General features: G+C 36.7%; 1 protein-coding gene and 1 pseudogene across 3 annotated transcripts; one reads left to right on the top strand and one right to left on the bottom strand.

The window, feature by feature from the left end:
* Positions 1–6,801: 6,801 nt before the first annotated feature.
* Positions 6,802–7,890, bottom strand: LOC127233621 (poly(rC)-binding protein 2-like; annotated as a pseudogene).
* A 17,389-nt stretch (positions 7,891–25,279) lies between these two features.
* Aldh1a1 (aldehyde dehydrogenase 1 family member A1) lies at positions 25,280–142,361 on the top strand. Of its 3 annotated transcripts, XM_051200159.1 has the most exons (14): positions 25,300–25,376; positions 104,058–104,137; positions 110,045–110,149; positions 119,737–119,877; positions 121,817–121,946; positions 123,364–123,425; positions 125,010–125,138; positions 126,018–126,131; positions 130,059–130,161; positions 131,108–131,292; positions 136,184–136,348; positions 138,219–138,376; positions 139,794–139,868; positions 141,785–142,361. In XM_051200159.1, the coding sequence occupies exons 2-14, from the start codon at positions 104,072–104,074 to the stop codon at positions 141,855–141,857; spliced, it is 1,506 nt and encodes a 501-aa protein (XP_051056116.1). In that variant the 5' UTR covers positions 25,300–25,376; positions 104,058–104,071; the 3' UTR covers positions 141,858–142,361. The 3 variants fall into 3 exon arrangements, with proteins under 3 accessions (XP_051056117.1, XP_051056116.1, XP_051056115.1); XM_051200160.1 differs by lacking the exon at positions 104,058–104,137 and having other exon boundaries at positions 25,280–25,376; XM_051200158.1 differs by lacking the exon at positions 25,300–25,376 and having other exon boundaries at positions 104,012–104,137.
* Positions 142,362–144,179: the final 1,818 nt, after the last annotated feature.

Here is a 144,179-nt window from a genome sequence, read left to right as displayed (position 1 = left end):
TTGGCCACAATTGACTTTGTATATGAAGTGTTTATAAAACATCTTATAGTTATTATGAATGTCTTCATCAACACTTAAATGTTGTGATTCCACTTTAGTATATATGCCTTTTTTCTTATTTTCTTTATTTTAAAGTTGTTCATGGTAAATGTCTAGATAATGGTGTTATTTTCTTAGTAAGCATTATGCCTCTAATTAGCTAAGTACAGTGTAGTAAGGTCTAAAGCCTGGATAATTTAAGGAGTTTGTGCTTGGATGACATCCCTGGTCAAAATGACCTTTATTTGGAAAATTTCAACAAGAAGTGTATTTTAAAATAAAATCATTGAATTATTTGTTAAAACAAAATGTATCCATATGGATTGTCAAAAGCTAACTATTCACTTGGGAAAATGGGCACTACAGCAAAGTCTTACACACCATTAAAACATTATTATTTTGTGCAGAAGAGGAAAATAATATTCTAGAAATGAATGCTTATTTTAAAAATGCAGACACTATGACAAAATATTTATAGAAATAAAAAATTATGTCACGGAGCTGAAGAGAGGGCTCTGCTGTTAAAAACACATAGGGCTGCTTCACTTCCAGCATTCATGTTCAGTGGATCATAACCACCTGAAATCCCAATCCTAAGGGAACCAACACGTTCAGCCATCATGGGAACATAGAATTATGTCTGTGTGTGCACATGTGTGCGCATGCATACACACACACACACACACACACACACACACACACACACACACACACACTGACAAAAACAAGTGAAACTTTGCAAGTCTTAAAATGTTTACTAACAGTGCCTAACTCAATCTGCCTGGGTAAGCTGTGAAAATCTTGGCATCTGCACAACACAGAGATTTTCATAAGCTCTTATGGTTCCAGATTACTTGGATTTATCTAAGAACCACCATTTAGGTGTTTAATAGAAAATAAAAATTGTGTTGTATTGCACGAAGGCAGGATAAAGGAAGTCCATGAACGCCAGAATAAAAAATGACAGATATTTATTTGGAGATCACTTAACACAATGATGATAAATAACCACCATAGTTTCTGCTCCTGGAGGCTCAGGCTCTACTATCCAGGATACTGAGGCCACAACTTGAGAGCGAGAGAGAGAAAGAGAGGACAAGCTCGAGATGAGGGGGACCCAAGGAGCCCCTCCCCTTCCTTATAAGCAGTCATTTCCCCCACATCAAAGCCACTACCTCAAGTCTATTGGTGAAACAAGATGCCACTACAGTACAGTTGCATGCATGTTGAGATGAGGTGTGTGTGTGTGTGTGTGTGTGTGTGTGTGTGTGTGACAGAGAGAGAGAGAGAGAGAGAGAACTTCCTGGAAAAAGCAGATTATAGGATACCATAATGAACTCAAATGACATCAAGTTCTGCAAGTCCTGTGACTCATGATTTGTAAAATCACTAAACTTTCCAGCCAGTTAGACATTTTCTGTGTATGATGTGAAGAAATCCAGCTGGTACCAACCTAGAGACTTCACGTCTAATGGCTAGTTTTCGTAGTGTTAGAAGGTGCTGTGCACACTAATAGAAGGGATGAGCAATCAACAGTATTGCCCAATTGTGAACCCTGAAAGCTGGAATAACACGTGGTTTGGCAAGACATGTCCACTTGTCCAATAATGGAATGGATGTTATGGGAGTACTCAACAACTTTCAGATCGAATTTAACACTCTCCTCATAAGATAGATTTTTATACCTCCCACCATTAACTAGCCTCCAAAACCATAGCTAGCTAGTTCATAGACCCCAGGGGAGAACCTGATACTATTATTCCACCAGGTAACATAGCGACAAACTTCTCCCTATGTTATTATCTTTATCGTCATATATTAGTGCATCTCTCATCATTCAGGGAAGTTTCTTTTTCACCATAAAGGTGATGACTGATAACAGAGACCCACAGCTAGTCAATGTGCAGAGAATGAGAGACCTTAGAGTTCTCAACTCCTGGTGGGTCTTCATCCCCCGGATCCTGTATAAATTCTTTCCAAGTTATAAAGGATCCGGTGGAAGAAAGACTGTACAAGCAAGAGTGGTTGGATATCTGTAATGAAATGATTGGTGGACATGACATCACAGCTGCATATATGACTCATAGCAGGTAAAACTGCTGCCATAATGCATAAGACTTAGACAATATCAGTCCAGCCCAAATTCCAGCACAAATGGGGGAGAGTTTCAGAATTCCTATCCTTATCTGAGAAGCTTTTGGGGGAAGGAGGGAGCCTCATCTTCCTTCATAGGTATGGTTTCTGAAAGGCTACTTATGCTCCAGTATTCTGACTCCATGCAGACAGCAGTGACTTGGAGAGGATTAAAAACCAACAACAACAAGGGCCTTGAGATGACTCAGAGGTTTAGAGCACTGACTGCTATTCTAGAAGACCAGGGTTTGATTCCCAGCACCCACATGGCAGCTCACAACTGTCTGTAGCACACAGGTGGTGTACAAAGATACACACAGGCAAAATTATCATATATGTAAAGTAAAATAAAATGAACAACAACAAAGAGAAAGAAAGTGGGGAAGAAAAGAAGGGTATGGTTATCCACAACATGTTATATGTTTCAATATATAAATGCATATGTGCTAAATTAATCATTTTTTAAAAGAACAATTTTGTATTTTAAAAGGACAAATTTGTATTATGCTGTGTTACTAATAGCACTGGTAAATTTTATGTATTTTTTGCACAAGATAAAGAAATATGACAGCTTTCTGATAGTTCATATAACAGAAAGATCCAAAATCAGAGAAAGAGTGAATGCAATGTATTATTTGAATCTTCTAATAAAAGTAAAGTAATGTTATATTGGACAATATAGATGGAGATTAATTAAGTGTTAAAGTCTCTTTTTAGAAAGAACTTTGCAAGCATTTGATGGGTACAGGAACAGAGTAACTTCATGACAGAATCAAAATCAAATAAGATAACTCTTTTTGTGCATATTACTATTATGGAAATAATATACATTAATGAAAACACAAACTATTTTATATCAGGAAGTTTTGATCAGAATCATGTAATCACATTTCATTTGGTGATTTCAAACTGCACAACAGAGTAATGTAAATTTAAATTTAAAAGAAAGAGGGGCTGAAAATATGTCTCAGTCTTTGGAGCATTGGCTGCTCTTGCAGAGACCTGGGTTTAATCTCCAGCCCCCACATGGTGACTCACATACATCTAACTCGAGTTTCTGGGTATCCGGCACCTTCTTTCAACTTCTACAGACATAAGGCATACATATGGTGCATGACTATACATGCAGGTAAAAAACATTCATAAAATCAAATTGAATAAAACTTTCTTGAAAGGGAAGAAAGAAGACTCATTGTTTCAGAAATCACCCTAGTGTAGGATGTCTCACAATATTTCTGGAGATCCATAGGACAACCTGGCTGGCTTTGAACTTTTAGGTCTGTGGTTTACAAAAAGTAATCTAATAATATCCACTATCACCTGTAAGAACATAGATGCATCTCTACTTTTGCTATAGTTTCCTTGTTCCCATCCTGGAGAAGCACTAGGATACAAAAATCGTGTCTGCCACCTGCTTCAGACCCTCTGGCTAAACACTTCCTATGGCTGTAGAAGGTCATGATTCTGGACCCTCTTTCTACCAAAACATAAAATTTACAAAATGACTAGTCAGCACTGTGGCTTGCACACAGCTATATTTTCTATTATGTCCTATTATTCATAATTCATTTTCTGCTATATAGTAAGAGATACTGAAGAAAATCTACAAACGTACTGTGTAGTCCAAGGCTATAGAGATAAACAAAGGCCATTCTTGCCTTATGCAGCATTGTAACAATAAACATCAACAATAATAAAAAACATATGTTGCCTATTTGATTCCTAAATGAGCTACCATGGTCTGACATGTCACGCAACACCTCCTTAAAGTAAGAGAAAGAGGACAATCACATGAGTAATAGAATAATCACAATTTCATAGGTATGTGAATATTAAGCACTAATATTGGTTATACAACCAGATAACTATAAGTTCAATTAGCCCTCAGTCATCCTGTTAAGGTAAAGACATATGATGGGAAAAATGGACTTGGGATTGTTGCTTGATAATTTGTTTCCATTTAGTTTATCAAAAGCCTGTTCGCAGTCCATAAAAGTAGGTCTCAAATTTCTACAGTTTTCTTATGAGAATGAGTATATAAGTATTCAAGTATTCAAGTGTGTGTGTGTGTGTGTGTATGTATGTGTGTGTGTGTATCTGTCTTTCTGTCTGTCTGTATCTGTGTCTCTGTGTGTGTAGAGGCCAAAGGCTAAGAGTTGGATTTGTCTCTCCTTACTAGACCTGGAACTCATTGATTCAGCATGCTGGCTGGTCAGGAATCCCAAGGCATCCTCATGTCTACTCTTTGGTGCTAGGGTTCCAGGTGAGTCCTGCTCCACCCAGTTTTTCTTGAGTGCTGGGGATTAAATTCTGATCTTTAAGTCTTCTTGGAAAGCATGTTACTGACTGCGACATCTCTCCACCCACTATCAATGTTTATTTTAGGACAGGGCCTCACTACAACTCAGGATGGATTTAGCCAGCAAGGTCCCTTCCTGTCAATGTGGATGTTTTACAGTGTTGTGTATAACGTATCAATTATGTGATGAGACATCATAGGTTTAAATGAAAAATGAAATGAAGAAAGTGAGTGAAGAATTATCAAGGAGAGAAAGTTTGTAGAAGACAACAAAGAAGGAAAATTTGGAAAACTAAAACTGATTTTCCCTTGAATTTATTATTTGAGGGCACTATAAGCCATTGACCAGCAGGTGGTGGTAGAGATCCATATTCCAACATTCTGGCAAGCTGATTTGGAGTCACAGGCAGAAGACAAAACAAAACTGAGTCCCCCAAACCAATCGAGTAGTACTGAGCAATGGTTAACTAGACCCCATTGAAGATGTGTGTGTGTGGGGGGGGGTTGGGAGTGGGGGGTTAAATATAGGCACAAAAATATGTTCTTGATGACTTTTTTTTTCCTACTCGTATGTATGTGAGGGGCAGCCAACACCTCCTATGGAATCCCTTATAGAAGTTTCTTCTAATACAGTGGTTCTTAACCTTCCTAATGCTGCAACACTTTAATACAGTTCCTCTACTTGTGATGACCTCACCATAAAGTTATTTTGTTTGCTACTTCATAACTGTAATTGTGCTACTGTTCTGAATCGTGATGTAAATATGTGTTTTCCTGTGGTCTTTGTGGGTCAAGATCCACAGGTTGAGAACCTCTTTTCTATTAGATGAGAAAGACAAATCATCCTAGAGATGGCCTCTCTTCCTGGCATCTCTGAAGGGAAATATACCAGAGGCAGTACAGCGTGAGGTAAAGAGAAGGTGGATGGTAAACCATATCCAGACACGCAGGTTTGAGGAGTTCTACAGACCCTCAAAGGGCGTTTGTGTATTGCTTGTTCCATCACCTGGAGACCAGGGGAATCCTCTAGCAGGATGGATGGGAGGGCTATGTGATGGTGTGTGAGGGACTGACATGTATATCAAGATATGTTCCTTTTGAGAATGCTGCTTTTTCCAATTTGGTTTGGATTGGTTTATTGAGGAAAGAGCTCATGTAGTCCAGGCTGGCCTCAAATATTTTAAGTAGCTGAGGCTATACTTGACATTCTGCTCCTGTCATTATCGTTTACATGCTGGAATAGGCAATCAGTAGACAATGCCTAGCCTAGTCTACTGTGTTTTCTTTTCATTTTAAAAAATGTAATTGCACACCCCCTTCTTCTCTCTCCAACATGTTCAATGTCCTTATCCCAATTCCTTTTCAAAGTCAGGGCCTCTTTTTAGTTAATTATTTTTACTTAAATACTAAGGATGTTGAGCACTTTCTTAAGTGTCTTTCAGACTTTTTGATTTCCTCTATTTAGAATTCTCTCTTCAGTTCTGTACCACATTTTTTTAATAGGCTTATTTGGTGTTTTGGTGACAAGTTTCTTGAGTTCTTTGTATATTTTGGAGATCATCCCTTTGTCAGATGTAGGTTGGTGAAAAACTTTTCCCAGTCTGTGGGCTGCCATTTGGTCTTGTCAACTGTGTTCTTTGCCTTACAGAAGCTTCTCAGTTTGAGGAGGTCCCACTTATTAATTGTTGATCTCAGTGTCTGTGCTACACATGTTATGTTCAGGAAGTGATCTCCTGTACAAATTTGTTCAAAGGTACCTCCCACTTTCTCTCCTAAGAGTTTCAGTGTGAATGGATTTATGTTAAGGTCTTTGATCTATTTGGACTTGAGTTTTGTGCATGGCGATAGACATGGGTCTATCTGCAGTCTTCTACACACCATCATCCAGTTGTGCCAGCACCATTTGCTGAAGACGCTTTCCTCCTTCCATTGTATACTTTTAGCTGTTTTGTCAAAAATCAGGTGTCCATAGGTGTGTGGGTTAAGATCAGGATTTTCAATTAGATCCATTGGTCTACTTCTCTATTTTTGTGCCAATTCCAAGCTGATTTTTAGGACTATAGCTCTATAGTAGAGTTTGAAGTTGGGGATGGTGATGCCTCCCTGAAGTTCCTTTATTGTACAGGGTTGTTTTGTTTTTCCATATAAAGTTGAGTAGTATCCTTTCAAAGTTAGTGAAGAATTGTGCTGGGGTTTGATAGTGATTGTATTATTACTTAAATACACACACACACACACACACACACATACACACACACCCTGCACTGAGTCCTTTTAGCGTTCTATGTATGTTTTCTTGATAAAACCAGAGCAAATGATGTTCAGATGTTCTAGCTGCTCCCCATACCACCTGTCTCCAAGGAAAGCCTTGCATTGATAAAATACTGAGCCAGGCTAATGCTGGCAACAGACAAAGTGATGGTGACCTGCCTATCAGTAGATCCTTCCACTGGGTTTGCAGTTTTGATCTGCTCCCCTGTCATCTGACAGATCTCATTTTGGTGCCCTGATGCCCGATTATGCAGCCAATCAAATCATTTGGAATGTTGAGTTCATGAGAAGTAGTTTGAGCAGATGCATCCAAACCTGCCCAATAGCCTTTCACCTCTCAAGAGCTGGATTCAATGATACTGAATCCGGTGTTGCCATGGGTCATGGGAAACTGAGACTGACTGTTGTATTGCCAGCTGGTGCAGCTTGGTCAAATCTGGCCATGGAATGGCTTACTGTCCTTGAATGGTATAGGCCTCTAGAGGTGGTCCCTCCAGGTCAGGATTGAGGTCCATGGATGGGGTAGTGTGGGGGAAAGCTCTCATTGTCGCTACCTGTGCTGTACCTGTCCTGACCACCTGCAAAGATGCCTGGAGGGCTTGGGCCAGTATAGGATGGTCACACCCTTTGGGTGGGGTGGGGGCACTCTCCAACATGACCACTTAGATCTTTTTGACATACTCAATGATAGATTGTGGAATGCCAGCAATAGTGATTACCAGCTCAGTTGAGTTGGGGAGCCTATCCCCTGCCACCTGGACCTGAGCTCCTGCACTGTCTCTTATTTCCTTGATGTCCCAATGGGAGATCCAGCCACACTGACTAGCAGGAACCACCAACCGTAAGGTGACAGGAGGTCTACTGGCAGCTGTGCTATTATTAGTCATAGAGCTGCTTATGTCCTCTTCCAGTTTGTCAATGATCATAGCAAAGGCTTTGAAGATGGCATTAGTCGATCCAGCCAAAGTGATAATTCTCTCAGGACAATTCCCTTCTGAGATGTTGATCCGTGCACCACTCTCCTTGCACATCTTCTAACAGAGTCTCCTTTCTTTCTGATTTATACTGCCAACTTCCTTTCCATGCATAAGTAGCCACCTTCAGTCACACTGGTGCCCATGTCTACTAGTTACAGGGAGCTGGACTTGGAGTGGTCAAGTCTTTGGTCACTGGTGGGTGTGAAAACCAAAACTGTAGGCATGAGTGGAAAAGGGGAGTGGGCTGGAAGGGGAAGGGTGGGAGGCCGGGGATGGAACAATAGGGGCAGGCAGGAAAACGAGCCCCCTTCCCCAACCCCCCCAGCCCCACCAGTGGGGTGTGGGGGGAGGAAGAGGGGTAGAGGAGGAAGAAATGGGAAAGAGACCCAGGACAGGTGGAGGGTGGTGGAGGGCAGGCAAGTGGGAAAGGACACAATCTGCTGCCTCTGCTGGTAGGGCTAACATGATTTTCTTTACCAGTGTTATTAATTATCTCTACCCTGAAACATTCAACAACATTTTTCAGAAATTATTGTTTCAACTATCAGTAAGTTTTGGCTAAAGTAATACCCTCTTTTCTTGGGGAGGGAAAACTCCTGTTGTCTTACCCGTTGCTCTTATTTCCATAAGTGTGCCAACTGTGGACATTGTGGCCATATAGATTTGAACCCAAACTCTCTGTATCAACTTGTTCAGTTCATATTACATCTCCAGTTCTAAATTCCTTCAGGTACTCCTGATTTATATATAATTTTACTTGCATCTAGTTTACAATTTACCATCTTAAATTTTGTTCTGTGTGTGTCTCTGTCCCTCTCTCTTCACTTCCCTCCCTCCTTTTCTCTTTATACCTGACTTCCTCCTGTTTTTCAAGCAGTTCTATTTCTCAAGTCATATCTTCAGTGTTATGCTGGATTTCTCCCTTTGGTTACTCTATGCTCCTTCTCTCCATCTTAGCCTACCATTTACTAAACCAAATAAAGCTAAACATCATTTGCAAGTAATTTTGTTTCTAGAATACAAGAGCTCTTTCCATTGGCATTTTGTAGTATATCTGGAAAAGAAAATGGATAAAATTTCCAAGGAAATGCCATTTTCTTCAAGATCTGACCTCTCACTACACATCTTTTACATCCTAAATTTTCAGGATGTCTTGTCACCCCTTGAGTATGCTATGGAGACTCTTGTCTGGCATGTATTTCCTTGCATATTAAACAATTTCCTTGAAAATATCCAAGGGATATGCCTAACAAGTAAAAGAACAACCTCATTTCTTTCTAGTATTTCTCATTGTCCCCCACACAACTTTCATATCGTTTTATAATACTAAAACCCTATAGATTTATCTAATATTATTCCTTCTTAGAATCTAAGTTTAGCGACAGCAGGAATATTGTCTATTTTTCAGGTTATTTATCGTTTATGTCTATAAAACTTCCTATATGATAATCTCATGCAATCAAACATTCATGAATGGAAATGAATACCAAGCAAATAATTGACAAATAATGCAGAAATTATACACATGTCTTAAAGACATATGATCATATTGATACTATTTGAATTTCACATTTTTTTCAGTATGACATAAAGGGATTTCCTAGGTATAATTTAAATATATTCAACTACTTGGAAGAAAGTGATGGGTGAAAATATGAGTTTAAGTTTAGAGGACAAAATCAGAGTTAACAAATCAGGAACCCAGGTATGAGGGAAGATGCACATTTTAGAACAGGTACATTTTATTTGATTCAGAGTATGACTATGCTACTCATGATATCATTAGTTGGTTTTCAATTAGTAAATTTTCTTGAATAAAATGGTTATCCAGTGACTTACTAAGTTCTAGAAGAAACTAGTAATATGTTCATCATGCATTGTGTTCTCACACAACTGCGTCTGCATTTACAGTTTATCATTTGGAGCCATCAGTCCTTTTTAGCACATCTCCTAGAGTTCAACTTTTTTTGGAGGGGTTGGCTCTTTGTAACACACACACACACACACACACACACACACACACACACACATTTCTTATTTTACATATAGATCCCAGTTCCCTCTCCCTCCCATACCCCCCGAGCCCCCTCCCATTCCATTCCCCCTCCCACTCCACAGGAAGGGTGATGCCTTCCAGGAGGGATCATCAAAATCTGTCAAGTCATTTGGAGTAGGGTCTATGTCCTCCCTCCTGTCCCTAGGCTAAGGGAGTATCCCTCCATGGGAAATGTGCTTCCAAAGTCCTTTCATGCACCAGGGATACATCCTGGTTCCATTGTCAGAGGTTCCTTAGACTACCCAGGCCTTCTAACTGAGACCCACATTCAGGGGGTCTGAGTCAGTATAATACTGGTTTCCTAACTATGAGTATAGGGGTCCATGAGCTTCCCCCTGTTCAGGTCAGCTGTCTCTGTGGGTTTCTGTAGCCCTGTCTTGACCCCTTTTCTTATCACTCCTCCCTCTCTGCAACTGGGTTCCAGGAGTTCAACTCAGTGTTTAGCTGTGGGTGTCTGCTTCTGTTTCTATCAGCTACTAGATGAGGCCTCTTTTGATGGCATATCAGGTAGTTATTGATCTCATTATCAGGGAAGGACATATAAGGTAGCCTTTCCGCTGTTGCTCAGATTATTAGTTGGGGTCATCCTTGGAGGTCTCTGGATATTTCTTTAGAGACAGTTTTCTCTTCAAACTTATAATGGCTCCCACTATTATGGGAGTTAAACTTTTTAGTGAAGTAATACACATTAAATAACATTTTGACAACTATGTTATGCTCAACTCTATATCACTGCTATTTTTCATATATTGATGATGATAGTAAACAACAGACTCACGTTTTATGAAGATGGCTACCATGAGAATCACTTAGGAAGGCCAAATTCAAACATTTATTTTGAAAAATGAAGTCAACTAAAACATATTCAATTTTATTTAATTCAGATGAAGACAAATTTATTGTCTTCAGTTATTAAGGACAATGGATAATGTCTTAAGTCTGTTTTGAAAATAATAGCTCCAAGACCTCACTATTTCTGTGCCTCTGCCTCAGTCCTACTGCCCCTCCTGATAAGCAATGACAAGGAATTATCTAAAATCTCTGTTCCAAGAAAAAAAAAAGAACACCTCTTCTCAATATTACTATCAAATCTCTAGGACAGAATCCAGTTGGTGCTTCAATTACTGTGTTGCTGACCTAGCTGTAACAATGTTGAAAGGAAACTGGAAAAGTTTGCAATAATCACTAAGTATCACAATATTCAATCTAAATATAGTAATAGTATAAGATATGTAAAACTTCAAGTATGTAATCCAAATAAAATACATAATGACTTGAAGTATCATAGAAATATTATTATTTCAAATAATTATACAAAACTGTTATCTCAATGAAATGATAACTCTAATGGACTTTTATGTAGAACTAAAAATATTCTAGAATATGCGTTTACTAGGATTATTCTTTGGTGACTGGTGGTGTTTGGGAGGCAGTCTAAAAAGCTGGCAAAGTACACTTCTCAGTGTGTCCTTGAATCTTTTCAGAAATGACATGTATGTCAGTGAACTAATGGGTAAGATCCTCCCTGAATATGGAACAAAGGACAGAAGAAACTTGACTTATTTAAAAGATTAAGTCAGAGTGAACTAGTCAGAGTTGTCTAGAGAAAGGTAATTGATAGAAACAATACACATGTACAAGGATTAGTAAATTGGTTTACAAGGTATGAGCAGGGTAATCCTACAATGGCTGTCTGCATGTTATAGGAAATGAAAGTGCAGTAGTTGCTCAGTCTATGAGGCTTGGTGTCTCAGAAGTCCTAATGTGACGCTTAAGGTCTGGGGCATTCCTGGAGAGTCCCAAGTCCAGTTCATATTGGAAGACAGTACAAACAAGTTTCTAATGTTAGTGAAGTATGACAGCAGCAGAAGCAGAAGAAGAGGAGGAGGAAGGGGAAGGAGAAGGGAGAAGGAGATAGAGAAAGAGATATACTCATCAGAAAGGAATGAAGGCAGACAGGCCAAAGCACTAATATGCTTGCATTTGGACCTCTGTGTAGTTGGGTTTCCATAAGACATGCTGGCAACTGTGGGAGTCTTTCTTGGTTAATCCTTTGAAGAAATCCCCTTATAGATCTTACCAGAGACATCTATCTTAATTGGCACTAGATCCAGTCAAGTTGACAACAAATGTTAAATATCTTGGAGTCTTTCTATGTGTCCCAGGTTATCCTGGAAATTTCTATGCAATTCAAGCTAGCCTTAGACTTATGGCTAAGTCTATGAGTCTTGGCCTGATAGCCTTTATCCTTAAGGCCTGATCCAGATCTTCTTGTAGTGTGTATTTTAATTGGTTGTTGTTTTCATTACTCATAGATACCATAAGTCATATTGCTTAGACCTTGAGAAGGGGATTAAGCCAGGAATTCTTCAGAAAGCCTTCTGACCTTCAAACTCAATTGTGAAACTGAAGCTAATAAATCTTTGGAACTTTTAAGTGAACTCATTAATTTCTGTTTCTCTGAAAACCTTTATAAAATATGGAGGAATAATTCTCAATAAATTTATGAATATTGGATATTGAAAGAGAAGGAAATCAAGGGTCTTCAAATACCTAAATATAAACTTGCTACGATCAACAATACATGGCATTGGAACAAGAATATATAAATATGTTTGTAGTGAGATATTTACATTGTCTCCTTCTGTGTTTGTTACATAAGGTTGAGTATTTATACAAAGAGTCTATATGTATGTGGATGTAAATAAAGCTTTGCAATAAAAAGTATTTAATTTAATAAATTGTGAAGATAAGGTTAAATTACTTATCCAAAAAGATATAGGGTTTGCTTATTTATTTATTTATTTATTTATTTATTTATTTATTTATTTTCTTATTTTTGAATGAAAAGAGAACAATTTGGTTGTTGCCTTTTTTCCTCCCAGATATGGTGCTTACACTGTTGCTCAAGCTGCCCTCATATTCACAGTCTTACACCCTGCATTCTAATTCAGTGATGTTAGGGATGCAGTACCAAGCATGAGTCCCTTATTTTTTCTTTGAAGAAAAATATTGAGAGGCAAGGGACATGGCTCAAATTGGCACAAGCATGAACATCTCAATTCAGTTCCTAGTTCCCACATTCAAAAGTCTGGTTTAGCATTATTGGCCTGTTCACCCAGTGCTGAAGCAGCAGAGATAGGAAAATCCATCATGGAGTTGGCTGGGCAGTGAGCCAACCTAGATTGGTCAGATTACACTCAGTGAGAAAACCTATCAAACAATAAAGTCATGAGTGATGGAGGAATATATTTTAACTGCAGGTTTACATGAACACACACATGAACATACCAAATACATGAATTCATAAAAATGGTAAATACATTAGAAAAAAGTTCAGGAGATTTGGAGGAGAGAAGCTCCTTTATGTCATGACAAAAATTTTAGAAGTTATAAAGGAAAACTTAATTAAAATCATTTGTTCTTTATAAATTACAGACTTTTTTTGCATAACAAAAGTCTCATAAACCAAACAGAGAAATTCAAAGCTATAAATTATTTATGGGAAATGATCCATTGTATTTAGAATTAGTCTGATTTACAATTAGATCATTAAACATGAAATCTGCTTTGAGAACTCATAGAATAATGTATATATGACTGTATTCTCACTGTATATGTAATTGTAAGAAAATTCCCAAACCTTTTCCAGCAAAAGACTAGAGGAATCATACAGTTCAAATTTATAACCTCTATTGAGTGTATTTTCTTCACTGGGGTCAACATCTGACACCTATGTTAATATAAATAACCTAAATAAACCCATTTGGTCTCCCTAGCCCCACCCCCATCTCTTTCTCTCTCTCTCTCTCACACGCACACACAGAGTAGAAGGAGGAGGAGTTGAAAAAGAAGATGATCAGTGGGAAAAGAGAGAGCAAGAGCCAGAAGGGCAATGTGGGGTAAATATATCCAAATGCATTATGACTTGCATGGAAATGTCATTTTATTGTGTATTATTAATATATTTTAATAAAATACAACAATAACATTTATACACAAAAAGGATTTTATGCAACTATACTCATAGAAGAATATGAAAATTTACTCCAGTTCTTTCAGAACAAGTAAAAAATGGACAAAGATATTTGGTGGAAAGATATGAAGTAAGGCTAAGATCTGGAAAAATAGTCTTCCCCAGGGAAGAAAATACCAATTTATTAATGAATACAAATGATCTGCTGAGAGATCCTATGCATACAAGTAATATTATGCAGATGATTAGGTTATATTTTGGAACTTATATGTATATGCAGACATGTTATGCATGTAACAGCAATATAAAAGAGGCCAAGGATTTGAAAACCAGCAAGAAGGAAAGTAAACAGTTGAATGATGTATTTATATTATAATCTCAAAACTGAAGTAAGAAATATCACAGATGAAACAGAGCAAAGGAAATAAATACAAAAATAAATACAAAAGCTCTGGAAGTAGCTAATACGATCACAACACGTTTATGCCTGGTTTCTTTTTTCTGTCCCCAGACACAAAATTCCTTTAACAGAGTTGCACTTTTGACCAAGGAAGAGGAATTCTAGAAACGTGAAATCAACAGAGTAAACATCCTGCTTTTCTGCTCTCACAACTGTCATGAGCAAAAAACAATACTGAAAGGACCCAAGAGCATGCCTCACATGAACAATCCCTCCACAAATGAACAACATTTCTCCACTAGCTATAAACTATGAACAACAACTACAGCAAGAAAAAACCCCATGGTAACCAATACATTTCTACAGTGTAATTGGTTCTAACTGATGGAGAAAATCCTGTAGCATCTCCATCAAAGGAAATTGGAAAAAAAAACTGCCTTAGCCAACCTGTTATCCTGAGACCATGGCAACTGAGAGTTAAGATCATCTGTTCCTGAGGAAGCAGGGGAGCAAGGGCAATTATCCACTATTGAAGCCTTCGTGGGTGATCTCACTCTGTCCCAGATACATTTCATTATGAAAGAATAAATTAGCTAACACTGCCAAGGTCAAGTTCACCTAAGGTAACAGGTTGAGGATGTTTCTGACCATGTGCCTATTTAGCAATCTTACATTTGGTATCAAATCGGAAGGAACAGAAACTAATATAAAATGTCAAATGTTTATATGTAGTTCAACCGGAGAACTTTAAAAAGCTTGCTTGCCATATAAAATGTTTCCACTACACTGACAATCTAGCTAGAAGTTCCACAGCTGTGTCAAGGAATGCCTGGGATTTAGCAATTCAGAACAGAAATGCATGTATGTAGTCACCAAATAACATGTGCAAAACCTTTCATGTGACATTTTCCAAAGCTGGCATCAACTGGAAAATACCAAAGTGATTTTACTAGCAAAGTTAACTGCTTGTGGGATGCCTACCTAGCAGAACTCTGCACAATTGTAAGTGAATAAAATTCATGTATATTTAATATGGTATATACTGAAAAAAAACTGGATCATCTAGCAAATGCAATATGGTACAAAAGGAGTCCAGAAATAACAGTTTGCTTGTTGTTTTGTTCTCAGAAGAATCAAATAATATAAGGCATGGAGATAAGAACCATGGTACAACTTGAGGCACAGAAGGAAGACACTGGAAAGATTGGTTGGCTTAGGGGTACTGGTGGTAGGTACAAGGATTGTAAATATATATATATATATATATATATATATATATATATATATATATACTTTAACCTTATCTTTCCTGCAATTTTCTGCACATATATTGTATTTTAATAAAATACTTTCCCTAAAAAATGTGTTTGCAGGGTAGAGCAAAAAGCACTAGGGAGAAATGAGCAAGTTAACTTTCTTTGAATGGAAAGATTTCTAAAAAGTCCAACTGTAAAACAAATATAATTCCTTTTTGTTTTGTACAGTTGACTCGGTGTCCATCTTGTCTAATAGCAGGGAAAATAACAGCTTTGGTTTGTTCCTCTAAGCAGAAGATATCCCTGTTCCTATTCCAGAGAACAGGCTCCATTTCCAAAGTTTATTGAAATGTACCAAGTAAGAATAGTAACTCAGAATATATCGTTCTGTAAGTCATATCACAGCCATTGGCAATTTTAACTTTGAAAAGCCTTTTGGAAGTTCTATACTATCATCCATAAAGTGTCCCTGAAGATGACGTCCAGTGTGTACCTTAGCTACTCAGTGCATATTGAATGAGTTTATATTATAAATAGATAGGCACCACTAAGACATTAAGTGGCTTGGTTTTATGTTGTTAATGATGCTGCCACCTCTTCTTAATCTATTAAATTTAGAACTATGCTACTGGCACCAACTCTGAGATGGCATAGGCCATCATGATGCTTAGCAATTAGTTGGGGTTAAGACTAACAGAAAGACTGAGAATATTTCTCAGTGGTTAGAGTGAGTCTAGGAAGCAGAAAGCACTGGCTTCAATTTATAGGGCCCTAGTCTAGCATCCCTAAATCAGGCATAATATCAAGGATTATGCTAATTATTAATGATGCTCAATGATGTGGAGTGCTAGGGAAAAGCATAGGGGTAGACAAATGAAAACCCTAGACAAGTAACTGGCTGAAAAAGGATGCAAATTGTTAGAGCCATCCTAGTGTCACTGGCCAACAAAAAAATTTCACCTTGTCAATTTTCAGGTATACGTCTGATTTATATGCATGAGAAATGTAGCATGAATAATCTTGAGATTGCATGAGCATTTATGAGATAATAACTAAGTATATACAATTGAATATCTATGTACCACAAACACACATGCTATATATTTTTGTTGACATACATGTATGTGCATATATTTTTTTCATCATTTGTCTTTATTCTATAGAACAATTAGCAATCACATTTAAATGAACTCATGTTTCTGCTATGTAAAATGCCGGGCTAGGGTAAGTACATTTACTTTTCCTAAATAAAGTGTTATGCAGGAGTGATATTCCTTGAGTAGTAGTGACTAAACAAGAATTTCTATGGCTTTACATTTACAGAGTTTGATCTCATTTTATTATTAGTCACCATGCTTTGTTTTAAAATAAAAAATGCAAAACTTTAACAACCTGGGGTCTGCACTCACAGTTCTTGGATTTGCTCTGAAAGGCTGACAATTTAGCCTTTGTCATAGGTTAAATTTTTATCTACAATTAGAGTACAAAGTTAAGCTAAAATACACACACGCACACACACACACACACACACACACACACACACACATACATACACACACACTCTTCCAGTATTTGTCAAAATTAAGAATTTATAACTGTCTACTATATTCTGGATGTGCAAGTATAGTTAAGGATTTCATCTTTGTCAATGAGAACAAATGGCAGTAGACAAGCAAAGTGGAATGTATTATGGTGCATAGTCATTTAGTTTCAATGTAGCAAGGTGCTGGTAAGCAAGGCTAGATAGGCTAGGCTTTGGATACTAATTCTATGAGTATCTGTTGAGATTACAGGACTGGCCTTCAGCGGATCCTTTATGCAATCATAGGCAGGAATGTTTGGGAGTTAGGAATGGAACCAAGGTCAAGAGATAAGTCTCTTCAAGGCTGAGAGAAAGTGGTTTGGCTTCTTTATTTATGAGTCCCAAGGTGTTTGTAAGCCAGAGTAGGCACTTTTAATGGGAACGGGTGGGTGTAGGAGCTTGGAAACAGAAGTTTCTGATGGAGTCCATGTTATATTCAATAGCTGAATCTTCTTTGTTGGCTGGACTCAGAGGTCAAAGAAAATTCTCTATCCAAAACTCCCTAAAAATCCAGGGAATTCTAATTATGTTCCCAAGCACAGGTAAAGGGCTAATTTAATAAAATATACACACACACATATATATATATATATATATATATATATATATATATATTATGCGAGGGGACAGGGGAGGAGGAGAGGGTGAGGGAACTGGGATTAATGTAGAAGCAAGCTTGTTTCAAAGAAAATCAACTTCAAAAAAAAAAAAAGAATGAAGCATAATGTATATAACTTCCATGTATTCACTTATACACTACTTGATAAAGAAAGGCTATTTTCATTTTATCTTTATACTTGCTTTATTTTCCTGGTTTATTTACACACACACACATACACACACACACACACACACATATGTATATATATATATATATAGTGTTAAATATATGGAAAATGTAAATATGAATTGTAGAAACTGTACAAACGTATACTACATAAATATGCCCTAGAAGCACCATGAATGTACCAATTAGATTTTAGAATATGTGTTAAAATTTTAGAAATGGCCTTGTCTAGTTAATAAAACAGTGGCTTAAAAAAACCTGTACAATAAAGGAACTTCAGGAGGCATCACTATCCCTGACTTCAAGCTCTACTACAGAGCTATTGTCCTGAAAACAGCTTGGTATTGGCACAAAAATAGACAGGTAGACCAATGGAATCAAATCAAAAATCCTGATATTAACCCACACACCTATGGACACCTGATTTTTGACAAAACAGCTAAAAGTATACAATGGAAGGAAGAAAGCATCTTTAACAAGTGGTGCTGGCACAACTGGATGATGGTGTGTAGAAGACTGCAGATAGACCCATGTCTATCACCATGCACAAAGCTCAAGTCCAAATGGATCAAAGACCTCAACATAAATCCATCCACACTGATCCTCTTAGAAGAGAAAGGAGTAGGCACCCTTGAACAAATTGGATAGGAGACCGCTTCCTGAACATAACACGTGCAGCACAGACACTGAGATCGACAATTAATAAATGGGACCTCCTCAAACTGAGAAGCTTCTGTAAGGCAAAGAACACTGTTGACAAGACCAAATGGCAGCCTGCAGATTGGGAAAATATATTCACCAACCCTACATCTGACAGAGGGCTGATCTCCAAAATATACAAAGAACTCAAGAAACTAGTCACCAAAACACCAAATAAGCCTATTAAAAATGGGGTACAGAACTGAAGAGAGAATTCTCAATAGAGTAAATCAAAAGGCTGAAAGACACTTAAGAAAGTGCTCAACATCCTTAGCTATCAGGGAAATGCAAATCAAAATAACTCTGAGATATCATCTTACTCCTCCCAGAATGGCTAAAATTAGAAACATCAATGACAACTTATGCTGGAGAGGATCTGGAGAAGGGAACACTCTTCCACTGCTGGTGGGAGTGCAAACTTGTACAGCCATTTTGGGAATCAATATGGCATTTCCTCAGGAATATGGGAATCAGTCTACCACAGGACCCAGCAATCCCACTCTTAGGCATATATTCAAATGAACCACATCCATGCAACAAAGACATCTGTTAAAATATGTTCATAACAGTATTATTTGTAATAGCAAGAACATGGAAGCAACCTAGATGCCTCTCAACTGAAGAATGGATAAAGATGTGGCAAATTTAGACAATGAAATAATAATCTGCGGGGGATGGGGGTGGGGTACAATGGAATCTTGAAATTCACAGGCAAATGGATGGCCTTGAAGAAACCATCCTGAATGAGATAACCCAGACACAAAAAGAGGAATATGGTATCGCTCACTCATATATGGATTCTATACATAGAGCAAAGAATCACCAGCCTATAATTCACACTGCCAGAGAAACTAGGATACAAGGAGGAATCTGAGAGATTCATACAAGGTCCCTCACAGAAGGGGAAAGGAACAAGATCTCCTGAGCATATTGGGAGTGGCAGGGACAGGAAGGGGAGAGGGAGCAAGGAGAAAGAGAAGGGGAGGAGAGGAAAGACATGGGATTAGGAAGATTGAGTCAGGGGAGGAATAGACAAGAGAGAGAGAGACCATAAAAGAGGGAGCCAATATAGGTTTGAAGAGAAAACTGAATCTATTGAATCTAGAGAAATGTCCAAAAACCTAAAAGACGGATCCAAGTAACAATTTGAGCAACAGTGGAAAGGCTACCATAAATGCCCTACCCTGATAATGAGATTGATGACTAAAATATCTACCATCATAGAGCCCTCATCTAGTAGCTGATGGAAACAGAAGCTGACACCCACAGCTCAACAAGGAGCCCAACTGGAAGCCAGATGCAGAGAGGAAGGACAATACCAGGCTATAGAATCACACAGAGGCAGCTGACCTGAACAAAGAGAAGCTAATGGGCCCCCAGACTTAAAGCTGGGAAAGCAGCATTGGACTGACTCAGACCCCCTGAAAGTGGATCTCAGTTAAAGACCTGGGCAGTCTAAGCGACCTCTGACAGTGGAACCAGGATGTATTCCTGGTGCACAAAAGGACTTTGTTCCCCATGGAGGGATACTTCCTTAGCCTAGAGACAGGAGGGAGGGCCTAGTCCCTTCTCCAAATGACTTGACAAATTTTGTTTACCCCTCCTGGAAGGCATCATTCTCCCTGTGGAGTTGGGGTGGTGGGAAGGGGGAGTAAGAGGGAGGGAGGGAAAGAGGGTGGGAGGGAGAGGGAACTGGCATCAGAATGTAGAATAAGAAAAATAAAGAAAAAAAAAAAGGTGGCTTAAAATGTGAATATTTTGGGAAGATAACAGGTAAACAGATGCCAAGATGCTCTGTGGTGCTTTAGTCATCCATTGATGCTGAGCCTATAGAAGATTTAACACCTGTCTTATTAAAACACGTGTGAAATAACATAAACAATTTCCAAAGGCTTTCCAGAAAATCAAGCAATATAATGTGTTCTTTTAAGGAAAATTTTGACTTACATTTGGACTGTAAGACCAAGTTCAGACTTATTTCTCAAATGTTTCTGAATTGCTTAATGCTTCTGCTTCCACTGCCAAGTCCCAGCTGTGCTAAGCCTGTTTGTAAGTCCACACCTTCCAGCTGTTCTTCCAGCTGTGCTGTGGACTCCAAGCTGGATTCTAAGTTCTCTTTAAGGCAATGAACACAGCCTTACAGTCACAGCCTGAAATCCAAGTTTATCTCTGTCCACTTCAAGATTATTTTTGAACCTGGGCTCATTGATAAATTTAATTAAAGAAATGCACAGTATATTTCTATAAGCAACTCTATTTCTAGCAGAATATCTAATATGAACAGAATTTTATGCCCACCCTTTAAAATTTATATAATGACTTTCTAGCCCCATGTACCTCAGAGTGTAATTATTCTGTATTTGAACGTGGTGATGAAATTTCAATAAGGTTCTTGATATAAAAAACGTGTGTCATTATGAGTCAATGTTCATAGAATGACAGAGGGATAAGGAAGCCACATGCAAATCAAGAGAAAGGTCTCAGAAGAAACTACCCTGAGAGACTGATCTTGGAAATCCAGCCTCCAGAACTGTGAGAGAAGTTTTGCTTTTTAATCCACCCAAACTCTCACATTTTTTTTTCATAAGACAGGCCTAACAATCTAAAACGAATGTGTATTTGGTATATAAAAAATAATAAAAAAGAAAAAATCAATATTTTCAAAAATAAAGTTTTAGCACAAAAAATATTACATACATAAAGGTGATATGAATGAAATTGACAAACACCAAAGCCCAAATAGACATCTTTCATGATCAAATGATACTTCAATACTTGGAATTGGTTACATATGAGTTGTTGCCAAAGGAGTCTGATGGAAACCCCCAAATAATCCAGTGCATTGCAAAAGTTACAGGATGACAGAAAGACCCCATTGCTGAAAATAACACCTACACAAACCATTGAACAGGAGGTCAAGGTCTTGCTCATTCATCATCAGAGAAGCTTCCCCTGCACCAGATTGGTACTGATGCAGAGGCCTGCAGTTAGACCTGAAGAGTGTGAGACCTTGGAATACTCAGCCTTAAATGCGATGTTTCTATTAAATCTCTCCCTTCTGGGGTAAGATAATCCTATAGAAGAAGATGTAGAAAGAATGTAAGAGCTAGAGCAGATGGAGGACAACAAAGAAACTAGGCTGTCAATATCAACAAAATCCACACAAGTATGAACCCATAGAGACTGAGGCTATATGCCCAGAGCCTTTACCAGATGGGGTCCTAGAGGTGAAAAGAGAGAACACATGTTCCATTCCTAACACAGAAGCAATCTCCAACTCATAATTACTGGCAAATGAAAATTTAGTTTTCTCCAACCGAGTTTCACTGGAGAAACTAAGGACGCGTAGTAATAGGCCGCAATCCCAGCAATAGATGGCCAACAGAAAACAAACTCAACAGCTCCTTTGCAGATTTCTTATCTCCAAAACCTTAATTTTTAAAATCTTTATTTATGTATTAGTTTAATTTTACATATGTAGGCACCTCACTCTTATCAAAGGAACAATTAACCTAGAAAAATATGTGGCAAACTCTGGTTCACCAAATTTGATATAAAGTATATTACTGATTTCAAGACTTATATTAATCCAAACTTAGTAGGTTAACTCAAACTCCATTTTCTCCTATAAGCAGATCATCTTGACAGAACAACAAACCAGAAAGCATCAGAATTAAATGGTATCATACATGAACTGAGCCTAATATATGTCTACAGAATATTACATCCAATGACAAAGAACACACATTTTATGCAGCAGTCTGTGGAAATATCTATAAATTAAACCATATCTTAGGACACAGATCTAAACTAATACAGAAAAGTGGAAATAATTCCATGAATCTTAACTAACCACAGTGCAAGAAAGATTCATCAACTAAGTCACTTCTTCAAGGAGCAATGAATTCATCTCCACATCGGATGCAAGTGATAGGCAGCCAAAATTCAGAAAGAATAGAGAAGAAGAACTGTTAGCTTGACACAAATATTTCCGACTTTGTAATTATTTAAGAAAATAACTTGTTTATCTGTCTTATCAGCTCCATTTACCCAGAGAATAAACAGAACCCAGGTGTGCATTGAAACTAGAAAAACAGAGTAATCAATACATCTCCAGTTTTCAGAACCTGTCCTTTCTCTACTCTGAAAGAAAGTGAAGACTTGGCCACACTTCATGCTCTGTTGCTAGCATTGACAGGACCCCACCTTGTGCCAAATTCAGTACTCAGCAAGTTCCGACTTGAAAAACTCACACTTCTGTTAATAGTAAGTCATCACAGAGAAGTGACATCATTTTTAGTCAGCTTACCACATTTATTTTAATTTTTTTTAAATAAAAGGAAAGTGTTATTAAGACAGGGAAAGGCAGATTCCTAACTTTTCCATTCACATTTCCTTAGAATTATGGCTGCTTCTATCCTTTTCACTTACATGACGAATGCCTGTATTGTTGTTTTTAAAGCATAGGTCAATTTTGAGTTTGCTTTTTGTACTTCCATCTGGGTGTTCCATTCTTCAGTCTCTTTAACTTTCTGAACAGGAGGGGGGATGTGCTGTCCTGGTTGAGGCTTTGCACTTGGGTGTAGCTTCTCCTCAGTAAAGTCAGGATTTATTGTAATCTTATTATAATTACGTATAGCTACCCCTTGCCTAGTTTTTTAATATAATTACAGAAATATTGGTGAAAACTATACTTAGTAGTTCAAGATTTCAGGATTGGAAAAATGTTAATTGTGATTTATAGATATTAACATTCACTTAAAAATCCAAAGTACAATATTTCCTTTATAAGGAGCATAAAATCTTTGAAATATCCTATTATTTAACTTTATATTTAACTTTTGTTGAGAACTTAATCCATAAGCATTATGTTTACATCCTTTTCCCTCTAACTTCTCCCATTTCCTCTACACATTCCCTCCAATATTCATTACCTCTTCTTTTTTTATTACACACAGACACACACACATATATATATATATGTGTGTGTGTGTGTGTGTGTGTGTGTATAACCTTCTAAGTCCAAATTAGTGTTGATCTTATGTGTATGAATTTAGGGTTCACTGCTTGGGATTGGAGAAGGCCTTATCCCTGGAGAAGACTGAATTCTCCTCTGAGAAGCTATTAATTGCCTATAGTTTTTCATCTATGGGACCTTGTGAGATTGTTCCCACCCACACTGGGATGTCAACTAGTATTATCATTGTGCAGATCTTATTTAGGTAACTGTATTTTTGACACTTCATGGGTACAGCTTTCCTGTCATGCATAGAAGACACCATATCACAGCAGATGTCTTTGTTCTCTTTCCCTTACAGTTGTTCAGCTTTATTTTCTGAGATGATCCCTGAGACTCAGGTGTAGGGTTTTTATTGTTGATGTATTAACTGGGGCTGTGTTCCTCATGGTTGCTTGTTCTTGTAATTGCCCAGTTAAGGATTTTTGAAGTCTCTTTGTCTGCTTAAAAAAGAAGCTTCTTTGATGAGTGGTGAGAGGTACAATTATCTATATGTAAAAGGATATATCTGGCTTTCTTATGAGAACAAAAATATCTTGCATATTATAGGTTGTACAGTAATGGTACTCAGGAGAATTTCTAAAGCAGAGTATGGAGTGGTTGATACGTGTGTGTGTGTGTGTGTGTGTGTGTGTGTGTGTGTATGTTTGCATGTATGTGTATGCATATGTGTTTGTGTGTATACGTATCTGTATGTGAGTGGTGTATATACAAGAGTGTGTATGCATGTTTTATGCATGGTCATGTTTGCTGGTATATACATGCATGTGTCTCTATATGTGCATACATAAGTTCATATGCATGTGTGTGCATACATTCATGTGTATATGCGTGTGTGTGTGTGTATGCATATGTTTCACAATATGAACACTAACTCATTAGGAAGTTTACTATTTCCTACTACTCTTTCTACTTTTATGAAGACACATATTTTTTTTTTTAAAGTAACAATCCCTCTTGTCTGAGTTTCCTCATTTACTGGAAGATTTCCTAGCCCAGATCCATACTTTTGCAAATACAGGTAAAAGGAAAAACAAGCCAGAAGCCAGAGAATGACATTCAGGGTATTTTCCACCATCACTTCCTTAAATTTTCAGGACCAGTCAGCCAGCATTGCTCCCCTTAGTCGGAATTTTTCTAGTTCCCTTCATCAACTTTTCTCTGGCCATCATCCAGGCCTTGTTATATTGCCAACCTCCTCTGCAACTGTCTTGGAGAGCTATGAAGGCACACTCTGTGTCTGTCAGTGTGGGGTGACCTATGGCTGAGGACAAGGGATGGAAGGTGACACAAATCTTAAGTCCTTCAGAAAGGAGGCATGTGGAGAATAAACCAGGCACAGTGTCTGCTCTGGTTCAAAAACTCTAGACACATACATCAGGTCTGTCTTGGGAACTGTTAAATAATTCCAATAACCATAAAGATAAACTAAATCTGGTCCTCTTGGAATGAATGCATTTTTAACACCTTTTCAATGTGACTGGATATTGCAGGTAGAAGAATTTCTGAAAGGAAAAGCAACTACAAAGGCTGATCAACTTCAGTGGATCTGCTCTTCTGAAATACTTGGGCCAAGAAAAGTCATCTTTCTCAGCAGGGAAACTGGAGGAGGCGTCTAATGTCAGAGAATTTTGGCAAAGCTGACCATGCCCTAAGAAACTGGAACTGGCTTCTCACAAGAGAGACAGAGCTCAGAACTGAGCCTGTTGGGGAAAGGCCAAGAGAGAACATCCAGGCCTGGAAGACAATCTGAGGGGGGGATCAAACTCAGTGGGGAGGAGTCTGACGCTGGGCGGGAAATTGGGGAACAGGAAAGTGGGCCAGAGTGGCTTCTACAATCAGAAGGAAGCTTGGAAAAGCCCCCATGAGTGAAGCCAGTGAGAGGTACGATATCTGGAGAGAAGAATTTGGAGGGAGGGGAGAGGTTTAACTGACCACAACATCAAGAAGGAAGTAGAAAGATGAAATCATGTTTAATTAGCTGGTGACAAACGGTGATAAACAGGCAAGGTTGAGAAGTTCAGAGCAGGATCCAGGGAGAGTGGCAGGAAGAGCAGAGCCAAGTTGTCTATTTGCTTTGAGATTCAGAGTCATTCTGTACAAAGTCCCATGAATTGCAGATTTTGGAAATTAGTTTCCCATGGTCTCTGCAAATGCAGGAGAAGGAAGATGCATACATAATTTCATCTTTCAACTCATACCAAAGGTAGCCTTTATCGAACAATGATTGGAGGAAGGGGCTTGACTTAAGTGAGAGCATCTCACAGTACTTACTGCAGCCAGTTAAAATAGTAAAACTGACAATATAGGTAAAATACCACTTGCTACAAAGTTATCAGAAAACAGTGTCTTTGCCTTTGGAGAAGAGCATTCTGCTTTGAGGGCTTAGCAGGTGAAACGAGGCTTTACAAGAAAATTGTATTTGAAATATATTGAAAGCAGAAATGTGGGGTTACTAAACAAGAATATGAATGAAATGCTGCAAAACTGAACAAGACACTTGAAAATATTAAGATATTAAAATTGCTTCATAATTAATAAATGAGATATGAGTGGTAGGGGATTGGCCAATAAAAGGACTCTTCATGAGCTGGAACCTCAGAATGGCCCCTCAGTTTTCAATCCTTCTTAAATTTCTCTGGCCCTAGATTTGAACCATGACTTATTCTACACATTTGGTCTTTCTATTTCCAGTTGTTATTTCCTCATTTGGTAAGATTCCCATGACATATATCACTAGTTTTTTTTTTGTTTGTTTTAGTTATAATGTCATTTAGGAATCATTAATAATAACAGAAATGGAGTTGAAATGGCTTAAAATTTGGAGTTTATATTTTAAGTTGGCAAAATGCATAATGATAAGTGACTGTTTTCTTTGACACTGCAGTCCTGTAACATTTGGGCTATGTTTCTGATACTCTTTCAAACTCCTTTTGATTACTATATGGTTTCAGTCTCTTTCATCATTGCCTCTGTATTTAAAACAACAAAGATGAAAGCCACATATGCACTGTTCTATAATTCAAGAAGTAAGGCTTCTTAGAAGTCACTCATATGCACCTGCTTAAACCTCATTTTGTCACAGGTGAGAGTCTTCTCTTGCCATAACACCACTGCAAAGAGAAGAAGGCCCAAGGAGTAAGAATGATGGATATGTTTATAGTGTCAGTAGCTAATGCTCACATCATGATTTATGTCTGTAGATCCTGTCTCCATAGTCTACTTTGATTATCTAATTATCTTCTAGGTAAAAACAACCAATCACACTGCTGTGTTAACTTTGCACATCAGCCAGTCAGTATCATTGGTGACTCCTACCTGACTTTACAGAGTTAGTAGACAACACCAACTTTTAGATGTCCTATTATGTCTGCTTTGATTCCCACTTCTTGTTAGTTAATGTGAACATAGAATTTTGTCCCAAATTTTTAGTTTAAAAGTGCAGTATCATAACTGGGGGATGGTCATGCATGACTGTAATCCCAGCACTCAGGAGGCTGAGGCAGGTGGATCACTATGAGTTCAAAGTTAGCCTGGTCTAAAGAAGAGTGAACTCCATGATAGCCAAGGCTATACAAAGAAACTTTGTGTAAAAAAACAAACAAATTGATAAACAAAAACAACAAAAGGTGTGGTATTTTTAATATTTTCTATTCTTTTCAACTAGCATGTTCTTTTCTTTTTTCTTTTATTTTGTGTGTGTGTGTGTGTGTGTGTGTGTGTGTGTGTGAGAGAGAGAGAGAGAGAGAGAGAGAGAGAGAGAGAGAGAGAGAGAGAGAGAGAGAGAGAGATCCTGTAATGTCTCCTTGAACAGATTCTTACAGGACTGAATTTGATTATTAGGATGGGACTTGATTCTGATTGTAACAAAGGAGAGGCTTCTTTGCAGTGGATTTGAGTGAAATATCTAGAAAATCGTGGTGAGCATATGTGAAACTGGGATCCAAATTTCTAACACTTACTTTACTTTTGGGTGTTTTACAGGCAGTCCTTTCTCAGTTAAATTCTACTTTGTGAGGCTTACTCTCTTCTAAGCATTTGTACCTCCTTTGTATCAACAATTTTCCTCTTCTACATCACAGCTTAGCAGTGAAGTGCTACCAAACACATGAGATGCATTTTACAACCTCCACAATCTTAACCATAAATGGTTCTTACAAATAAAGCTTAAATGCAAAGTGCAGACCATCTAGAAGGTTCTGCAGAAATGAAGCCTCTTTAAGTTTGGTGACCTGCTTTCCATGGGTGTACCAAAAGAAAGTTCATGTTGACTACAAACACGATTCTACATGCAGTTCCCTGCTTCCAGTGCTCATTGCAGACTCAACCCATAGAGCAAAGTCATTGAGAGGCCAGTTTCTGGGTCCAGGGCATTTCAAGGACTGCATGGAACCTCCTGGGTTGGAGGATAATTGCACCCAGATCCAGGGAATACCCACCACATTGGCTCCAGCACATCATCTGCCACTCACCATCTGGGGACAGAAGCAGCTCACTTACCATGTTGTGATTTTCCAGCTCACCCTTGCTCAAACCAAAGCACACAAAGCCAATGGTGCCAGTTTCTCTCTAAAGCCAAGCCTAAAGACAGGGGCAGGAGGGGCCCTGTGCCACTAGCATGTCCTTTTCAATCTACATTGTATACCCAAATATTGCCATTTAACTTTTAAAATATATTTGCTTCTATGAACTTGATTGTTCTTGCTCCCTTTCTTTCATTCTTGGTTTTGGAGCAGATACCTTGGTGTCTCCCTCAGATCTACTCTTCATGGTCCATGTATAAATCTCATCAGCTACTGGGAAATTCTCCTGCTGACCACATCAAATGTATTTCCTGGATATGAGTTAGACAAAGTTCCTTCTGTTTCAATTTTGTGAAAAATTCGAGGGAATATTGGCATTAACTCTCTTTTGAAAGTCAGGTAGAATTCTGTGCTAAAACCTTCTGTCACTGAACTTCTTTTAGTTGGGATGTTTTAATCAGTGCTTTTATTTCAGTAGGAGTTATAGGTCTGTGTAAATAGCTTTCCTGATATTGATTTAACTTTGGTAAGTGGTATCTATTAAGAAAGTTATCCACTTCTTTTATATTTTATAATTTAGTAAGGCACAGATTTAAATGTTTTAAATTAATTTTACATGACAACCAAAGTTTCCCTCCCTCCCTTTTTCTCTCTCCCCTTCACATCTCTCCAATGCACTCCCCATACATTTCTCAGAAAGGGTAAGGCCTCTAATGAGGAGTCAACAATACCTGGCTCATTCAGATATTAAAGTAGTCACACCAATTTGTTTCTTTGATCCATATGTTTGGAATATCTTTTTTCATCCTTTTATCCTAAAGTAATGCCTTTTTTTTTTGAAACTAAGATGTATTTATTGGTTTCAGCAATAGGATGGATCCTGTTTGTGTGTGTTTGGAATCAAGGAAGGTTTGAGATTACTTAGAGAAAGTGAGCATGTGGTCAAATTTTCCCCCAAATACTTTCTTTCATTAATTTCAAAGAGAAAATGTTTTTATATTTCAATCTTACATATATTGCTTATAAATATTTTAGAGGTAAATAACTGAAATTCTCCTTTCTTTTTTTGGCCTTTAAAATTATAATGTTTAGATATTTGGTAATTTCTTAGATTAAATACAAGCTACTCTGCTTTCTAAAGATAGTTTTCATGATTAATTTCCCATTGGGATAACTGTTGTCTTTATGCTAATAGATCTAGATTTGATTTCAGGATAAAGTAAATATATTCAGAGGACTGGAAATCACTTCAAGAAGGTATCCAGGTCCTCTCTTCTATAAAGGACTCACGCATTACCAGAAGAGGGCACTTTTGTGGGTTATTCACTGTTCTAAGTTTTCCAGAAAAAGAGCTGAGTTCTGTTTTTAATAATAGCATTTATTCTTTGAATTGTTTTTCTTAATCATGTATCTATACAACATAATTTCATGAGCTTGTATTCTCCCTATTTAGGTAGAATATGATACTCTTACATAATATATGTTTTGGAAAAGAATATTAATTATATCAATTCAGGGAACACCATATTTTTGTTTTATTTTGTTTTGATTTTTGAGACACGGTCTCTTTGTGTCATTGGAGCCTGTTGTGGATACAGAGCCAGTTCTGTATACTAGGCTGGACTTAAACTCACAGGAATACACCTGCCTCTGCTTCCCGAGTTCTGGGATTAAAGGCATGCACCACCAATGCCTGTATGGCATTTTTTTTAATTAAAAAGCTGAATCCAATAAATTGATATTTTTTCCAGAGTATGCAAGTTTTGAAGTAAGCAATAGTGCATTTGCATTCTACTAAAAAGGATCACTGCCAATATATGTAGCTAAGTTTCTGAAATAGCCAACTTCGGTGCCGTGGTGGCTCCCTGGTGAGCTATTTGTTAAAATGAAGAATGAATGGGAAGTCAACAAAAACGTTGTATAATTTTGACCTATTTTCCAAAAATCAGGTGTCCATAGCTGTGCGGGTTTATGTCTGGGGCTTAGATTCAGTTGCATTGGTTCACTTGTCTGTTTTAATGTCAATACCATGAGGTTTTTATTACTATGCCTCTGTAGTAAAGCTTGAAATCAGGGATGGTCATACTTCTGGATGATCTTTTATTGTATACCATGGTTTTATTTCTCCTGGGTTTTTTGTTTTTCCAATGAAATTGAGTATAGTTTTCTTTCACTTGATTAGTTTGGTTAGAGAATTTTAAATTTTATTGTTTTCAATGAAGCAACTCTTGAATTGTTTCAATATATTGCTCTCTTAGTCTCCCTTTAATTGGTTGCCCCACTTATCTTTAATATTTCTTATTGTCTATTATAGAGTTTAGATTTTTCTTTACTTATTAGGACCTTAAGGTACACCATTAGGTTATTGAAATTTATCTACCTTAAAAAAAATGAACACTCATAGCTCTAAACTTTCTTCTTAAAATGGTTAATTTCTATCCAAAGACTCTGGTAAGTGGTTATCTAATTTCATTAGATTGTGGGATATTTTACTTCTCTGATTTCTTGGATGACCCACAGGTAATTTAAGCATTGTACATATATTTGAGCAATTGGTATAGTTTTCTTGCTATTTTGTGTCATTATACATGGAAAATTATTTTGTATTTAGTATAACTTTGTTTCTTATTTTAAATGTTTTCATGTTTTTTGTTTTTCTGTGTTTACCATGTACTCATCTGCTGGTTTAGATATTCCTTCTGCAGTTTTGGGAGATACTTTCTTAATGAACATGTTATTCTTTAAGACTTACTAGTTAGTACCACTTGGAAGAAAGAAATTCCTAGAGCACCTACAGCATCAAATCATAAAGAGTTAATAAATGCACTTAAAGTCAATGATAAGTTACTAAAACTTCCCAATGAGTATGGCTATGATGATTTCAAAACCACTGCAGACAGTCATGTAGGTCAAAATGATTTAGGGTAGAATTAGAACAGTAACCAAACGAGATAAGTATAGGGGAAAAATAAGTGGAGAAAAGGCAGAAAGGAAGAAGAAAACTGAGAGAAGAGGAATGTTACCTAGCAGTGACTAGAGGAGGAGAGGGTGTGAATGTGCTTGCAAATAGTGAAAAGGATATATATGTCTATGACCCTTTTTAAATTAGAAACAATCTTGTTTTACATGTCTCAGTTCCCTCATCCTTCCCTCCTCCCATACCCCCCACCTACTCCCCTATCCCATCCTCTTTCTGCTCCCCAGGAAGGGTGAGGCCTTCCAAGAAAGAGCTTCAAAGTCTGTCATTTCATTTGGAGTAAGGCCTAGGCCCTGCTGATAGGCGTATGTGGAATAAGCTCCCAAAGTACACTAGAGATGAATACCAATCCACCACCAGAGGCCCCATAGACTTCCCAGTCCTCCTAACTGACACCCAGCTATCAGTCTGGGGTCCATGAGCTCCCCCTTGGTCAGGTCAGCTGTTTCTATGTGCTTCTCCAGCCTGGTTTTCACACCTTTGTTCATCATTCCTCCCTCTCTACAACCGGGTTCCAGGAGTTAGGCTTAGTGCTTAGCTGTGGGTGTCTGTTCTGCTTCCATAAGCTACTGGATGAAGGCTCTATGGTATACTTAATAAGTGGAATAAACAATAAGAAATACAAGTATTTTAAAATTCAATATGATAAAATCATGACACTATAAAATATAGGGAAACACAAGGACAAGGAAGGAAGGAATTAAGAAAGGAAGGGAGAGAGGGATGAAGGGAGGGAGGGAGGAAGGAAACAAGGAAACTAAGAAAACAATATTCCCTCTAATGAAAGAATAAAATAAATAAAATTAGATGAATGAATATATATATGAAAATTATTACTGAAACAACTAAAATATTTAAAACTTTTCCAAGTAAAAATCTTGCTTAAATACATCATAAACAAGAGAGAAGGGGAAGAAATCATGTGGGAAAACTAGTTTTCAAAAGATTAGATGTTGGAGGGGCATCTCTCAGGGTCCTGGGATATTGCAGACAGCTAGTCATTTCCTTTAGTGAGAAGGCCGCGTCAGTGGTAGGCTCCGGTATTTCCTCTGGTTTCAGTTGTGGCTCAATCTGTTTGTTTATGTTCAGCAGAGCTTTCTTTGCAGATGTCATTGCCCTGCTTTGGGAACAGGAGCTTCCAGTGGCCACATTTAGCTTTATTTTTTTTGTAGGCTTGGCACCCACACCGTACTTAGTTACTCTTTATATGGGTATATTTTTGGAGGGAGGATGGAGCAACTACTTTTAAGAGTATACATCACCTTATTGTTGAAGGGATGCATTTGTGAACCAAGTTTGTGTAAAGACAATATTTTAATAAAAATTCAATTCTGGAAAGTTTTGCAAAGGTGGTGACTTCCATATAATACCATACTATTGGACTTGTTACAAGATTCATTAGAATAGAATTAAAAATGTAATAATCAGTCACAATAAGAAAAACTGTACAAATAACATACATATTCTCAAAGTATCATGTAGTTCAGCTTAATATTTTGGTGTATTATTCTTTTTAGTTTTTTTTTTTTTGACAGAGTTTTACTATCTAGTTCAGACAGGCACCAAAGTAGAGATCTTCTGGCTACTGCCTTTTAAATATTGGCTAGGATTGTTTAGGGATAGCTTTTTAATCTTAACATGTAAATAGAAGTATAAGACATAAAGTTATATCATGAGCTATTACTGGTATTTTACCATGAGTATCCTTAAATGAAGATAGGTCATATAAGTGCTATAATAAGAAACATACATTTAGCTGGGTGATGGTGGTGCAATCTCAGCACTCGGGAGGCAGAGGCAGGTGAATCTCTTTGAGTTCGAGACCAACTTGTCTACAAGAGCTTGTTTCAGGACAGCCTCCAAAGACCCTGTCTCTGGAAAAGAAACATACATTTATATGAAACCTCCTTCACTCAAAAATTTAAGTCTGTGTACTTTTTCAAAATTACCGTTGACATGATTTTGATGGGTAAATGTAAGAACTCCCTCAAAATATGTATGATCTCCCAATGCAATGTGGAGTTGTGTTGCAAAGAGTAGGTAGTGGCATGAATTATTTCCATCAACTCAATAGCAGAGGAAAGTTGTGTACCCCTGATGTTACACATACACATACTAAGCATTGAGTCCCAGAAAACCCATGGACATTTGAGAAATGAAGACCGAGAAGTAATAATGCTGTAGCTTTTCAAATAAAGAGTTAGTTCACTAGTGGCTACAACTAGTAGTGCTTTTAAAAGGAACTAAAACAAAATGCAAAGTATCTTAAGTCGTCACATGTAGTAATGTGTGTGTTTGTGTTGTGTGTGAAGCAGGCTATACACACATACATTAACTTTGGGCTAAAAATTATTTTAAACTAGTGAAATGTAACCAAACTTGATGTATATCCTAACCTTGTTTTTAGTAGTTGAGTTTCAGTCAATCCCAAGTGGTCAGTTATTCAAATTGAATTCAAGTAAAACAGACCAAAGCCTTAACAACTCAGGCTTCCTCTCCTCTGTTTTCTGTATTATACTTTCTTTCTTTTCACTGGCTGTAAATACAACCTGTCTAGATGGTGGAGTAGGCCATTTGGAATGGCACTGGGGATAACTGTTTGAATGTGGAGTTACAAATATAGCCAACCAAGATGTAAAAACAAAGGTTTTATCTAATTTCTCCTTTCATCAGTGTGGCTTAAAATATATCGACAGGGACTGAATCGATGGTGTAGCAGTTAAACACACTTATTGCTCTTGCAGATGACCTTGTTTGGTTACCAGAATCCATATGGCAGCTCAAAACTTCCTAAAACTCTGGTTGAGGAAGGATCAGATTCCTTTTATTGGCTAAGCATGTACCTGACATATATCTTGTACCCTTAAACACATGTAGGCAAGCGACACAATAAAAATATTATTAAAGGTTAAGAAAAGACTCTTCAAATACAGTGTTACCTATGCTACAGAATGGAGAATATAAATCATTATTGTGATATGAGTAAGAAAAACTGAATGGTACTGCTATAATCTTAGTTTTCTTCTACTTTTACCTAGTATTTCCCACATGTGAAAGTGGGACATGTCTTATCCTCCATGTAAGTTATGTTTAGGGCTACTTTGTCCATGTCTGCTCCATTTATCCAGCAATACACACAGGTAAAGGCTTTTCTAGAAATAGCTTCTCTCATCTGTACCTTTCACATGAATTCTACAGCAGTTCCCAACAACAATCTAGTCTTGGTAGTTCCTTTTGTTGGCAATGATCTCAAGTCTTTTCTTGCCTGGAGAAGTTTCTATTTGATGTGCTCCTCCTTCTACAGAGTCATAACCCTGTCACAGAAGATATACTCACAAGAGTGGTCTACAGTGTGCAAGGACTGCTCTAGAACCTGGTCTTTAACACATTGTTTAATCACCTTCTCAAACAACTGACACAATCCTTGCTGAAATGGTGTTATTTATGTTCTAGGAATGACAAAGGGCCTCCTTTTGATAGATTTGACAGTGTGGGTAGCTGCCACTTAAATCTGGCAAGCAATGCTGCTTTAATTGGCCCATACATTTTAATCAGTGTAAGAATGAAACTTGTCAGAAAGATGATCAGATGTATAAGGTTCAGTTTTGAAGCTGATTGAATCTTTGCAAGCTTATTTATATAAAATGGTGTATAAATATTTTCTGTCTGCACTGTCTCCCCACTGCACTGCAAGTTCCCAGAATCTCCATGCCACGTTTATTACTCAATATTTAATTTCTATGTGTGGAATAAATAACGATAATGAATGGACCAGAAGGCCTAAGGGCAGTTCTCTTCTGTTTTGCATTTGTTTTTGATTGATACATGGTTCTGTTTTCCTCTTTTTTCTAGCAACCACACTACTGTGTTCTCAACTACAAGATCAATGGGTTTGGATTCCACATGTGAGCCAGGGCATGCCCAATTTGTCTTTCTCTCTGCGTGACTTACTTCATTTAGGGCAAAGTGCTAAGGAACTTCTTTGTATGGCTATAGAGTGTTTTACTGTGCATAAACACCACATTCTCCTTGTTCACTCAGCCACTCACTGACAGTTATGTTTATTCCATGTTTTGGGCTTCTGTAAATAGTGCTGAACTAAACACAGAGTACAGATGTTCTCTAACATCTGATTTCCTTTGGGGAATAGTTGTATTGCTAGACTATGGGATAGTTCAACTTTGTAAGGAACCTCCTGTTTTCACAATAGGTTACTCATTCTTATTCTGGCCAACAGTAAATAGGTTCCCCTTTCTTTGCATTTTCACTGGCATTTGTTACTTTTTATCTTATGGCAATAGATACCCTATCTCATATGAGGTGATATTGCAATACAGTCTTAAATTGTTTTCTGGTGGTTAGAGTTAAATGTTGTTTGTTGTTTTTTTTTCCAAACTAAATGTGAGATATATATATATATATATATATATATATATATATATATATCTGTGTGTGTGTTTCTCTCTCATAAATTTCCAACGAAACTGAATAATATCCAAATAAACAAATAGCAAGATTTACTTTGTTCAAAGACTGAAAGAACTGGTGCAGAGTATCCCATGGGTCTTAAACTCAGTGACAGCCTCACTAAATAACTTCAAATGTTTGTCTTCACAGATATATAGAAAGCATAATCAATCCTAAGGCAGAACTACAAAATTTCATCAAATTCCCAAAATGATTTCAATCAAAAGCAACAGAAGTGGAGACACCAGAGGATCTGGTGTTAAAATAAACTACAAATGATAGTACCTAAAATATCATGGTACCAATGAAAGAAAATAAACACAGAACATAGGAAATGAATGGAGAGCCCAGTGCTACACCAACATACTTATAGTCACCAAGAACACAAAGAGGAAAGAATTCCTTCAGTAAATGATGCCAAGAAACCGAATAAGTGCATTTAGAAGGATCAGTGATTGAAGATTTGAACATGAGACCTGATTCTATGAAAACACTAAGAAACAAGAAATGCTGCAGGACATTGGTACAGGCAACTCCTTTAAACTGAGATCTCAATACCACAGACAAAAATGAATAAATGGATTACACTGGACTGGTAGTTTACTCAGCAAAGGATGTTATAACAGAAGCAGAAATAAACTATAGAATGCTAGGAAATATTTTCAAAACCGACATTAGACTAGATGTGAATTTATAAGAACTTTAGACCAGCTCAGCAGCAAGGAAACAATCAAATTTTTAAAATGAAAAAAAAAATACAAGGCCGAATTGAATGAATAGTCATCTTTTCGGTCAGCTGTAACAAGGATATCAGCAGCTTCAAGGTTCAGCTCTCTACACTCTTCCTCATTGCCTCATTGCATTTGAAGTTTATCCTGTGAGAGATCTTACTCAAACCCAAGACTTCATCTATCAAGTGTACTAAAAAGAAAAGTTGTAAAGGCTGCCCTATTTTCTGAACTCTAATCTGTCTCTGAATGTCCCTTAACTATGTGGCTGTCAGAAGCTTAATCTCTCCTCAACCAAAGGGCACCTTACAGCTGAAGCATTACCCATTGTGTCACCCTTCTCATCCCACCCACATAACCTTGAATCCTCAGCAGGTTTGTTTCTCTGAATATATTCAGAAAGTTTCAGATCAAGACTTTGCGTTCTTGAGAGTGTTGTGTGCCTTCGTTCTTAAAAACTTTTTCCTCCAATACTCAACGTCAAAATTTATGACATTAATCTCTTTCCCTCAAGCCTCTTGTCTTTTTATATGCAGTAATTTATTATAGTAATGAAATTTATCAACTATCTGTCAATTTTATGCCAATTGCACTCTCTTAGGAATTTGAGCTGTACCATTAACAAAAAACAAAAATATTCCTATATCCACTCATCTGTTATTTTTTTCACTTGAATTCTTCTCCAACTACTAAATTGACTTCATCCCACCCACCAATTTCCTCATCTACAACTTTATCATTGGTGATCCAGTACTTCAGAGAGGAGCTGTGTCCAGTGACTGCATAGGTACAGTGAGTTTAGGTATGGAATGCATCAATGGTCTGTCCCTGTATAAAGGAAACCCTATAGCCTATAGGGAAACAATTGTGTGATGTGGACATAAAAGTATTTCAAAAATGGTATGTGATTTTATAGGACAAAATATTTGATAATATAAATGTAATGACAAAAGTTTCTAAAAGCAGCATTTCCTAAATTGAATCATGAAGGTATAAAAATTCTTGGATAAACAAATTTCCAATGAATATGTGATACCCAAAATAAAATATCTACCAACTATTCCAGAATAACATGGACAATTTACATTTTTCTTCATACCCTGATCTTCTGGCATCATTAGAAATATATTATTTGTAAATCCAATTCCTTTAATTTTTTAAAATTTATTTTATATAACAAAGTCCATTTAAATGAAAACAAACATTTATAGACAATATTTGGGAATTTTGGCGTTGTTCTTTCCAAACTACTTCCTGCTGGTACGGGGCGCTGTCATGGGGGATTCGAAGAAGATGCAGAAATCCTGGCTGTAGTCTGTAAGGCTGCTTTGTCCAGCTGTTTTGAATGTAGGATCACCTGGTACTCTGTTTCAGTTGGTCTGGCTTGATCAAACCACATTAGTCTGTGAGGAATCCACATCTTTACATTTTCTGTGGAAACAAAAATAGAAATCATTACATACATACACACTTATGTAAATGTCAGCTCATTTATTTATTTATTTATTTATTTATTTATTTATTTATTTATTTGATTATCTTGAGACAGAGTTTCTCTGTATTGCTTTAGAACCTGCCCTGGAACTGGCTATGTAGACCAGGCTGTCCTCAAACTCATAGAGATCCAGCTGCTTCTGCCTCCCTAGTGATGGGATTAAAGGCTTGCACCACCAACGCCCAGCAGTTTCGCCTCTTCTGTGTAAGTTTTTGTGTAGTTTGAGTTAATTGACATACATTGTCTTACACTTATGTTCTCTTTAAATTCCATTAGCAAGATTTTATGATTTTTAGCACATCATTCTTTCACTTTCAGTTAAGTTTGTTCTTACATAGGTTTTGTTGATGCTATTTCATATTGAATCATTTTATTAATATTTTTTTTGGTTGAATTTTTTCCTGTTGACTTTTAATTCTGTTGCTAACTGAATTTATGATTACTTCTAATAGTTTGGAAGTTTACTATTACTTCTAATAGTTTAGAAACTGTAAAGTTATTTTTATATACACAAGAATACATGTTAATAGATGATTCTTCTTCATTCAGAATTCATACTAGAAATATTACTCAAATAGAAAAGACAAAAATAGTCATTCCTATTTTGTTCCTTATCTTAGCAGGAGAATTTTTAGTCTTTCACTAGTGAATGTGATGACAGTTACAAGATTTGTATATATGACCTTTAACACATTGAGTAATGTTCTTTTCTTTGGTTTGATTTGGTTTTTTGAGACAGGGCTTCTTTGTGTAACAGTCCTGGCTGTCCTGGAACTCACTTTGTAGTCCAGGCTGGCCTCAAACTCACTGAGATCTGCCTGCCTCTGTCTCCCAAGTGATGGGATTAAAGGGATGCACCACCCACCACTGCCCAGCTGAGTTATGATCTTATTTTCAATGTGTTGATAGATTTTAACACAAGAAAGAATTAACCATTAAATGCCTTTTTTTCAGTCTGATTGTCATGGCCAAACAGATTTCTGTTTTTACTCTGTTGATATGGCATATTATGTTGACTGTTTTTATATATTAAATCTTTCATATAATACAGTGATAAATCCTAGTTGAGAGTGGTCTATAAATATTTTCACTGTGCTATTTTTATTATGTTACTAACTCATGGCTGAGAATTTTGCTCATGGATATGGATATACAGTTTCTTGTAGTGTGTTTGCCTGATTTAGGTTTAGAACATGCCTGACCTGGTCAACCCAGTTACCAGGTGTTTTCTTTTACTTTGTTTCTTTTTATGGAAGCTTAATGGGAAGGGTTGACAATTTCATTAATAAACTTCTCTTCTCTTGGTTGCTCTTCACTCATCTCTTCACTCAATTAGCTCTCATTCTTCAGCTTTTATCCCTATCTCTTACCCAGGGATATCATCACTACCTTTTTTTCTTTTTTCATCATTAACATTTTATTTATTTTTTTTAGTTCATTAACACTTTAGTAAGATTTAAAGAAAATATTGTATCATCTATCCTATCTTTGTGAGTCTAAAGTCCTATATGTAACTTATCTATAATCCTAGCCAAGCAAAACTATAACCATAACTATCTGTCCCTAACTCCCTCAAAGACCACAGAAGGATAATATTTAGACTCTAGAAATGACAGATACAACTTTCCTGGTCAGTCACCTGAAATCCTTCTGTAATGTTTCATCTTCAGCCTATAGGCCATAGTGTGTCTGGTAGACTCCTCAGCAAAGTAGGAAACTTTAAACTGTCCTCCTGTATTGGCAGTTTGTCAGTCATTTTTGTTTATTTCCTGCAGACTGGAAGACTCTTCCATGAAGCAGGAACCCTGTAGCAATGTCCATCTTGTATCAGCAATCACTTTTCTGTGGGTCTTGCATGTTCAGGTTATATAGCATAAAGCCAAACAGTCCAGACAAGAGCATTATCTTGCCCAAATTAGCTTTTTTTCTTTAGCATGGTTTCTCAGACCCTCATTTATCAACAGCACCAGATACAGTGATACTTCCTAAGTTTGTAGTCATACTGCATAATACTGGGGTGGTAGCCGATAGAAATATTGAAGGAAAGAGAGTGATGCCTGTGTCTGTTGATGTATCCTGGGCCCCTCCTACCAGATATATATTTGACCCTCTGTAAATTCTAGTTGAATACCTGGAGAGAGAAAGCATGTGTTGATGATTACCCTCTGTTCTTTAGCTGCCTACTCTCAGGCTTTTCCTATGATACATGATGATTAATTCTCAATTCTTCTCATCAAAAGTAGTTTTTGGTGATGTTTTGTTCCCCTCTCTCCAGACCACTCTATCTTCTGTGCTTAGAAAAGTTGCTGCTACTGACTCTGTCCTTTGTACATGGCCACCTAACATAGTGAGACCATCCCAATAGACAAATCAGATCACTCCAGTCCAAGATCACTAGAACTGTAACAGAGCACAGTTGTTCTCATGATGGAAACCATCAACTCCTAGCTATAACAGAGCATTAGAACACACAAAGGCAGTGACAATAAATGGATGTCAAGGACTTGGAATTTACATTTAGAAACATTGAGTAGATTTCAGAGAAGCTGTGTTTTTGTTCTGAATTGACTGCTATGAGCAGGAAGTAGAGGCAATTCTATGACTAGGCTATTTTATCGTTATTATCTAGACAGTGGGAAAGAATGGACTGCAGCCAGAGTTGTAATTAGTGAAAAGGTATTTGACCTTTTTTTGTGGTTTGGATCATGTGCTTGCTTTTGTATGTTAGGACATGATTACAAAGCACTCTGGTTATTGTTTTGTTCCATCAAAGTCGGAGTGGCTTTGTCTGCATTTGTCTTTTCCTGAAATAATGTTCAGAAGGGGAATACCATATCCTAGCTGCCAGTGCCATGTTAACTTTCCACAGTAGGGATGTATTGTAATAGCTCCTGGATTTCAGAAATAGCTTTCCTTCTTAGAGTGAGTCACCGCAGTGTGGAACAGAGTGTTTAGGAGGCTTTCCACACCAAGTCTGTTTGCAACTAAGTCTAAGACTACAAGCCAGATGCTAGGCAGGCAGATTGTGATAACAGACTTTTAATAAAGAACATCTTGTTTTTCATTTTTGTCCTAGTTACCAAGTCATATTATATTATTGAATTATGAAGTTAGATAAATAAAATCCCTTACTTACTGAGAAGGGCATGACATTCATTGGCTTTTACTCACTTTCATAACCACACAGAAGGTTAGGAAATCACAGCAGCCTTCAAAATATTTTCCAAAATCCATAGCCCCTCTACAGAGTATGAATAATTTCCCCAAAATTTTCTGTATTTTAACAATGAAGGAAACAGACAACTGGATTTTGAGAAAGCAAATCTGCCACTCATACTGGTGTGATGTGTGCAAAAACTGCTGAGAAGGAACCAAGTGTACTGCGCAGCATGAAGACAGTAATAGGCACAGGCTGATTCCCTCTGTGCAGTATAAGGTTTTATATTAAAGTAGATGGTTATGTGATAACAGGAGTTGCATGGCTAACAGAAGCAGGAAGCACTGTGATTTATCCAAATTCTTCTGGGATCAGTGAAGCCCTAACTATAGTGGGTTCCAGAAAAGCACTGCGTACTTCCTTCTATGAGAAGGCTTTGATCTTATCTAAGGCTAGGCAAAGACAGTAATTTGTCTCCAAGTCAAATCTGAACCGTAGACAAAACAAGCCATTGCTGACACCTTGATTTAAAGCATATCAAAGGACAACATGGTTATGAGTTTTCGTAAGATCAATTTTATAGCTTAATTAAAACAAATAAGCTACAGGTATGTAAACATTACCATGTATTATACTCAGAGAGGGAGTGACAGAGAGAGGGAGATAGGAAAAGTAAGAGAGAGAGAGAGAGAGAGAAAGAGAGAGAGAGAGAGAAAGATTAGAAATGTGTGTTTGAGGATAAAAATCCCTCAGCCATAAAGGGACACAGGGATGATCTAGTCTTCCATACTTGTGTATCTGGCCCTAGTAGCTTCTTTTAGTCTTTCCTCAAAGGTTTATTACTTCCCCATAGTTCTAGTACTTTCTTCATGTTTCATGTTATCAAATAATTAGCTTGTAATATTATGAAGAGAAAATAAAACTTCCAGGAAGACCTTTTCATCTTACATAAAAAGATGTTTTATAGTACCTTTAGATTTCAAATGTAAGGAAACTCTTCTACCTGGAGCTAGTCCCCATACACCTTTAGTGCTTGCCTTCTCACACAACCATCCTCATGAATAACTTCTCTCTTTCTCTATGTCTGTCTGTCTCTTTCTCTCTCAAAAAGCCTATAAGAGATGAGACAGTTCCTCTTCATTCTAACACATAACATGGCCATCCTTCCTCATTAAAAATACATTTTGATAAATATTTTGCATTTTTAAAGTTGCTTTTGCATTTGATATAAGTTGTATATAAATATGTGTGTATATGCAAGTGTATAAACACATGTGCATACATTCATTAATACCAGATATTTATTTAGAATTGTTGACTTTTGTTGTTCTCCAACTTTATTTTCTTGTTCCATTCAGGTTTATTTGCTAAAAGAGTGTTATTTCTGAAAAATTTTAAGGCATGTATCTCTTAAAGAAATTAAATAAATAATAGACATCTTTACAAATTAGAATGGCTCAGTGATGAATTATATCAACATCATGAATTCATTTATCAAAACAATATACAATATACAAAGGCATACATGCCAACTACTAAGGAATGATATTAATATTTTTCTAATAATATGTTACACACTTAAAACTCCATAAGAAAAGAGAACACTATGAATGTTTTAAAATCATAAGATACTTTTAAATTACTTAATAAATGAACTGACAGGAAAGCAGGGGAGAGGAAATCCAGTGACGATCAGAAAATAATTGAACTAAAATATAAGAGCAGAATTAGTGGATGAAGCCAAGATCAGTGGAGCATGAAAGTACCTTCCCACTCTCTGTTAAAAGTTTAATTTTGTGATGCTGACTCTTGATTATTGTACAGATTTTCCAAAGCATCTAGACGAATACCGAAAACAGCAGCTCAAGATTTTATATTGAGAAGGAAGAAAGCAGCCCTCAGAAACCATGAAGTGTGGCAGGACTATGTTGTCTTCCTATGAATTGTTGTCCAGGGAGGTCCTTGATGTCCCACAAACTCTAAAGGCTTTTGATAGTGCTGTCAGTTATATACTAGAACTAGTAAGTCACTACTACTGAAGACAACATACACATTGGTTGGAGGATGTGAAAAAGGTACTTAGAAAGAGAATGCTCCCCATCTGAATTTTCTATTTGTGAGGCCAGGAACACCAGAGATACAGATTTTGTGAGTTATTACCCATCTATGGGTAGATTTTTCGTGATGTAGTTGTCAGACACTAACCCATGCAACTGGAAATAAATAACTCTTCACTTGTGTTCCTGTAAGCAACCCCAATAAATTCTTTGGCTCAATAAAGAAGAAGGAGAAGGAGAAGGAGAAGGAGAAGAAAATGTATTTCAATAAGAAGAGTCCATATTATCCAGACTTTACTTAGGGAAGGATAAATACAAATATTCTCCCAACAGTTAAATGTATTGAACAGTTATACAAACTCACTACTATGCTTATTTGACTCCTCATATGCTCATGAGTCCCTAGGGCATTTTTCTGATTGACCATCGCATCCAGCAAACTCACCAGTGGTGACTGTTTCCTAAATCTGGGTTTTAAGTTGCACAGTGAATTATTGTAAATCATAGTAACTTAAAAGGTGACATAATTTGTGATCTCTCTTGGACTTTGCTAGAAAGTTCATCAAGACACAATGATGTCAGCTTTTCTCAATTCTGTTGTGTTTGGAGGCCAGCAGGAATAGTCAAAGGTTAGGAGTTAGAAGCATCTAAAGTCTTATTTACCCACATGCCAGGAGTTTGATGGTGGCTGGAACTGAGATTCATGTGCCATCTTAAATGAATCAGTTCTGTGTGGTCTTCCCATGGTTCCCAATGTGACAATCAGATCTGAAGGTGGCATCCTGAGACAGAGCTAGAGGGAAGTTCTCATGATGTGACATAGTTATTCCTGCCATAGTCTAGCCATCAGTCTTCCCTAAAATTCATGGAATTTATTTCCTTCCCCGCAGAACCCTGAAAACTTGGTGATGTCATATGTTTGGAATACTCAGTTGTCATAGCCTGGTTTTGTACAACAAAATAACTTAGACTGGATAATTTACAAACAACAGAACTATACTTTTCAGAGTTCTAGAGCCAGGGAAGTGAACCAACATAGAACTAGCCCATTTAGTGTCTAAAGTGGATTTGTTCTGCATCCTCAGATAAAAGCAATTAATCAGGAAAATCAAAACAATTACTCAAGCCTTTGTATTAGGGGACTTCCCACAGGCCTTCTATTCGGGTTCAATATTTAACTCTGAAGGGGACACAGATGTAGTGACATCTTGTTTATATTCTAACAAATAAAGCTTTCCTGAAGATCAGTGGATGGAGGTAGCCACTAGTTAATCACAGAGGTCTAGTGGTCTGTAAAGTCAGGCCAGAAGTGATAAGGCAGGAGGAGACAGGAACTTAATCTCTTTTCAGCTGGGAAGTTGAGCAGGTAAGGAGGCTGTGGTTTTGTTTCTTCATCTCTCTGATCTCTCAGCATTTCCCCCTATATCTGATTCTGGGCTGTTATGATTAAGACCTATTAGAATTCGTGTTACATATTGGTACCTCATGTTGGGCTCCTCATGCCAATTCCCAAATAACCACTCTAAGGCTTTTCTCAATTCTGTTGTGTTTGGAGGCCAGCAGGAATGGTCAAAGGTTAGGGGTTAATTACAATTGTTTGACCAATGACTCAGGCATATTACTAACTAGTTCTAACAATTAAATTAACCCATTTTTATTATTCTATATTTTACCATGAGGTTTGTGGCTTGTTACCTAACATTTTGCTTTCTCACTGACTGCATGGCATCTCCCTGACATGGCCTTCTTTTTTCCATAACCCTGTTTGGATTTCCCACCTACCTATAGTCTGCCTGGCCATTGACCAACACAGCTTTATTTATCAACCAATAAAAGCAACACATATTCACAGCAAACAGAAGGAAATCACATATCACACAGTCATGAAAGAACCTTTTGAAAAGATTATAATTGATCATAAACATGATGACATTATTGGCTTATATTCATAACAAATGTAGCCCGAAACTTTACATATTATTTTACTTAATATTTCTTGGTAACAAGGTGTGTATGCTAAACACAGATATAAAAACACATTGTTTTCATTTCTAAAAGAGATACTGTGTAGTTTCTCAAATCTGAAATTTGTAAGCCTGTTTATTTTAGCCTGCAAAAACCTTAATAAAAAAAAGTGTGTGTGTGTGTGTTTCATATGTGTGAGCATGTGCTTCTATATTTTCATGTGGAATTTCATAAGGTTATGTGTAAACATGATGTACATGTTTGTGCAGGCTAGAGGTTAAGCTCATGTGTTTTTCTCGGTTATTTCTCCATCTTATTTCCACAGCAAGTTTTCTTCCTGGACCTCAAGCTCATTTTTTTTTTTTTTGGCGGGGGCCAGAGGGGGAGTAAGGCAGGATAGGTGTGGCTGTCCTGCAACTCACTCTATTGACCAGGCTGTCTTGGAACCCACAGAGATTTATCTGTCTCTGCCTCCCAAGTACTGGAATTAAAGGTATGTGCCACCACTACCTCTCTCAAGCTTACTAATTTAGTGAAGCTGGCTATGTAATTAGCTCCAGAGGCCCAACTAGTTCACTTCCAGTGCACCTGGATTTCAGAGATTAATTTCCATGCCCATATTTTTCTGTGGGTGCCAGGGATCTGAACTCAGGTCTCTGTGCTTGCATGGCAAACATTTTAGCTACTCATCAGTCTCCCTAGCCCTAAGGATAGGCTTTTATATAAATCTTAAACTATACATTTGCTCACTGTGGACTCACTTCATATTCAGTCAGGAAATCTTTAACATTTTAAGCACTTGAATAATTGTATTCTGGATCTTTCCATTGTCTTTTGATAGACAGATCCAAGAAATTAGATATGGTAAACCTGGGAAACTGAGACAGATGGATAATCAGTTTGATGCCTGTTAGACTACATGATAAATTTCAAGATAAACTGGATTAATAAAACCTACCTTTAGAATAGCATCAAATAATTTGAGAACTTTATTTATTAGCCATACAAACCACACTGAATATTTTTTTGAAAACATTTGTTTCCATCTGCTTTAGGAGGAAGGTTCCCTGAATTTCTTTTAGACATGAAGAAAAAATATGTTTCTATGTCAGTGTTTAACATACACAACTTATTACCAAGAACCATTAAGTAAAAGAATGTACAAAGTTAAGGGCTACATTTGTTGTGAATACAAACCAATAGTTATATCAAGTTTATGACCAATTGTAATCTTCTCAATTTTTTTTTCATGACTGCTGAGTAAAACACTCATATTCATAAAAAGAAAATAGATTTGAATGAGAATAGAATGAGCTTCCTTTAGTACTTGCAGGCAGTCAGAACTTATCTTTAAGCTTAACTTCTGGAGCTGGAAACTGGCTCATCTTTAACAGGGCATCCTTGTTGCTCCTGAATATCTAGTGATGAAAAGTTGAAAAGATACTTTGTTTTGATATATTCTACAATCCACAACATCTTTTAAAACATGTTTAAAAACATTCTACATTATATTAAATCCTGATTTTTGGTAGAGTCAACCTAATGGGTAAATTACAAAATATATTAGAACTATGGTGTTTGAATTAAATAACAGTGATAATTAAAAGATTACATTGTAAAAATCATGTTGACTTCTGTAAACTCAGTACTAGGAACCAGTGTTCTTAGTAATTTGGAGAGGAATGAGTTTAAAAGGGATGAAAACAGAAGGAACATAAACAAAGATGAGCTCAACAATTTAAACAATTAAAATGAAGCAAACACTGGAAAACACTTTTAGAATGTTGATAGATTTGGTTCATTGCTCAATATCTGTGGCTCTCCTCTTCCCTTTCCACAGTTCCTTTGGCTCTGAGTCCAGCTAGATTAGAAAATAGAAAACATCAACACTTATAATCTGGGCTTAACGCAGAATTCTCCAACATCACTAGGAGCCATAACCCCCCTTCCCAGTTCTAGAGAAAATAACATTTGCACTGTTTAAATATGGAACATTGCTCTGTTACTTAAGATTTTACAAGAAAGGATGTAATAAGCACTTAGTCACAAAGGCATTATTTCCTTTCAGGAAGATTATTTAAGAATGGGACACAGTATTGCAGCTTTACAGAGCACAGATTCCAATGTTTGATAGTGTTCTACTGGGCAAGACACAGTTTTCTACCTCAAAGAAAGCCGGTGTGGATAAAAACATGTGTTAGCAAAGGATCACACATTCCTGAAATGTCAAATGTATAATATAAAAACCCAATAGCAAGTTTCCTTGTTTAAATTTGTGCCTACATAAGAAATTGAACCCCTAGATTTAACTGTAAACATTTGGGATAAATTTACAAAACACCACCTTTAGGCTCCGGAAACTGAACAAAACTGAATATTCTATCCCAGAAGCAATGATGCCATCAGTGGTTTATTGGAAAATATAGTATTGTAGATTTCTACTGTGTTGTGCTGTGTGGGTTATGTTCTCCTCTACTTCTATATGGTTTGATTTGATTCTTTTTATATTATACCAGGAAGTTACCTGGACAGAAATCACATCACACCCCCTCTTTTGACTGTGATGAGGAACAGCTCAGATCTCACTTGGGCCAATTTTCAGTCTTCTCCAAGCAGGCACAGCTCATAGATCAAGGGAAAAGCTGGGCAAGACTAATACACAGAATTCCTCCTCCCTTCTGGCTTTGTTTGTGGCATTTTTTTCTGCCCTCTCTAATGACCCCGATTGCTGTGATCTCTTTCCCATTCCTCTAGGAAGGAAGCCAGACTGCTTTTTCTTAGATCTTAGCTGAGCCATTCACCTATTGCTACAACAGAAGCTGCCTGGCACATTTGAAGTGGATTGTGCTAGATTGTGTTCACCCATGATCATTGCATCTGTGCAATGAACCTCTTTCACTACTTGTCTGGTTTTTTCTGTTGGAGATCTGTGGTAGTTGTCTTATATTTTATCCAGTTTTACAGTTGCTAAATGCAAGAAGTTCCATTTCCTAAATGCTAGTCCAATATCACTACTAATATAACTATTTTTGGTTGGTCCTTTTGTGTGTGTTCATAGGAAAGGGGGACATGATGTGTGGTGATATATTGTTTATGATCTAATAAAGCTTGCTGTAGCTGTAGAGGCCAGGCAGTGGTGGCAAACAACTTTAATCCCAGGACTCCAGAGACGGAGGCAGATGGATCTCTGAGAGTTCAAGACCATGCAGAGCTACATGAGAATGAATCAGTCTAAAAGAGAAACAGAACTAATGCCTTTAATTTCAGCATTTGAGAGGTATATAAGGCTGGAGCAGGGTCTCAGCACTAGCATTCAGTCTTTAGACATGCTGACTGAATTTGAGGAGCAGTGCAGTCAGGAGCTCAGTGCAATCTGAGGATTGCACCTTATGTATGAGCATTGATAGAGATGAGAACTCTCTAGTGGCTTACTGCTTTGTTTCTCTGATATTCAGCTTTAACTCCAATAGCTGACTCTGCGCATACATTATTCATGGTAGAGACGTATGCTGGGTAGTCTTATGTCAACCTGACACACAAACTAGAGGTGTCTGCAAGGAGGAAAACTTAACTGAGAAAATGCCTCCGTTAGATCCATCTCTAAGGCATTTTCTTGATATGTGATTGATGAAAGAGGGCCTAGTCCATTGTGGGTGGTTCCATCTCTGCTCTGGTGGTTCTAGGTTCTATAAGAAATCAGGCTGAGCAAGTCATAGGAAACAAGTCAGTAAGCAATATCTTTCCATGGCCTCTGCATCAGCTCCTGCCTTCAGGTTCCTGCCCTCTTTGAGTTCCTGCCCAGACTTCCTAAAATGAGGAACAGCAGTGTAGAAGTTTAAGCCAGATGAACCTTTTCCTCGCCAACTTGCTATTTGTTCCTGGTTTATTCTCATAGCAATGGAAACCTTAATTAAGACATTAAGTACAAGAAGGACTATGGATTTCTGCCTGCCTTCCACAGAATATGTTTGATTGAATTCTCTGCTATTTCCAGACTCTGCAGTCCCGTGGCATACAATTTTTATTTCTGATTTCAAATCCAAAGATTAAGTGTAAGTTGACAAAGGCTTCTACTTTCTTCTTTTCTGAACTTAGACTGCATCATGATGGAAAGGGGTCAGGAGTGGAAGGGAGTAAGCAGCTGGTCTGGCTTTGTGAATTTTTCTTCCAAAGTTTCTATCAGGTATATTGAGTCCTGAGAGTTCCTGGATTCTATTATTTTTTACTCATTCTATTACTAAGCATTAAAAATTATTGGGTTATATGAAGTACCAAATAGAGGTACCTCATTATTTTTCATAAATATTTATATTTTACATAGATTTTTATAAAGCTTCTAAAATTAATATACTGTGATCAAATACCTAGTTAATACTCAAAAGTTTTCAGTTTTCTCAAATATCCCCAAACCAAGATCATAATGAGGGCCCTACATCCCTTCTATGTTATCTTTGTGACAAATGCCTATTGAAGGAGCCAAACATGTAAAATATACACATCCTACACTTGACTATCACTTTCTTTTGATTCTATTTAACTTGTTACTCTTACTTCAGGGTGTGTGTGTGTGTGTGTGTGTGTGTGTGTGTGTGTGCGCGTGTGTGTGTGCGTGTGTGTGTGTGTATCTACTGCATCTGCCCTAACAAAAGACATCACACAAATATTTAAATACCAGAATTGTATTTTCTGCCACTTCTGAAGGATAGAAATCTAATATTGAGGTGCTGGTAGACTGATTTGTGGTAAGGTCTTTATCCTTACAAAAAACCTTTTTTGTCTTCCAAGTTATTTTCTTTTTTGTCAACTCATGATTGATGTGTCTGCTTCACCTTATCCACAAAACAGCCTTACTAGATGAGGACTCTATCTTGTGACCTTCGTTTTCTTCTTAAAGGCTCTATCTCAGAATATAGTTGCATTGCTAAAAGCTTTAATCACATAATTTCATATACAACAATTTAAAAATAGGAAACCTGACCTAAGTTCAAACATAAGATCTCTCCCTCCCTCTGTCTCTCTGCCACCTCAATTAGCATAAGAAGATCATCTTTGCAGGTGTGCCCAGGCACCTGTCTCCTAGGTGAGTGTAGGTCTGCCAAGTTGATAATCATATTGGCCACCAAAACTCTCATATATACAGTATGGAACTTTCTGTTTTGTGAGTCACTACAAAAATTTGTCTTTAGTGGTTTAAAAAATAGCCTATTCATATATTACTATGATTAGCATGTTTTGCCATGTTCTACTATTTTGTATTCTTCTGACCATAAAGACACATTTCCTTTGCTTATTTTTGGCAGTTGGTACATTTCAGATTCACAATAACTTCTAGTATTTAGGAGCCAATTCATATGTAATCTTAAAATAAAAGACTTCTTTAACCTTTAACCTCTATGCCACGAGTTTTGTTCCTTGTCAGTTTTTCCAAATTGTGGTTGATATCTTCAATTATCTTATTGACTATTAGTTAAAAAGCTGATTGATTCCTCTCCTTGAGGATCTGAATTCCCTTGTTACAGTGTTTCTCTGTGTGTCCACATGTCACTCTTCCTTCTTGATCAGTGACATAATTAGAGCCTATAATCCTGAGCATTGAAAATGGATAGCACTTAGTATTCAGCATGGTCATTGAAGGTATCCTTTGCGTTTTTGTCTATAGTCTTCATTGACTTTTGATATCTCCTTTATTTTCAGATTCATTGTGGATTTGCTAACACTGAGTTGAAACTTTACGCTTCATGTATAGATGATGATGATTATGATGATGATGATGGTGACACCTAGAACTTATGGGAAACAATTATTCTACACAATAATTCTATGACAGTTACTGCTACTATATGTTTTTACTGATTAGAAAATATTTAAAAAAAATGTTACTTTCCAAAGTCATAGTTTAATAAAGATTTGATAATAGTTACTTTGGAATCTATAAAAAATGTAGTCATACCCAAAATGGAAAATTTGTATGAAATAAAGTCAACATAGAAGTCAAAAAGGCAGTTTAGTTGGTGAAGTACCTTCTATATAGGCATTTGAGGTCTCTGGCACATATGTAAAAAGATGGGCAAAGAAATCCATGCCTGTAATGTAGGTTTTGGGAAGGAAAGGTAGAGATCTAGCAAGGAGAGTCAATTAATGAGTGCCAGTTTCCATGAGAAACTCAGTCAAAAAGTAAGATAAAAAGAGATTCAATGATAACTACTTCTGTTCTCCAAGCCACATGCAAGCAGACTGCATATACAGGTATACATACATATGAACATGTACACATACACACACAGAAAGACAAAATCAGCTTAAAGGAAATTGAAAATCAATCCTGTATATGTCTCACTGTGGTGGCCTGGCAGCTATTTCACAGTACTTTAATCAACCCTAAATGTACAGAAATGTGCTATACGAAGAGCTGTAAACACACTAGCTTATATTGTTGTAGGTCTCACTGAGCACCAGATACTCTGCCTAGGTCTTTAAATATTTAAACTCATTTGATGCCTGAAGAAGCTGTTCCTGGTATTCCCATTTTATATATGAGAAGTTGAAGCACAAATGAAAATAGTGACAGTTCTGGGATTCTGTACCTTTTATAAGCAACAAACACAGAACCAGTATGCGCCACATCTGTGCTTTCAAACTTCTGTACCATTCACTGAGGTCTTCGGGGTGATTAAAGCAGTGGTTCTCAACCTGTGAATCATGACCCACTTTGGGTGCTCAAACAACCCTTTCCCAGGGGTTTCATATCAGATATATTTGCATTATGATTCACAGTAGTGAGGAAATTACAGTTATGCAGTAGCAATGAAAATAATTTTATGGTTGGGATCACCACAACATGAGGAACTGTATTAAAAGATTTCAGTTTTAGAAAGGCAGGGGACCACTGGATTAAAGGTGTATGTTTCACTGTGAGGTAACACAAATCTACACATGTTTTTTATCCATAGTTTTATATCAGATCTCAGGTTTATTAGTCAATCCAAACAAGACAAAAATCTAAGTATTAGTGAATGATAATGGAGTAGAAACATAGACCAGTGAAAGTGTATAGCCCTCAGAAGCTAGAGTTTGCCTGTAGGTGACAGTGATTATTTAGCTGTCACTTTTAAAATAGGCTTTGAGAATCAAAAACTTTCCTGCTTATTATATGCTATCTTAAACTTACCCTACTTTTAATGCAGTGCATATCAGAATTGGATAGTGGTTAAAATTCTGTGAATTTAGAGCAGTTATATTTTTAAAGCATAAGTTGCTACAACAAATTTCTAAAACCCAGAATGGATATTTGATTTTAGAGAAGTATGATTTTCTGTCAGACATCTTAAACCACTTTAAAGTTTCTTATTTTCTTGCAGTCAGAGTTCAAAGAAAAGATGATCATATGCAAAAATTTCATCATGACAAAACATAGAATTTGTCCCATAAATTTTAAAAACAACTGTTATGAAACAGAATACTATTTTCCAAAGAAAATGAAATGTTTAGAAACTGCATAACTAAGTGCATAACTAAGAACTATATTTAGATTTCTTTTTAAAAATGAACCCATTTATATGGCAACTAAATACATGCTGCCAAGATACATAGTTCATCACTCATGGTACCAAATCATGACAAATTTATCAAAAATCTATTGGATTATCATCCAACAACCAAGAATATGAAGCAATTATATCTTTAAATTTAAATATCAATATTTTATTCAAATGTGTAATACAAAATACATTGACAGTTTTGTGTGACATGTATTTTACAAATTATATTTCCATATGTAAAATATATTACATATATTTCATCTTTAAAATGAATAATTATGGTCTAAAATACAAAGAACATAAAGTTATTTCAAGAAAAAAGGATATTTTGCAATGAATACAGAACTGAAAAGATATGTGTCTAAAATTGTATGTGTCTAAAACTGAGTATTTCTAATGAGTCTAGATTCTCTAGAAATATCAGGTACTGATTTTAGGTCATTATATAGTGTTGTAACATTATTACACAAAAAGAAAGGATAATTTAGTTGTGGTTATTAGCAATTGAAAAAATAAAGAGAATTACCAAACATCTTGAAAACTGCATGATCTTTATAATAGTAAGTGTACCCGGAAGTGTAGCACCAAATAAATTTTATACCCAATAACATAAGCAACACATATACCATCTCTACCTAAATATTTTTGTAATACTAAAATTTATACCAAATATTCTCCAGTAGCCACACAGTTCCCTAGACTTAAACTACTTCTAGAATTTGATATAACATTATCAACAGTAACAAAGTAACAAAATTCCCTCATCTAGGAGAGAAAGGGGCACACCAATATTTTTAACTAGCCCAAATAACATAGCTTGCCCACATAGAAAATAACTATAGACATTATGTCAAGGACAAAAACAATTTAAAATACAAGGGCCCTACCTTCTGAAAAATTTAAACCCTGAAATATGTGCCACACTTAATTTAGTTCTTGTGACAGAGAACATATCTTCTTTGCTTGATATCCATCCCCTCAAAACTCTCTGAGCTAGAAATTAGCTGGTTCTCACATCTTCATTCAATAACAGCTCAAAAAAGCTATATTCATTCCACCTAATAAAAATAATGCAGAAATACGAATTCAGTCATCCATGTTCAGCTTCATTCACTCTCAGCAGATTCAATGTCAGAGAAAAGAGTGTTTGTTAGAGTCATTTGTCTCTGTCAGTCATCCACCTTAACCTTGTAAGGAATCAAATCTGGAGGTTCTAGTCTCTTAGACAAACACATCTTCTTGTGTAGGGTAGAGGCACAAATCTCAATCTGTCTAAGTTTCTTATGATCCGCAAGAGTTCTATATAGGCTTATTGAACAGAGAACAAGAACTTCTTGTCTTCAACAGATTCTATTTCAAAGCAGTTCTTTAAAGACAAAACAAAGGTACAAACAAAGCCAGAGCCCATTACAGGTGAAACTGGCATTTGTACAAAAAGGAAACATGATTCTTAAAATTACATGGAACATTTCCAGGTACAGGAACACAGGCATGCTTTTTCTTCCTCCTGTTGCTCTGCAGTCTGTAGTGATCCCAAAGAGAGACTTGTCTCTCAGCTGGGAGGTCTTGACCACGAGCTTCTGCCCTGGGGATAACGGGTGTGATTCCCCAGTCTCCGCACACTGAAGTGGTGTGCTGGCTTCACTGTCAGTGCCTTGGTAGGATGGAGCAGAATACATCTTGACTCCTTTTCTATATCTCACTTGAAGGTTAGTGAGAGGAGGTATGAGCGTCTGCATTGCAAAAGAGAAGCAATAAAGCTTGAAGATATTTTCATGTCATTGGGGAAATTTGTGGCTCCTTTAAGCATTTCTTGAAATAGCTGGTGCTGAATCACTTGCTTTGGGGACACATTCAGTGGGTCCAACATTTTCTTGGCACTTAGTTGTGAGATCTCAGATTACCGATGTTGCCTAGCAACACGATAACATGCTAGACTTTTTTATTTTGATGTATTGACAAACTTTCAGTAAGAGGACAGATGGCTTTAAGATTTTACATTTGATATCTGTTCAGAAAGAATATATTTAATTCAAATACGTTTTTCTAGCCCAAGAAATTCTGAATTAATTTCTTATGAGCTGACAAGTTCCATTTATAGGAATGTTCATGTTCTCGACATTTCCTTCAGTCTCTAGCCCAGATGTTCTCATCTCTACCCACACTCAATGAAATCTCTCTCCACAGACAGTTTAGTTAGAATTTCTCCTCCTGAAAGGCATATATAATAATATAACATATCCCTTCTTTTTCTTTTTTTTTTTAAATTTTACTTATGTGTGTATGACCTGTGTCTCACATGTGCATATGGAGACAAGAAGAGGGTGTCAGATCACTGATACTGGAGTTACAGGTGGCTGTGAGTATCTAATGCAGGAACATAATTTCTGAGGTCCTGTGCAAAAGTGCTAGATGCTGTTAATGGGCAAGCCATCTCTCTGGCCTGTACTTACTTTGTTTTAGCATCATGAAATGATGAGAGATTGAAAGAGAAAAAGGGAAGGAATGGAGGGGAGAAGAGGAAGAAGTGGGAAGTAAAGGAAGAAGGAAGTGGAGGGGAAGTGACTAAAGGGGAAGAAAAGAGATCAAGTTTATAACTAAATTGCCATTCAGGGAATTTCTTTCTCTACATAGTAAAAACTAAGTTCCAGAGAATATATATAAAGAATATATATCTTTACAGAGTACCTATCTGTAAGATTTAAATAAAATTTGGTAGGAATGAAGTACATATTTCTCCAAAATTTAATACATCAATAAGTTTTTATGAAGGCCTTCCAATGAAAATATTTATCACAATATTACTAATGTGTATACAAATACATTAAAAACTCTTCAAAGAAGGGAAAATTTAATAATATGTATCTATGGAACAGAGTACGAGTATATTTGATCATATATAACAGTTGGTTACAAAGGTTGCATATAGAACAGGATGTAATTTTGGCAAAATTAAAAGTGGGGACATTAGAAACAATAAAACTCAACATCCCTGAGAATAGTGAACTTCATATGAGAAAATATCCCCATTGGATTAACCTATGAGCATTTCTGGGGGCCTATTTTCTTATAACTATTATCGATGTAGGAAAGTCCAGCCCACTGTTTGAAGAGCCAGCCCTGGACAGGTAAGCCTGGGTATTTTAAGTAAGCGAGCTGAGCAAGCCAGGGAGGAAGCCAGAAAGCAAGTGTTCCTCTGTGGCCGTTGTCTTAAGTTTCTGCCTAGAGTTCCTGACTTGTGTGCTCTTGGTGATGGACTGCAAGCTGTAAGCCAAATAAATCTTCACCTCCCCCAAGTTTCTTTTGGTGAGTTTTATATCCCAGTAATAGAGACACAAACTAGAACAGTGCAGTCCAAATGAGGAGAAATTTCTTCAGGAAGTTGAGGTTGCTGAGCAAGCTGCTTTTCTTCCTGCAGATCTAGAGGAGTGTCTATAGAAGATTCTAAGAACCCACAGTAAATACGAGTAATGGGTGACCTCACAGACTGTTGAACTAATTATTAACAGAAGATAACAATTTTTGGGGACAAAACTATGTTGTATTTGGCATACCCCCTTTTCTGACTTTTAAACACAGTGAATTCTACAAGATGGACCCTCATACTGACACTGCACCCAAACTGAACTGCTCATAAACTGGGTGTTTTGCAGCTCCAAAAGCCATACCTTTAGGTGAACATTTAATCACCAAGCTAGAGATGAACATGAGGTGTTTCAATTATTTTAACCATTAATTTTTTTTGTCATCTAATATTGTATTGCCTTCTCTTAATCTGGGGGGTTAGTTATGATGTAGGAATAAACAACTTAAACTTAGTGTATAGATGGTTGCATATTAAAGAGAGAAATCCCTCATAGGCACCACATTTCCATTAAAATGGATGTTTAGAGACTCAGATGTCACAGAGCTAATCTTTGATAATGGTTTTGTAAAGGAAGAGAAAATAATTTATTTTCAAAGAAGAAGTATCAATATTAAGTTCAGGCAGTGTGTAAATAGACAAATTATCAACTGTCAAAAGAAACATTGTATAATGCTGAAGTATCACTCTTCAAAGGAAATGTGTATGTACCTGAAAACAGAAGATCTACAAATATGCATCCCAACCAGACAGCATGTAGATTGGCACTACATGAGCCCAGTCTTAGAAATACAAATCCCAAACCAACAATATTTAGATTAACAATAGATGAGTTCACTCTTAAAGCTGGCCCTTTAATATTCCCTACCACAAATGCATAGACTGTCTATAGTAATTGTTGTATGGCTTCAATGCTATCATAAACAAAACTTTTAACATGTTATGTAGTGGCTATTTCAAAACCATTTCTAAAATTTATATGAGAAGCAAAAGATCCAGAATTCTAACCTCTGCATTCAACAACAGGAACAAAACTGGAGAACTAAGAATTACCTAACTTAAAAAAATCACATTATAGTGAGACAGCATTGAGAAAAGGATTCATCAATACATCAAGGTGGAAAAAAACCAAAGATCCATGTATACACAGAGTCAACTAATCTCCATTCAGCAGAGGAATAAAGGCAATATAATCAAGCAAAGGCTATTATATAAACAAAACATAGTGAGTCAATTGGTTCTGTACATGAAAAAATAAATGATACCCTGGTCAGTGAAAATGCCCAATTTAAAGACATACAGTAGGATGCCAACTATAACATTCTGAGAAAGGCAAAATAATGGAAGAAATAAAATGGAGGAGTCAGAGCACAGGCAACTTTTGGGGCATGCAAACAATCCATGTGATTCTTCAGTGGATACATATCATTATACATGTTGAGAGACTCAGAGAATAGTTTGGGTATGTCAGTGTGAACTACATATAGTCCATGGGTGGTAATGATATATTACATCCAACAAAGTAAGTTGTGTAGTGAGCTCTTGACAGTTGAATTTTGTGTTTGTCATGAAAGAAGATACATGGATATTCTTTATACTTCCAATTCAGTTTTGTCATTGATGTAGAAACTTTTAAAAATAGTTGTTTTGAGAAAAATATTCCTTTATATATTTTGTACTTCTATGATAAGTTTCAGTATGTCAAAAAATAGAGGAATGTGATTTGTTTAAAGATAAATATTGCCATTCAAAATTATGTCGCTCAATCAGTTTTATATGCTGGATGCTTAATCGTGTCCATATATAATTCATAACACATGTTTAAGAATCTGTTATGCTCCAAGTATGACCTTAGTCCTGAACTTTTGCGAAGAAACAAATTACAATTCCTAGTCATTAGATCTAAAATCATACCAGTAAAGGACCAGAATAAAGAAAATGGCCAAAAGAAAAACACATAAAACATCATTTATATTTATTTAAATAACTTTTAAATTCCTCTTGATAAGGTATAGTAATATATGTAAGCCTTTTGACATGTTTGTATGCCTTACCACAAAATATAAATTTTAACATTACTACTGACACTTTTCTTAAAATTTTATTGTAAAAATGGAGTAAATTAAAGGCCAGAATCATCAAGGTCATCCTGAACTATAAAAAGAATTACAAGGCAGTCATGGCTATGCAGTGAGACCTAGTCTCATCAAAGCCCCTAAGAAAGCCATGAATTAAAAGAATTGCCTAATCTTTTCCAAATATTAGTATTTTAAAATGGGGAATAGCATGTATAATTATATGTCTATATAACATTTAATATATATCTAATTATATACCATACTTAATAATATAGTACACATAATAATACATATTGAGTATGTAATTATACATCCTTAGTTACAGTTTTTTTTCATTAAAAATGCTTTTTCTTTTTTTTTTCTAATGGAGTGTTCTTGCCTTTCCCCTTATTTGTTTCTGAGGGTCAGAGTAACACTGTCAAAGCAGTTAATATATTTTCAAAAGCTGAAAAGTAGAAAATAGCAACAGTTACAAAAACAGAAGGCAAGAAAGTCAGAAACACAACATTACAAATGCATGTTTAACCAAGTCTTCAGAGGTAAGCGAGTGAGTGCTTGGTAAATATGCTTTGGAGAAATAATGCTCAAAGGTTGTGTTTGCTGTTGTGCTCGGCGTTTGCTTTGCATGTGATCTGAAAGACCAGATGACCAGTAATCTCCCTTGCCCTTTCTTTTCCTTAGTCTCTGTGGGCTTTGTACACAGCTCCTTCCCTTGGCCATCACCCATTTACTAGTCCCAAGATGTCTGGTATGATTAGGATTCAGCAAGTCACACCTTAGCCTGTCAGGACCTGGCGCGCCCCGTGGCCCGCATTAGCCCATCGCTTCATTTCACCCCCAAAGAGCCCAGAGACAGGCCTACCTTGTTAAGCTCTGATGGCAGGAAGGCCAAAACAGACAGCAGCTACTGTTGGCTTTCCTGTCATTTCTCCTTATGTCGGGGACATACACAGTCCTTATTAACCCCATCAAGGCCCAGGCCAAATACGGAGAACTTAATAGATGAGTGATTGGACTGGGCAGTTTTAGATTTACTTTATGAAATGCCAGCACTTACTAATTGTATGTGTTAGACCAAAATGTCTGACAATTTAGAAATTTTTGACTTAGTGCAATTTCACAATCATTTACTAAAGCTTGTGTTGCTGAGAGAAAACATGTTATTTGTTTTAAATTTTAGCTGATCACCCCTAATAGCTTTCATTTCCACAAAAGCCCTGAAAGCTAGATGGTAATATTGTCCCCTTACAGTGGTATCCATTCCCATGGAAGACCCACCCTTCTTGGAGAGCAAAGAGAGGATAGGATGGGGATTGGTGGGGGGAATGGGAGGATGGGAGGGAGAGGGAACTATGATTGATATGTAAAACAAGATTGTTTTTAATTTAAATTGAAAAACAGTGTTTATTTCATATCTAGCACTACTCTTGGAGTGGATCTACAAGGCATAATACTGTAGCCTATTTTTCATACCCTGGCTTTGTAGGAGAAGCATGGGTTGAGACCTACAATACATCCAATACACAAATGACAAATAATCAAAGAACAGAGGAACAGAGGCTTCTATTGAAATGGAATGTGAAGGGGAGGGCACGAAGCCCAGAGGAGGGGAAGGCTAACAAGCACATGAGGGAGTAAGGGAGTAGAAGCCATTCAAGATGTTCACCCACATTGTTTCATTTTCAGGTGTAACCAAGATTTTCCATTTATATTTCAAAAAAGACTTATTATGTTTTAACTGTTTATAATTTTAGTGAAGTGCAGGCTAACAATTTTATGTTGAAAAAGGAAGTGCTTAATATACAGGTAAAGAATTGGAGAGTAAATTGAAAGCTGTTTCTACTAAGATAAATACGTTTAAAATGTTTTACTGACTAATCTAAAGAGAATCAAATAAAGGAATTGGAATGTATTTCTCTTATAGACTCTCCTGGAGCTATGACAGGCAGCTATATATTTTTTTAAAAAGTCACTTTAAGAAGCCCATCAATGCAAAACCAAAAGTAAGAATGAAAGCTTTACCTAGACTTCAGGGAGGCTCTGGACTCCTTATTGGGCCAGAATGGCCCTTCAGTCTTTCATGTAGTGGCAAGACCAGTCACCTTCATAGTTTAATTTTCAAGCTTTCTGTCTACCAATTAAATGATACAAGTAAAATGTTTTATAATTTGCATATTTTTTGCATAATTTGCAACATAAAATTCTATGCACATGGAACTCAATAGAAGAATGCTTTTATATTTATACATTAAATTACTTTTACAAAACCAAATTTTGTAGCTGATATTGTAGGAAATGCTATAGATATTCCAGGACACTGTTAAATCTTTATGTCAGCTTTATATTCTCTAAAGTTTATTTTAAATACTTTAGTATAAACCATATAATACATGGGTAGTGAATTAACTGTTCTATAGGCTAAAGAGGGTAAATTTTGAAGTATTCCAATAAGGAGTATATTCATTGGGTAGGTCAAAAGAATTTTGAAAAAGCCTATTCAGTGTTCCATAACTAAAAGTAGTCACTCTGCATGCCATGACTTACAGTATTGCAACATTTTCAATACAACAGGTAGTAGTGAATTTCCTCAGGGCAAGATGGCATTAAGACCTGATTGCACAGACCCTGATTACCATACCAGATCCTCCTTATTCCTAAAATTTCTGATAATGCCATGACACAGTCATGGTGGGAGACTCCTCTGTTCATGATTAGATGGCCGAGTAAGCCTTCTTTGAGACTCTTGTCACACAGTTTCTTACGCAGAGCTTGAAATTTACCTGGTTTTAAATAACACGTGGGTTGAATGTGCTCATACTTGGTTGGTAGGAATCATGCACACTGTATTGGATCTGAAACTTGCTTTCTTATACCATTCCTCTTCATGTGCTGGGAAAAGAGCTTAGGGCTCTAAGAAACTCTAAAGTGATTTAGGAAAGAGAGAAAGGTAGGGGTTACAGAGTCTACCACAAGAGCCCAATTATATTGAGGTACCAATGTGCCTTAAGTCATTTCACAAAAGCAAAACAAAACACAAAACTCTCTTTTTTTTACTGTTCCAAACTCAAATTATCTCTTGTGAATATTGCAACCATCAATTACAAGTGACATACTCTTAAAGAATTGTTGAATGTGTTGTAGCACAAAACCTTGAAGAATATATTCCTTTTAAATCATCTCTTCCTTTGAGGAATGAATGGCATTGCATCTTGAATAATGAGAATGAGGTAGGCAGACGACTTGCCTTTCACACTGGCCCTTTTGTTCACATTGGTCTTTCATTCTGTCTTTCTTCCTTTATGTGGTCTTTATTTTCTAATTTTAGTTAATTACTCTTTATTTTACCATGTTAGATTTGGGTACCTTACATTTTTCATGTAGCTACAGGACTAGAAAGAAATACAAACAAGTTTATAGCTATACTTCCCATGTAATTTAGATTTTAAATAATAAGGCTGCAGTAGTGTAATTATGGAATATTAGAAATTACCTTCACAGGTATAATGTCATAGTATATGAGAATTCAAGAAAATAAGGACACGAGAAGCCAAAATATGAACTGAAAGCTCATTGTATCACTCTCTGAGGAACAGATTGTGAGAAGATACAAAATGTAAGCACTAGAATGAGGAGCTGAATCTTTTTATAAATAGTTTTCTCATGTGATAAAATTAGACTACAATTTCTCATATATATTTTTAAAACAGTATATTTGATAATTTGTTGTAATGATGTCTTTCTATATTTTAGATGTTTACATAAATTAAAAAGAAATGTTTGAAATATTTCACCATGCACATATTTGTTAAATACATAATATCCCTTTGGTTATCTACTGTCCTCTGCATTCCTAAGTCAACAACAAAAGTGGAACTAAGACCTAGCAAAGGCTCAGTGCTACTTCAAAGCCTGGATTTGAATTAAATGGTAAAATACTTTCTTGCAGAAAATTGGGGACATTCATTTACAGACTAAAGCCTTGGATTGGTTGTTGCTGCTTTCAACATTTATAAAGCAGTAGTCCATCCTTTTCCTTTTAACATTTTTGTACCCAGCATCTTTGAAGCTTGAAAAAAAATGCTGAAGTACTTAGCATCTCTCTTCTTAGTCTAAATTGAGTTAATTGGGATCTGTCATTTGTTCCCAGATTGTGTTGGAGAATTACTGAACAGGGGCACAGACTCAACCACACTATTTGATTATCTGCAGGAGACACGAAGTCAGTGGGATTTCCCTTATCAAGTTAACATTTACTGATTTCAAAATGTTTCAATGATACAAATAGCAGCAGGGGCCACTGGGAATCCCAACCTTCCATCAGTTCCCCTTTTCTTTCATTCCTCATATAATCCACTTAATTCAAAGGTGATAGAGGAAAAGAAGGATGCTATATGTCAAAATGACAGAACCTATTACATGACTTGAGGAATGAGTAGCAGTGGGGATTGTTATGACTGAACTCTTATATTTTAACAGAATTTCGTTTCTGGCATGTTTTATTGAAATCTCCCTACAAACTTGTGTTAATGATGTGCATGCCTGAATAATCTCTTTGGATCACCACTACCATGATTTGATGAATATGAGAAAAAAATGATAAAATCTTTATGACTAGTATATACAAAACCTGTAAAACCTACAAGTTGATAGCCCAAAGACAAACTTTGCTTTGGAGTGTAGAGCTTCCAAAGTCATTTTTTGTTAGAAAGAAAGACATTCCATTCTTCAAAATTAATGTGGTCTATGTCAGCCCTGAATTTCAATGTACTAATATGTTCTTTAAGATCCATGGTATTTATGTAACAGTATGTACTCAAGTGAACTATATATTCAAACTTAATGGCTAAAATAGAAACAAATAAGTGCTCAACATTAGTGAATCACTGATGTCAGCAAATAGAGGTTTTCTTTTTTAAATCATAATTATTATTAACAGCCATTATATAAAAATAAAGATCTTAAAATTCACCCCTTAAGAAAATTATAATTGAAAATCACAGGGAACCATTAGACCATGAATAAATGCAAAACAAATGGAAGACAGATTTTAAGGTACCAAGATCAGGCGATGGGAAAGAAAATAAATGTCAGCTGCTTCAGTAATCTACATTGAATAAGAAATGACAAACATGTTTCCAAAAAGGATCTTAAGGACTTATCCTAAACACATCCTCCTCACAGATGGAGGTGCACAGAAACAGCAGCCAAGTTTTCTCACCTTCCTCCAAAATAAAATAGCACCGGAACATTATTTATTACTAACAAAATTCTGTTTTAATGGACTATAGTAAAAGAAAATTACTTCTTAAAAGTTAGTGAGAGATGACTTCTACCAAATAGACATAATTTTCAGAGACTATTCAGCAGGGAATCTTTGTATAGCCTCACTTAGATAAGGTGTAGAGAAGTATATATCTAAGAAGGCTAATTATACTGGAAGGACACTACCGTATCATTGGTTTTTGTGGCTCTTTGAAAAAAAAGTTAAATAATAAAACACAACTGAAATTTTTATTATTGGAAACCAAAGTTCAGTGAGGCCTTTGTTGGGTCTATTGTAATTTCTACATATATTTGTAGATACAGTATGCATGACCATGGGATTGCCAGTGGTTTACAAGCTTTAATTTTGCTTGCAACCACAACTTAGATCAAACTACATTGAATCCAAAATGCTCAGATCATGGAGCTAGGTCTGTTAGTGAACAGAGTGTACATATGCACACCATGGTTATTCAACAATGCTCTAATACTACAAGCTCAGGTTTTATAAGAAAAAATATCTAATGTATTCTGAATACTACAAACAATTGCAATGCTCTCATGGGTTAAGGAGAAAAATTATTTTGTGTGGTAATGATACCTGGCTATTCAAAGTCCAGATATAAGGGTGGTTTTATATGGATAAGTTCAATATTACATAAGAGAATGCTTGTTTACAGATCTTTATAAACTATAAACCCTGGCCATTTAAAATTGTTATTTTCAATGACATCATTTCCAACAGAAAGAGTGATGCCAATGTGTACAATGAAAACATTAGTAACAATGTAAAAAACAGATACATTTAAAAAGTGAAGTCACACTTTAGCTTCACATATACAGAATACTGCACAAATACTTAAGCAACCTGAGAAGCAATATAATCCCCCTCCTGTTTCCTTTTGTTTTAAATTACTAAAACTTGGAAGTACATTGTGTATTTCATATGTAAAGTGAATATCAATATAACTCATGCATTTTTAGAAATAATTGTCTTTTTAGCTCTATAAAATATACAGTTAAGAAAATGGTAGCAAGCATAATTATTATGCTCTCAAAGTAGAATTCAATAACCTGTTCCACAGTGACAGTTTCAACATGTCATTTGTGATGTGTGAGTACAGTATAGCACAGCATGATAAAGCTGTCACAGATTTCTCAATTATGAAGTAATTAGTCAATCACCAGATTTTGATTGTTGTATTTTAAATGTATCAAACCTGATAATGTACCAGAAATTTACATGCATATAAAATTTCATACATTAATACACTAATGTGTGTAAAGATTTATAAACTATAGAAATAGTTCTTTTGTTTTGTAATTAACTTTCCTGTCCTCTTGTTTTAACAAAACTGTGATATTTATAATAGTCATATTTATGACTTTAAAAAATAAATAACTTAAATGTTTCCTCACTAAAAAGAGACATAGCTCATAACTTGATTGATCTTTATGTATGACTTTTGAAGAATAGGGAAAGTCAGTTCTTTTTCCTGTTAATGAAAATAAAGGATGGTGTGTGTGTGGGGGGGGGTGTACATGCAAATATAGTTAAAATTTTGAAAATAAAATTATGCATATTCACAGTTCATCACTTTCCTAGTTTTCTGAGAAAACAAAACAAAAACATTATTGAAAGGTCTGCATATTTGCTGCAAGTTGTGTCACACTATTTTCTCCCTTTTTAACCTTTCCATCTGTTCTACAGAATAGCTTTTCACTAAAGATAAAATTATCTATTTTCATGTTCTTGGTAAACATAATAACCAGATATTTGCCCTATTAATTATTTGATGCTACAGTAGTTATCAAAGAGTAAAATACAAGACTGAATATAATAACATATCCTTCTGTAAGTGAATAATTATGTAATTAACTTTAAACTTTCCATTAATTCACTATAAATTATTTCAGAAATTGAACATTTTCATTATTTCTGATTCCCTTAAATTAAATCATTGATGCCAATATGTTAAATGTCTCCAAGTCAATGCCTTATATTTCACATTTGTATGTAAGGGAAATTATCAAATTTTACTTGTAAAAGTCATATACAAATTTCTAAAACATGCATTGAAAGATAAGACAAGACTACACTCACTCCTTATCCAAATGCTTGATATGAATATCCTCACACAAGACAAATCAGTGAGAAGTTGTGGAAAACTGGTCATTATAATTGAATGCCTTCTTCATTGAATCATTGTTTGCAAAGCTTGTTTTCTGCTGTATGGAGTTTAGATGACCTACCTCATAAGGATCACTTAGATTCATAAATTCTTCTTCTTCCTAATGAAAACTACCAAGTACTCTTTTGATTTCTGTTCCTTTCTTTCTTTGTTTTTTTTAGAAATAAAACAAAACAAAACATATTCCTTGTTATACTCTTACTCATGATGTCCTCTGAACAGAAAATTATGATATTTATTATAGCAGTGTGATGCTTGTCAAGACAAACATTTTAGACATGCTAGACTATCCAATGAGTCCAAAACAAGGAAGCAAACTTCACTCATAAAGGATTATTCCATGCAGAAAATGATGTGGTAATAAAAGAAAAATGCAGAACTATGCTTTTTAAAAGAAATAGCTTTTGCAAAACATATTCCATTTCAGAATTTCTGGTAATGCACTCGATGATCTTGTGGTAGATTTTTATTGTGTGTACTGATACTTGTAATAAGTAATACATCATTGAAAGTATAGAATGGCATTGTTTCACATATTTTTACTTAACTACAACAGTTCCAGTGAGATTTGTGATTCAGATCATAAAAAGTAACTTCTTGATTTCTGTTACTGGTTTAGGAGCTAAATAAATCTTTTTTACATTTCAGTATGCCATTTGAAAAGATTTTTATAAGTGTATAGTGCCATATTCAACCATATAAATGTGAATGTTTACTTACATGGATTGCAAAGAACATGCCAATTCATGCTTAATATTAAATGTAAGTACAGTCGTTCTCTACCTTTATTTGAAAAACATATTCAAGCTTGTTCTCTTCTGAACAAAGATCATAAATACTGTCACTCTGTATATCAGAGAAGACTTTTGAAGCCTACAAACACCGTGACTGGAAATCATGGGAATATTTCAGACTTTTGAAGTTCAAAATGTACTATGGTCAAAAACAGAGCTGGAGAGCTGAAGAATGGGCTTGAACTCTTAAAAACTGTTCACACACTTGTTCACCTTGCCCAACATACTCTTCGTTTTTACTTAGGTAGAAAGTCATATCGTGTCATTGTGTCCCCCACACCCCCACCACTTTTTCTTTTATTGAAATTGACTGAGAATATTGGTTACTTTGTTCAGGTCAGTACTCACTTTTCCCCTCCTTCGGGACTTTAGTTCAACATAGTACTTAGCACTCCCTAAATTGAGAGCTGAGTTCAGATGAGTAATCAGTCCTCTCCCTTTGATGACTTGATATGGAAGTTTTGTTAGTTCCCATGTAAACAGTGATCATAACTTCTCATAGAAAATATGCATCTTTAATTGGATTCCCAATAATTTCTCTGTTTCTCAATTAAAAAGCCAGATATAGGAAGATACATGTTCTTCTTTAAAAAAAAAAAAAAAAAAACACACATACCATAACATAATTTTTACTGTCTTGGAACATTTCAGAAAATTAAAATTAATTTGTTATACCATAATTTACTTAATTAGAAAGAATTTAGAAGTAATTTTTACTTTACCAAGTTGAATGAGTGGTTCTGAGTTTGATCGCTACCATCATAGCAAAAGCTAATGTAAAATTACCCCAAACAACCGAATCCAATGTATAGTCATTAGAGAACATGCATGCCCCAACTCTCTGCTCAAACCCAATTTTCTAATGTCTTGCACTGTACTTAAGAATTGTTTGGGTAATGCCAAAAAGAAAACTTCTCTAGAAGTTTAATTAAATTGAAGAAATTCATGACAAGACAGAAAGGCTAACTTAGTAATATAAAAATGCCAATATATTAAGTCAATAAACCCATTATTAAATATTGCTCTGCATGGAAGTTCACTTGATAATGGTACTTGTAGTCCTTCTAATAGTTTCCATTTGTATGAATCAGCCTCTACAGATGTCAAATGTGAATGGCTAAAGCATCCAACAGAGTCTTTGTGAATGGCATCAGTGCTTCCGTTTGTAAAGGAAAAATTCTTTTGAAGGACATTGAAACTGAAGGGCACTTATATATTAAATAGCTTTCTTCCCTCTTTTCATTTTGATAGCAGCAACTCATCTAAAGACGCTGCATAAAATGGTATGCAGGTTACATGGCACTTGGAATTATTTACAGGTGTCAGTACTCTAGTTTTTACAGACTATAAATGTACACATAAAGGAATGAACAATGAGCAACACTGTGCTGCGTTTATTGCTTGCAGCCAAGATTTACTCTATTCTCTCTACTCACAGAATAGCTAGTTCAATAATTTTCATTGAGTAACTAAAATTGAACTTCTGCTTGATATACTAAAAAAATGCTTAACATGGTACCATCCACCATTCTTAAAATATGCTAGCAATCTTTATCATGTTTATACAAAATCAAAAGCACAAAAACTTGCACCATCTTTCCTCTGAAAGACAGTATTTTAAAATGATGGCAGTAGGCAAATGTCACAGATCATGAGATTTCAAAGGAGCTGGTGAAGGAACCATTCTCCTGGTCCAGAAAGGTTCAGTGCAGTGTGTAGTAAAATGTTCTTCTAAAACTAGAGGTTGTTGAAAGAAGACAACTTGCCAAAGGTAGTTTTTGCTTAGCAGATTTTATTTCACTGAACATCAGGTGACTATTCACCATCATCTTTAGGGAGGGTTCTGTATCGAGTTCCCTGACATTATCGTCACCTGGGGGCTTGCACTGCCAGGCATAATCCAGGTAAAACACATTTTGTGATGCAGCCAAGTATACGACTTCAAGAAGTTATGATGGGAATCCTTTTGCTCTGTAAATTGATAGTCATAAGCAAGGGGATTATATAAATACTGAAGGGAATGAAATGCCAGGCAGATGGTGTAACTCTATCTGGATTGCAAAGCAAGAGACAGTATTTGCTTGGGTCACATATACCAGAGAAGGGACTTGTCTAAAAATGGAAGCACAGTTGCTTTTTATAGCTCTATTCCTCATGAGTATTTACAGTGATGTTAAATAAACTTCACATTGACAATGATACTGCCACAGAGTCCACATTATTCCATATCTTGCTGCCCACAGTTCTCTTCAAATGTATTTAAATGTCTAAAATCATAATAACTAGCCATTTAGTGTGAGCTGCTTTCATAAGAAACATCTTTAAAATTAGTTATAAACTCACTACATAAAAGGAAAAAAAATCTTGAATCACTTCTTTGGAACCAGAATGCATATAACTTATATTTTAGGAATTCTTTATTGTCAAATACATCAACCTTCTGTTAGCATCTAGGACTCAGTGGAAAATTTTCATGGTTGGCCATCATTCAGTTCTATAAGAGCTTGAAGGAATCAGATTGACTGCAGATTAAAGGGGCTTAGGAAGATTTCCTAAAATAAAGTCATAACACTAAAGACATAAATAGTAATTAACAGAGTAAAGAGAAAGAGGGAAATGGTAATTTAAAAAACAAAAAAAAAATAGGAAGAAATGAGGCAATAGGCTGAACATGATGGATCGCTCCTGCAATCTCAGGAAGAAGGGAAGGATTGAGAGAAGGAACCAAAGACGATGGGAAAGAGAAGACCAACATTAACTTTCATACAGAGAAAACACCATATTCTAATTCACATACTCAAGACAGAGACTTCTGTTCTTAGATGTGACCTGAAACTCAGCATTTATGGGGAAAGGAGTCAAAAAAGAAGCCTGAGGTTAGCCAGACCTACCATGAAGTAGACTGTATCTTCCAAAGAGGAGTGGGAGCACTTGAACAGTCAATGGACCTGCAGTTCACAGAGTTTGTCCTACTTTGATAAGAAAGAGGGAATGAGGGAAGACTGGTGGAGGGCACACAAACCTGTTACTGAATTTTTCTTGTCCCTATAAAAGCTTTATTTAAGTGTTCAATAAGTAACTATGGCTTTAAATTACTTCCTCTTCAGATATTAATATCTCATCACTTAGCATTCAGAGGGAGTGAAGAAAGGAATGTTTACAAAAATAATTGTTAACTATGGACTTTAGTGGAGCAATATATTTTCCTGTGAACCTGTAACAGTAACCACTTCTTTTGGGCATGGTTACAGGTATGGATGTGACCAATTAAAGGGAGATCACTAAGGTCCCTTAAATAGCAGAAAGCATCAGGGAAACAGAGTCTGCATCCCTAGAGCAGGAATGTTGTGACAGTCACTTACTGTTTTCATGTAAGTTCTTTACCTAATAAAACTCCACTTATTATTTATACTGGGTCTGGTGAATCCATAATTTCTATGCCTTCACTTTAGCATCAAACAATCATGACCCCAGTCATTGACAAAACCTTTGAATGTTATATTGCTCTACGGTAGGCTGGAGTAAGGTTTTCACATTAAGCAATCATCCATGCTATGAAATAGCTTGACTGGGGTTTCTATCAAGCCTAGTTCCACTGCCGATTAGCCCCAAATAAACACACAAAGACTTAATTTAAAAACTGTTAGCAGATGGCTAGGACTTCTTATTTGTTATTTCTCTCTTAATTATTAGTCCATAACTACAAATCTATGTATTTCTTCATGGCTTTATCTTGACAAAGAATTCCTGGTGTGTCCTATCTTTCTGATCTCTACATTGCATCTCTCAGCAGCCTCTCTCTGCCTCCTTTCCCCAGAATTTTCATCTTCTCATAGCCCTGCCTATGCTTTATGGCTGGCTATTGGCCAATCAGTGTTTTATTCATCACCCAGTAAGAGAAACATATATATAGAATGATATCCCCAATCAAGGTAGTGTGACTTTTGAGCAATTAGCTTCCCAGTCCTTCTCTATTTCACAGTGCCATATCACTGCGATGCCTGATCACAGAAGGATTCACCTTCAGATTCACTGCCCACAATGTGAGCCATTGAAAATCATCGCCTTCCTCATTTTTGACATTGAAACAAGAATGTTTGTGGAAAGCTGAAAGCTGCTTACCTTCAATTATTTTTATCAATGCAAGGAAGAAGGTAATAAACAATGTCTGGGAACATGGGTGTAAAGATGTAGATCTGATGGGAGATGTCATTCTGTATATGTTTCTCATACTGGTTAATGAATAAAGCACTGTTGGCCAATAGGAAAGGAAGATAGGAGGGACTAGGAGACAAGGAGGAAATAGGAAGTAGGGAGGAAGAGTCAGGATGGAGAGCCTGGAGAAAACAGAACCGCCATTCCTCGGCTCTCAGTAAGACCACATGAAAATACATAGAAATGCATTAATACTTAAGACAGAGCTAGCCAATAAGAAACTAGCACCTGGCCAATAGCATTGTATCAAATACAGAGTCTCCATGTATTATTTGGGGCTGGCGCGGAGGCGGGACAAGACCAGGCAGTGGGCAGAAAAACCAAACTCCCTACATAGATCAGTTCAGCTGTCTGCATTACATTAAATAGGGGGAATGATTAAATTTCAAGCACGTTCATGTGTATTACTTACTATACTCATTGCCATAAAAAGAGAGAAAGAAAGAAAGAACGAAAAACACAGAGCCAAACGGACCTTAAGGAAATGTTTATTTTGGCTCATAGTTTGAGGGTACAATCTCTTGTGGAGGAGAAGTATGAGGCAGCTGGTCACACTGCATCCACATTTAGGAAAGAGATTGGTGAAGGCTACTACTCACTCCCTTTCTCCTTTTCATTCAGTTTCAGGCCCCCAGTGCATGGAATATTGCCACCAACATTCAATGTGGACATTCTCACATCAACTAATGTACTCTAGGAAATAGAGCCAGGACCAAAAATTTCTTCCCATGTGATGCTAAACCTTTTTGAATCGACAGTCATTTAAAATAATTTGTTTTTAAGATGAGAAAGTGTGTTAGGGTATAGTTTTGGATGTCTTTATATATAATTGAAGTCTAATTGTTATGAGTTATGTAAGTATCATATAAGCATTTGGAGCATAGAATATTTTCTTGGAAGTAAACGTTGACAAGTTTAAAAGGCAAGAGCTCCACCTCAAAGCACTGATTATACTCAGAAACACAGAGGAATTAGGAGTAGTCCTCCCCCTCACTTATCCAGCCTCATATTTTCTTCTTTTCAGTGGTTCATCTAAGAATCCTAGCTCCTGGCTGTAATCAAAATACTACCCACTTGACACAGTTTTGAACTACTATATTCAGCAATGCTTCAACATATACAAACAGCAAACATAAAATATTACTTAAAGAGGAAAGGGAAAGATTGGATGCAGCAAAAAACATTTGAAAACTTTCAACATCCTTTTAATGATCAAACATCTCTGTAAATGAAGGGCTGGAAACTGTCCCTCAGCAGGTCAAATTCACAATGTGTATCATGATGGATAGAGAAATGTAAAGTCTGTCCCCTAAGAGAAGAGACATGACAGTATATACACTTATACCAATCTCTTTTTACCTCTTTTTATATATCTTCATACACTATACTTGGGTCATGTTTTCCCTTCCCACAAATACTCTCAGATACTCCCCTCCTCTCTATCTATTCAACTCTCTTTCTCCATATATGTAGAAATAACCAAATAACAGCCAAAAAAAATGGTGTTGAATTTTGGTATCTTCAGTGGATTATATTGTCGGCATGCAAATGTATCTTAGTTCTAGAATCCAAAGACAGATGCAATAATTTCAACCAGAGGTAACTAATTGTGTACATGTGCTGTGTTGTGTTATCAATAAAGTCTATTTTTCCTAATTTGTAAGATAAGAAAATCAGTAGCAATTTTATGCTGTAATGAGCATGAAAAGAAATTATGAAAGCAATAGTAGTCACAAGAATTAGAAATCATCAAACACCTTGAGAAATAATTTGCATTCTGGGTACTAATTGTGGCCATTGCCCTCTATTGAAAGTACCTTAGTGTGTAATAACTCCTGTTTTCACCAGTATCAATAATAAGGTAAACTTTCAAGAATGTGTGAACATTATCACATATACTTTTGTGTTTCCAGGTCAGTACATACTTTTAGAAATGGTTAAAAGGGCATTTTTGCAGGGCTATTTTTGTTTATTATTATATTCTTCAATGTCTAGAAATATTGTTGGCTGACTAGTGGTAGATCCTTCCATCTGCTCCACAAAGAGAATAAGGCCTCCCTTAGGATGTCTACTAAGTCTGTCCCATCATCTAGTTGAGGAAGGACCAAGGCACCTCTCTACCCCCCACACTCCTGTGTCTAGGATGGTCATGGTATCTTTCCATACAGAATGGGATCCACTAAGTCAGTTTATGCATTAGGGTTAGATATTGGACCCACTGCCAATGGCCTCATATATTGTTCCAGTCACACTATTGTCACCTATATCAAGAGAGTCTAGTTCAGTCTTATGCAGGTTTCCCATTTGTCAGACCAGAGTCAGTGATCTCTCAGTAGCTCAGAACAGCTTATTCTGTGGGTTTCCCCATCATGGTCTTGACTCCTTTGTTCATATTATCACTCCTCCCTCACTTTGATTTTACTCCAGGAACTTGGCCCATTGGTTAGTTGTGGATTTCTGCACCTGCTTCCATATGTTTCTGGAAGAGGTTTCAGGCATCTCTGAGGTAATGAACTGTAGTCTAGGTATCTTTTGCTCTATGTCTGGTATCCACTTACAAGTGAGTATACACTATATTTGTCTTTCTTGTTTTGGGTTACCTCATTTAGGATGTTTTTATTTTTCTATTCCTATCCATTAGTCTGTGAATTTAGGATGTCATTGTTTCTTACCTCTGAGTAGTAGTCCATTGTGTAAATATACCATTTTCTTTATCTGTTCTTCAGTTGAGGGACATCTAGGCTATTTTCAAGATCTGACTATTAATGTTGCTATGAACATAGTTTAGCAAATGTCCTTGTGGTGTGAATGTGCCTCATTTGGCTATATGCCCATCAGTGGGTCTTGAGGTAGGTTGAACTCCAATTTTCTGAGAAATCACCATACCAATTTCACGGTGGCTATACAAGTTTGCACTCCCACCAGCAGTGAAGGAGTGTTCCTGTGAAGATAATTCTTAATTAATCATTGATTCTTCTGCTATAATCTTTGGTGCATTATTATTTGTTTGGTTTGGGATTCCAGTTAAATATTAACCAAGGTTGTCTATGCAGATGCTTTTAATCTACGGACGATAACTATGTCAAGGGTGACTATTCTAAATCACTCATGACTATTTCTCTCAAAGAACTTAAAAAAAAAAAAACAGCCTAAACAGCCTGAGTGGGTTCACAATAGTTCAGACCGGAGATTACAGGGGATCCTGCAAAATTCATGTGTAAATGTTGATGATGGCCCATCCCATGGTGAAGTGGGTGGAAAAAAGACCTGAACAAAACTTATGATTCTGGGAGCTGGGACTGATCCTCCAAGATCACAATACTAACGTGCATTCTTTTCCATAGAATGTTTTCACTTGAGATTTGTAGACCTAACAGATCACTATGCACTTGTTGCCACGACTGAAGAATTGAAAACATTACAAAACACAGTCCTGATCACAAAGTACACTCATTCCTCCTTAGTAGTTCATTCATTTCAATAGATCATACAATCTCTTTTTCATGTCACTCACCCTGACTATTCATTTCCATAGGTTATTAATTCCAGTAACTTTATTTCTAACAAATTCTTATTGAAACATTGAAAGAGGTGATATATTTGCATGACATATTTAATGGAACATATATTTATAATGACATCACATATTATTTTACTATAGAAGTATATTTGAAGAAAAGTTCATAAAACATTGACTTATAGCAATCACTTACCTATTATATTCTACTCCATTTAAGTTTCAAAATATTGAGGTTAACCTACAAGGATTATTTGATCCTTTCACAGGAAAAAATACTTTGTAATTGCCTGAACTGTTTATTGATTTTGTAATTAGAGATAAAGTATTAAGTATAAACTGGGCAGTGGTGGAGCATGACGTTAAGTCCAGCACTCAGGAGGCAAAGGCAGGCAGAGCTCTGTGAATGTGAGGCTAGCCTGACCTACAGAGTAAGTTCCAGGACAGGCTGCAAAGTGAGACAGCAAAACCCTGTCTTGAAAAACTATAAAACAAAGAATTAAGTATATTTGTATTTTATTAAATATTTTAAAATGGTAAATTTGAATGATTTGAGACTTTAGTCTACAAGCAATTGAAATGTGTCAAAAAAGCTTTAGCAAAGTTTTGGAAGGATTATTTGACAATTTAAATTTTTCTGCCCACAGCACAGACTAAAACTTGAAGGAGATGGGGACATATTGAATCTTCTCATTTCATTCTTGCCCTGCAAGGTCAGAAGTCAACTGGAATGTCACAGTGCTAAGAAGGTGTTGATTCCAATTCACCAAAGGTCTGAGTTATTGAACAAGGAGATTGTGAAATTAGCGGAGCTGGGGGACTAGAGTTCAGTAACTTCAAGATAAAAAACCAAATTGCATATTAACCATCTGTACTCTATTATCTATTTATTTCATACTCTCAGTCAGGACTTGACCCTTGATTCTATCTGTAATACCCAACTCAGTGTAAAGGTTATTCTAAGCCTCCGGGCTTGAGAAATAGACTATGAGTCTGAGTAACAATGACATTTTTCTTGAGAGAAACATATCAGTTGTTATCTTCTCTATCAATTTCTAATTTCTTCATCCTATATAACATTCTCTAACCTGTATAATCCTAACCTGTATAAATGAGAAGAGCAAGTGGCAGGGGTTATCTTCCATGTCTCTAGCAGAAGGGAACTTGAAGGAGAAATCTACAGTCCTTTGACTCTCTATGAAGACCCTGATTATAGTGATACATTTTTCAAGGTTCTGGTTTTGTAAAGAGCTGGCATCCTCTCCTTTCATTTTGACTCTTCATGTGTCTTTCCAAAAACACTTTAGGCTATTGAGAAAACTAGCTTTTCACCACAACAAAGCTGAATGTGAATGGCACTCCCCATTATTCATAAACACATACCCCTTTATGTATCAAGCTAGTAGCCAATAATACTGGCACCAGCTGAAACAGGTTTACAAAATAAGGAGCATAAGATAAAGATCTGACCAGTACAGTACAAGAGTCGATTATTCAAAGCACATTTTCTCTGCAAACCTAGCTTTCACAATAACACACTGTGTAGCAGGCTTCGGTAAAAGATCAAAGCACTAACACTTGAGGTTGTATCCAAAAATTAGTCATCAAAGGGCTAAACAACATAGATCAGAACTGTCTTTCAGATTGACTCGGGATATGAAGCTTAGAGAAATGGACTAAGTGTCTTCCTAGTTAAGTGGGGGAACAAAGAATAAAACCAGTCATGTCCAACTTAAAGTGGACTCCTGAAGCACAGGCTCCATGTTGATTGGATACCTGTAGATACTTTCATCTCTATCACACCACCACTGACAAACTGATGAACAATTGTACACATTTTGCAGAAAATTATAGATCATTCTAGAAAACTTAAATTCCTAAATAAGATATTAAGACTCTCTGAAAATTGTCCCCAAACCCTGGTGCTTTCATCATTTTAGGCAAATTGAATTTAATGGTAAGTCATTGATATTGACATATATTGAAACTAGCAGCCAGTAATTCTGCTAATCTCAAAGACACTTCTTAACCTTAAGTCATTATAAAACTGTCTTTGGGATGGAAAACCCCCCATATTTGAACAGAAAATAAAACACATCTGAACTCTGGCATTTCTGGCAGAATTGTATGGAATTCTGAATGTTTCAACCATCTAAGTGGCTAATAAAGCATACTATATAAAAACCACAGGCAGGGGAAATGGCTCAGCTGTGGACAGCAACTATTGGACAGCAACTATTATTTCATTCACATTGAATCTATTGTGGAACGTTATTTTAACTAGGCAAAGATGTGTTACAATTGTTTGTGCTGCAGAATATTACTTTAACTGTGTAAAGCTGTGTTACTTTTCTTTATGCTGCATTTGTTTAATTATGTAGATGTCTTATATTTGTTTCACCTGGCCTGCCTAAGGCAACTAATTGGTCTAATAAAGAGCTGAATGGTCAATAGCTAGGAGAGAAATGACAGATGGGCAAAGAGAATAAATAGGAGAGGAAATCTAGGCGAGAAAGAAGAATGAGAGAAAAAGAATGAGGGAGAAGCCCAGGACAGAAGCCAAGCACCTGCAAAGAAAGATAGACATGAGAAGGAGTGAAAGTAAGATATACAGAAGTAAGGAAGGTAAAAAGCCAACAGGCAAAAGGTAGTTAAGAAACAGGTTAGTTTATGTTAAAAGAGCTAGCCAGAAATGAACCTAGGCTAGGCTGAGCATTCAAAACTAGTATTAAGTCTCCATGTCATGGTTTGGGAGCTAGTTGGTGATACAAAAAAAAGAGAGAGAGAGGGAGACTGGTATGTGAGTCAGCATTATTTCTTCTATAATGAATCAGCACTTTTGGTTCAGATAATGAATGTAAACTAACTGTCTTATCTAGCATTAATCATAGAACTGAATTCTACAACCTTATCATTACTTTATCCTTACACACATAAAAATCATTACTGTTTGTTCCCCTCCACCCCGGTAGTGATTCTACTTCATAGTTCTCTATTACCACTTTAATGTGAAAGAGGAAACAGACTCATCACAAAAGATTTTTTAAACCTTAAATCTTTATAAAACAGAGCTTTAGGAAGTATATATCCACAAATTTGAACAAATATACACACAGAAAATAAAATACATCTGAATACACACACACACACACACACACTATAAACTACACATAAATACAAAAAAGTTTAAAAAATATTACAAATTTCTTGCACAGTGAGTCAGCAGCTTGGGTTCTGATTAAGAATGTAAACTAAGTGCCTTTTCTGTTGTTATATAACCACAAAACTGAAATGTACAGCTTTGTCATTTCCCATGATATTCTCTTAACCTTCTACCTCTTTACAACCCAAAAGGCCTTTATGTTTGGGCTTTTATAAAATGGGCTACTCCCTGTGTATACACCTGAAGTCCTGTTTATATTTGGTTTCTGTAGCAGTGCCCACAAGAACATTTTTGTGGTAGGCGTTGCTATTTGCACCAAACTTTAATACGAGCTTGACTAATGCACACCAAAACCTAATAAACACAAACGAATGACATGTAGCAGCAGTGTCTTGCATGTGAATCAGGCCTAGGAATTCTATGACTCCAATGTCCTAATCTTCATGAAAATAATGATCACTTTTATTGTGTGGCAGGAGAACAGAAACTGTGAAAAGCAACATCATGAATAAAAAATAAAGGGTGCCAGTGGCAGAGGAAGACTGGAAACCATCCCCTACCTGAGCTTCATGTAGAGACTGGGAATGGGGAAAGCAAATAGAGGAAGGTTAAGTAGCAAGGCCTCTGGCCTACTGGAGTGCATAGCTTTTCTTCAGCTCACTCCCATTTTTATGCTCGTGGTGTGTTCCATTTCTTAATACATTGTCTTGATTTCTATTTCTATGTATCCATGCTCCAATGGTTTAGTCACAGTACAACATGTTCCTGGCTTTTTCAACAGGTGACCTTAAGATGGTCCACTGATGGCATGGTACCTATCACACTTTACTGAGGATGTGAAGACAAGAGGTACCATGTTCTTGGAAGAAGTCTCCTGGTGAAGGGGTTCTGGGTGTTTTATCATAAGAGCCCAAGTTTTGTAAAAAAATGGATGCATTCTGTTTGTTAATAACCATTTGTGCATATTCATGACAGGGTAATATCACAAAAAAAGACTAGAATGTCATGACATTATTATTTGAAGAACTTCTATCCAAGTTTATCTATAATATGTGAGTGAAACTCTAAATAAATCTCTACTTTTATGCATATTGAAATACAGTCTTGGGTGGAATTCAGGCTATCCAAGTGCCAGAAAAACTGTTAATGTGACTCATTACTCAGGTCTCTAATCTCTTGAATTGTTGTGAAATCTTTTCCTCTACTATTTGGAACTGGTTCCAAACCACAAAATGTCCTTTCATCCATATAGAAGACTGTGCCTGTGTGTTTGCACCATTCCACTAAGCTATTATTAGATGAATTTTCTCAGCATAAATTATCCTTTAAGAAACTATACTCCATCATAAGATGAGGATGTACTTTCAATAATCTTCTAATTCAAAAATCTGGAATCTGATTTCACATGTGAGTCCATCCAGTTAACTATGTTTATTTTGGCTTCATTCAGCCAGGGGCAACACCATATATAAGAAATATATAAAAATAAAGGTGAATGAGATATGATTGCTGGCCTTGAGTGGTTCCAATTTCAAGATAAGAAATGGGTACATTATCACATTATAAATCAGCATGATAGAGATGACAAACAATATTTTCATGCCAATAAAACAAAATAGTACAGCTGATAATGGAGACAGAATTTCAGTGATATAATTTGAACTTCTGAATCAAGCTACATTAAGATCTCTCTTTTCATATGATTGCTTGACTCAGTAATCTCCACTTTTTTTGTTATGATGTTTTGAGACAAGTTTGTGAGTGTATGTATGTACATGTGTTTGGTGCTAAAGATGTTCTAATAGAGTACAAATAAGATAAAAGCACATGAATAAGGTCACGCTTAAAGGCCTTTGAGGGAATCTACACAACTAACAATGGAATGTAGGGACAGCTGTGTCCATAATGACTCAGACTTATTGCCTAGTTAGATGTGTGAGTATATGCACCTGTTTGGTGTCTGGCCTGGGGACAGATACCCGGTGTGAGGAAACAGTGACCATATGCACTCTGAAGTCTGCAGGAGTCTGATCCAAGCTCTATGTTCACAGACCCCACAGCACATGCTGCTCTTTTTTCTAGAGTAAATCACTTTCTGATGAGATCAGCTGAACAAAGCACCACAGTAAAAGAAAGGTGATTCTCTCTTCCATGCCCACCACTGTTGTGAATGGGGTGAAATCCAAGTCCTCCTCTTTGAAGCTGATCTCTTCCTTTATCACTGAACATGACAGTAATTGAATCTGCAATTCCCAGAGGTATAAGTGGCAGTGGCTTCATGGACATGATGCAACTAGATCCAGAGTCTGCAACTGGAAAAGCATTCCAACATTTCAGTTCAAATGTTCAGGCCAAATCTAGGAAGATTTTTCTCTTATAACCGCGTGAGGAAAACAGGGCAGGCTCAAATGGATAAGATGGTCTAACAGACACAAACATAAGTCCAATATTTAGTATGCACATGTTCGTGTGCATGTGCACACACACAAACACATATAGCATATAAATTATGTAAACTGAACTCACAGGAATAAGGGTCCTAATTGGTGAGGTTCCAGAAGAGAATGACTGAGGATAAGAAGTAATAAAGATGAGGAAAAAAAAAAGACAAAAGCAATAGCTGGGATCAAAGGGTCTTATATAAGCTGATGAATTATGCCAAGCAAGTTTATTAAGACGTGCAACATTATATATGTATATTGCATTATATATGTATATGTATATATGTATACATATTATCATCAAGGTGCAAATGGCCAAGGTCAGCAGAGAGCTAAATTAGATAATGATGGCAAAGAGAACACAGGATACCCAGACACAGCTGTTTAAGCCCAGAGATGCCCAGATTCCATCACCTTGACTCCTGTGAGGGACTAGCTCCAGCCTCAGCCTGGTCTTGCCAAGTCCATTTCTGGACAAGAAAACAGAACTAAAGTTTCCTTTGTCCTTTTATCAGGATCTCTGAGAAGATCTTGGGTCAGTCTCACTCCTCATATTATGAATATACATATGCACAGCTGAACTGAAGACAGACTTATGTAGCCTCACAGTTAACAGTCATTCAAATCAATTTGAAGCAAAGCTCAGCTGAAGTATTATTTCATCTCTAATGCCTTGGTGCAAGGCATCTGAAAACTTCATTGTTTTACAATTGAGTATAACAATATTCAAATATGGTATACCAAAACCACAAAATAGTCTTTCTCTTACCTAACATTTCTGTTTCTAGGTTTTATTTTAGTGATACATACATATGTGTGTATGCATATACCTAGAAACAGAAATATGTATGTATACAATAAAATTACACTTAGTTCAGGAGAGCCTCATATTTGCCTTGTAGCTGGTAATGATCTCAGATCTTCCTTTTCCACCTCTTGAGTTCTAGGATTATAGGTAGGAGATACCATTCCTAACTTATTCAGTGTGGGTGGTCAACTCAATGATACAGGGATATTAGTTTAGAGAAGAACAATATAAATGCTTGAGATATGCATGTTGGCATCCTATACAATATCAAATCTATTGAGGAGAGTATAGTGCACTAACAAGATGAAAATGAACCCTAAAATGCTGCAAAGATGTAAATAGAGATACATACTAAAATTAGTGCAAATATATAGGGAGTGGTTGTAGTAACTTTTGAAATGAAGCATTATATAAACACATTTATGTCTTAAATGCTCTAAATCTATATATGTAGACCAAGTTGAATCAAATAAGGAGACAAGTTAAGGTTTGTGCTGAATTTGTGACTAAAAATGATGCACAAAAAGAGATCTCTTAGAGAAATGCTGTTTGGACAACAAACAGCCTGTCCCAGGTAAATCAGTCTTAACTACTAGTGGTAAACATGGCAAATCTTTAAAGAGAACCTAGATATAAGTCATACTTGTCTCATGGAAAGCAATTAGTCATTTAAATTACATACTTCACCATAAGATGAAACTTTTATAATTAATAGAATTCACAAAAAAGAAGGAAGTTCTGTTCCTCAGGAGACACCTAGAAATTCAAGCAGTAGTTGGTGAAGAAAGAACATCAACTGACAGATGGTAGTGTGCAAAACACCTAAAGAAACAAAAGGTGGACAAAATACTGAACATGGAGTGCACAGGTGAAAAAAATGTAAATAGCCATGAACAAAATGTAAAACTTCTCAAACTCATGAGTAATAATGCCATTTAAAATTCAAGCCACAATTTTATGAAGAAGTAGAAGAGTGTGGGAAAGAGGATGAGTGATGGGAGATGTCATTCTGTGTGTATGTTTCTCTTAATGATTAATGAATAAAGCTCTGTTGGCCAATAGAAAAGCAAGATAGGCAGAGCTAGGAGACAAGGAGGATTCTGGGAGATGTAGAGAGAAGTCAAGGTATAGGACATAAGCAATGAGGTCCAGACCCTTTCTTTGGTAGATAAGGCAATGTGGAAACACGTAGATTGATAATATTTAAGACAGAGCTAGCCAATAAGAAGCTCTAGTCCTTGGCCAACAGCTTTATAACTAATAAAGTTATTGTGTATTATTTTGGGCCTGGCATAGCTCTGGGACCAGGCTGGCAGGAAAGTGCTTGTAACAGGTGAGCACAAAAATGGGCTGTGGCCATTGCCAATGACACTCAGAACGCAAATGACATCAACTAGTAGGAATTGTCCAGATGTACTTAGAAGCTGGTGATGAAAGTGCAAAACAGACCATTTAAGGAATAACAATTACTATTGCTACAAGGAATGAAGATAAAGTTCTGGAGGGCTAGAAAACAGAAAGTGCAGAGGTAATTCCCACTTTATCTGGGAAAGGGGAACTGCTGTAGTTGGGTTCCTAAGTCTTTGCACAGTATCAAACTGAACTGCATGGAATGTGTGCTGAGTCATGTGTGATCACACTGCTGCTGACAGGGAAGATGGGCAAGATTGGCTCTGATGGAAAGTAGGATTCTGTCCTTTACATGGCAATTTAGTTGGTTAACTGGCAGAAGGATGCCAGCTTAGCCACATTTGCAGAAAGACGGTGAGTACATAGGTAGGCATGAAAAAATGACACACTAAAGATGTGTGCTTGGAAGAAAATTCACCAAAAGTCTTCTGTGCTTCCTATTCCTAAACTGAATTGTGGGAATTATATAAATATCATTCCCTTTCTCAGAGAATTAGAAGAAGATAATGTTTTGTAGTCACTGAGCCTTCTATGCGTTTGTTTATTTGAAATATGAGGAAAGGAGTTGGGACAACATTATCTAATTATAATCATAGAAAACTAACTTTAACCTAAGGCAAAACAAAAGTGAACCTGTACCAAAACAAGAATGCTATCAAGATGGTATGGCTGCAGTCTCTGCTTCAGAAGACAAGACAAATTTGTCAAAAAAAGATAACACAGATTCTCTTCCTTCATAGGTTTTCCTACACTTGGGAGATGAAAGTCTATGATGATAATTAAAAAATAGAACTGTAACTTAAAGATGAAAATCTTTGTGTTGGGTATTCTAACAGACATTCTTGCTCACATCAGAATGAGCCATTTATTTGACAGGGTAAGACTGAACCATGACCCATGGGTCTGGAAGCAATGAGCTGTTTGCCACCCATTATTGCTATGATAAAGCACATCTACTAAAAGCAACTAGAGGGACAAAGGGTTTGTTTCAGCTTGTTCTTCCACACCACAGTTACTCCCCATCACTAAATGGAATCAAGACAGGAACTCAAACAGGGCAGGAAGCAGAAAGCTGATGTGGAGGTAATTAAGGAGTGGTGACTACTGGCTTTCTCCTGTGACTTGCTCAGTCTGCTTTCTTATACCATCCAGGACCACCTGCTCAGGGGTGGCGACACCCACATTGTATTGTGCCCTCCGTTGTATCAATCAACAATCAGGAAAATGACCTACAGATTTGCCTACAGGCCAATCCCTATTGGGGCATTATCTCAATTAGAATTCTTTCTTCTCAAATGTCCCTAGCTTTGGTCAAGTCAACATACAACTAGTCAGCACAAGATATTACATGCAATGCTTTGTTCTTTCTCTCAATATTAATGTCCACAATTTACAAAACATAAAAATATATGATATATGGAAGAGCAAGTCAAACACCATACTCTTCTCTCTGGACCTCATTTGGCACAGAGCGGAGAGGGTAAGAATGATCATTATAGATCAGGGTAGGATTAGAAAATATCCACAGATGGTAGAAAATCCAAGTGAGTAAAGGGACCACCAATGTCGGGAAGCATTAGGGAGACAGGTAGACTGATTTAATCAAATTTTATCAGTTCATTCTAGACATGAGGCAAACAGTTGTTCCTATTTTGATCTTCACAGCAGTTAGAGCAGAATCATGCTGGTGGTAATCACAACTACCTCTCAGAGTCATTTCTGGTTTTCTGGTAGACAGAACTGTTCTTTAAAAGTCTCATTTGAACAAGTAATAATATCCTAACATTTGAAAATAGTGGTAGGTGCACCGGCACTAGAATCACAGCTGTTAGGCATTTCGTTGGTAAGGAGGCAAAAGGCAACAGGAGTTAGCACAGATTTACAAAGTGAAATACTTTCCTAAGCCAGAGGCTTAAAAAGAACAAAGGTTTTCAGACCTTAGTTCTATATTTAGCAACAATGATTTTATTTAAATTCTTCTCTGAAATTCATGGTCTGTCTTTTGGATGAAAACCTTCAGCGGCCTCTTTCTGCATAATTACCAAGATAAAATAAATGTACTTTTGGCTTTATTTTTGGCTTTATTAAAGAAAATCCCAAACTCACACATGTAAAAAAGTGTTTCTATTAGGGTCAATTTTTTTTTGATGGCCTCAAAGAATACTTAAAATAAGGAAGTTTTATTACATCAGTTTCAGTTGTCCTGCTCTGGATACATCCCCATTCTGTTTAGCAGAAGGAGATCTATGGACAGTGTTGAAAACACAACACCACTATTTTGGGTATTAACTGCTTCTTAGAAATTTGCAGTTTGGAGGGACTGAATTACAGAAATCATTCCATATTTTGGAAAACAAAATAAACAAAATGTTATTGCTAAATGCACTTGCTAGAGTACTTAGAAGACTTTGATATGTGGGAAACAAACATCTTTGCAGAGTTTGTACTTTTCACAGATCATTTTGGTAGACTGTAGGTGTTTACAAAGTTTATGACCCCTGCACCTAAGGAACTAGTCTTGATGGAGAAACATGCATGAATGCACTGCTGAGTTTTTGGAGAGAAAGTTATTTCCTAGCAGGAGTATCTCCACTTGGTTGAAAGACTGCCTTTGAAATCTGGGTCTGGGAAGAACCATGAGTCAATTATCCAAGAAGAACTGTTTCTCATGTTCACACACCATTTGTTTTGGAAATGTTTAAAGTCCATGGCCTAAATTGCTATTCTGTGCTGTTAGCTATTGTAGGCTCTCTTCAGGAAAAAATGAATTCTAACAGTCAGGATTCTGTGCAAACCCATTTCACATGTAATAAGAAGAGCTTATAGGCATTTTGAACTAACACCCACTTTGGGTTTAGTCTTTGAAAGAAGGAAAACTTGAGGGAAATTATCCTTTCAGGAAATGTTCAGAAACAAGAAAAACACAAATAAGCTGACTTTGTGGACCATCCTGGATGTGCTACGCAGGTCATTGTAGACATCTGAAATGGTGTCAAATTCCGATCTCCTCAGGGTATCTGTTGCTGGCTCCCCTTGGAAGTATCAAACTATATTCACTTACAAAGTTGAAGCATGTTCCTCAGGCCTTTGCTATCCCTGGTGTTATAGAGTCTGGTACCCTGTAAAGAGTCATCTATTGTTTGTAATGGACCTGGCTGGTCTGAAAATGTCACAAATGGGGTTCGTTATGCTTCCTTTTGTATTTTAAAAATAATTTATTGAAATGAAATCTGTACATTATAAAATGGTAAATTTTTAAGTATAAAATTAAATAGTTTGTTATAGTAGGTTCACTAGCCTTTCCTACATTGAGAATGTGGTGCACCACTACCCTTATCTAGCTGGAAAACCTTTTTTATACCACAGAGTAAATCTCTTCGTGTGATTCCTCTTGCTCCCTTCTCCCCCTCACAGCCAACCCATTTCTGCCTTCCTGATCCTGAATGTGAGAGATCTGACAAGGGTTTTGCTCCCTGTGCTATCACCTGAAGCCATCTTTTTGTTTCTTTGTCCAACATCATTAATTTGATTCCAGAGCTAAGGGTATGATCTCCTTGTGGTCACTAAACTGCCAATGCTTCTCTGCTTCCTGTCTGCTATTTTATCTACTTGGATGCTCTATCACCTGTCATGGTGGTACACAACAGTCTTCAGATATAGCTATGACAATGTACTTCTGCATGTGCTCATGTCTCTATGACTGTGAGGTAATGTCTGTCTCTTCCCTTTTTCATTTTCTTTATCATACAAGTAACAAGGATAAATTGAATACTCATTGAATTTATCTATGCATGTGAAAAATGAAAATTAATTAAGGACTTTCACTAATAAATTTCACCTTACAATTTCCTTACCAGCACAAATAAAGAAAATATTTAGAGGATAGGAGGCTGAGTCAGAAGCAAATGTTAGCAGCAGATGTTGAGGTGTCATAAGACTATATTCTCATCTCTGACAACTGATGCATTACAGAAACAAATTCATTTGGTACTTCCGTTTACACTGACATGGTTTATTGGCCAAGATCTTAACTCTTCTTGCACAAGTGCCCTGATAAGTAACACTAATTTTCTGCAGACACATTCAAATATGTCTGATTAATAGTGGATTTTTATCTTGATTTAGCTTAATTTGAAACTCTAAGCATCAAACTTAATATTGAAGCCAATAAGATTAACTTAAAACTTTTGACATAAAGTTAATCAAGAGAGTCTATGGAAGGAAAAGTTAGGAGGGAAACAGTCTTTAATCAGGAGAGACATTTCTAAACACAAACATCTATGAGTTGTTAAAAAAAAATCTACAATGGAAGAAAGGAAGAAAATTCCCAGAAATTGATTGCTATTCATAATGAAAAGCATTAAATATGCAAAACTAAAAGTGAAGAAATAACAGTTTTATGGGCCAATGGAGTGTTTTTTTTAATGATTGTTCTCATTCTTTTCTGATTAAAGAAATAATCTCCATTTCATTTATTATAGCAGGCAAGGTTACATGAAAATTCAGTTCAGGCTGAATACTTTACAACTGAATTTCAAGGCAAGAGTGATAAATGTGCAATTGTCCCAATAAGATAGGTTTGGGAAATTCCAGAAGTCAAAAGAAGAGAGGAATCCAAAATCTTGGAGAAATCCAAGCTGTTCCTGCTCTTCAGGGTTTTTAGCCTTAATAGACACAGGTTTGAGCAGCCAGAAAAGTGGACCAGTAACATTTGGAGAGGATATAGGACTTGATCCCCAGATTTCAATGACTTCCATCTAACTCAAGAATGTAAGAGTTTGCCATAGATACAGCTGACCTGAACAAGGGGGAGCTCATGGACCCCAGACTGACAGCTGGGAAACCAGCATTGAACCAGGCCCCGTGAACATGGGTGTCTGTTAGGAGGCCTGGGAAGTCTATGGGGGCTCTGGTAGTGGAACAATATTTATCCCTAGTGTACGAATGGACTTTGGGAGCCCATTCTCCATAGATGGATACTCTGTCAGCCTAGACATACAGAGGAGAGCCTTGGCCCTGCCTCAATTGATGTGACAGACTTTGATGATCTCCCATGGAAGGCCTCACCCTCCCTGGGGAGCAGAATAAGGATGGGTTGGGGAATTGGTGGGAGGCATGGGAGGAAGGGATGGAGAGGGAACTTTGATGATATGTAACATAAGATTATTTCTTATTTAAATTTTTTAAAAAGAATGTAATAGAAAAACATTCTCTGAATGACTAGATAGGGTCATGGTCATCACCTCAGCCAAGACTGGACAGAAAAAATTCTCCCTTTTTTATCATTTGCTAAACAAAGATGAGTTGCCTTTGTCAGTGCTCCTGGTGTTTCATTACTGAGACTTAGCACTGTGGTAGCTGCCAAATGCCAAGAAAGGGTTATTAGGAAGTTACCTATGAAAGGTCCTGCTCCCCATATAGTCGTGCAGCAACATATACAATTCCATAGTTTACATGTAGTTCTGATTAATGTAAATTGAGAACACTTAGAAAATCTCAGGTCTATTCTCCTTGTCTAAATGGAAACCTTCATGAAAATGTGTAGTCTAAAGCAGTTTCCTAAAACATATCTAGGTGGGATAGTTAAACAAATGAACCTTTAAAGACATTCAGACGTTGGAAGTCGTTGTTGCTGTGTCTTATGAAACATATCCTCTTCGAGATGAATCCTCATAGGCTTTGCCAAGTTCACTGTTTAAACAGACACTTTAAGTTTTCATTAATGTCAGTCCAGAGGAAAACTTCAGACTTTCTTCTTTACCATGTATACATAAACCCATAGAACATCCCATAGTCCTCCCTAATCCTTTAGTTAAACATGACATTATTTGTCTTATTTAGAAGCAGTAATACAACATAATAAATTACTGAAAGTCTATAAAATGTGTAGAAAAATGTGATAAAAATGCAGTGGATCAACTGAGCAATAGGATTGATAATCAAAGAACCAATCATTTGGACTGGCTCCTCCACTGAAGAACAAGTAACCAACTAGAAAAAGAAGATACAATATTTATATATAAACAAATCACTTAAGTCCATGAAGTGTTCAAATTAGATAGTGATATTTCATCAGGTCCGATTCGACAGCTGCATAAAAGCCTGTAGCACTGGAACAATCAGATATATAGATCAGTAGAACAAAGTTGAAGTCACAAACTTGAGTGTGAAATCCGTACCAGCTAACATTTGACAAAGATGCCAAAAATAAAGCACACTGGAGAAAAGAGAATCTTTAACAAGTGATGCTTAGAAAAATTGGATGTTAACATGCAGAAGAAAGACACTAGACATTTGTCTATCACTATGCACAAAAATAACTCCAAGCTCCTCTTAGGAGGGGTTTCTTGTTTGGGGCTCCAGGTCTTAGGGCATCTTCTGATTGCAGGAGATGCTCCTGAGAATCTGTCAGGCCACACTGCAAACTCTCTACCTCCTTGCCTCCTGGTACTTAGCTTATAACATGCAGGAAGTACAGGGTAGTCCTGATATGTGCCTCTTATTTAGACCCCCAAATGTGAGGGTTCACAGTTACCTGAAAAGACTGAAGACACCAAGAGCTTTACAGTACCAAATATAGGAAAAGCACATCTGATGGGAGATGCCATTCTGTAAAACTATTTCTCTTATTGGATAATGAAAAAGCCCTGTTGGCCCTTAGGAAAGCAAGATAGGTGGGACTAGGAGACAAAGAGGATTCTGAGAAACTTAGTGGGGTCATGGTGTGATTCGGGGAAGAGAGGACTCAAGTCTGGCATTCTTGGTAAGATGAAACCATGTAGAAATACATCTATTAGTGATTATGGGTTAATATTTAAGACAGAGCTAGCCAACAAGAAGCTCTAGCCATTGGCCAATCACTTTATAACTAATAGAGGCTGGCAGGAAAGTGCACGTAACACACATCATCTTAGGCTTCTTACTTCTACAAACACAATTTTAAGCTAAATTCCTAAAGCTATTTTTTTTATTTTTGACAAAGTAAGAGGAAAAGTAAACACCAACATAACTTTGAGGAAATTACAGAAAACACAAACACATATGGTTGGAATTATCAGAAACAACCTTTAAAATGCTAACGTTAAAAAGACAATGGCAAATTTTGGGAATGTTACTGGGAAGTTAAAATTCATAGCAATACTTTGTTAACTAAAAATGATCTCTTGTAAAAAAACTTCAGTGAATAAATTTCTGATTACAATGTGAACACTATAGAAAGTAGAACTGATAAATTATTAAGGAAAATATTTATCCAGAATTAGACATACAGTGAAAAATAACAAAAGGTAGGAAACATGGGATAAATGACTAATAAATCATAGTAACATATGCTGAAACAAAACAGGAGTGCCAGAAAGAACAGAGAAAAAGTGTGGACACTGTGTCTATGAAGGTTTCTCTACAGGAATGGATGGAGGGCTCATATATAAGAGGCATTGTGTCCATTTAGTAGGATAAAAAGCAAAGAAATCAAATTTTAGAGACAACTCAATTAAGATTAAAAGGGAAATAAGAGAAAGACTGAAGAAAACACATAAGGAAGAACCAAAGAATAGACAATAATCCTTTAAAAGACAAAATTTGGCAGCAAAGGGAACAAAATCGTACTTGGATGATTATGTTCAATGGTCCCAAATAGGTGCCAAGCTAGAGTTACTTGCTCATACATCAAGATATTGGGGAGGGTGGGAACAGAAATAGCAGTGGTGGTGGAGGGCATGGAAAGGAAAGGAACAAGAAGGCAAAACAAGCCTGGACAAAGCTATTGGCAAGGGGAGGAGAATTAATTTTGACAATATATAAAAATCCTTAATAAACTTTGCAATCAAGTCAGTATGAAGTACAATAAAAATATTTTTTGTAACAAAGTATAATTCTTCCTAGAAATGGACTATTGGTTAGATTTTAATTAATGTGACTGCCCATATGCTTCCCTTACTATATGAAAGATAAATTTTAGACACATTTACGATGCATTCTTGAATGAAATATGAATTAAGAATGAGAACATCACCTACCCCCTGAAAAATCATCAGTCATCATTGCAATGGCAAAGACTAAAGGCTTTTTATATGATCAGAAACATGATAATTTTAACTTCAAATCAATTCTATTCAGTGTTTATCTAAAGATTCTAGATAATTTGATCAATAAATTAAATGACTACTTCAATTGGAATTGGAAAAAATTATCGTTTCTGTTTATCAATTGAAGGGCTCTTAGGTTGTTTCTATTTCCTAACTATTGTGAGGAGAGCTAAGCAATCATCTGTGGAATAGGAAGTCAAGTTTTTTGCACATATGCCAAAGTAAGGAACAGCTGGGTCACATAGCAAATTTACTTTAGTTTTGGGAGGATTCTCTAATGAATTCCAGAGTAGTGACAACAATTTGCATTCTCACCAACAGTGAATGATGCTTCTAATTTACCTACGACCTTGCCAGGATTTGTTGTCAATTGTTTGATTGGTCTTTGGCATTCTGAACTGGATGAAAGAAAGACCTCAGCGTTTTCACTTGCATTTTCTTAATTGCTAAGAAAAATAAATACTTCCTGACTTATTTCTTTGCCATTTTTATTTTTTCTTTTCAAAACTCTGTACAGATCTGTGACCATTTTTTTTATTTTATTTTTTACTGTTTTTGAGTTCTTCATATATTCTAGATACCAACATATCAAGTCTAGTATTATTCTTTCTAGGACTTTTTATCATGAAAGTATGTTGGATTTTGCCAAAGGCCTCTTCTCCATCTAATGAAATGATAATGTGATTCTTTAAGTCTATTTCAAATGGCTTATTACATTTGTCAATTTATGTTCATTGACCCATTTTCTATCTCCCAAGATGCTTTAAAAAGCCATAGGAAAGCATACTGCTTTATAAACTACATAACAATACATATAAAATACATCAATGTACGTATATTTATGTTATAAAATACATACATATGTAATAAATAGCGATATTTTACATAGGGTGATAATGATCCCACCAAAGCTATGAACTGTTTATATAACAAAGGCCCTAGTACTAAGCATAGGAATTCTCTCTTTTAGTTGTTGTTCAGGGATCCAAGAGAGTCTGAAAACAATATAGATTCTGCCCTTAATCTTGGATACTTCCAAAAACTTGAAGATGAGACTACTGAAAAAGAAACCACACACTTCAGACACAGGATTTGGATGAATCAAGTTGGAACTAATCTGGAAGTCTCCTCCCTAACACTAGCTCTCACAGCATCTGAAATTATTATGTAAACTGCCAAGGGAGAGGAGCAATAAATAGTTCAATTTATATCTAAAACATATGAACCACAACAATGACCAATATGGAAAGATATTCCTAAACAGGTCAATACCGGTACTTTCATCTTGAAGCTAACCAAGAGTTGTATAACTGAACTTAAGTTACTTTCAAAAATGAGAAATCATGCATAGTCCTGTAAACCTAGCCAAATAACCATAGATACAGAAGTCAGAGAACCTTGAGGAGAACTGTTGCCATTTTCCTAAACCAATATAATTTTAACTGTATTCTACACACTTTTCCCCAGAAATGAGTATAGCTCTCACCCCTCCTCAAACTTTCTTTTTTGCACTATATAGAGAAAATTTCAGAAATCTGAAAGGTGTCAAAATGAAGAGAATAGCAGACCGGAAGTGCCCAACCCCATTTGACTAACCTACAATGAAATCTCTATAGCCAAAGCTCAGATAACATTATACAATAGGAGTCAGAAGGATTGAAAGAGCCAGAGGACCAGGACATCTGCTTCTAGACATTACAGGGAAGGAGCACCAGTGAAGTCTCAACAATATGGTTGCCCAAATAACACCTGCAAAATGACAATGCCAGTCAACATGCTAATGGGAATTGAAAATTTTTTCACAAGGCCCCTCTGCTAGGTGAAGAGCTAAGGCTATCAACAGATGCCAAGAGAGGAAGAATCAGTAATCTCCATCAATAAGATCCCTGAGAGTTATCTAACCCCAAGTAGTCAGCCCTGAATAAATATACATATGAGCAGTGTGTATACATATATAGAATATAAGAAGAGATCAGAATTTGAGAGAGAATGGAGGGGCATTGAAGGAGGTAGAGAGGTGACAGAATGACAAAAAATAAGTACAACACTCATGTATGAAATTCTTAATGAATAAGTCAGATAGTTAGTGACTGAATAATAAAGATAGAATTTGTAATAATCTATGAAGTACAATTAATCCAAAGTGCAACAAAAATTTGCAGAGACAACTTTCAACATATCAAGAATGAATTTAAGAACGCCCAAACTAAGGGTTAAAATCCTTTACATTCTTTGAAAAGAACAGTTTAAACCTTCTTATGAGCTTGCCAAATGTTTAGGTCAATAATTAAAATGTATTTCTTCCCATCCAAGTACTAATGAGGTCTGGCCTTGCTTAGCTGCCAAGATCAGACAAGACTGGGCACATTCAGGGTGGTATGGCTGTAGATTAAAATGTATTTGTTATAAGCAAGAGCAGGTACAAAAATGGAAATGATACAGGAGAACAGTCTATATCCTTTTCTGGCTTTTGCATGCATACCCACTAGCTAGAACTAGAATATCAGCACACAAGTGCACACACACACAGGGTGTGGGGGAAATCAGTGCATAAACCATAGGCATGAGTGAGGATAAGTACAAAGAAGGACTTGATGCTTACCTCTTCAGTAACCATTCTTTCTGCTGTCCTTGATAATTCAATATGTAAAAGCCTGAAGCGTAAGGGCAGTGGACATTTGCACTTTTCCCTTGACAATAGATTTGGACATGTAGATTCTAGTCTACTTACTCTAAGTTCCAGGAAGTCCCAATGCATAGAAAACCATTTTCTTTCTTTCTATTTCCCATTCTGAATCCTGTAATACTTGATGTTATAGGAGGAGTTGTAGCAACAATCTTTGCTTATCAAGAGGTCAAGAGGCAAGTGTACCTCAGAAATACTGGGACAACAAGTTAGAAGTCCTTTAATGAATTGACTCTGACACTCTAGTTTTCAGAGTCAAACTCAATCTTGTCTGAGAGAAAAAACAAACAAACAAACAAATAATAATTTAAAAAAAAACAACCTCTAATTTCCACCTGAAGTGGTTATTTTGACCAGGGGAATCTAATCCTAACTATTCGAAGCCAAACAGAAAGTACAAAGTGCATCAGTAGTCATAGTAGATGTAAATGTATATTGAATATATATTAACCATAAGTTAAATATAATTATGCAGTAAAGACAGAAACCCAACTCAGATTCAGAGCACTCCAATGATGTGTTCTTTAAACCCAGACCTAAAACAAAACACTGTAGTTAAAAGTAACTACTTTTTTATTATTCTTGTTGTTCATGAAATAAACTGGTTTTAGCGGAAAAACAAACAAACAAGCAAAAAAGAAAAAAAAAACACAAAGAATTCAGAAATGCTGAAATGTAGTTGCTTTGGTGTAGCCATCACAAGTAAGAAGAATTCAAGTAAAAGCAGGCCTGAGGAATGAAGGTTGTTTTAGGGATGTGGGAATGCAAAATAAACACGACAGTGAGTTAGTAGAACAGAAATCCATGGCAGTGTGGCCTTGCAGTAGCTCTCAACCAGATTCCTTAGGAACATTTGCTGTTTTGCAGGTGATTTGGCCCAAACACAAAGTTTCTGACTTAGCAGCTTTGTGTTGGAAAGATTTCCAGCTGATGTGAAGGTGATTGCCAGCTTGATAGTCTCTCCTTTGCCCTCAGTTGTTGGCTGTGCCATGAGGAAATAGACCAAGAACTGCTTGTGCAAGTTCCTCCAATGCAAGATGCATCAGATGAAACCTCATACCTGAGCTCAAACCAAGCCTAGTGCCTAGAATATGCTCCTTTGCATTTGCTCAGTGATCTCAATGTCATAAACAAGCTAAAATTCACCCTTCAGCCTTTTCTGACACAAAAATCTGAGTTGTTTGTTTAAATGTCTCTAAAGAGTGAGAGGGCGTAAGTACATAAATAAATAAATAAATAAATAAATAAATAAATAAATAAATAAGTTCAGAAGCTTGCAAATGCAGCTACAATACTAGGTGTGACATTTTCCTTAGGAAGTCAACATCCAGTTAATGTGTAAAACCACAACCTGGGAGGCCATGGGCATTGTGGTCACAGATCTACACATGCCTAAAAAATTTCAAATGTGGGAACACATTAAGTAAGCAAATATAAATACAAAGATTGTTTTTATAGCTAATAGATTTCACAAATATCATGTGTTATATTTTACTTCTGCAATAAAATAAATATGAGTGTATGTTGCAACTGGAACTGCAAGATTTTCAAGAAGCCTAGCTTCTGAAGAGCCTTTTGTTCCAAAGGACAGAAAGAAAGCTCTCCTGTATTTGAACACAAATATTTAGATATTAGCAAATAATGTATTGACATGGCACATAACTATCACCTCCAGCAGAACACAAGAGATTACTGTTGAGCCAAATATGCATGTTCCTGGCCCAGGATCCCAGGTTCATGTTGCACCATCATGCATTAAGTTTAAGAACTGAAACTGTAAGTCAAGGCACTTTTCCCATATCTTGGTGGAAACGGTAGGTGGGAGTTAGCAAGCAGGGAAATCTCTTTTGTGAACCTTTGATGTTACTTTTGATAATGGCATTCTTAGTTTTGAGGCTGGTGGAAGCTACTGGTCTTCTAAGTTCATACATTCCGAATGATTTTACCTGACATTCACAAAAAAGTTAGAGCAGACACAGAGGTGGGAGCAAAAGGCTATTTAAACACCAAAGTCAAGGAAGATAGTTTGGGTCTTCATTGGCAACACTCCAACTCTCTAAAATTATGAAGTTCTAGGCATTTGGGTGGCTTGCAGAATCTCTCATGATGATATGGGAACCTCAGTCCACTATGTTCTCCTTATTGAGCACATATCATATTTTGTGCATTTGGAAGCCAAATGTTGTTTTATGTACTTCAATGGTAGAAGAGTTCTCCCTAGGATCCAAAGAGGAGTAGAAAGAAGAACAATCAGAAGGAAAGTAAATAATAGGCAAATAATTGAAGACATATTTAACCAGGAAACGCTGGGTTTTAAGGTTATAAATGTCATGGGTGCTGACATCACAGGTTGATAGTTTTTTGTTTTTTTTTTTTTATAATTGGAATTTAAAGAGTCCAGGAATCAAAGGAGTCAGCGTTACATACACAGCTAAGTATGTCATAGGCTTCCACATGTTGTATGTTAACAAACTGGCTATCAGCAGCAACACATTAATATATTTGGTTAGATTCAGTTAGTATTTTCTCAGTAGGAAGAAGTTTTATTGCTTTGGGCACTGGGAATTTGAAGTTGAAGTAGAGGTAACCTTTCTCTCTCAATTGGAATTCCTCTTGGAAGAATTATAATAGGTCTTTGTAATTTAAACCAGTATATATTTTTTTTTACCAACTCTATACTAAACAATTAGAGAATTGTTTTATGAAGATAATGGAAATTTCAATCTCTTTAAACATGAAGACTTCATTAGATAAAGTAAAAGGCCTGGTTGAGTCAGCAGTCGGTATAAAATTGTTATTAATGAGAGGATATAATATCATCCTTATTGTAGTTTTACTGAAATCACAATCATCATTATTTTCATGATTTGGAAATTCCAATATCACAAACAGTGTTACAATTCCTAAATATGACTGGATTTAAGAGCTATAAAAGAGAAAGAATTAGTAGAAATTCTGGCAGAGGATTGTGAGTTCTGTTACTTGGGGTACTCCATTGTATCCAAGGATAGGTGTCGCCAAGATTCTCTGAAGTCGGCTTGGATGTCCTTGGAAGTTGGTGTGAGTTCAAGGTGAGAAGTATGCTCCTACAGGTTTATTTACTGAAGTTTCATAGCACAGAAGGTTCTTTATTTGCTAGAATTCTTTGCACTGAAGCTGAAAAGGGGTGTTGACATGGTTTCTTTCCTAATTGCAAAACTCCTGGTTTTAGTGCTAATTCCTTTAGTTTTATTGTTGGAGGGGCTTTTGTTGTTGTTTTTTATTCTTTTTTTTTTTAATGGAGGAAGTAGGTTGTTTGTGTGTTTTTCCAGGAGCTCATTGTAGTAAAATTCTATAATCAATTCTGAATTTTTAGTTATTATGTTTTAAAGGGTGGTGTAATGGTTCCCTTTAACAGAGATTGATCATACAATCCCCTCCTCAATTTTCCTGATACCTAGTAATTATTTTATACATAAATATTTTTTTCAAAAGGGGGCAGATCTTAGATTTAGAAGAATAAATGCAATTGTATTTGGCTTAGGAATATATTTATTCATTTTTAATTTTAAAAAGTATACATTTGACCATTTAACCACCAATCAAGAGAATAGAATTAAAAGCCATATTTGAAAAGCAGGTTTAAATATTTATTATTCTTATAGATAGACATCACTCAGTCATCATGAGAGAAGCTTTCTCCTGCTGTGGATGGGACCTAGTATAAAGACCCACTATTAGACAGCGTACAGAGAGTAAGAAATGTCTGGAACATTCAGTCCTAAATGGAATCTCTTCATCAAACCCCTTCCCTCGGGTTTCAGGGAGTTCTATGGAAGAGGGGGCAGAAGGATTCTAAGAGTTTAAGAGCCAGAGAGGATGGATAATGAGAAGGAAGCAGTGTCTTCCAAATACAACAGGACTGATGGATATATGAACTCACCGAGACTGTGATAGCATTCACAGAGGCAGCAGAGGTTCACACCAGATGGGTCTCAGAGCTGAGAGGGGTCACTGGACACGAGCTCCTATCCCTACCAAGAAGCTATTGCCAATTCACAACTGCCTACAAAGGAAAAATTCGTTTTCTACAATAAAGTCTCAAAGGGTATACAAACCAGACTTCAGGGCAGGCCCCTTGTCCAGCAGTAGGGCCAATGGAATATGAATTTAGTAGTTCTTTTGCAGATGTTTTGTCTCATATTCTCATATTGTTTGGTTTGGGTTTGTTTGTCTTACTGAACTTTTGCTACTTTGCTGCAGTTTCCAATTTTGTATTTGTTTTGAGTTTTATTTGTGCATATATGTGTGTGTTGGGTTTCTTCTGTTCTTTTTTCTTTTTCTTTTATTTTTTTGCTTACCTATTTGTATTCTAAAGAGAAAGAAAAGACATGAAGTTGGGTGGGTATGAGGGTGGGGAGGATGTGGGGACTGAGGAGTAGGAAGTCATAATCAGGATGTATTACATATAAAAAGTTGTCAATAACAATATAATAAATTAATATTTAGCAACTAAAATAAGTTTGATGGTTGTTATATAATCTTAAGAAATGCCCCACGTAGAAATAAACTTTTCTAATAGAAACTTTCTTGCTGATAAGGTGGCCACTCTAACCAGTGGAAAATCAAACAATCTGCACCTGGATAAAAGCCAATCATTGTGGTTTAAATGCCCATTTGGTAAAGAGATGAGACATTAAATCCTTGTTCTTCAAGGACGTTATTCTGTAAACACTGCTAAGATTAGGTCAGTGCTTTAAGAAACTTGTTGTAAACAGAGTTAGGCTTCAGTCCTACACCAGTGTGTTGAATTTTGGCCTTAGGAATTTTGAATAACCTTTCATTACATCCAACTCAGTCATATCCAGACCATCTTTCTTTTGGGTTTAACTTTTACAAATCATATGCTAACCTTCTAGTTTTGTCCTTCTCTGCTATTTCCATTTTGAGACAATTGTTTACTTTTAGAAGGAAACAAAATTACAATTTAAAGTCCTTTCTCATCCAGAAAATTTTCTTTTTTATTTTCAGCCTCATTACCAAACACATACTTTATATCTATGGCTATATAAATCTTGTTTCATCATTTTGTTGTTATTTCTTGTCTCATTTTTCTTTACAAAATTTAAAGAACATTTCTTTAACAACAACAAAAAATGAGTATATTAGAACTGAGACATTTAAAACAAAAACAAAACACATTTATAGTCCTGGAAATATTTCTGTTTTCTCTTTCTGAAAATGTTCCATTAAATATTCATCAATAACTTCAGTCTGATTGCAATAATAGGCACAGAGAAGCTACCTTTTTAAGAAATCATCGGTTTTTTTACTTGGTCCACAAGGCAACCAAAAGCAAGAAGAAGCCCGGCATATCAGCCCTGATCTGCTGCTGCTTTTAATTCTTTGGGGCCATTAGTTCATGTCTGTAGTAAACACAATAATTAAAAAGTACTGTCTGCTCAAGTGGTCTCATCTTCAAAACCAAAGGTATACATACAAGCTATTGATTCAAATATACTGAAAAGCATATCTGAATCTAATTTACACTTACTATACAATGAAGCTAAAGAAGGTCACTGCCTGCCTGGTACCTACTGTAACCCTCTAAGCAGTTAAGAAAAATTTAATTAGAAAACGACATGTTTTTCTTTCTCTTCATTATTCTTTAGACACAAATTCTATGATGAATTCTTGAATGTCTTTATTTCAGGCCTAAGTAAGAAAAGAGGAACCTTGGAAAATAAATTTGTTTTTTTCAAAAGAGGCAGGTTCAGTAGAAAGACATTAAGCCTTATCTATTAGTGCCACAATTATAATTCGAAAATAACTTTAAGATGTTTACATCTACATCAGTATATATATGTTAAGTTAAGCATAATAATAATAAATATTGATATAATAATAATAATCTCAGTGAAAAGTAAGTTAAAAACATAAAAATAAAAATGAGTCTATCAGAGTCTTACAAGTCAGTTATTTTGAAAAATTCTAGAGGCAGATTAAAGTTTTGCCCCATACTGTTTCAATCACAAAAGACACTTTAAAACTTATGACATAAATGCAGATATCATGAATATATCCAACATAATTACATTAAAACAAAATGCACTGTTTGTATATGTTGATAATACCACTTCAAGTGATGTGTTCCCAACCTGTTAGTAACTCAAAATTGTGGCTCAAGTAGGTACTATCCCAATTTGAATCAACAGTACACACCTAACAAAGCCAGAAAATATGGGGCTGAGTAACAGAGGAGTAGAGATCTCCTTTCTTATTGTATGCCTCCAGTTGTAAACAGTTTGAGCTGGTGGGCCTGTCTTTTCAGCTCTCCAATGAATGCATTCTGTTGACTTCATACACTCAAAATGATTGTTAAGTATGTGTTTGCTATGATCAGAATTCATGCATCTAGAAAAACCAAATTAAGCACTAATATGAGTTTTCCCACCTTAAAATCTTAAACTATAGCACATAATATGACTGGAGTCAAAATAAGCCCTTCTTCCTCCAGGTGCTTCTGCCTGGAGGCTTTTGTCACAGCATGAGAAAGGTAAGTAATGCTTAAGTAAACGATGACATAACAACTACTAGGATACTCTCTTTCTCTCTGTTTAGTGTAATGTGGTCAGTTTATGCCCATAGCCATATCTGTCTGTGTCCACATAAAATTGTTGTTTGCCCTGTTAAAAACCATTCAGTACTTAGCAACTTTCAGGTTTCCTTGCATAATCTCTGTTTCAGAGTCAAGAATTAGGTAGCTGGTAATTTTCACTTGCTTGCACTGTGGGTAGTGAAGCTAAGGGTGAGTTCTTCAGTAATCAGGCTTCATGATGACAGCACTTTATGAAAGGAAGGGGTAGGAAGCTGATTGTACGACCTCTGAAATGTCTGATAGAGCATTGAGCAATGCTGCATTCTAATTGCTTTGTCAACATGCAATGATTGGTATCATGCTGGAACAGAGGTAATTTGAGAGAGTAGAAATGGATTGGTGATTTGGACAGAGGACCCAGTAAGATGTGAGGTTCGGCCAGAGTTCTTTGTCCACGTGGTGGTTATTTTCTTTTTTCATGTTATAGCTACTTATTGAGCTATAAAATGTTTTTTAAAGATTCTACAAATGGCACATTTAAGTATTACAGAGCTTGACAATCATAAAGGAGGGTAAGACCACCATTCCTACCATGCCTTGCAATCTCAGTTCTGGCTCAATGCAGTTTCTGCTATTTCATGGAGCGCAGCACCAAGCCTGACACCACTCGCAGTCACTGCTTTATTCAAATGACTAAACTAATGTGATTTAAGTTTATGAGTGCCAAAGTGGAGAAGGAGAACTATTTCTAGTAAAATGATGAACATGTTGAAGGGTAGCCTATGCATAACACAAATGTAGAAATGTAGGAAACATGGAGTGGGGAAAATACAAATTATCTTAAAGTAGTCCACAGCAGATAGCCTCCTGTGTGTGTCCAGTGTTTTTATTTTCTCTCTTTACTGATAGGAACAAAAGTGCAAAGTGTAGACAAAACACTGAGTGCTGTGTTGGCAAGCTAAACCATAAAGGACAAGACCATCTCCTGGATGTTGGCTGTCATGGTTTTTAAGCTCACACAATTATCTTATAAAGTCTTTAACTTTAGAGAACTTACTATGCAACAAGTGCCCCAATTGCATCAGATGTTGAGGATACAGGCCAATGTTAGTTGCATGAAACAAATAGAAAAGCAAAACGTGAGAAACCAGAGAATTCAGAGGTGATGGAATATGGCTAAATGGAGAACAGAAATTATCCCGTAAATGTGTTTAACTTCATACAGGCTTTTTAGCATTAGCTGGTCAATCATGCACAACAAGGGTTACTTTTTACAATGAATTCAACCTAATCCCTCAATATGACCAAGAATAATATCAGACAAAGTTATAGTCATCAAAATGTGAAGGCATATCTACCATGGGGCTAATTTAACCAAGCTGAAGGCAAAAGTGGCTCAAGGAGTGAGATATGAGACCCACAAACTATCTGAGAAACACTCTGAGTTCACATGAACCATCCTGGATCTTGAAATCAGACAATGTGAGAAACCGGGGATGGGGTGGGGGAGTCATTGAAGTCTCTTTAGGCTATTGCAACAAAATTCTGAAACTTTGTTTTCTTGTAAGCAAGAAAAAAAATATTTCTCCAAGGTCTGGAGGCCAGATGTCCTCTATCAGATGTTGGCACTGTCAAGTGGTATGAGCATTAACTTCTTTCTGGGTAGCAGACTCCTGACTTCACTTTAGATCTTCCCATTGAAGAAATTAGCAGGAGAAGCAGGGGTTGTGTTTTACTGATAGAGTCCTCACTCAGCATGCATGAGGCTCTGGGATCAATACCTAGTACCACAAATGGCTTCCCCTTCATGGCCCACTTATCCCAAAGTTGCCACTTCCTCACACATTGTCACTGTGGGTTAGAATTTCAGTGTGTGCATTTGGAGGGGAAACACATGTCCAATCCATTGTGGAAACTTTCATCTCACCATGCAATTCATTTTTGTTATCTACTCTTATTTTAATGTGAATTATTCATGTTTAAAAAAAGGTTCCTTCTTGAATGAAGTCATGGACAGATGTGTAGTCTGATGAGATTGGTTTCAGTGATGGCATATGTTGTACTTTGTACATTTCTTGGGGGAAAGAACAGACTCCATAGGCTGGAGAGACGGCTCATTGGCTAACAGTTCACCCTACTCTGGTAGAGGACACAATCTCGATTCCCAGCTCCTATGTCAGGCAACTTACCACCACCAGAATCTCCAGCACAGAGAGATCTCTTACTCTTTCCTGATCTCCTACAGGTACCTGTGTTCATGTGTACATACCTCCCTCCCACACTTGTACATGATTTTAATTTAAAAATAAATCTAAAACCAAACGACAACAAAAAAACCATATGAAGGGTTGGAGACAATCACATAACTATTACCTCAAGTTCTTTTTTTATTCTTCCTCCTCCTCCTATCTGTGTGTAGGTGGATATGATAGAGCAACTTAGCTTGTCATAGAGAAGGCAATGATGAAATATTCTCTACTGAGGAGCCCATGTTAAATTACTTGCTCTGTCACATGTTGAAAATACCCAACTGTGACTCCAGTCAAGAAATAGGCCTACCTGGTACCCATCATCTTACCAAAGTTAGTTTTTCCCCTATAAGGCAGAAAATGTCTTTTACTTGTTTATCCATTCTGAGGAATAAGTTTTTCTAAATATTAAGCTTCTAAAATACATCTATCAGACTTGTGGTTTCGGGAAAAAAAGTTGAGCTCAACTGATCTGTTTTGGAGATGGAAGAATGACTGGTACATATACCCTGCTTAGTAAATACCTGGGAAACTAAATGGGCAGGCATGGTAACGGTCTCCAAAGTGTTCTTCAGCAACACACACAATGGTCGATTTGAAGAGCATGTTATTACATAATTATCCATGAAAATACAATGAATGATGTTGCCCATTCAGAGAGTAAGGTGAATGGTATGTCAAGTATGTTGTGCAGCCTGTTGTTTTTCCCTTCTGGACACCAAATGAACCAGTTTTGAATCTACAAACAACTGTGACTCTGCAAAACACAGCTGTTTGGGCATTGGCCTGAGCACCACTCTATGTGTTATGTAACAGCTGTTAGGCAATTTTGCATTTAAATCGAGAAGCAATAATGAGAGAGAAAACAGTTCAGTTAAAAAATATATACATATACATACATATATGTGCATATATATGTATATATATGTATATATATATGGAGAAAAGGGGGAGGGAAGAAGGGAGGGAGGTAGAGAGAAAGAGAGGAAGAAGAGAGGAGAAGGAGAAAGGAGAGAGAGGAGAGGGGGTGGGGTGGAAGAAGGAGGAGAGAGGAGAGGGGTGGGTGGGAGGGGGGCAAGAGGGGGGAGGAGAGAGGGAGAGTTAAAAGGGGGGTTAGAGGGGGAAGAGGGAGAGAGGGAGAGACAAAAGAGAGGGAGAGAGAAAAGAGGTGGTGTGTTTGTGTGTGTGTGTGTGTGTGTGTGTGTGTGTGTGTACATAGAGAAAGAGAGATATAATTAGAGAATGCAGAAGTTCGGATCCAGATTCAAACACCATGAGCAGGCTATGCAAGGACTGCTGAATCTTGGGAAAGGATCAGTGTTGTAGATCTGGCTTGCCTCCTATTTTCACAATTCCACTCTTTAAAATGGGCATTTATTTGCTGGTCATTTTAATAAGCATAGAACATATTGAAACAGAATTGGTATGTCCCAGGAAGATGGAACTATTTCCTGTCTGTCCCATGAGAAAGTTTGCTAATCCCTGCTAGAATGAATAATAGGTTAAACATAATTTCGGTGTATTTAACTACAGCTGTGGAGACCCCAAACTGATCTTGAACATATGTGGGGATCATCTTATGGACATCAAGGCTGAGCAGGAAAGGAGGAGTAACTGGGGAAGCTTTGCTTCGAGCGAGATTTCAGCCTTATACTGTGAGATCTATGATCACAAGCTGTGTTCCTCTCTGTGTTTACAAAATGAGAAGTTCATGTCAGGGTGGAAAGAGAAAGAGGTTCCGAAACTACTGTTCTTGCCTCTAGTGAAATCCCTTTGCAGGGCAGGGGAGATGGCAACGTTACTACAAAGAAGTTATCGCTAATTCTTAGTAACCAGAGCATCCAAGGAATGTTACCTTCTTCCTTCCATAGCTTGTGCTGCAGTGTCAACACAGAGAAGCATTGTATTCCAAATGAAACACTTGAGACCAAAATTGCCCTTTACAAAGTTCCAGGCTCAAAACATTCAAGGTTTAAACTCTTAGGGAGTGATATTTACATTCTTTTCCAGCTTTACTGCTTAGAGTAATGATTTATAAGCATAAATGTTTCCCAATTAGAGACTCCTTTCTCTTTAAATGACTTTCCACAGATGATTTGGATATGATGTTTTGAGGATCTGTGAGTGACAGGGAACACTGAAAAGTCCCCCACAGTTCCCTGTTCCCAACTAAAAGACATAACCAAATTGAGGATTTTGAAATCACATGAGGTTGTTGAATATTTTTTAAACTGGGGAAGACAGAGTCGGGCGGGGGGGGGGGGGGGGGAGGTTGCGAGGGGAGGTGTTTCTCTCTTACAGAACACTGATCTGGGACAAGAAAGGATTTGTTCATAGCCATGTCCTGAAGTTTCATGGTCCTCTGCTCAGCAGATCTTGGTGAGAACATAGAGTGCTTTAGACTCTTCTTCCTTGTAAAATCTTTGATTCCCAGTCTGTTAGAGAAGGAAGTGTTACACAGTAGCATAACAAAGCATGAACAGGCAAGAAAAAAAAAAATCATAACTAGCTTCCAGCTGCACACATACCCTCAGCACAGGTTTGACTTTGTAAACTAATTCATCTGTAAATAGTGAGCAGCCTCCAGATGGAACTTCAGGGCTGAGGTGCTGGTTCCTTAAGGATTTACATTTAAAGGCAAAGACAACCAGCCCTAGGTGTTACAAGACAGTAAGTAGTGTCCTTTCTGCCCTGCCCTGAGTCTGCCCATCCAATCACATCCCAATATGCAAATGACACTTAGTGCATGCAGATAAAAAGGAGAAAGGGCTCTATCAGAACCAAATTGCTGAGCCTGCTGTCACCTGTGTTCCAGGAGCCAAACCAGCAATGTCTTCCCCTACACATCCTGAAGTCCCTGCCCCACTGGCCAACTTGAAGATTCAGTATACCAAGGTAAGACACTTGCAAGCAGGGCTTTCCCTGGAGGTCTTACTAAGGGCTAGGTCCATTGTGGCTTGTGCAAGAGCTTCCTGCAAACATAAAATAAAATGCTTGCAAAGTTAGTGCGCTGATTCAGGGGTGAATTCTAAACCATACCAGGCAACTTCTCGTAAGTTTCTATCTTGAAATGTGTCCAAGGGAAAAGAATTTTATTCTGTATGAAAGGTTCTTGTGCCAGAGTTCAGTGAAGCAGACTGAGCAGCAGGTCTATTAACCCCTGCAGTGAGCACTTAGGGTAAGTCTGACAAACAGAGGAACTTACTGGAAGGAATCAGGCATATGGAAACAGCTTTTCCCTCCTTCTCTCCTTTCTTCCTTTCATTCATTCTTCCTTCCTTTCTTCCCTCCTTCTTTCCTTCCTTCCTAAAGAAGGAGTAGCACACTAAAACTGGGTAACATGACCATATACTTCATAATACAGTGTTAGGGTCGGAGGACTAAGTCTGAGCATTGAACGGGAGCTGTAGCCAAAATCCCCAAAAGGACTTGGCGTTATTTGCTTATTTTGACATAGAAACTGTGCTTATCTATTTCTCCAGGGAAGTTTGTTATTGTTGGAGACTGTTGGAGAACACATGTGATTGTTAGCTGATAAATATTTAGAGACACAAGAGGGAGAATTAGAAAATGATCAGACTGTGGCTGACCTGAGAGACTCTCTGCATTTTTCCTAACATATAGTTTCATGCCTACTTTTGTTACAGATCCAAGGATTCCCAGATTAAGAAGTAAATCACACACACACACACACACACACACACACACACACACACACACACAGAGGAAAAGTCACTTAAAATTAGCTATCGTATGATTCAAAGCATAAAGATGAACTGTTCTAAATTAGACAATGCAAACCAAAAGGATTAAAAGAGATAACAAGGGCCCAAGGGCTCTCCTTTGTGCATTCATTTCCTTTTGCATGAACTTGGGTGGCTTTGAAACACTGAAGCCTTTTGCATTTTCCTAAGTACATCAAGTATGGAGGCTTACATGTGCTCTTTCCTTTGCACAAGGTCTACAGAGAGGAGTGAGCATTGGTAATGGCTGAGGAGCTGCTAGAAATGCACCAAGCCTGGTTTCACAAACTTCTAATAGAAAGAAAACGACTTTCAATTTAGGTTATTCTTTCTTATCTTTTTATTGTTTTTGCAAATTGGTAGATGCCACCTCTGGCCAGCCCACAAGCCCCAACCCCTCACAAAGGTCAATCTCCCCCTCTCACTTTCTCGTGTTTGGAAGAAATTCCTGTCAAAATCTGTACACCTAGTATTTCAAAGAGATTGGAACTGTTGGCACTGTTTATATCGTTACAGTTTAGTCACTATGAAGAGTTAGTTTGCATGATCCCAGCTGAAAATGAATTTTGGTAGTTGGGATGTTGCCCTCATCATTCTTTATTTATCTTATAAACTGTTCTCTCTCTCTCTCTCTCTCTCTCTCTCTCTCTCTCTCTCTCTCTCTCTCTCTGTGTGTGTGTGTGTGTGTAGGAAGTTTTTTTTTTTTAAAGTGACCTAGCTTCCCACTGAGTTAAGTTTATTTAGGACTTGTTAAGAAAACATGCAAATGGATGTATTCCTTAAAGTCCTAAATGCAAGAACAAGATCAGTAATCCCACCCTTAACACAGATGTTTCCAGATTGAAACCTCTTCACTGCAAACACATTGCATAAGGACATCTGGGGGAGAAGGGTAGGTCTAAGAATTTAAGAGCCAGAAACACATTTGTCTGGTGTTCACGTACTTCTCTAGTTAATAACATGCAATGCCACTCAGTCAATATTGATTTTTCCATGTATTTTCTATATAAGTCAGGTCTACGCAGTAAGCATTATACCATTTGATGTGCTGGTTACAGCATTTTCACACTTGGGAGGACACCAGTTATGTATGCAATTAAATCTCATTGGGGAGCTTTCTCTATTCCTGCGCATGTGCCTTTAACTGTGTCCCACTGAAGAATTGTTTTAGATTCCAAGTCCCTAAGGGGGTTGAAACAATGGCTGTTAGCTCCTGGTTATAAAGCATAAAAGGCAGAGGTTAGAAGTATTTGTTAAATTACCTTTCCTGACCAGTGTCTCAATTTATGTATTATTTTTCCTACTGCTTTTTTTTCTTTATTATTGTCTAAAGCAGGATCATGTTTGGGACTGGGGGATGAAATTATTAATGCAATTAATAAAAAAAGAATATCAGCTATAATCAAATTGCTGCATAATCTTAAACTCAAGAGTATTTCTGCTCAAACCAAACTACTTACTGATACATCTAGGACTATTCTCTAGTTTAGGTCCTTTTTAATGGGGTACGTGAAATGAAGTTTAGCATTTATAAACTCTCTTGCAGGAAGTGTGCATTTCTCCCCATTTATGTTAGTTACTCTCACTTTGTTTCCACCCACTTACTGTAGTTTCCTACCGTATTGTATTTTCCTCCCTCATTTCCTTTTACCTTCTCAATTTTGAATCACAGGATTTTGCTTTACTGTCTCGAGGCTTAGGTTAAAACTAGTTGTGAACAATCCAGCCATTTTTTTTTCAATGTTTGAGATCCACTTGGCATGTTCCATTCTTATGTTGTTCATTCACCATGCTTTTCATCTTATTTTCACCATTTCTCATAGCTTTGCTACATTTTCAGGTTTCTAATGATGAAAATAAATGTGCACATGATAGTATTTATTATTCCCTACATGTTGATATTATCCCCCATCACTCTCCATGCTGTGTCCCTGCGTTTCAGATTTGGCAATGTACACAGGTGATTTGAAGTGAGGATGGACTTTAGCATTTCTCTCCCTTAGAAAATCTTAAAATGCTTTGTACATAGAAAATGTGATTTTATACATTCACAGCAACTAAGGAAACATTGACTTCCATTATATAAGGCTAATTGCCCTGTTGCCACTGTGAAGAGATAACCTGAATTCAGGGCACTTTATTGCAGGGAGTTGAGAGCCAATAGGACACCAAATCTCATATCAACAGATAAGAAGAGAAGGTACTTACTCTGTCCATGAATAAAACTCATGTTGATCTAAGTCAGAAATATTGGGAAGAAATGTCATATTTGGTAAAAGGAGAAAAGTTTATATGATCTGAAGAATGTAGAGATTTAGTGTTTAGAATTATGTTCCACTGAATACATGAAGACTTAATAACTTTGATTCTGAATAGGCATCTTCTTTCTGAACAATTATGAGTTGGGAAACCAAACTGCACCTTGTAAATAGGAATGTAGTATGTGCATCATTTTTAATTTGATGTATGAAAGTATAAAAAGTAGAAGTCAAGTTTTCATTGCCTAAAAACTGTTATTGATTGTTTCATTTGTTTCATCAGATTAAAAAATATACTAAAATAAAAAAAACCCTGAAATTCTAGGATTGTAAATGACATTTTTAAAATTCTAGTGATTTCTGTGAACTTAGGCTTAATATCTCTTGTACATGTACAATATTCTAAAGGACCATGAGTGCATTAATAATTATAATACAGTTAATGATTAAATGCACAAAATAATTTCTTTTATAATATCATCCCTGTCTCCAAACTTCTCAACAGCAAACAACAATTGGAAAGTATACTTTTCTCCATGACAGAACATTGAATAGGCTCAAGTGGGTTTAATAATTATTATAATAAACATTCATTGAGCTAAATTTATCCATTATGGTAGATCATACAACTAAATTCACTGTAACTAATAAGTAAGAGGAAGGAAAATTGTTGTAAGTCTGAACCCTTAGGGATACATTGGTAATTTATAGTCTATGTTGAGTTCTGTCTTAGTACTGAAAAGTCTGGTGTAGAATAACTGTAATTCATCACTGGAAGACTACTAAGTACTACTGTGTAGGTGATACTGCTATTTGCTCTCTAATCTTGTAACCTCAGTTTTGGCTTGCTGAATTCTTCTCTGGGAGAATCCTGTAAATCTGTTTACTAAAACTAATGTCTATTTTGGCTATTTAAATTAGTTCTTAAAGCATCCTTTTTGGTCTAGAATCCAGTAGCTCAAATTTTCCTCTCTAGTCATCAGAGTCCATAAGATGTTGAGTTCACTTCATCTTGATTCTAGTGGTGCTCTTTGCTGGGATGTAAGCATCTCAAGATTGGTCCATGCTTTGTGCATCATTTGTCTTCTTTGTCCTAATCCCACACTCCTTTCTCCAGTGAAATTTATTGATAAAATTTCTACTTTGGCTATTGGAATCTCTATTGTACTGGATGATATTGATTAAAAATCCACTTATTTTGGAGTATGAACCTCCAGGAGCAGAGCTACATTATCTCATAGTATCTTCTATGGTAGTATATATCTCATACTTGGTCATTATTTGACAAAACATTTTTTTTCTGATCACAACTGTGATCACTTTTACATGACACAGCCAGGGTCATTGTGATCCCAAAACAGCTATGGTTGTCTACAATGAAACAACATGAGGTTGGGGCTATGAGTAGTCATGGATCAGGGAGGGGTTTACTGTTCCCTGTGCCTCCCTGGTGAACTATTAACAACTGAGGGATTCTGGGGATGAAACAATGGTCATTTTCACTTATATCTCCAATGGTGAGCCCACCATGCTCCTATTGGATAGTTTCAAATCCACGAACACCAAATTAACAAATAATCCTTGTTAAATTCAGATTTCAAACAAATAAAATAAAAACCACGGGTATGAGAAAGGATATTTGTACAGAGAGGTTGGGATGATTGATGGAAGTGTTGAAACATTAGAGAAGCCTGGAGTTGCACTAATCAGAGTGCACTTTGCACTTGTATGAAATTGGCAAAGAAAACAACTCAATAAAAAAATTTAAAGCAGCCATTCAGGACTTGGTTACATAAGTTAAACTAAACAAACACTAGATTCGAAGTTTTCTTTGGTGTTAAAGGTTAAATCTGAATAATGCTGAGTCATTGGTGTTGACAGGGTTATTTAAGCCTACCTCTTCAGCCATCTGAAGCCTACCAGGTAAACTTCAATATTATTCTGAAGCATCTACTATCTACTACTGCCTTTAGTATGAAAGGGCAGTATACAGTTTAGACACATGATTCTAATAACAAAATGGTGTGCACATTTTGTAATAGCTCACTGAAAGAAAGAACAGGCCAGAAATTAACTATGGCAGTGATATCACTCAGAACACACAGAGCTAAGGTATGTGAGGACTGAGGCAAGAACTAGCCAGTCTCACAATAGCAAAGTAAAATGTGATCAGTTTAGTATGGGACTTTTCCTCTATTTCTAAGTGAAATTGCAATTTCAAAGGGGGTGGGGTGAGATTATGAGTCTCATAGGCTGTGGTGTCTAACTTTGATGCAGTAGAACACATTAATTCTATAGTAGGAGATGTGTGTTACTTTGGAAGAAAAGAAATTACACTCAGCTGGAGCAACTAGTAAACAGATCATGAGGAGATGCTCCTTTAACTAGTTTGAAGTAAAACATGAAAATGGTGAGGCTCCAGCTGAGAAACTTATAAAGGAAAGTGGAGCAGAGGAAGACTTGGTGACTGAAGCAAGCATGAAGCAGAGGAACTCATGGGCTGAGCTCAGGGACTGTGGGACCACAGATCAAGATGAAAAGCAACCGTTTTCTTCCTTCCTTCCTTCCTTCTTTACTTCCTTCCTCCCTCCCTCTCTCCCTCCCTCCCTCCCTTCCTCTCGGTATGCACAAATGTTTGAGTGTATCTTTATTACATGTTAATGAAACAAATGGTGGGCATTTTGAGAAAGGGAGAGACATGCAATGTGGAGGCATCATATTGTACTTCACCTCTAGTTTAAAAAGCCTCAAACTCACTGCACGTTTAAGTGCTCTCACCTGCTTTCTCTGTATCTCCACAGATCTTCATAAACAATGAATGGCATGACTCAGTGAGTGGCAAGAAATTTCCCGTCATTAACCCTGCAACTGAGGAGGTCATCTGCCATGTGGAAGAAGGGGACAAGGTAAGTTCCAACACCCTCAAGTCCAATTTATACCAGGAGTCTTTGCTTCTCACCATTCTGAGCTCAAAACCCAGCAGAAGCATAATGAGAGACACAATCATGGCTGCTCTGGCAACTGAGTAAATGTTCTGTTGTCCTTGGCATAAGATAAACACCGTCAATGGATGCCTTGGGTGAGATGCTGATTTTGTTTGTTTTCATGCTATTTTTCCTTGACTGTTTTTCTTAGGCTAGAAGAGAAAAATCTTTTATAAACTTACAGCTGTTCTTTTATATTTGCTAAGTGAAGTAAAGGTTGACATAAGACTTTTAGAACCATGTATTATCAAGTTATTTTATTGAAAATAATTAATATGGGAACAAGATCAGGGATGTTCATACTGGACTGCATAATGGCAAAATCATATTCCTATTAGAATAGAAAACGGTATCTTCCTCTTTTTTCTTAGTTTACATATGGATCCCAGTTCCCTCATCCCCCCTCCCTCCCTCCAATCCCCCCCGACCACCCTGCCATCCCACCCACCCCAACTCCACAGGGAGGATGATGCCTTCTATGAGGGATCAAAAAAATCTGTCCCTTGGAGTAGGGACTGGGCCCTCCCTCCTGCCTCTAGGTTAGAGGAGTAAAGGATTTCTTTTTCCCATAGTCCCAGCAGTATTTTTTTAAGTTTTGATTTTTTGTTAATCATTGGGAGCAGAGTAAGAGTATATCAGTTGATTACATTTAGTGTGGAGTTTGTCCAATAGCTGGCAAAGTGGGTATAGTTTCAAATTCTCGTTGGCCATTTACTTATCATAAGCAATGCTCTCTGAGATAATTTCCCCTTAAATTAGATTATTTGGAATATGATTCTTTATATTAGACCCTTATAACATCTGGCAACAAAATATTTGTCAGATGAGCAATCTAAGGTTTCCCCCTGCAGGCTGCTTGTTTCACCCAGACTACACTACACAGATTTATTTGTTTATTTATATGTATGTTTGTTTTAACAATTGTGCTTTGGGAACTTCTCCAAACAATCACTGTTTACTCCAATAACTTGAATTTATTTTTGCCCCTGTTCCTTCAGTAATAACATCATTCTGGGTTTTCGTTTAGGTCAGCCATTCATTTGAGTTAATTTCTATTTATCATGAAAGAGGAAGCTCTACAGTAGCTCTTCTTCATGTAGTTTTCCATTATCTCTGTAAGAAAGAGGCTTGTTCTTCTCCAGTGTGTGTTGTGATACATTTGTGGACACAAATACGTGGGAAATATGGGTTTGGACTTGTATAAAGATAGGATGATTGGCACCATTGGCTTAGCCAGGGGTGCATCTTCATGAACTTCCAGAGAACCAAAAGTAGTAGGCAAACAGATAATTAGCATGCATGGCTATGTGCCACAGGAGACCCAGAAACCTCTGAGCTAACCCCAGAAGGAAGTGAAATATGTTTACTACATTAAGTCAAGGAGGAATAAATGCTTTTTACCTGAGGCTAAGAAACACACAGCATGGCTTTATCTCAAATGCCTCCATCATTCATTGAGTATCTCCAACAAGACTGGTAAGGAACAAACAGAAAAATAAGCCTCACGTGCGTTAAGATAAAGATATACACAAACTAAGAGCTTATCCATTGCTTATGCATTCTCAGTGTAGATAAAAATGACACTTGAGACTATGAATCTATAGATGGCAGTTATTAAGAAAAAATATTGTTGCTGCCTTAACACTGAAGCCTTGAACATTTAGCTCCATGGGACATCTTGTTCTGACACTGGGGTTGATACCAGTAGGAAAACAAAACTCTGCCTGGTTTCAGTGGAAACTTTGTCAGGCAGGCTGAGCATTTTGCTGGGACAGTCAGTGAGGTTTTCCTTTTTTTTTCGGGCACAGAAGGAAAATCTGGTGTCCATCTCAGCAGCCTTGCCAAGGAGCCCTGATCTACTCTATGCTCAGTGACAACTGCCCCTCCCATAGAAAGATCAAGGAGACTAATTCATACCCAGGCAAGCTGCGGGCCAAGACTGTGCCAGCTTGGTTGGCTGGACAAGAGTCCTCTAAGGCAATTGTCAATGATACAAACTATTTGTGATAAACAAGGTCTTGCTTCAAAACCACATTCCTGTCTCTGTTTCCTCTTTTGAAAAATTATTTAAAAATTGTCTTTTCAGGATTATTTCTGTTCAAACAACTTGTGAGGAATCTAATGAAAATACCTCGCATTGCTTAGTCACTCTAGCATAACCTGGTAAAGTTCACAGTCACAATAAACCCCACGTGCTGGACTGACTCCTTAGGTCAAAGGCTAAAGGTTTTGAAGATTCTATTCACAGGCAGAATGGGGCTGCCAGTAGGCCCTCTCCTGCCTTGCATGGATTCACAAGTGTGGTGCATTGGCAAATGCAAAGAATGCCTGTGGGTGGGAAGTGTTTTCTTTTCACTTCATTGGATCCTTTAGGACCTGCTGACTAATCCTGGGGCATGAGCTAATCGATAATTAGAGGGATAAAACTAAATGTCCATTAAAGTAAATGCTTCAGACAGGTATGAAAGGAAACTGGTCTGATTGCTATTTTCTCCATCTATGATTGAACTTAATGTGAGGGTATACATTCCAGATGAGATGGAAGATCCAGACCCTCTCTGACTACTCTTAAAGGCTCTTGTTTCTCACTTCGGTTCAAAGAGCCTACACACGTTCAGCCTGCAGGCTCTGACTTCAAAACTGGAAAATTTTACTTTCCCTAGGCCACTGGGTTTGATCATAGACAATACCAGCTAATCTTGTTGACTGACTAATTAAAACAATATATCTTTGAAGTGCCAGTCCTTAAATAAAAAAACATACAAAATGAGAGCTTTGAAATGAAATGTATTGAAAATCCATATGCGATCAGTATATTGTATAATGCAAAAGTTCTGTTACATGATAAAGTCTGTTAAACCATGATTATTATAGAAATATTTAAAATAAGTTGCATAAGGCAAAATGCATGCCTTTATATGATAGTAGCATACCATGTTAGATTTATAATAAAGCTTAAAACATGATTAAATATTGGATGTGTATTAAAAAAATAGCAAGAAATCTTGCAGTTGGTAATACATTGAGCAGTGACTATGCTACTCAAAGCAGCTTTGTTTGATAGCCTGGCTGATGTACAAGAAGTAAGTACAGAGGTCAAATATAGGATCAAATTTTGGTTCTACATTCTGCTATGTTCCACATGTGTAAAGTCTAATTACCTGCAAAAGAAGGTCCGTGATAATTATGATAGTAACTTGGGAGCTATAAAGATCTGGCCTTTGTGCTGGGAGCCTAAAGCCTCTCTCTTTTTAAAATCACTTTATTAAAATGAACTCCCAAAGAATAACATCACATAGCTAGTTGAAGAAAGCTACTCAAATAGAAACTTGCCTAGTCTCAAACTACACATCTCAGTGGTCTTGTGCACAGTTAGATTGGCCATGGTGATATCAATACATCTCAGTGAGCTTCTACACAGTTAAGAGGGTCATGGTGATTTCTCTCTGTTTCATTCTTTCACAGCCAGCTATGTTGTTTGTGGACTTACCCAACACATAAGGCAATGGCAGAGATGAAACAAATAAACAGAGTTGGCTTTTCTCCTGTCTCACAATGAGATCAAAGGGTCCTTTTGCCTGTGTTCTCTACTGCCCCATTCACTGCAACAACCCTTTCTTCATCTCTTTTATATGTGTTATTTTATACACACTCAACTGTTCACATATAAACACTATACATTATAGGCTAGGATCTTCATATGAGGAAGAACGCTGTAACGTGTACGGGTTTTTCTGACCGCTGCCCGGTCTTGTCCTGCTACTGCGCCGCCAGCCCCAAATAGCACACAGAGACTCTGTATTTGATACAATGCTGTTGGCCCTGTTACTTGTTTCTTATCGGCTAGCTCTGCCTTAATTATTAACCCATTTCTGCTGATCTATGTATTTCTCTTACCGGGGAGCCGGCGGCATACTGCTTTCTAAAGACTCTCCATCTTGACTCTCCTTACTACTTCCTATTTCCTCCTTGTCTCCTAGTCCCTCCTATCTTCCTTTCCTATTGGCCAACAGTGCTTTATTTATTAACCAGTATGAGAAACATATACAGAATGACATCTCCCATCAGAACGCTCTATTTTTTTCCTGAGCTTTAGTGACCTTACTTAATATTATACATATTAAGTCCATTCATTCTTCTGTAGGTTTTTTTGATTTCAGGTTTCTTTATGACTGAATAATATTCTATTTTCTATGAGAACCACATTTCCATTTGTCTGTTGATGGATACTTACATTGCCTCCATTGTCATGCTGTCATAAATAGAAAAGTTCATGTTAACAATTTACAGTAATATCTTGTGGCAATAAAGAACTTGTTTTCCTTCCTGGAGAACAGTAAGAGGCTCTTAATTACTAAGTGTCCTTGATCTGTGTGTCTGGTGTCTATTGTGGTGTATTAACACATTGATCCGGGACTTTGTAAAAATGTGTGGGACTTTAAAAGTAAAGGAATATGTTGCTAGAACATTCTCTATTCAAGGAGAATTTCAGGAGCCAAGATGAGATGGGATGGCTCATACTAAGCAGGAAAAAGGTAAACAGGATGTCTTAGCAGGTAGAGCTAGGAAATGTTGGACCTTGAAATCAAACAGAGAGCCTTGCCCTTAGGATTGGGAATGAAGCAAGCAGGTGTAAACATGAATGGGAAAGCGATAAGATTAATTACATGAAGTATGTTAGCCTGGCAGTCTTATAGAGATAGTGGGAAGGAAAGTGGGAGGCTGCTAACAGTATGCAACAACAGAGTCTATGTAGAAGTGGGCAGAGAAAGCTTAGAGAACATGCAAAAATGTATTCTAATCACTTTGATGCTTGTCTCTCTTTTAGGACTACAGTTATCTCCATGTATTGAACACTTAGCATGTCTGTGACATAGAAAATGTAAGACAAATGTTCCTCAATAGGAGGAATGAACTTTAAACAATGTGTCTTGCTTTAGAACAGCAGACCATCTTCATCCACAAGTTCCATGTTGGTAAATTAAAACCTCTGAGACCAGAAGGTGGAGCTGCTGACATAGACAACATGAGACAGTGTATCACAGCCGTGTGGACAATGAGTTCACAGGCTTTTTTAAAAAGCCATTATTCTCCAAATTGTAGAGGATAATAGTATTTACCCACCATTGTTTTAAGATCTGTGGGTTATATGCACATTTTATATAAATTTAGTATATATGATTTTAGATTATCGTTCCAGGACTTGGACATCAGTTCTTCTTAGATGCTGTGGGAAGGGCTGTATTTGTAATATGGTAAGGTGGTGTTTGGTTGTATGTTCCTCAAGTTTAGCAGAACAAAATTGTGACCTTAGTGCCCTATCATTAGCCTACCTATGGTCAGAATGCTATAAAGACAGAGATGTTTACATTCCTCAAATCTTACCTGGTTAAAAGGAAAAACCAGAATTCAGAGCTGGGCTTTTCATTTCACTAAAAATTCATCGCCCTTACTCTCTTTCTGGTCCTGCAGGAATATATATATATGTACACATACACACACGTGTGTGTGTGTGTGTGTGTGTGTGTGTGTGTGTGTGTGTGTATATATATATATATATATATATATATATATATATATATCAAAGGATATAAACATAAGAACAAATTTATTTATGATAGCTCAGTGCCAGAGACCTGCTTTGTCAGGTGCGGTTTAGATACCAAAAAGGATGTGTGGAGTCAGCCTAAGGGTGTGGGAGGAAAGAGACAGGATCTGAGAGTGATTCAGTTTGGCTGCCCACAGAATCTAATTAAGAAAAGGTTACACCTTTTATACTATATGGTTGCACATAGGATTAAATGGGAGACAAAGGACATGTGATCTGGGATGTGGCTTGAGATCAGGGGTTGAGGAATCTACCATTGACCTTGACAATAGGCAATGGTCACATGTTAATAGAAAAGCCACAAATTCCACTTTCTAGAGGCAAGAATGTCTGCTTTATCAAGCAGAAACTTTCCTTTAGCACACCAGGGAATGGAGACCCTTATCCAAATGCCTGACCTGGGAAAAGGATTTATGGGGCGGAGATGTAAAGTCTCACTATATGGGTCTGTTTTCCTCATGAAGCTCCCAAAAGGGAAGGTTCTAATATCTTAGTCTTCTCCCATTATACTGTCCCATTCTGATTTCTCTGTATTTATTAAATAAATTTTTGCCCTTAATGGTTCTGAATTGTAGACATTCCATCCTTGGAATCAGGGGTTTCTAAAAAATCTCCAACATTCCTGTTCTTGGTGTAAATAGGAGAATACACTGGAATGTCTGACTCCACAGTGGCAGAGATTTTTTTTTTCCCCAAAGAATTCTTTTGTTTCATGAAGCCACCGTTGTACACATTCTAAGGCTTTAACAAAGTCCATACAAAATTTCCACAAGTGGAAAGCCATTAACATTGAGAATCGTTAAAAATGAAAGTGAAAAGGTGCTGGAGAAGTGTGGTCTGTAATGTTGAAATGCCAGGATTTTGTGAAGCAGCAATGATCACCACACAGTCCCTGCTGTCTTTGTGTAGGAGGATTTCTCAAATGGCAAAGTTTTTTTCCCAAACCATTTCCTACCCACTCTCAGGGAGAGGAAGAAGCTCAAGACAGCTCATACTTGGCAAAGGCCAATGACATAACATGAAGCAGAAGAATGCATACCAGAGCTGCTTCCCAAGGTTCTGTCTAACATAGAGGTGTGTGTGTGTGTGTGTGTGTGTGTGTGTGTGTGTGTGTGTGTGTGTGTTAAAGTATCCATCGATCACACGGGAAAACTCTGACTTTTGAGGTTTGCTTTTTCTTTTCTTCTCCAAGCAGTGCTCACTGGATTTTCTTAGGAAAAACTTAGAAAAATGAGTTATAAAACCAAACAAAATGCAAATATAAGCAATGGTATGGTAAACATGAAAACTGAAATATATGTTGTTCTCAATGGAACAAAGAAATAGCCACATATATTTAATCCCATATATTTATTATTCTTCAAAAGATTTGACACTAGTGTGTAAAGTAGTATAGCAAAAGAATATTAGTAACTTTAAACATTCAATTGTTCAAAACAAGATGTACTTCTAAAAAGATTCTTCTTGCCCCACTCATCAATACAGAGGGTTCTCGTTTCATGCCAGTTGGGATGATATTTTAAAATCTTTATAATTTTTTGTTCTGGTTTATTTGCTTGTTTTTGTTTTTTTTTTTTGAGACAGGGTTTCTCTGGATAGCACTGGCTGTCCTGAAACTAACTCTGCAGACTAGGCATAAGAAAACAATACACACTGAATAGAAACTGGATATTTTGTTTTAAATACTAAACAGTACAATAGGATGCTTGTGGAACTCCCCAACAGCCACACAGCTCTGTGGGTAAGCCATCAATTCTGTAACCAACAGCATATATGAAATGACACATCCAGTACTTCTTAAAGAAGACCATCCATATTAGGTAGTTTAGGTTAGGCTGTGATGTTTGTTCTGTCACATGCACTGAATGCATTGAGCATATGAAATTTTCTGTCTGTAGCTCTCATGAATGCGGGAGCATCTGCACTATGATATGGTTTATTTCCATCTCAGTTTGTGGATATGTAAGTCTTCAATGTCTTATGGAACACTTTCTGAGGAAGGTGATATTAATATGGCCATCTGTGTCTCCCTAAGGTGAAGGCAAAACTGAGGTTCAGCTGAGTGTAAGCAATACAAAACTATAGGGAGGGTCTCCTTCCTGATATTCTAATTCTCAGAAGAATTCAGGCCTCTAAATAAAGGTACAATCCACTAGCCTATAGTATTTATGAAGTTCCATACAATGCCAGTCTTGTAAACAAAATTTTGAAAGTTAACTACATTTAAAATATGTATTTATGAGCCAGGCAGTCATGGCATATACCTTTAATCCCAGCACTTGGGAGGCAGAGGCAGGTGGATTCCAACTAGCCTGGTCTACAGAACAAGTTCCAGGACAGCCAGGGCTACACAGAGAATCCCTGTCATGAAAACTAAAACAAAACAAAATATTTATCTACTATGTGTGTACATAGAAAGACAGACAGACAGACAGACAGACAGACACACACACACACACACACACACACACACACACACACCCTCACATATCGTGGTGTTCATGTGGAGATTAGAGGACAGCTTGTCAGACATGCTTTTGTTGTTCTTCCATGGGGATGTTAGGGCTAGAACTGAGTTTGTAAGTCATAGCAGTAAGGACCTGTACTCAAGGGAGCCATCTCTCAGGGCCATGCTGTATTTTAGTAGTTACTTTATCCTACCTTAATTCCACACCAAGTATTTTATTTGAAATAAATTTCTCATACATTTATACATAGTGGATCTTTTCATCTCAAATACAGATGTGGAATAATTACATCCCTCATTTTGCTGGCAGAGCAAAGGACATGAAGAGAAAGACCTCATGGTGAACTGTGGAATAACCTAACTTGGCTGGCTGAGTGGGTTGTACAGAGAGCTTGGCTGGTTGTGGATCTCTCCCTGCACAAGACACATTTTATTCCTTTGCTAATGGGGAGAAAAGTATTTTGCAACCAGCTTAAGCTCTGGACTATCACATATCTTCCATGGCCGCTGGAGATTCTATAGCCTGTTCACTTTCCCAGAGTTCCAACAAAAGAGTAAATAATAAGTAACGTGTGCACGTTCCTTTAGTGTAGAAAGAGCAAGATGGTTGTACAAGGAAGGGTCTGAGTGCAAGTTTCTTTTTCTTATTCGCCTTATAAAATAGCTGAAAGATGCAACTTTAAGGAAGAAAGATCTGTGTGGGCTCACAGCTGTAAAGGGGACAGTCCATCATGATGGTGAAGTCAAAGAGGAGAGCAAAGTGGCAGGAGTGTGATACCAGTACCCAATGTGTTTCACTGAATCAGAAAGCAGAAAGACATCTCAAGATACCACTGCATTCTGGTTACAAACCATGTGCCATGCTTGTAGCTCCAAGGTGGTCCTCAGTCCGTGTGTCCATAAGGACTCACAACCTCTCAAAAATGGTGCTAATACTTGGGTGGCAACTGTTAAAACATTTGACTTTATGGCCAGCATTTCCCATGCAGACCAATGCACCATGTATACTATAAGCCCCAATTCCAATAGTATACAATGTGAACATAAAATTTGGTGCTTTGGTCCTTTAATTTTAAATGGAGATGGTCTCCTTTTCTCTAAATGAAATGCACAACTTATGTAAATGAACTAGAACATTATTTCAAATAAATAAACAGTGCTCTATTACAATAGGATAAGGTAACTATTAAATCATATCACCTCTATTGTAGGAGTTTAATTATTGGATAGACTACTGGAGCTTATTAAAATATTACTCAAGAACAACCATTCCAGCATACTGTGGTATGGAGAGTGTAAAATGATCTGGACTTTGGGTTAATGAAGATCTATTTTCTGCTTATGAGGACTGTGTCCTAGTTTACAAGGTTGTGATATTGTTTTTGCTCATCTAGTATTTTGAATATTCTGAATTGAATGCTCTGTGAATTCCAGGCAGATGTTGACAAAGCAGTGAAGGCTGCACGGCAAGCTTTTCAGATTGGCTCCCCATGGCGCACTATGGATGCTTCAGAAAGAGGGCGCCTGCTGTACAAGCTGGCTGACTTAATGGAAAGAGACCGCCTGCTGCTGGCTGTGAGTATTAACCGATGCCAATGACAAGATGCATAGGACACTTCCCAAGAACTCACTACTCAAACTAGGCAGCTGATTTAGTGAAGAGAGCACATCAGCAAACATCCTGTCTTTCCTCTAGAATTTCTCAGAGCCCTTGCCTGGGTCAAATGTTCTAACAATGCCCTTGATTTCTCAAATGCTGTTTGAGAAATTCTGTTCCTGAAGTATTTTAGGGGGAAATTTATGAATTTGCTAAAAGTGCCAAAATAATGCTCTAGAATAAATTTCATTTATATCGACCCAAAACTGTTTACAATGCTTCCTTCTCTTGCCATATGTCATAACAAAGAGAAATGATTTTCATTTTGACAGGTGTAAAAGAATTCACAAAATAGAATCCGGGTTGAATACTGAATAAAATCAGGCTTCTGTTGTGGGTGCTATTGTAGATATGTCAGTATAGAATATTAATGGGAGCACATTTAGTTGTCTTCTGAAACACACATTTTAGTAAAATCCAACTGAAAACAACATGGTTATCAGTATAGATTTCAGACTACAGATAATTATCTTCATTTAATTGGAATCATTACCATTTTTTGTTAAAAAATTATCATTTCCTTAAAGATGCTGAATTTTTCAGAATATGAAAAATAGTCAATAACTGCTTCAATAAAACCACACCATTCTCAATAGTCTATAGAAAGGAAGCTGTTTTCCAAAATGTAGCTTCTCTCATTTGTCTGTGGCATGAAAGTGTTAACTGCCTCTGTAACCTTGAAAGGTTCCAGAGAATAAAAAACATATGCCCAAAATCATGTGGGTGTAGAATCTGGGGGAGTGGACAATATAAATCAGAGGAGGAAGAGCTTTAGCTAATGAATAATCACCTGTGGAATGTAGAATTCCTAGAAGACCTTTATAGTCTGAATGAAAATAGAAGGAAGAGAAAACACTACAATACTTTATATTTTGACTATTGAAATAGTTATGACCTTGTTGCCTAAACAGTAGGATTGCCATTGCAAACTGCTAAGGAAATTCCAAGAATCCATGGTGAGAGATGTAAGTATCACATTTGGACCAACAAACTTTCTATCTGTGGAGAATATGGCAATAATTACTTAGGCATCAAGAATGGATGCAATCACCAAATTGTCTCTATCATTGCCTGGAAAATGAGATCCTGTTGGAATTCTTATATGACCAGAACACTACCAACCATTTTCTCAGTTGTGTACCTGTGGAACTGAGACAATTGCATAGACATAGCTTAGTAGGAAGGGACTCAGAATGTGACAGAAAGAGCACAAGGGTCAAATGATAGGAATCTCATTATCCCCTCTACAATGATCTTGCTATGTGATCATAAACAAGTTATTGGGCTCTGTTTTAAAAACAGTTTAGTTGAGATGATTTGTGACTTCTTATAATTACAAAGTTCTCTTACTTAACTACTAAAAGTATTGACCATATATTCTTCTAATTTACTTTTATCCTTATAACATTCCATACATTTATAAAATGGATATTGATCATATCCACCCACAACTACTTTCTATCAAATCCCCTTAGGGCCCCTCATGCCACCTAAATGACTACTTTTTATATCCTCTTTCTACTCTTCTGAATCCAATTATGCTGCTGCTCATTCATACATGAGTATGTCATTATTTATTTTTATTTTAACTTATTTCCTGTGTATGGGTATTTGTCCCTTATGTGTATATGCACTATGTGCAGGACTGCTGCACTTAGAGGACAGAAGAAGGCATAACATTATATGTCATTGTAAATGATTGTAAGCTATCATGTGGGTGCTGGGATCAAATTGAGTCTTCTGCATTGGCATTCCACAATCTTAACCACTGAGCCATCTCTCCAACTCTATCAAGCAATGTTCTTAATCTAATATTCTTGTTGCAATTTTACACTGTGGTTTGTCTTCATTTTTCAGACAATGGAGGCAATCAATGGTGGGAAAGTCTTCACCAGTTCATACATGTTTGATTTAGGAGGCTGCATAAAAGCACTGAAGTACTGTGCAGGCTGGGCAGACAAGGTCCATGGTCAAACAATACCAAGTGGTAAGTATACTTAGAAAGCTAGCAGGGTTGGTGGTGGAGGCAAGGCTACCATCACAGAGATGACACCATAAACTCTGATAAAGATTTCAAACAATAAGGCAGAGATTATTTTTCCCTTGACTTTGAATAAACACATTTCTGAAGAAGGGAGTCCAATTGAATAAATAGTTTTTTTTTTAAGTTTAGATTACCCATTAATCATGAGAAAAATAAAACTGTAGAGAGTGTAAATAGCATTAAAGTAAGAACATTATCATATAATCAATTAAAAATTCAATGAGGTGTCCAAATGCTCAGATTTTTCAAAGCTGGCCACTGAAATCACATATTTCCATAACAACATTGATATTCTTCCTATAATGCAATTGTTTAAGACATTTGGTCTAGAAAGAGGCAGGTATGCTACTGGTGCCCTTTTAAGCTCAGTGTATTAAAAAAATGATTTATATTTATATGTTTCAAAACACACAAAACAAGGTAAGAACATATTTACTAGCTGAGTTTAAAAGGTTTGCATGGAAGTATTTGTGCAAGTTTTATTTAGTGTGCATATAGTAGAACCAAAACTTGAAAAATATTTCAGCTGGAAAAGAATCAATAACTGGAAAAAAAATCTATAAATGGAAAGACTTCAGGCATCCAAGTAGTTCACTTCCAGTTCTGAGACTAATATATACTTCCAATCTCACTGCAGGATTGGTCTTCAGGAAATAAAACAATGTGACAACAGAGATACCAAGAAATGGGCTTTGTGTGGCTCTTACTCCACCCTTAGGAAACATAAAAGAAGTACCTATAGTTCTTGCCAGGAAAAGTACTTGCTATGGCAGAGGCACCTATAAAGGAAGCCAGAATAAAACACAGAACAACAAAATTCCCAGGGTAACCACATCAAAGTAAGGCACTGGAATAGGACAAACCCAGATGGAAGAGAACTATATTTCACTTCAAACAACTTTTCTTTTTCATAGATTAAGAGATATTGCATTTATGTTTGTTAGGCAAAAGAAAAACCAAGTAAGTAGAAAGACTGCTTATTCTGTGGAGATATTTTACTATTTTAAATCATTTAATTTTTAAAAGTTAGTTCTCCTGGGAGATTTGAAATGCTGGAAACATTTGCATGTGTCTCTGCCCTTACTCAAACAGAACCTTACTTCCCAGTTCCTTTCTGTGTTACTCTGTGAACAAGGGTGATATAGAAGGCAGCCATCTTGCAATACAAGAAATGGAATGTTTCTTACTCTTTAGAATCAAATTGCTATTTGATAGCTCCATTCTTTATGTTAATGTTAGACAGGATATTTCCCTTTTGCTATTCACTGTGGGGCTCCTCTCATACCAACCTCACAACACCCTGGCACTAGTGCATCCCGCATTCACCTTTAATGGATGGTGTGTCTGCTCTGTTTTCCAGATGGAGATATTTTCACTTATACAAGGCGTGAACCAATTGGGGTGTGTGGCCAAATAATCCCTGTAAGTTCTCCTTCATGACTCCAATGGTGGAAAGAAAGCAGTAGTTACATTTGATCTGAAGCCCATCCCCATACAACTGAAGCTTGTGTGATGGTTATGTATGAAGTGAATTCAATAAGCTTGACTTCCTGAAGAATAGATTTCTGTAACTTTGCTTCTTGGATATGCGCTAGCTGGTGCAGACCCCCCTCTATATGTTGCTGTACTTTGAGGGTGTGTCAGTGTTGCCAAATAAGCCTGAAGTGTTGTTTTGGAAATTGTGCTATGTTATGGTTTCATGAGCTGTGCTTTGTAATCATGTGGCAAAGGCTTATTGCAGCTCATCTGTGCTGGGACATGTCAGTGCACACAGCAGTGCTCACTGCTCCCAGCATGTCTGTCTCCTCCTCGAGACAGTAGTTGTGGACAGTAGCAGCAGCAGCAGCAGCAGCAGCAAAATTGTTCAAATCACGGAAAATGTCCTTTAATTGAAGAGAAAGGAATAGCCACCATGAAAATTGGAATAGTTTGTGTCCTGTATTATATCTTTAGGGAGCAGTGTTGGGTACTCAAAATTCTTCTTCTGCCAAAAAAAAAAAAAAAAAAAAAAAAAATCATGTTCTTGAGGTAACCAGTTTTCCTTCAAGATTCAAGATTAACAAGATAGTTTTAAAAGCTAAATTAAAAACATTGAAGCATCCTGAAGGTTTCAGAATGGCAGTGACTCTTGTTTAGTGTGACTGAATATATCAGTGTATTTCATAGAACTGTTCAGTACTTCAAAGGCTTAGAAAACACACAAACACACCTATGTCACTCCACCAGCTAGGAATATTGGATAAGTTTAAACACTGGCTTCCCCTGTTTTGCTCTGTTGTACTGGAAATCTAACCCTGAGCCTCACACATGCTTTTCTACATGCCTGCATTTCTTTGTTAACTTGAGGACAACATCTAAAGGAGAGAGGACTGTTTTTACCACTCATGGGTGGTTAATGCATTAAATAGAGAAGCAGTCACATGTACTATTTCTTACAGGTGGCCAGTAAGTTTGCTGAGATCCAAACTCAAGCTTTGACTTACTGGATGTGAACTTCATTTGCCTTTAACAATATTTTTATTTATCTTGAGTTAAACATAGCTCTGTGTTGTGGAAAGTGCATTCAATATGTCCATGGATGTCTGGTGTTAGTCTCCAGGATCCAAAAAGTAAAAATGAATTCTCCTAGACATACAATGTACTAAAATATATTATAATTAGGTAAATTCAGTAAGTGTTCTTTATGGAGGTGTAAGGGAGAAGTTATCATATCTTTTAAACTATCTGTAACATTTGTCATGTTTAATTATATACAAAGACATAAAATAATGTCTTCCTTGTAGAATAAGAATTCAAAATAACATGACTTAATTAAATTCATAAGTGTTTTCCTATTCCTTTCTATATGTTTAGTTCAGAACATTCATCATTTACTAGTTGCTTTTAACAATGAAGGTAAGTGAGATAGGTCATATACTTACAAAGAACTTACCAATTTTCTATAAAGGCAGGGCATTTTAGAAACTTGTTTGAGACAATATAAAATTGTTCAATTTTGCTTTCTAGTGGAATTTCCCACTGCTCATGTTCATTTGGAAGATAGGTCCTGCCCTTAGCTGTGGAAACACCGTGATTGTCAAACCAGCAGAGCAAACGCCTCTCACTGCTCTTTACATGGCTTCTCTAATAAAAGAGGTGAGTCTCCAGAGTCACAACATGCAGGAAAATGCAGGATCCATTCCCTTCTCCCTCATTTACTTTATATACCTCACTCCCGCTACTGTGAGCTTCACTGTTCACACATGGCTGCTGTCCATGCATGGAGATGAAAGCAGGAGAGTGTCTTTTGTCAGCCAGCACAAACATGTCTCTATCTAAATGACAGAAGCATTTAGCCAGTCATCTTGTAACTTGTCATTTCTGTTGTTCAAGTCTCCTGAGCACAGTTCCAAGGAAATCATGACATTCTTTCAAATGCTGAAATATTAACTGGCCTGGTTGCTTCTGTGAATTGTTTCAGTTATCTTAGTTTGAATGTGACTGAAGGTTAGAGATCATATGTGCCAAGAATCACTCGACCATCCTGAGAAGAGAGGCTTTGCCTATGTGATTTTTTTTTTTTTAATGATTGAACAATACCTCTAGGGATTTGTCACCTAGCTGCTCCACCTGAGATTCAACACGGGAACACTGAAACTGTACCTGCTCTTTAGCTTTTCAGCTTTGCTGATGAGACTGAAAGACTTCTTTCTATGTACATACTTTATCACACTTTTCTGGATCCTCTCACTGAGGTCTCCCTTCTGACATTTGACACAGATAATCATTGGAGCTATGATCCATTGATGACTATTTGGATTTGCCAGAAAGGTTTTCTCAATAATACCACCTTGAAGTATATTTTCCTGTGGAAAAAGAAAAGAAATAGTAATATTAAAGAATAAACACATGCAATTTTGTGTGTAGAAAGAAAACTCCTATGGTTATAATAACAAAACTGCTTCAGTCATGTAGTCGTGCCTCTGTTGGGAATTAAATTCTTGATCCACTGACTGTTTGCCTCTTAACTTGTAGGCAGGATTTCCTCCTGGTGTGGTGAACATTGTCCCTGGTTATGGACCAACTGCAGGGGCAGCCATTTCCTCTCACATGGACATCGACAAGGTGGCCTTCACAGGATCAACACAGGTAGTACCAGTCTCCGGATGCCTCATCTCTAATGAGAACAAGCTTGTACTCTGCAGTTCTTTCTAAGCCAACACTTCTTAAAACAAAAGTCGTTTCAAGGATTTATTCCTTATTCTGTTCTTGAAATATGTTTATCAAGCACAAGTGGGTGAATCTAGGATAAAGGAAAATACTTGTTACTAATTCAGAAAGATTACTATTTTCAATGTGTTTATTATTATCTCTTGGAAATATATCCTCTGAGCTTGTCTGATAAGTGGTAAAAGTATCTGGTAAAACCTATAAAATTTACCACAGTGATTTATATGAATGAGTGAAAGTTCAACCTCTAGGTGAAGAAAACTAAATAGTAGAGTCTCACCCTTAGCATCTTATTTAAGACTATCTACCCAGCACAGCCTGAGAGGGAGACAAAAATCCACTTCCTTCCATGTTTCTTCTGGACAGCCTCAGTGTTCTGTGTGCCTGAATTAACTATGGATCCTTACAAAGCTGAGAAATAAGAAACAGCCCAAAAACACTCTAAGAAGAAGTGGCGGGTGCAGGAAGAGAAACAGGCTTGAACATAAATCTGGATATTGCATGAGTTTCTATTAAAACAGACAATGTAGAAAATACCCTGTTTCAAGTAAAGTCAAGTCTCAGTCACCCTACTTGGTCATCACATTACTAGTTATTCAACCAAAAAGACACTGCACGCCTCATTGGCCTGGGTTAAAAGTGAGCAAGAATAGACCACACTAAGCAGTGAATACCTACAGGAAGTAAATAGGATGGAGAAGGCTGTCAGATACTTAAAGGAGATCAAGGAAAGGAAAACTTATCTGAAGCTAGATGGGTGCAAGACTTGCTGGAGATGTTGAGGAATATTTTCTGCTTTAACTACTTGATGACTGAGAAGCAAGAAGATTTTTCTTAATGAGCTGAGGTTAATTTGATTTTCTTATATTCATAGTTGCTTCAGTATTTATTAAACTTCTCAGAAGTTGAATTGATAAACATTAAGTTCTAGTTTTATTCCATTCTTGACCTTCTAAAACACATTTTCTTTGTTTTGCATGGACAGTAGAAAAATAGTACATAGTGAAAAATCTGTGATTGACATAATGGTCTTTCTAAAATTGCTGCACTCAGAATATTCTGTGGGGTAAGAAGATGTGAGGATGTATAAGACATGCTGATAATTTTTGTAATGGTGATATCATATCAGGGATGAAAGAGGCAGGCAGATAGAATCTTGGGATTTCCCACCTCCTGCATTGGGGGAATCCATGGCTTATATGGGTCTGAAACCTATGCTGACTCCTCCTGTGCTAAAGGCTTCTGGTCCTGACCCCAGATGTAGCATGAATGTTCAACTGTCATAAGTGATCCTGAAACATGAGCCATTTTGAGGCCTCTTCATATACCCCGCCACCCAATAAAAATGGAAATTAGAAGATCAAGCAAAATCTGGGTTCAAATTCCAATCTTAACTTTTATAGGCATCATATCTTTGCCAAATTTGGCTTTCTTTATTTGAAAAGTAGAATGTAATATCTGGCTTTCTCAGTTTTACTTAATAAAAATGAGAACCCACCAAAGAAGACATTTAGCCCCTTCTGAAAACTCGGGAAACTTCCTGGTCACTTTTGTTTCCCCAGGCTTTGGTTTGTATGTGGGCATCTGCTCCTGTCAACCACCTCCCAGTGTTCCCACAATGCCTTGGTGCTCCTATCTGAAGTTCTAAGAAAATCATGAACTAGACAATGTTTCCACTGGCCTTGCAGGACAGTGTCCTTATAGATTAATCTCTTTCTCTTGTCTGGCTCACCTCAAAGACTCCTGTTCAGGGTTAGCCACAGAATGGTGGCTTCTATATGACAAAGCCATAGCAATATGCTTTTAAAAGCCACAGCAAGGATAAACATAGCACTAGTCCAGTACAAATGCTTTGTGGGAACTTGTTCATTTGTTTTCCTCAATGTTTGTTACCTGACTTACACTAAAGTTCCTGAACCATTTTCAATCCAGAAGCAAATGATAGATTGCATCTTCTGTGGTCACAATCATGAAACAATCTAACAAAAAGAAAAAAAGATTAACATACCTTAGATAATAAGAATTTTAAATAATTCATTTCTATAAAGAACTTTAGCCACACTGTATAATATATATTTTCCTAAATACTGGTCACCTCTGTTTCACACAGGATGCAACAAGAGAGTGAACAGTTTGGATTCTGCCATTCTCATTGTCTTCTTCAGGAAAATAAAATTATACTTTTTAAAAGTAAGGGTATAAAATCATGGGATAAAAATTACTTGCTTGTTTTCTGAGAAAATTGAAGCAAGCCTCAAATTGTCCACCTGAATGTGCAACCTACATAAAATCTTTATTCTTTCTTCATATTTCTAACCAAACAACTGTGCTACACATTCTTTGCCATGTGTATTGTAGCTTTACAAAATATCCTCTGGTCTTAACTCCATTAACCATTACAAGATTTGGCTATGATGGCAGAACTTTTCTGCTAAACTGATCAGGTACCTCCAAAAAAGATAAAATAAGAGCATATTCACTTTTTAAATGAAAATAGTCACAGAGATTGTGCCACAGAGACTCAGCATCATGGCTGACACCACTACCCCCACAAGCCAGAATGAACTATCCAGGGATACACTGTCAGAAATAAAGGACAGAAAGTAAGGAAAACAACAGTCTGAAAGAGAAGTAGGGAAGCCAAATTTCAGGTAGTGCTTCCCTGGGACACATGACCAGTTTTGTTTATTTCTATTCATTTAATTTCAGGAATTAAATTTAGATTTATAACAACATTAATAAAATGAAAACCTTCGTAGAACGAATATCTTTTCTGTAAAACAAAACAGTATCCACATAGGAATAATGTCATCACTTATAAGTGTGATAGAAATGATCCATTAAAATCCAATATGTAGAACAGCCCAGGAAACAGAGGATTAAAGAAGCAAATGGGTATCTCTAGATACCGGGATACAAATGTTTCAAGTAGAATATCATCATTGTGAACATAATGAAGTACACTTGATTATAAAAGCTGGATTTAAGGATGGAAAAGGAAAACTAATTTTTTTAGAAAACAACCTTCAATTGAAGGAACCCAAAGAGAGAAAGTAAAATAAGATGAAACCAATGTCTTTTAGATGAAGGAAGTGGAATTAAGGATGAAACTAGAATGCCAGCATTCCCAGCTAAGGGCAAGAAGAACACAGAGATCAGAGGCAGCCTGTTTCTTTTCTATCCACTGTGAAGATTGCCATGTGTAGGAGAAACAGGAGCACAGTGCCAAGAACACAGTGGTGAAGGAGGTGCCCAGATCCATTAACAGTGAGCACATTGTGATAAACACACAGGGCCATAGAAAATGACAGTCTGTTGGGAAAATTTTGCAGATATGTAGGATACCATTTGGGGTATGCCAGGTGGGTTTTCATGTGTTTCTTTGGGAGACTGGGGAAAAAGAATCATGCCCACTTACAAACACCAGACAAGAGGTCAAAGAGAATCTGTACTAAGAGGTGAGCCCAAACAAAGGAAGAACCAAGTTTTATAATGTCACCCAGAAGGAAGAAAAGTCATTGCATGAGGTGTCTGGGGATATTTGTGATCAAATATAGAGAGAAAGTTTTGATGAACATGAAAAATAAACTCTTGTCAGCCCACACATGAAAGTCAGTTCTCAAGTTGCTCTTCTGCCCAGGAGCATTTTATGATTTTCATCATATTTTCAGACTTGATGGTGGAGGCTTTTACACCTGAAGGTGCCAGATCCTGAACAACACCATTTCATGTATCTTCCAAATTAAATTAAAGGGTGATGTAAATGTTCTATGAATGGAAAGTATTAAAACAACCTATTGACATGAGAACAAACTAAGCCTCCTCCTATGTGATGTTTGGGTTCAGGTTGGCAAATTAATCAAAGAAGCTGCAGGGAAAAGCAACCTGAAGAGGGTCACCCTGGAGCTTGGAGGAAAGAGCCCTTGCATTGTGTTTGCAGATGCTGACTGTGAGTACAAGTCCCTTGCTAGATCTCCCCTTCCTCCTCCTGATGCCTGTGAATGTCACACTCACCTGGAGTCTTGCAAATGACTTTGCTTCCAGTGTAAGTAATTAACTAGAGTCTGTGGTGACTCTGCACAGCTTTTAAATTGATCCTGTAGTATACAGCTGACAAACACTGAGAAAATTTTGTCCTGAGTTGGAATAGCTTACTATTTCCCAGTGTCAACCTGAGGTAGTATAAATGTACTGCATCTAGAATCAGTGACATGGTTTTGGTAATAATTTTCCCTTTGACCAAAGTATGTGAATGTCTTGAGATTATTTATGGTAATATTTCATATTTTTATTAATTAAACCTGAATTTTAAAGGAGTCACAAATATTTCAATCATTAGAAAGAGTTATAAAAATCATTTGCATTGCTATTTGTTCTTACAATTAAGTCTATATTCTTAGTAGGGTCTGTGTTGAAGAAGTACTAGCCTCTCTTTCCTGATTCTTTCTGTCATTTCATTGAAAATAAAAACATCATCAAGATTATTTTGTCAACTGGCTTCTAAACATTCTAAAATATGTTAAGTCTATGGCTGTTTGGTGATTCTTCTTTTTACCCTATCACCATTTTTCATCTGAGAAAAAAATACATTTAAGAATTTTATTTTGATTTAGATGTGATATGTATGTGTGCATATATGTGTGGATATGTATAAATGAGCATGAATGTCTCCAAAGGCCAGAAGAAGGCTTCAGAGGTCCTGAGGAAGTAGCTATAGGAGATTGTGACCCATCATTCATAGACACTGGGGACTCAACTACAGAACAATAGAAGAGATCCAAGTGCTTTTAACCACCCAGCCATCTCTTCAGTGTGTGTGCATGTGTGTGAGCGCACGTGAACAAGTGCATGCTTTAGAAAATATTTCTTCTTTAATGTGAATGTTTCCTTTGCAGTGGACACAGCCGTTGAGTTTGCACATTATGGGGTGTTCTACCATCAAGGCCAATGCTGTGTAGCGGCATCCAGGCTTTTTGTTGAGGAGTCAATTTATGATGAGTTCGTGAAAAGGAGTGTTGAGCGAGCTAAGAAATATGTTCTTGGAAATCCTCTGAACTCAGGAATAAATCAAGGCCCTCAGGTAAAAAAGACAAGCATTGCAATACAAGAAGAAATATCTACTTAGAACTACTTAGAACTTAGAAGAATTAACTTTACCTCTTAACTATACACTTGGCTAGTGGACATTATTGTGGTGACATCTTGCTTATATTAGCCATGGGACCAGGAGGGACAGAAACTTCCATCTACACATTATTACACTGATCTCATTTTATGAAAAGAGGCTAATTTCCAATGGGGAAAAAATCATTCTAATTTTGTGTTGGCAAAAAATATTATATATTGAGAAGCAGTTTAAGAATAGTGCAGGGGATTAAACATGTATAAGTCTGAGGAGATAACCCACTGGATAAAGCTCTTGCCATTTGAGCATGAAGTTCACAGTGCAAATTCCTGCACCCACTTAAAAACTACATGTGGTAGCTGGCATTCAGTTCCAAAGTTCAGGAAATAAGGCAGGAATTTCCCAAGGCAAGGTGACTAACTTGAACAGCCAAGCTCATAAGTTCTGAATTCAGAGAGATAGCTTATATAGATAGAATAGGATAGAGACTGAGAGTAAAAGACACCTAATGTCAACCTCTGTCTTCTTCACACAATGCATTGTTATACTTGCAGTTGAGTGCATACCACATACACATAACACACAAGAGGTAAAGAGGAAAAGTTGCCGATATTATCAGTTCCTTGCCTTCTTCAATCTGCATGCTTTTAGATTCCTATTACAATTTGTAGACCTCTTGGAAATTCATATAGATTTAATTTATCCCTTATAATCAGTCTTTCCCTTCATCAGTCATACTACAACTATAAGCAGTCAAGCACTTCTGGATCCTCTGCAGGGTCCTCAGTTTATCTAATGTAATGTTATTGTAAGTGTTCTTGAAGATTCTGGTTTATGGGCTTCTGACATGCTTTTCTCTATAGTTATCAGAAGCAAGCATTTCCCAGGGGACTCTGAGTTTCTTCTATGTAGTTAGATCCACTGAAAATACCAATGTCTCTTTGTCCAAAGGTCCCCTTTTCATCTCTCACAGCTTTTGTTCATAGTCTGATATCGTCTGCCCAAGATTTATGGACTTTAATTTCTGAGTTCATACCTGCCTCTGGCTCCTTCTTTAAAACAGTAAGCCTCAACCAGAGGTAGTTATGCCCACCCCACCCATGATAGGGGACCTTATCTGGAGACATATTAAGTTATTACAACAAGATGAAGGGGACCTACTCACATTTCCTGAGCAGAGGAAAGGATGCTGCTGAGCACCCAACAGTGAATATAATACAACCTCATAACAATGAGTTTACTGTCCCCAAGTGCCATTAAAGCTATTCCTGAGAGCTGTGCCCTTGGGACTGAACATTGACCTTGGAGCTGATATTCTTTTATATTAACTATGATACACTGTTTCTCACTTTTGAATTGGAACCAAACCTCATTCTTCAGTTATTTAACAACTACAAACCAAATTCCATTAGCAAAAATTTAGGGTACATTGCTACTGTCTATGCCTCATGAGAGGACCTTGAAAAAGCTATAAGTACCAAAGAGGACATGGTCAGTAACATCTTAGAATTTATCATATAAATAGCTTGGAAGAAGCTCTTAGTGTTTCTTTTTAGTCAAAGTCCCCATGTAGGAAATGCATAGGACTGAAGCAGTGCCCCAAGATAACTGCCAAGTGAAGGAATTATTTGTATTGTATCAGTCTCATTATGTGTTTTTATCATTTATTTCAGTGAGTGTATAGATACTTGCTGATTTTTATATTTTCTAATTCTCAAATCCCTATTTGTGAATTTTAAAAATGATATAATTTAAATGATGCAATTCTTAGCAATTTTGCTATGATCACTTCTCTTCCTAAATATATATATTGATCTGCTATCCAAATATAAAACATATTACCATTAGATAGATTGGAAAGTAAATACAATATGTTGATAAGTGAATGATGGACAGTAGGTATACAAATGAAAGGTATGTCTTTAGATGACAAAGGGTGCAGAAGAAAAGATTATCTGAAATCCTTCATATTGAGCAACTTATTGTTTTCTTTCATCAAGAGAACTGTGTTATTCAGCCAAAGCCTTCAATTGAGAGGCAATGTATTATTATTTATAGGATAAATTAAAATAGACTTTAAACATTCTGAATTGTAAGATTCTAAAGTAAACAATCCTGTATTCTAGTTGACTATCACATGGCTTTACTCTCCTTTGTAAGTACATATCTTTTTAAGAGAGGTTGCTTGGGATACAGAGAATAGGCAGGCATGTTGACAAGCAAAAGCATGGGGAGGCCCGAGTCTTCTCTATCCTATGTTTTTATCTGGAATAAGAAAAACATTATGAGAAAAGTTATGCATTGACCAACTTTTGCCTAGTGTTTCATCCACTGCTGGCAGAGTCACTGGGACTTTTTAAACAGAGTTTGGGAATTCATAAATATCACAACAAAAATAATTTTAGGGAAAAATTAAGATCAAATACATTTTTTAGGAAAATATTTTACATAGTTTTTTTATCATTTTAAAGATGATAGACTGCAAGAATTTCAGTTTAAAAGCAGATTATTATACTGTACTATATATTTTTGTATAATAGTTATAAATAATATGTTATTATTTATTTCATGTTGCATATGAGTATTCATATACGTATATTTTATTCATTTGTAAAGTAATACTTTTATTTGTCTTCATGGACCCAAATGCATCCAGAAAAGCTTAAAATGATTAGCATTTTTCATTTGAAAAGAAAAATGTATGATCTCCCCTCCACTCAATTTCCTTGTTAATTAAGTAGTGATAATAGTATAAATCTTGAAGATTCATTATATAGTGAAATGAGATAAACTGTGTGACATAGCCAGCATGATGTTTATTTCATCATATAGTCATAAATACCAATTAAATTTCACTATGCATGATAGAAATTATATATGATAATACATGATAATAATTTTATGTATAGTACAACCATTATCTTCTTAGAAATAATAATATATTTACATGTCTGCCCTCAAATTACTCATTGATCTCTACTTTCAAGGTATGAACATATGGTTTTCATAGATGAACTTGTGCCTTTTTTGGTTTATATAATTTCTAACACATAAAATCTAAGGAATCAAAAAATAGTCACATTCAAAAAATCAAAGCACACATTTTAACACCATTATAACAGCATAGTGATGTTTACAATTTTGTAGACTGTGTGTTCTGATAATAAGATTACTGTTATCAGTTCCATGATCTACAATGATATACCTCAATATTTCCTCTTTCTGGAGCAAATAGTCAAGGACTAGATTCCCTAGGGGCATCTAGGGGCATTTTTTTTTTTTTTTGTCGAAGACAGAGAAGCACTATGAGTTGGAATGTATATCTTAAAATAAAGAACTGAAAAATAGAGATTTTCTGAGAATAGGACAGAGATGTTCATGAAATTAAAGGATGACTGAGTGCACATTAACTCCAGAATATCTCAGTTAAACATATCTACATGATACCACAACTTAGCCTGGATATATTGTATGTAGTAATATCAGTGCTTTGGCTTTTCAACCAACCCCTGGAGTTCCACAATAGACAATGAATGAAGAGGTTATCTTTGAGGAATGTTCTTTTGAGTATTACACACTGAACATTTGGAACAACAGGTTGACAAATACTATGTTAACTTTTCTCAGCTAGTAACTGATAGCAGCCAGCATTTACTCTAACTAAAGGTAGAGGCTGAGATAAGTGCAGTTAGAAAGCAAGTCATGCAAGCTTTTCTGATCCTTTGAGTACTGAGAGTTCAATGATGTAAAGAATTTCAGTTGTCAATACAAGACAGAAAATAAATCAGCCCCAAATCTGACCCCCTCCTTTTAGTCCCTTGGTTTCTAAATGTTCCATTTATGTAAACCCAGTCATACCTCAAGCAGGCAGTCTGTACAAATGATCTTAAATCCAAGACTTACTCAATCATTCACCTCCCCTTTCGGTGAAAACTAGAGTATTAGGAAACCCATAAGTCTCAGCAAGTGGGTGGAGTATTCAATGATTCTGATATTGTCAACCAGAAATCTGATCTCTTTAATTCTGTCTTATGCAAAATATTATTTAAAACACGATACTTCTGTGATGATTATCCTATTATTTAGACATGGTCCACATAATGGAACAGGAAATTGATAATCATTTCTTGTTAGAAACTGGGATGCAACTTAGTGCACTGAATGGAGCAAGACCCCAAACTGTGATCATACATGGTATGAAAGAGCAGGCAGACCAGTAAACCTGACCCAAGAATAGGCAGATTTCATTTCTGAAGAATAAAGGTCTTATACAGCCAAAAGCATCTGCTTCTAAAGTGACACTGGACTTGATCCTTTGCTCATCACTCCTTTGTCTCAGTAAGGACTAAGTTTTCAGGCATATGTGCTAAATCATTAACAAATTCCTTCCAAGGTGAATAAATGACAGATGTGTAAAAGGCCCCAATATTTCTGCCTTTCTAATTGCTATCCTTTGTAAATGTACCAAGTTTACAAACCCTTAAGCTTCCCATCCTAAAAAGATTAACAGAAAAACATACTCAAGAATAGGCAGACTGAGCTGAACCTCTGCTTAACTGACAGACTTGAGAGAGTGTCCTGGATGTGGACATCATTTAATGCAGCGGTTCTCAATCCGTGGGACACAACTATTGGAAAATACGTATTACTGGTGGTCTTAGGAAATGAGATACCACTAAGTAGCAAAATTGTATGTATGAAGTAACAACAAAAATAAGTTTGTGACTGGGGTTCCTAAGACCATAGGAAATCAGTGGTTTCTGCTGGTTGAGACCCATAGTTTGCAAACCACTGATTTAGTGGTTTTTCATTTATTTCCTTTTTCCCTATGATTTCTTTCAATTAGATTGACAAGGAACAACATGAGAAAATACTTGATCTCATTGAGAGTGGGAAGAAAGAAGGAGCCAAACTGGAGTGTGGTGGTGGACGCTGGGGGAACAAGGGCTACTTTGTCCAGCCCACAGTGTTCTCCAATGTAACTGATGAGATGCGCATTGCCAAAGAGGAGGTAATGGGTTCCACGAGGTTCTGTTTCTGGGCCATTCTGAACCTTCAGTTGTTCAGGGGAACAACATTCCCCTGAAGTGCTTGATGATAAAGCCTAAAGTAATTTGTTATCAAGACTGATCAGTGAGGAATGCAATGGGCTACAAGAAGTTTCTATCAAACACAGAACAAATTCCACAGCAGCTTCTATAGGTGCTTCATTAACAGCCTTAAAGGAAGGGGAAATGACTCTTAAAAACAGGATCAATAAAGATGCTAACCAACAAACAACACATTAATAAAAAGAACTAGTTAGCGATTAAAATAGTAACTAATATACATCTTGATTATGAGGGCTTTTACTATATACAGATATATAAGCATTTGCCATAAACAATGAAAGTGTTTTGTGCTATATACTGCAATAAGAAAGTACAATGACTCAACTGTGCAGAACCATACTTTCCCCATTCTGTGAATTCATACTCATGTCCCTGATATGACAGAGCATCCTGGAGGTTATATTCTTTACTCCACAATGTCAGCAAATAAGGAAAAAAGGGGAATATTCAGCTGTTCAAGAAGCAGGAATAAATATAAAGAACAGAAATAAAGATCATATATGTGGATAACCCAACACACTTAGATTGTTTGCATCAACTCACACCTCAACTGCATTTGAATTTCTGCACTTAATGGCCAGTTCTTTGATCAGAGCTACTGTTCTTGTAGACCTTGATTAACATGAGTAAGAAGGACAATAAGGCAGAAAGTAATATTCATTCAAGGAAGATTGTGCTCCTATAATGTACTCACTGGACTATCTCATTTGCTGCTTCAGAATGGGAACCCAGAGCCCATACTGTATAGGCTAAGTTGCTACAGTTCTTAGCAAACCCACCATAGTCCTGCTCCAGTTGGTTCCCATTTACAGTGTTCACACTGTTATGCTTCCCAGTTTCCAGGTCACGAGACTGTTTAGAATACCAGGGACTGCTCCAGCCTTCAGAGAGTTGCTGCTGACTGCCCCATAACACTTAGATTTCCTCTGTATACCAGAAAACTAAATGACACATCTGAGTTTTTGCCAACCATGCTTATATTTCCCAGGAAAGTGTACTAACATTCTAAGAAACCTCTCTTTTACTAAATTTTGATTAATATCTTTTCAAAGGACAGAAGTACAGTATCGCTGAGAAGACCCAGTTGTATGTGGGCTGACATACAGACTGAGTCGTGTGTGGCCTTTTTAACTAGATTCCAGCAGAAATGAAAGACTGGCTAACACTGAAAGAATCAAGTGTGATGATAGTCACTGCCAGGAACCTCAAGCTTTACTTAGTATGGCAAAGTTCCAGAGTTTAGTAATGGTATATAGTATTGAGTGACACTAAACAATAAAAATCTCTGCTATATTATACAATATTTATAATTATGAGATGATACAAATACAGTAGAAAGGTTGATGTTTAAAACAATGATACACTGATGTTGAAAGCATAAATATTATTCTCAATCATTGTCTATTTGTTACTCTTAGAGCAAAGGACTGCTTTTTTGTTCATGTTGTCTTGTGCAGTAATTTGGACAACAAAGAAAACTGGAATTAACTTTTAAGATATTTCCAAGGAAATCATGCAGTTAATGATGTGATGTTCAGTTCTTACATTTTGTACAGCTCTGTCACAGCACAAATGATAGGTGTCTGCTTAACAGAGAATGCCATACATGATCACAGCATGTTTTTATGTTCACTGGCCATGGCCATCTGTTCTGAAGTGAGAGAGAGCATTTTTGTCCATGTAGAATGGCTTCTAGGGAAGCATATGTAATATATTTAAAGCTTATATAGTGTATATAGTGTAAACCTGTTTTCATGTCATTCTATGTAGATATTTGGGCCAGTGCAGCAGATCATGAAGTTTAAATGTATAGATGATGTGATCAAGAGAGCGAACAACACTAGCTATGGCCTAGCAGCAGGAGTTTTCACAAAAGACCTGGATAAGGCCATCACTGTGTCTTCTGCTCTGCAGGCTGGGGTGGTGTGGTAAGTTCATCTGAAGTAAGGTGTGTCCTTCCTGTATCAGCCACATAGGCTGAGTTGACCTCCTTTAGGCTTGATATTCATAGAAATTATCTGACCGCCTGGGAAAATTGTCTTATTTTTTTAAAACCAAATTAACTTTATCCAACTATTTCAAGTTACCTATATAAACTTTTTGTGACTGTTACTCTATACATTGTAAGAATTGCTCATTTCAAGGTAAATAAAAAATTGTTTTGTTCAAATTTAATTATGTTAGATAATGTTTTGTTGCTTTATGTATGTCAAAAGTTATTGTTGTTGTCATTGTTATTTTCCACTAAGAATGCTGTACTTTGTGCCGTGCAGTGTAGGCAAGCACTCTGTCCCTCAACCCAAACTCCAGCTTTTGTGTGTGTGTATACATACATACATACATACATGTATATGTTAGACTTGAACTTAGTTGCTGAGTCTGTCTTTGAACTCACTCTTTGGTTCAGAGTAGCCCTGCACTTTCATCCTCCTGCTTCAGGCTCAAGAGTAACTGGGATTATGGGTCTGTATCCCAGGCAAGCTGGTATAGTCAATGATTCTTTTTCTTGCTTTTTGCTTTTTTACAGTAGATTCTTACTCTGTTTTTTGTTTGTTTGTTTGTTTTTGTTTTTTGAGAAATATCATTTTTTTAGAACACCATAACAAATTTTGTGAAGTAATTTTCTCTCACTTTTGACCTAGTCTGCTCTTTGATTTTTATAGTTTAACTTAGATGATTCTCAGGCTGTGCCTCTCAAACTGCTGCTTTTCCCAGCTATACCCTAGACTGTTTCCTCAGCAACATTTTCTCTTCAAGCTTCCCTTCCCTCTGTCCTGGCAATAACACAAAGCTTAGCATGCTTTTATAACATATTTCTCTATGGAAACATTTCATTTTTTTTTTTTACAAAATCTAATTAAAATTGCTAATTAGGTCTAATTCTTGCCAACACTTTTGAGTAAGCAATATATCAACCAATTAATGAAACTGCCCATGTATTTTCACATTCACTGCAACTGCTGAAGAAGGTTGATTTTAGCCTGGTTAAGTACATACGCATTACAAAGCTTGCTACCAAAGAACAGCAGACAAACCCCAGCCTCCAGCAAAGTAGACACTCTTTTCATGGCACATCGGCTCTTCCCTCTGCTGTAATTCAGAAAATTCTTGCTTTATAATTATTCACACTTATAGCGATCCCATTTATTTGTTTTTAGGTAATACACATGTTTGCTTTCTGCATTCAAATTTACAGCACTGCTTTTTTTCCCCTTCTCATCCCAATGGTATATTATACTGAATGATGGAGTTTTTAAAGAGACCTTTGATTCTTTTCATATCCAACTTTGTAATTATGGGGTTAGTTAAGTATTATCTATAATGCCCTTCTCTTCTTTTCTTAAGGGTAAATTGCTATATGATGTTGTCAGCCCAGTGCCCCTTTGGTGGATTCAAGATGTCTGGAAATGGACGTGAACTGTAAGTAAATCTTTGTATTACAAACATATTTTTGTGAAAGGGGTTGTCACTCCAAGGAGGATGTTCCATTTCCACCACCTTAAGTGAAGTATGCCTGCATTATTCCTTGGAGTTTCTTACACAGAATAACATTTAAAATTTTGGAAGTACTCCAAAGGTGCAGAAAAACAATAACAGAAGGAATATATTTTGTTAAGCTCTTGTAGTCCATAAAGGATGGTGCTAAGTATCCCACCTTTGTAGCTGGTTGTTGCCTACTTTTAGGATTACCTATGATATAAGTGACTACAAACCATTTGGTAATCATTTTCTGAAAGTAAAAGGATAAATTGATAATCTAGAGAGGCATTTAAATAAATATGGAAACATTCTAGATATATAAATATAGCACTTAAGGGAATTAAAGTTTCCTTATTCCAGACTACTATGCATCTGGTGAAGTTTACCTTGTGCATGTGTAGAACAGTCATTTGCTACAAAATAACACCAGAGAATTACTGAAATGACCATCTCTAAGAACCCCCAAGAATTAGATTGTGGATTATTCTTTAATCTTAGTACTTGGGAGAAGGAGGCAGGCAGATCTCCGTTATTTCAAAGTCAGCAAAGTCTTCATGTGTGAGTTTGGGTCATCCAGGATTGTATAGTCAGCTTCAATGTAATCAAAATTGCATATATATTTCTCCAATGAGTGACAAGTGAGGCTGCAGCTCTAAATAGAATGGAAAACAGCTTGGTCAAAATCATGGGTTAAATTATTTACCTCTTTTAAATGAATCACTTATTAAAATACTATCTTTTAATAGAATTTAGAGAGCTGAGGTGAAGCCGTTTACTATGTTAAAAAAAAATTCTTATTGAAGCCTTGAAGAGGTATTTTCAAAACTTTAATTACCTACAGAATAATCAGGGAATGGAGACTGTGTTTCTGGGGAGAATACAATACCGTCTACATACACAGGAGAAGGGTTTCAGGAGCAGTGCTGAGAAGTAAGGAACAAAATTCTGCTCCTATGTAAACCTGTGTGCATAGGTGTTATAATATTGAGAATGGCCCTAAGAGCATGTGATTTTATCTTTTTGCCAAAACTATGCGGAACACAACTGAATACAATCTTCTTACATAAATTATCCACCAAGTGAAAAGAAACCATAATTTTCAAAATTGGTCTGGAATAAAACCGTGGTTAAAAATCACTTTGGTACCTACAGATACACTGATCTCAGCTGCTGTTCACTTGACATAAAAGTCTCCTGAGGGTATTATATGATGTTGATGAATAGAGAAAGCCAAGCTCTGCCCAAATCCCAAATGCCTGAGTAAGGGCAACCTTTAGTTTCTTTTCTCCCTAAACGTATATATAATTAATCCAAAAGATAGAAAACTCTACGAAGAAAGATTAGGTGGTTCTTTTGCCAAGACTCTAAAAATCCTATTAAAACTACAGCTTCTACGGACTGAAAATGGTTCCTGGTCATTTTCTAACCTCTCCGGTGACAGTGAATGCAGGCTCTAGTGCAGCTGGTGGTTTGTTCTGTCGGTCTTCAGTGACATATAGTACACCTCTCTTCCATACTGATCTTATAAAACCTGACCAGGTTGAATTATGATTTGGATAATTAGTCATATGCTCAAATAAAGTAATGTAAACAATGGATATTTCCTGGGATAAGCAGAGCGCAGAATTCTTTAAAATAAAAGACATCTTAGAATACTGCTCTCCTCTGGGGAGTTAATTTGGTCATGAAACTTATGATAAGCTAGTAACTATATGAACTATACTGTGTTCAATAAATATTTTACATTGTCCCTACTCAGATAAGCAAGAAAGAACTTGTACCAAATTATGAGAATTATGTTAGGTTTACCTTGCAGTGCACAATCGTGTTTATAGTAATTTTTCTTCCTTCTCTAGTGGTGAGCATGGAATTTATGAATACACTGAGCTCAAAACAGTTGCCATGAAAATATCTAAGAAGAACTCGTAAAGAAGCCAACAGAGTGAAAAGAAATCTTTCAGCAATGACTACACATCTCCTATAGTTACCAGTATAGTGGTGTTTTCCTTTAACTCTTCTATTGATTTCTTAAACATAAGCGATTCATCAGTATTAATGTCACACATAGAAAATGTGTAGTTTAATCTGAAAGAATCATTAGCCCACTAATATGTGACCCCAATTTGTACCCTAGACTAAAATGATAGATTTAGGTTCAAGCTCTCTGTGACTCTGTCATGGTCAGGTGCTTTCCATTGTAGAATGTTTAGAATATCTACTTGGTAAGGAGGACCAGTTGTGATTTAAGCTCTGTCCCTCAGTGACTCCTTGACCTACTCCATGTGTACAATGACTGCAGAGTAAGTTGGTCTGTCCCTGTGGTTATGCCTACTGAGTGTTGTGAACTGTTTTCTGGAACACCATACCCATTTGTCAAATGAAATACCTAGCTGGAACTAGAGGGTAAAACTTAATAAAGGCACACTTGCATGATTTTGTTTGTGTGGAATTTCTTTAGTATAAGTTTGGATTATGGTGATGAACTCTACTGGTCAGTCAAAAGCAGTTTTGAATTGCCTGAATACATGCAATGCAAAATAAAAACAAATGAACAAAAAAGTTCAACCTGACCCCATTTATGGGTTAGAAAAAAAATTATTTTTCAGATGTTCTGAGAAGATGTGCCATCCCACTATACCACTTAACAACTGTTATTTCAAAGTGGTTTACCTCTGGAAAACACAAAGTCCTTGGCATACCAAAGAACAGAGTGTATAATGGGAACAAGGCTTTTTGAGACCCTGTATTCAATAATTTGCAAACAGGTAGAGATGAATTCTTAGGGAACTGGGAATGACTTCATGAAAGCATACTACTAGATATGAATCTTAGCAATAAGCTAATTTTCAGTACACAAAGGGAAAGACATATTACCTTTTTAGTATTATCCATTGTAAAAAGAGAGGAAATACTTCATACACTTGATCTTCTGTAGTTTCCAACTCTATACTTAGCTTAGATTACAGAATCGGAGAAGTCCTCCAACTGAAGTTATATTTTATGATGATGTTTCCCCACATTTATTTTAGCCATGAACTTGCCCTTCTGCATGCCTCATTTAACACCAAGAATATTCAGGAAGTCTTATTAGAAGGTGCTGTTCTTGCTAGCATTGCAAGAGGAGGAGCTGCTGAAGGAGAGAGCACTCTGAAGATCAAAGGACTCTCTGGCATGATGTCCTCTTTGTAGGCCCACGCTGCCATTATTCCCTCCAACCAGGACCTTACCTTCTTCTTCTGCCCTGTGCTCCCATGTGGATCCCAAGGTGCATGCAAGTAAAACAAGACTTTTGTGAGCTTTGGTGTGTATATTCTAAAATGGTCCTAGTTCGACGACTTAACATTTAAAGTTACAGTTCTCTAGACCAGTACTTTCCAGATGCCAATTAAAATTAAGTAGTTTATCATGGTCATGCATCAGACATGCTGACAGTGATAGTGTGGCACCCTGATAGCTGTCTTCACACAGCAGTGTGGGAATCAAGAAAATCAGTGACTCCAGACACCTAAAGTAATTGCAACTCCAATTTTCAGGTCCTCAGACATATAAATGCATTAGTTTTGGCATCATTAAAATTACAGTGTAAGATTTGCAATGTAATTACTGCTACTAGAAATCTGGAGAAATGGAGGTCTTGGGAAAAAGGAAAGGTGTATTATGAATGAAAACATAAAAAAAAAATGCAGAGGGAGGGAGGGTGTGATTGTCTTATTTTATTCTAATTCAATTTATTGTTCTTTAAATTTTCATTTTCTTAAACCAAAAGCAAATCCTGTATTTTCACAAACTGTGTTTGGGTCATGAGTAAATTTGTCAGCAGGCAGGCTTGTGACTACTGTGGCAATGCAACTCACCAGAACACTTCTCATGTATCACAGAGAATGCTAAGCACAGAACAAGACAAAAGCCAGAAGCATATTTCAATATTTGAAAAATCAAACCTTCCTGTGTAAATAAGACATTACAGGATTAAACAAAATCTCTCTGCTTTGTACTAGCTTCTGCTAAGTGTCTGAACTCTGTGTTTTATTAACTGTATGAAAACCACACCAGCAATGATACTTAAAACCTTTTTTTATTAACTCTTGTGTGGGCAACTTTATGAAGAATTTAGCTTTGCTGCTGCAAATATGACTTCATCTTCACACATACCAAGCTAATGGACAGATATTGAGATTTACCATCCAGGAAGGGGGAATGTCAGATGTCAGGTACAAGTTATCCAATGATTAGTCTCACAGAAATTTTTCT

Source organism: Phodopus roborovskii, unplaced genomic scaffold (assembly GCF_943737965.1).
Source record: "Phodopus roborovskii unplaced genomic scaffold, PHOROB, whole genome shotgun sequence".
Taxonomy (NCBI): domain Eukaryota; kingdom Metazoa; phylum Chordata; class Mammalia; order Rodentia; family Cricetidae; genus Phodopus; species Phodopus roborovskii.
This window is presented reverse-complemented; position numbering and strand designations above follow the sequence as displayed.

Bases quoted from the DNA above. Each gene is read 5' to 3' on its own strand.
- Aldh1a1 (XM_051200159.1), top strand. From the start codon at position 104,072: ATGTCTTCCCCTACACATCCTGAAGTCCCTGCCCCACTGGCCAACTTG. The intron at 121,947-123,363 runs GTAAGTATACTT...TCTGTTTTCCAG, and splicing joins TGGTCAAACAATACCAAGTG to ATGGAGATATTTTCACTTAT. The intron at 125,139-126,017 runs GTGAGTCTCCAG...CTTAACTTGTAG, and splicing joins TGGCTTCTCTAATAAAAGAG to GCAGGATTTCCTCCTGGTGT.